The sequence below is a fragment of the Microtus oregoni genome, unplaced genomic scaffold, assembly GCF_018167655.1.
Source record: "Microtus oregoni isolate MIOR12 unplaced genomic scaffold, Mior012 000012F_ref0000307, whole genome shotgun sequence".
NCBI lineage: Eukaryota > Metazoa > Chordata > Mammalia > Rodentia > Cricetidae > Microtus > Microtus oregoni.
Window position 1 is genome coordinate 48,691,064 of NW_024543071.1, and position 144,179 is coordinate 48,835,242.

Here is a 144,179-nt window from a genome sequence, read left to right on the forward strand (position 1 = left end):
CCTCCCACGAATCAGTCCCCAGACTAATCTGTCCCCTACCAATCAGCCCTACATTAATCCCTCCTCCCTGGATTTCCGCAAACTCTACTTAAAGGGAGCCTGTGACCTTCATTGTGGGTTGCCAATGTGCCACTTAGTGTTGGAATTAATAAACTGTTCTTGTTATTGCTTGCTTGGCTGTTGGTCTCAGTCCCTAACAAAAACAGGTTACTTTTCTTATGTCAGAATCCTATTTTTTTTCATTTTATTCATTTTGAAATAAGAAATATTTATTTCCTCTGATTCTTATGTTCATAAAGACATTTTGCCATTAAGGGAAGTATCTCAAACAAAATGCAAAAACAAAAATCAAACAAACAAAAAGACTCTGAAGATTCTCTTTTCCTGCAACCTTTTCCCTCATTTGAGATGATTATGATTTCTTTCTCTGAACCTATTTACATGCAGAGCTCTATTCATCGAGTGGCATATGTGGAGCCATCTTTATTTCCTAATTCTTGTAGACACAAAGCCCTGGTGGCAGCAGGACTGGGAGCACATCCCAGCCTCTGACCCCCAGCAGGATAATGCCAAGGATGCTGAATAGAGGTGGTGGTGAGAAAATAGCTGAGCTCTTCACCTGAGAGGAAACTCAGCATGGCCAGGGAGAGACACCCTCCTTTCTTCTCCAGAGAGAGGGCTGAATATCCAGGGACACACACTCTCCTTTCTTAGGCTCACTTTAAGGTTGTGTGGGAGTCATCTGTGGGTGTATGTCCTAGAGTGGAAGGTTGCAGGCCTCTTAAGCCCCCAGTTTTAAAAGATCACACAAAGAAGTATTGGTATTTGCAAATAAATTTAATAAGTAGAAAGAAATGCCTTTGAGATTCCAACAATAGTCTTGCACCTTATAGACAGAAAGATAAAATCAAGAAAGTAAAGTTACAATTATGGTATCAGCTCTTCATTCCTGTGAGCTAAAGATCTCGTGGAACTTTTAGGAAGTCTGTGGACAGTCTTCACTGTCGTATATAGCATTCTGAAAAATAAATGAGGAAGCAACTTAAATTTTGAACTTTGATTGTAGAGTCCAATATTGAAAAGAAAAAAATCTTATTTTTTTAATTATTTTTTTCAGTATTTTCAATTACTATTAAATATTACAGAACGCTTCCAGAGAAAAATCTGATTAGGTGCATGTGCTCTATCATTTAAGAAAACAAGAGTAAGAAACCCAGATGTTTTTTTTTTTTTTTGAAAGTTTCCCCTTGATTACCTTAGCCTCTAAATTCCAACCTCCCCCTGCGCAAATGTTTCCATAGGAATTTATTCTATACCCACTCGGAAGCTAGAGGTCTCTGTGGCTGAAGGTATCTGATGACCGTCAGTTTGAACTGCTCTGCTATTATTCTCTTACCACTTGCTTAACAGTGGGAGTGGCTTTAAAAATTCCTCAGTGCTCTAAAACTGAGATTTGTTAGAAGTGACTAGAGAGCCCTCACCAGTACTTTCAGGCCCTGTGTATTCCTGTGGTTTTAGTTAAAACTGGGCAGATTTCTAAGACTTGGCACCTGTGGGTTGCTTGAATGGGAACAGGGACACTTTAGATGAATTCTTGGACCTTCATTTTTATGCTTGGAAAGAGACTATTATTATTAATATTATTATTATTTAAAGAGACTGTTAGTCCTGATGTTCCTATACTGGGGTCTTCTGTACTCGCTCTGAATTGGTGCAAATGGAAGGTCCATGGTTACTGAACCAAAACAGGACTTCTTGAGATTCAAGTATATTTTTCACTGACTTAAGAATTTGAGGGCTTTCTCCGTGTCATGACATGCTTATGTGTTTAAGTGTGTGTGTGTGTGTGTGTGTGTGTGTGTGTGTGTGCTTGTTTATGAACATGAATGTTTGCATATGTGTACCTGTGCTTGTGTGATTGGGAAATTATTGATAAGAGAGTTATCTCTTGGTCATCTCCTGTGTTTTTGTGTTTTTCTTTAATTATTTTAGTATCCTCAAAATAATATGGTATATGAGGTGTGTCTTTCAATGGCTTTCCTGAACAAAATGTCACCACTATATCAAATTATGTTGTTCAAAAATAGTACACAAACAATGTTTGCTTGGACCTTATTAGTCACAACGTTGGAAACTGTTCTTCCTCATTAATAGAAATATATTCATGTGAATATATAAGTATGTATATATATACAAATATACGCCAATATAAATATATAAAATACATAAGTATGTACATATATGTATATATATGTGTGTGTTTACATCATTCAAATATATATAGTTATATAAAACAAAAAAGGGAAAATGTATAATTACCATCATCACTCGATAATTGGCCATAGTCTCCTCTGACTGGTCTAGATAACATTGTTTCACTTCGCCCAAAAGCTTTTGGTCATAAGGAAGAGGTGCATATGACTTTACCAATTTCTGAAACTCAGCCACAGACACTGATGAGTTAGTAATCTGTGTAATAAGGTTATCCATTGCATGGCAATTAGAACCTGGAAAGACATGGCATTCATCACTGAAGGTCTGAACTCATTAGGGGTCACCTCTCATCACAAACATCATGTTGAGTCAGGTAGACACAGATTAGCAAAGGTGGTGGGCGCTGCCAAATCTGGGACAGATGATGCAGGTTTCAAGATTCCACTCAGAAACTGCAAACTCTGTCCCTGACATGGCAGCACAAAGAACCAAACCCTCACACACCCTTCACTGGGAAGGACACTAAAGAGATGGCAGGCCATTGTGCTGTGCCTGGTAAATATTGGGGTCATTGTTTGGTCAAAGCCTGCTACATTTTTTTTACTGTTTTTTTATTTGCTGAAGTCTTTATTGTGTTAAACATTTCTTATAGTAAAAATTACCTGCTGTGCATTTAGGTGAACTAAAATGTTGAAGTGAATGTTCATTAAAACATAACTCTGGTGTTATAAAGTACATTAGGTCACTTATGCTGCCTTAGACTTATACAAAAATAAAAAAAAATAAGCCAGACAGAAGATTCAGCAGTTAGGAGAAGGTACTCCTCTTCTGGAAGCTCTGATTTTGATTCCAAGACCCATGTCAGGCAGCTTAAAGCCACCCACCTGTAACTACAGCTCCAGGGATATTTGACACTTCTGCAGGCTCCTGTACACATGTGCACACACTCACTGCCAAAATATAGTGCTAGCGTCACATGTTTAATGGTGAATTCTATGTTCTGAGTCAGAGTGATCTTTCGCGCTTCAGCTTTACTCTTTTTCAACACACATAACTCCTTGGTCCTTGGTATTAAAGCTAATGTTGAATAGGATTTATTTCTACCACTTTCCAGCCATATATTATTCCTTGTTTTATAAAGCTGTGAATGCTGTCTTCAATACTAAGCAATATTTTGAAAAGTTGAGGCACATATAAGCTTTGAATTGTTATTATTTTTTCACTGTTTTGAGAATATTATGGAATATGTTAAGACTTCCTATAACTACCATGGCTAGAATAGTATCTGCTTTGCTCTGTTAACTTGAACATCTGAATCACAGAGCAACTTCAACAGAATCTCTGTTACTCGAAGTGACATCATGCAGAAAATGGAAGCCGACTGCAAGATTTCTTTAGGTTCTGCAAACTTGCCGCTAACAAGCCAACAAGAGACTTCAAACCTCACTGACCTTTGTCAGCAATGACATGCAAGAAATTAGAAGCTTTGTTCTGATGGGACACAGTGAACTGCTGTGTCTTTCTTTCTTCTAGTCATGACACATCTCAGTGCTATTTTGAGAACCCCATTAAGTATTTTACAGTAGTTTATAAATAGTAGCCATTGTCACCCTTAACTCTATCATCTACATCAAAAATATCATAAACTAAAAACGCTTGTACTTGAATTAATGTCATTGTTCAGCCAGTGGAAGAGAAAGAGGTCAAGGTTAACCCTGATTTTTCTGTCAAATTAACTGAGAACTCCACCTCCTTGTCATTTTGCACCAGCGTGTCACATATGTGAAGTTGACAACATAGACAAAGCAAATTACACAAAGTCTATTGCATTTGTGACATGTTTGTACTGACTACATTCTCGGGGATAAAGCTTTACTTCAGTCATTACTTCAAGTGGACTTGGGGAATGTGAACTCTCCTCTCCACCAGCAAGACTAGGATGTAAGTGGCCCACTGTGAAGGGGTCAGAACAAGCTTTGACAGTCTGTGTGGTGGCTCACAAACTGTTTACTCCTAGGTCTCATGCTGCAGCTTGAGAAATAACTTTTTCCACAGTTAAAGAGATTCCAAAGTACAATTTTTAGGAAACCCATTTAGGTTCACGGTCATTTATATTTTTCTCTATTTCTATAAAATAGCTTGTATCCAAATCCAAGACCTGCCATGGATTTCAGGAGCACTCTCATCTCCTTGGGACCTCCTGCATGGTAGTGACACATTACAAACCGCCCCAGCACTGCATCTATGATGCCTCTTTTACTATCTGGACTAGTATTGAGTTTCAGGGCTATTTAGTCAGACGTTTTGTAACACGGTTGACATTCTGTGGCTCAGGGGCTAGGGCTTCTTCTGCTAGAACAGAAACAGTGTGTTGTCTAAAAGTAGCCCACCACTGCACAGAACTCACCTCCCACCCTTCCTCAGAACTCACCACCTACCCCTCCACAGAACCCACTGCCCACCCCGCCACAGACCCACCACCCACCCCTCCACAGAACTCACTGCTGGCATAGCAGCAAATGGGGATGGCGGCCAGCAAGAAGACCAGGACCAGCTTCATGTTGAGGAAGCCCTTGTGGGTTGGTCTTTGGTACAATTTGGAGATCAGGGAACTTTCTGCAGTTGAGAGCTCAGTGCTCCGCTATTTATTTCTTGGGCAGGCCCTTTAGTGTCACCCAGGAAATAAGGACGCAAGTCATGAGAGCAACGTGGCATTGTAGCAGACAACACGAAAGAACATGAAACAGAGCCAAGGAAGCCTAGGATTTGTTTGTACAAAACAAGGAAACAAATTATGAAGAAGGACAGTTGGTGACCTTTCCGTGAGGTCTTCCAAAAAGTGAAGATTGCAACACTGTAGTATGATTTTTGAAATGATACTGTTTTCCCCTTTATACCCTCACTCCTTCATTTACTCCTCTTCATCTTCTGTCTTCTTCATCTTCTCACTCCTTTAATTCTTTCCCTTTCTTCTCCTTCACCTTTCTTTGCCTATGTCCTTTTCTTGTTTTTTTTTCCAATTTTAAGCACCTTCATTTTGTTTAAAAGTGGAAATTATGGGGGAGAGTCTTCTTGCTTGTGTTGATTTCATTGGTTAAATAAAGAGACTGCCTTGGCCCTTTAATAGGACATAAAATTAGGTAGGCGGAGTAAACAGAACAGAATGCTGGGAGAAAGAAGCTGAGTCAAGGAGTTGCCATGATTCTGCCACTCCAGGCAGATGCAGGTTATGATCTTTCCTGGTAAGCCAGCTCGTGGGCTACACAGATTATTAGAAATGGGTTCAGAGGCTGGAACTAATGGGCCAGGCAGTGTTTAAAAGAATACAGTTTCCATGTAATTATTTCGGGGCATAAGCTAGCCATGTGGGTGGCCGGAATGCAGGGACACAGCCCCGCTGCTCCTATTTCAACAGAGTGGCGCCCAGACGTGATGGACTAAATCCACTTAAAAACCTTAAAAGGCTTAAAAATAAGATAAAGAGAGTTTAACACAGATTTTTGCTGTTTGTTGGTGGCGTGCTGTAAAGAGATTTCCTGATTCGGCAACAGCAGCAGAAAAAACGCTGTGTCATTTTAAAGTACAGCTTCTTGGGGCTGTGCTGCCAGTGTGAACTCTGGCTTTAAAGCATTTCAATGGATTTTATGGGACTGGATGTTTGTGTTCCCGCTTGGGCTCGGAGGAGAGTGCTCTGAGACTGTGCCGATGGCTCAGCACTCCCCGCCTGCACCTGGGCAGAAGGCAGAATCAGGCTTAGGCAGGCAGAAGAGCATGGCGGATTCCTGCCACCATACAGAGACGTGTTTTCAGACTGCGCCGTGCTCTGCCTGTCAGATTTGGCTGTAATTTGAATGAAAAGAATTTCTGTGCTGCACACTCAGTCTCAGAATTAAAGTGCTGAGTGCCGCTCCTACCTGGCCGCCCCAGAGCTAGCACAAAATGGTACGTCCTCCATTTTGAAATTTTCGTGACTCAGCAGCAGGAAAAAACTGGCTGTTTTAAAATGCCGGCTTTCTGGGCTGTGCCGCCATTGCGATCTCTGTCTGGCTCCTGCGGGAGACAGAGCTTTTGAATGGAGCATTTGTAGTAAAGCTCTATGGCTTGCTTGATGGCAATGTGGACTGCTGTGTGCTTGGAACTCTGTGTGGCTCAGGGGCACCAAATGGCTCTGAGGCAGGAGCAGCTTGGCTCAACTCTGCCATGCTGAACTGTGCTGGTCTCAGGCAGGAACTACCGTAATTACTGTAAAAACATCACAGTAAAGGTTTCGACTGGGAAGGACATAGGCGGTACCGTATTACTTGTACATGGTGGGGTTGTGCACTGACCCTTGCCACTGGACACAGCCCCGCTGCTCCTATTTCAACATTTACCTGTTTCTGATGGGTCCAGTGCACAACCCCTCCCCCTTTCATAAACAGGATTCCTGTTGAGCCTCTTCTTCTTTGACTTTCAGAGGAAGTTTATTGGCCAGCAGACCTCAATGAGGAGTCTTATGGAGAATATTTTGTTAGATGAACATTCACTGTTCATTCCAAATAGCTAAACATGTTCCTTTTTCTGTTAAAGGTCTAGGGTGTCACTTCTCCTGAATCAGGGACACTGTCAACTAATAGAGATCCTTGTTGCTTTATGGGAGGGAGGGATAATGGCTTATGGTGAGTGACTCATGCCACTGTGACTTCAGATCCTGGGGATAGCATCTGCTCCTGGCTTTTCCTGGGGAAGCTATCATGTCTCTCTGAGCTTCCTTTTACCCTTGGTAAAGTGAGTATAGATAAAACTGCTGACATTTCACCAGGACAGCAGATTCAACTTGTAAATAACTTTCCCACATTGCCTACATAACCATTAATTCGTGTGGCTTTTCCAATTCTGAAACTATGGGCATTAGTATGACGGTTCCTCAAGTTAAAAAAAAAAACAAGCAAATAGCAAACAGAAACAATAAAATCAAAAGCAAAACAATTACTATAAAATCCAGATAGTTCATGTGGGTATATAATGGAATGCCAGAGATGGCATGCAGATCCGTAATTATTATAGCATTAGTCAAAATAGAGAAACTATAGGATCAGCTTAGATGTTTATCAGAAGATAACTAGACAATGAAAATATGGCATTTATTCACAATGAATTTTTATTCTAAGGAAATTGGAATTAATGTCACTTACATGGAAATAAATGGACCAGGATATTATCAATTTAAACAAAACAGTTGAACCCAGAAATAGAAACATCCCATTTTCTATCATATGCACACCATGTATGTATATATCTATCTATATTTATATGGCATGGAAGTGGAGGATTTACTATGTGTTAGTGGGGATGGGAAAGGAGGGTGTGGATGGTACCAAATGACCCAAGTAAATGATGCATCTGTGTGGAAATCCAGAAGGAAATCCATTGTTTTACCATTACCTAAACCTTGAAGGTATATAAAAAGAGCAGGCTTTCCCAAGTAGAAACATTTAAGTAAAAAATCCAGTGGGAATGCCTCTGGAAGTACCTTTATTGTATAGAATTGTTTTGGCTATCCTGGGTTTTTTCTTTTTCCATAAAAAGTTGATTATTATTCTCTCAAGGTTTGTGAAGAATTTTGTTGGAATTTTGATGAGGATTGCATTGAATCTATAGATTGCTTTTGGTAAAATTGTCATTTTTACTATGTTGATCCTCCCAATCAAAGAGCAGGGGAGATCCTTCCATTTTCTGGTATTCTCTTCAATTTCTTTCTTCAAAGATTTAAAGTTCTTTTCAAATAGATCTTTCACTTCCTTTGTTAGAGTTACCCCAAGATATTTTATACTACTTGTGGCTATCATGAAATGTGGTGCTTCTCTGATTTCCCTCTCTGCTTCTTTATCCTTTGTATATAGGAGGGCAACTGATTTTTTGGAATTGAGCTTGTATCCTGCCACGTTACTAAAGGTGTTTATCAGCTGTAGGAGTTCATTGGTAGAGTTTTTGGGGTCACTTAGGTACACTAACATATCATCTGCAAATAACGAAAGTTTGACTTCTTCCTTTCTGATTTGAATCCCCTTGATCTCCTTGTTTTGCCTTATTGCTATTGCTAGAACTTCAAGCACTATATTGAAGAGGTTTGGAAAAAGTGGACAGTCTTGTCTTGTTCCTTATTTTAGTGGGATGGCTTTGAGTTTCTCTCCATTTAAGTTAATGTTAGCTGTCGGGTTGCTGTATATTGCTTTTATTATAATTAGGAATGAACCTTGTATCCCAAGTCTCTAGAAGACCTTTATGATAAAAGGGTGTTGAATTTTGTCAAATGCTTTTTCAGAATCTAAAGAAATGATCATATGGTTTTTTTCCTTCAGTTTATTTGTATGATGGATTATATTGATAGATTTTCATATGTTGAACCAGCCCTGCATCTCTGGAATGAAGCCTACTTGATCATAACGTATAATTTTTTGGATGTGTTCTTGGATTCAGTTTGCCAGTATTTTATTGAGGATTTTTGCATCAATGTTCATGAGTGAGATTGTTCTATAATTCTCCTTCTTGGTTAAGTCTTTGTGTGGTTTTGATATCAGGGTGACTGTAGCTTCGTAAAAGTAGCTTGGCAATGACTCTTCTGTTTCTATATTGTGAAACACATTAAGGAATATAGGTATTAGCTCTTCTTGGAAGTTCTGGAGGCATTACCGTCCGTGACTTCAAACTCTATTACAGAGCTACAGTAATGAAAATGGCTTGGTACTGGCACAAAAATAGAGATGATTACCAATGGAATCGAATAGAAGACACAGATTTTAACCCACAAGCCTATGAACACTTGATTTTCGACAAAGGAGCTAGAAGGATACAATGGAAGAAAGAAAGCATCTTCAGCAAATGGTACTGGCATAACTGCATGTTAACCTGTAAAAGAATGAAAATACATCCATATCTATCACCATGCACAAAACTCAAGTCCAAGTGGATTAAGGACCTCAATATTAATCTGAACACACTGAACCTGATCAAAGAGTAAGTAAGAAGTACTCTACAACACATGGGCACAGGAAACCACTTACTACATATAACCCCAGTAGCATAGACAATAAGAGCAACAATGAATAAATGGGACCTCCTGAAACTGAGAAGCTTCTGTAAAGCAAAGGACACTGTCATTAAGACAAAAAGGCAATCTATTGATTGGGAGAATATCTTAACCAACTATGTAACAGACAAAGGTCTGATTTCCAAAATATATAAAGAACTCAAGACACTAGACCTTAAAATGCTAATTAACTCAATTAAAAAATGGGGCACTGAAATGAACAGAGAATTCTCAACAGAAGAAGTTCAAATGGCCAAAAGACACTTAAGGTCATGTTCAAACCTCCTTAGCAATCAGGGAAAGGCAAATCAAAACAACTTTGAGATACCATATTACACCTGTCAGAATGGCTAAAATCAAAAACATCAATGATAGCCTTTGCTGGAGAGGATGTGGAATAAGGGGAACACTCATCCATTGCTGGTGGGAATGCAAACTTGTGCAACCACTTTGGAAAGCAGTGTGGTGGTTTCTTAGGAAATTCGGGATTAACCTACCCCAGGATCTAGCAATACCACTCTTGGAAATACACCCAAGAGATGCTCTATCATACTATAAAAGTATTTGTTCGACTATGTTCCTAGCAGCACTATTTGTAATAGCCAGAAAATGGAAACAACCTAGATGCCCCTCAATGGAAGAATGGATAAAGAAAATATGGAATATATACGCATTAGAGTAATACTCAGTGGTAAAAAAACAATGACATCTTAAATTTTGCATGCAAATGGATGGAAATAGAAAACCCTATCCTAAGTGAGGTAACCCAGACCCAAAAAGATGAATATGGTATGTACTAACTTATAAGTGGATTCTAGCCATAAATAAAGGATATTTAGCCTATAATTCATGATCCTAGAGATGCTAAATGAGAAGATAAACTCAAAGAAAAGCATATAGGTATCCTCCTGGATTTTGGAGGGAGAAAGGATTGCCAGGCAAAAGTTGGAAACTTGGGGGTGGGGGTAAGCAGAGAAGGGGAGAAAAAAGTGAGAAGGGGAGGATGAGGAGAGCTTGGGGGAATGGGATGTTTGGGATGGAGGAAGGGTGATTATGGGAGCAGGGAAGTATATATTAAGGGAGCCATTTTAGGATTGGCAAGGGACTTGACTCTAGAGGTGTATCCAGGTGTCCATGGAGATGTCCCCAGCTAGATCCTTGGGCAGCTGATGAGAGGGAGCCTGAAATGGCCCTATCCTATAGCTATACTAATGAATATCTTGCATATCACCATCAAACCTTCATTTGGCAATGGATGAAGCTAGAGACAGAGACCCACATTGGAGCACTGGACTGAGCTCCCAAGGTCCAAATGAGGAGCAGAAGGAGGGAGAACATGAGCAAGGAAGTCAGGACCACGGGGGTGTGCCCATCCACTGAGATGGTGTGGTTGATCTAATGGGAGCTCACCAAAGCAAACTGGACTGAAACTGATGGAGCATGTGATCAAACTGAACTCTTTGAACGTGTTGGACAAGGAGGGCTGACTGAGAAGCCATGGACAATGGCACTGGGTTTTGATCCTACTGTATATACTGTCTTTGTGGGAGCCTAGTCTGTTTGGATGCTCACATTCCTAGACCTGGATGGAGGGGGGGAGGACCTTGGACTTCCCACAGAGCAGGGAACCCTGACTGCTCTTTGAACTGGAGAACGAGGGGGAGGGGGTTAAAGGCAGGGGGAGGGAAATGGGAGGAGGGTAGGAGGTGGAAAATTTTTAAGTAAAAACAAAAAGAAAAATCCAGTGGGAATTTTCTTCCAGGCATTAAAACATACCCCAGTCTGTTGTAGAAGACATAATTAAAGGGTATCTCCTATGAACTCTAACCTGCACTGAATTTGTATTTAGTATGAAGAATGCTTTGTCCCAGGTCTTGTGTAGGTCACGTTTTAATTTCAGAATCTATACAACATAACCAATAAATGTAAGATCTAAGAGAAAGCACACACTCATGCAGGAGAGAGAAATATGTGTGGAAAGAACAGTACTTTATCAATAAGAACAATGCTGGCATCGGTTGAAGGCACTATCCTATACCGAGCATGGGGCAGCATTTTGGAGAAGGTACTGTTGTCTGAAATAAGTGTATGATGATACTGTGGAGCAGATTTGGGAGTTGCTTCTAGAAGGAATAGGATAGGATTTGCTTAAAGGAAAAATATCACCTGCTAACATCCAAAATGGTGGGAGAGGTAGGGATTTTGAAACAAATTGTAGACAGAAAGATTGTGGATAGTGTCACATGAATGACACAATGATAAGAAAATAAAATTTATTCCAGTATAAAAAAGGGGGGATGTGTATGTGAGCCAGAATGACAAAACCCATTAATAATGACCTACAAATGCTTAGTTTAATGTCACAATCATTTGTGGCATTTCCTTCTCATCATTAAGCAGGAGCAGAAGCCAAAAATGAAATTGATTTAGTCAAGCACATTAAGTATAAACACGTGTCTTATTTGTGTACTTTCATCTCATTGTCCTTGGCAGGATTCATTCAATCCAAAGTCGAGTGACCATGATGTGTGATATCATCTCTTTGCCCAATCCTTAACTGGGCTGTTCCTGTTTCCCAAGTCCTTCCCAGTGGACCTGTCTCGTTTTTTTAGCTGAAATAAGAAACCTAAAAAGATTCCTTGCTCATATGTAAACTTCTTCACATGAGACACAGCTGTCTACAATGGAGAGACCATCTTTTCTTTAACCTGAATGATTTCTCAAGACATTTGATGCAGATTTATACGTGAGAAACCAAATATCAAGGATTCAAACCAGAAAGACTCATTTGAAAATTCATGAAGTCAAATGCTCAGCATAATGGTGCTGTTGATATTTTTCCCTTTCCAAAGGTGGCTCTGTTCAAATTTCCAACAGTTAAGGGTCTGAAGCTTTCCAGCATATTTTAATATCCCTCACAATGGACCAACTATTTATGGATCACACTGAACTACCAGGCATTCTCATCTTCCTCACACATGCCTTAGCAGATTAACTTCCTCCTTAGAGAAATAAAGAGTTCCCAAACCAGGCTTTAGGTGCTCACACAGACCAGATATTTAAGGAGAGAACTCTGGACAGTGTAATGTTGGATGACATTAAGGTGTCTGTTGTTGAAGCCACAGAGACCTTTCCTTCATGGATCGTTTTGTGTTTCTATCAATACCAGTGTTTGTGTTTCTTAGCTATGCTGTTCTTTAGACCATCTATACCATATTCAGCCCTGGCCTCTTCTTTGCATCTAAAGACACAGGTGTCTACCATTCAGTAAGTTATTTACCCCAAGCCAGTCCATCTATACCCTACAGGAAGAACCTCTCTATCTCTCATGGCCTCTTTAACTCAGAGATCCAGTCTGATAACTACACACAGGTCCCCAAGGCTACTTCTGTTGTATTTTATTACACATGATTGACTCTTCCATTTCTGTGAATTCACATAGGCACCAGGCCTTGGGAAGAATTTGAAAGAATATGAGAATCCTCTCAGAAAGAAGTGTTAGCCTTTCCCTTCTGACATGGAGTTGGAGAGAGAGTGAATTCAGCATCAATGTTAGGTCATGGCACAAGAAATGTCTCCCACCTGAATGCACACATGGTGCTTTATGTTTCAGCTAACTCACTCGTGAGACTTGGCTATTTTTAAGCTTCAGAGAAGTCTGAATAGAGATATAGTATAGTATGAGCCTGCACGGGACAAGGGCACGTCAGGTGTGGATAAATGTTTCTGGGAAGACAGAGGAGTGAGCAGAAGCTTTCTTTGAAAGGATAGACATGTTCTGACTCCAAGGACTATGACAGGCTTGTTTGTCTATTTGCTTGCTTGCTTTGACAGTGCCTCACTGTGTAGCCTAAGGTGGCTTTTAACTCGGGACAACCATACTGTTTCACTCCCTGAAGTGCTAGGTGTCAGACAGTGGTCACCTCACTGAGTTCCAGTAGGACTCTGGGCCGAGAAATATGGTAATTCTTTAGAAAACCCAGGAAGTTTAAAACAGGAAGTGGGAAACCCCTCATAGGTTACTTGGAAGGAACTGGAAAGGGAGGGACTGAGAGACTGGACTTCAGCTGACAGATGCAAAATGTCTACTTGGCTACCTTATTGGAGTGTTGTTATCCCTTTTTCTGCAAAGTGTGTTGACCAATGGGGCATGTGTGAGGACTCTGAGTCAAACCACGTGTACTATCTTCCTGGCTACACTGTTGGCTGATGGTGTATGCTGACCATATACAAACTCTACTCCACCCTTCTAAATCCCCCAAGACCCCTGTATCTCATCCCACAATTTCCTTCCTTTCCCTTCCCCTTCCTTTCCTTACCTTTCCTTTTCCCTTCCCTTCCCTTCCCTTCCCTTTCCTCCCTTGCTTCCTTCATTCCTTTTCTCCTCCCTCCATCCTTCCCTCCCTCCCACCATCCCTCCCTCCCTCCCTCCCTCTGTCCATCCCTTCATTTCTTCTTTCTGAGTCTAGTTAGTGCTGAGCTTCAGCACAGGGGCATGTGGCCATCTCCTGGGCCTAGGCAATCTACTAAGGCCCATTTCCCTAACGAAAAGTAACTTTTATTTCTCCATCAATAATCAACTGCCAATAGTTCTTCAAATCAATTTTTTGTTAATGTTTGGGGAGGTGGACATAGTTGTCCCATGGTCCTTGCATGACACAGAACACATATGTGGAAGTCAGAGAGCAACTTTGTGTAATAAATTCTCCTTTTTTACTTCTATGTGGATTCTGGGCATCAAATTGAGGCCAAGAGGTCAACGTCCTGAGTCACTGTGCCAGCCCTGAACACTTTTGAATGAAAAACAATATTTCATTGAAGAAATCATGACAAAAATTCAAAACGTCCTAGAGACAAATATAGATCACAGCCCTAACAATCAGAGCCTCTTGGATATGCCCAACATAGTGTAAGGAGGAAGATATCACTATAAGTGCTCACTGTAAAATCTCCACAGGCTCTCAAATAAATAATCTATTATACAGCGTAAAGCTCAAGAAAATAAGAAGCCAAACCTAGTACAAAGCAAAAAATAATAAATGTTGAGGTAGATAGTAACATAATAGAGAATAAAAGAATATGTAGAATAATCAAAGAATTGACTGAGTCAAAGTAAAGATAAAAGAGACATTATCCAAGTTAATAAAATTAGACATGAAAAGGGGAACATAACAAAACACATTCTCTGCACCTAGTATTAGTCAAATACCAAAACTGGATAAATGCATAACAGCAGTGTAGTAGGTAAATAAGAACAAATAGGCCTAAACCCACCAAAGCGCAGCCCACTGTGCTCTATGTTAAAATAAAAATTAGTTTAAATTGAAAGTAATGCTTGTCAGAAAAGAGTATTAAGTGCAGTTGGGACAGGATGTGACTGAATAAACGAGCTGCAGGTATAAAGACGGCTGAAGTGGGCGATTGTGTGTTTCAGGTCTTACTGTGCTGCACACAAGCACTGTCTCCAGTCCCAGTGTATTTGGGAAGGAAAAGGTGGGGGTGAATGGAAGGGGTAGGAAAGAGTAGTGGGAGGAAGAATTTGTTTATGTTTTAAATTAAAATTAACAAATAAATTGTTTATTTTGTAATATAAATGAAAGTAAGATTATTTCATATGAAGCTGAGGAGAGAGATATTAAGACGTCTAAAACTTTGGAAGAGTAAAATTTTGCACTTGGACCTGAATGATTAAGGGAATGGAGTTGAATATGGAGGAAGGCAAGGGTTGTGGCATGCATAAAAGACAAGGTAAAAGGACTAGACCTGAAGCTGAGCCCTACACGCTGGAGGACAAATGTGCTCTTGTTGCTTTGGTCACCTAAGTAAACTGAGGGTTCATTTGCCTGAGTGAAAGATCTATATCCGCACTATTCATCAGTTGTCACCTTGTCTGCACCTGAGATCGTTTCTCTAACACAAGTTTGTTCTTTAACTGAAGCTAATGATGCTTGAGGAACATAGGTAGGAAGTGTAGCAGGCTTCTACACACATGATAAGCCAATAGCACAGCAGCCAGCATCTAGTTCTAACAATAATATATCTCCAGATATGTCTCCAGGGCATGGGGGATGTGGGGAGTAAATCTCTCCTGAGATTCACTGCTCTGCTGGAGGGAAACCTTGACAGCAGTGCCCTCATCTCCCCCTCTTTGAATGACTGAAATAAAAGCCTCACATTGATGTTCCCCTTATGGGTCACAGAAAAATGTCGTCATTAAAACAGAAGAGCAGCCCTGACTAACTGGATAATATGCCAGGTAAGGCACCCAAGAAATCAAATGAACTATTACTTTGTGAGAAGATTAAAGGTTTAACCATGCACACTTGGCCCAGGAAAGTTGGGTAAAGTTCAGTTTCAGTGAAGGAGCCATGGGGAAACAGCCAGACGGTGGCTCTTGGCCTTGGCTGTGCTTCAAAATCAGGCTTCTGACTGTAGATGATTTTTTTTTTTTGGATTCAGGTTGGATCATATCATAGCAAATGATATCTCTACTCTGTTGATGACTGCAAAGTCCTCATCTAACACAGTAAAGGATGCTGTGAGTGCCCAGGAAGTCATGCAATGTCTGGCTTTAGTGTCAGATCTGACATTTTCCCTGTCTAAAGTTTAATGTTTTGTGAAAATCCACTCTCTAAGTGAATGTAGTGTTAAACTGATACTAATGATTAGTGTAAAACAGAGAGGCCATGATAGGCAGTTTCATTGTTCTTAATTGGCACTCACTGTAGTTCTTGTACATGAAGAAAACTGAATAGACTCTGCCCTCAAATAACACAAGGACGGAGGATCGGGATTAGAGCCTTGGGAAGTTCAGGATTTGGTGACATTCCCTCATCTCCTAAACCCAGCCCAATCTAAAGCACTTGCACTCTATGCCAACATCTTACAATAGTGGCTTATACGTGCAATCCAGGAACATGGTGGGATGAGTAGGATTAAAGGCTGCATGAATTTGCAGCTCGTGTGGACTATGTTTAATTTTAGGTTTGGGCTAGCCTGCATTAGAAAACAAGACACACTCTAGAAAACAATAAAAACAAAAGCCTCTGCTGATCTTCTGATTCACAAGGATTTTGTCCCTCTAAAGTTTCCTCCCCTGCTCTACCTTCTAGAACAGTATGTCCATATCTATTTACACTGTGATAGCCCCAGCATTTTATCCTACTGTGTATGTCCCTTCAGCCTTCTCAGAAATATAACGGGACACAGGCCTTTCCCATAGATGACTCACTATAGACTCTCCACTGAGGCCATGGCCTCTCTCTTATCCAACCCCATTTCAGAGTGGAACAGATAATCTCTCTCTCTCTCTCTCTCTCTCTCTCTCTCTCTCTCAGTGAGATCACAGCTGCCAATTTCACTCTGTTTTCAACCCCTGTGTGCACACATGTCAAGGATTATGTCAGTTACATGCAGGACCACTGGGCAGGTATAGATGGGGCAAGGTGTGATGTGCTTGGGCCGAGTCACTGTTCTGAGAGAGACATGAGAAACCTGGAGGTTCCTCCTATGCTGTGGGGAAGGACCATGCTGGAGATGGTGTCTTTGGGAGAGCTGAGGACCATGTTCTTCCCATGGGAGAGCTATGAGGAAGTGTTGATACTGGGATTTGTACCAGTGATTGAACAATGAGCAACACAGTAGATCAAGAGAAGCACCTCATAAAGGGGAAACCCCAGTGACATGGGATACAGCCATCTACCAAAGATGTGTCTGTGTGTGGAGGCCTCTACTGGAATTCTTTTGTTGAGCTAACCCAATTTCTCTCCATTTCTTAGCTTTTGGTTACTTTTCAGAGAAAGAGGTCCACCTCCAAAGGCATGTATTTGGGTGATCTCCTCTACATATTTTTTATGTTCATATCCCTAGAATAATTCTACTCCAAGCCTTGATTGAATCTTCCCTTTGCATTGAATGGTGATGAACACAAGCACTCACAACTGCTCAAAAGTGACAGTTCAGAGCATATCCAAAACCAAGACACTTATATCACAGTCTTCTGGGAGGAAACATTGGGAAGAGGGGACAGAAGAATATGACAGCTGGAAGATATGGAGAAAGGAGAAATAATATCTTCTGGGCATGACATGGCCATTGCAATCATGATCTCATAATAGGTTTGGTGTCTTGTATAGGACCTGAACAAGACAGCCTATCAAGTCAATCATGCATCAAGGCAGGGCCCACAAGGCTCTTATAAATGGTTAGATACTGGTAGATTCAGGATGAAGGAAAGTTGTTATGAATTACTGGCAGCCCACCAAACTCCAGTGGATAGCTTCAAACTCAGGGTTACATAGATGATCCTGGTTAAACTCTGGAAAACAAACAAAAGAAAGAGACAAGAATGTGAGAAACGGATCTGAGAGAACAGGGGTGGCGAGTGAGGCAAGAGAGTATAGGAGTGAGCTTAATCTAAAGGCAATGTAGAAATAAATGAAACTGTCAAAGAACAAATTCAATAAAAGTGATCAAGAGAAAGGCATGAGACCTCAACCCTGCACAAAGACCTACAGGTAACTAAGGAATGCTGAGAGCAGGAGAAATAGTCTTCCCCAGGCAAGAGCACACCAATTGGATATTCAATAGCAATGATCAGCCCTGAACACTTGTATACAAGTGACACTATACAGACTGAGCAACTGATATTTAAGAATATGTATAAATACAAAATGACATAATTATATTATAAGATCAATAAAAAGGTTTACAAAATGAAATAAAGTACTGGATTTTGTTATATTTTGGGTTCTAAATTTGTAACAAAATGTGTGAAATTTGGCTCATGCCTAGTTTTATTTCACAATAGACTTCATTTCAATGAAATAAAAATAGTGTCATGATTGTATATTTATAAAACATCCAACACAGTGATTTCAGCAATGAGGTTGATCATTCGGGAAAGTTCAGGGGCCCAAGGACAGTTGTTACTCACCAAGGTAAAGTAAGGCAAGGAACGTGGACACATAAGGTTAAGAGTGACAAGACAAAATCTTGTGTCTGAAAACCTAGATCAGCTAAGGACAAGGGGAAAAGTTGAAGGAACAAGGAACAAGAAAAGAATAGTTGGCTCATATACTAAAGAATTAAAACAGCAGGAATAAGCGGGAGTGTCAGGAAGGAGGGCATGTTCTGATTATCAGCGAGTGTGCTTTGCTGTGTGATGACTAACGATGCTGTTCTTTCCATCAGTCAGGAGAACAAGTTGTCATGAACAAAGGTGACTTCTTCAGAAAGTACACGTGAGCCCTACTTCACGGGGACTGGTTGCCCATGGCCTAATATTCAGCCTCCTGTCAAGTAAATACCTTGAGTAGTAAATGGGACATGGCATCGTTGGCCAGGCTGTAGAGGGGCTCCACCTGGTGTCCCAGACTTATGTTCATGCCTGGGCATTTTCTGGGCTGGAGGTTACTTAAATGGCTTCCATTAACAAAAAATACTCGATTCCACACTGAAGGGACTGTGACTTCATTTTTACCTGGATACTTGGTGGAGGCCATTCTCTGGAGAGTGAACAATGGTCACTGGGTGAAGAAAAATCTTCTTTGTGAAGCTGTTTAATAGACAAACAGAGAAGACACAAGAACCAGGGCACTTGTGCTTCTGCTCTGAGTTTTTCTCTCTCCAGAAGCAAGTTATCTCAGGGTTCCAAATGGAGGTCAGAAACTGCAGGTGTCCAGCTTCCTTCACATGTGTGGGGCAGGTTTATGTCTCAGCTCCTCTAAAATCACATTGCAAGGATGATTCAGTCACAGATTCTGTACAAAGAGAGCCAGAGTCTTTGGAAAGATGTAAGGTGTGGGGTAACAGAGATGGCTGTCCTGCTCCCAGATTCTTGGAAGACCTCAGGTATTGACACAAGTGTAGAATTGACCACATGAAGAAGTGTTATACAACTCATAACAGTAGGAAACATGTCAGGAGAATGCTTTCTCAATGCTTTGCACATTTTCATGATAGAAGCATCCCGAAGCTCTCTAGAAGATAGACTGAGGGCTAGAATATAGTTCAGAGATGAAATGCTTCCCCAGCACCAATAAATACATAAGCCTGGCTGAGATGTCAGGCAATACTCTTGTCTTAACATTCCCAAGCTGTTTGACCCACACAGTGACTAATAAAATTTCATATATGATAAATAAGTGGGACTGGTAAGATGACTTGGTTTATAAAAGTTATTTGTAGCCCCATCTGAGCATATGAACTCAGTACCTGAGGCACAGACCTTAGAAGAAATGAACTGGCACAGTTGTCATCTGACCTACACTTGTACACTGTGACATACAGGCATTCATGGAAGGAAGGGAGAAAGAGGAAGAAGTAAGAAGATCAAAGAAGAAAGGAAGGGAGGAAAATTGGAGGAAGGGAGAGATAGAGGGAAGGAGGAAAGAAGAAAGGCAGAAAACGTAAAATATTTAAAGTCAAAATATCTAGTTACCCCCATATGCTTAGGATCCCACTGAAATCTCTGCTTCTGCTTTATAATTTACAGGAAAAAATAAAACAACCTGGGCAGCAGTGCTGCAAGTCCTTAATCCAAGCACTTTGGAAGCAGGGTCATGTGGCTCCCTGAGGCCATTCTAATCAACAGATTGTATTCAAGGGCAGCCAGGGCTACACACAGAAACAGGGTCTCAAAAAACCAAAACAACAACAAAAAGAAGCAGAATTTAGCCATACTTGGTGTTGGAGGAGGCCCTTGTTCTTCCCAGCCACCAGGGAATCTTAAACTAGAAATAATCACATAAAAACCATATTATTCAAATCACTGCTTGGCCCATTAGCTCTAGCTTCTTATTTGCTAACTCTTACATATTAATTTAACCTATTAATTAATCTGTGCATTACCACATGGAGTGGCTTTCTGCAAAGATTTGGAATGTCTGACCCTGGCCACGCCTCCATGGCATCTCCCCATTTGCCTTCTCTCTGCCTAACTGACATAATCTGACCTCCCAAATCCCACTTCTGTGGTGGAGCAATAAAGTTGCCTTTTCTTTGTTTGTTTATCGGATAGATTCTCCTCTCATACAATCCATCTCAACTACAGTTCCCCCTTCCTCCACTCTTCCAAGCTACCCTCCATCTCTACTCTTCCCTAGATCCACTCCTCTTCTGTTTCTTCTTCAGAAGAGAACAGACCTCCAAAAGAAGACAGTCAGGCAGAACAAAACAAAATAAGATAAGGCAAAACTCCTCATATGAAGGCTGGACAAGACAACTCAATAGGAGGAATAGAGTCTCAAAAGCAAGTAAAAGAACCAGAAATACATCAGCTCCCACACTTAGGAAATGCACACACAAACAGACAGACAGTAGACAGACAGACAGACAGACAGACAGACACACACACACACACACACACACACACACACACAAATCCCACCAAGCTAACAGCCATAACTTATATGCAGAGGACCTCATGCCAACCAACGCAGGCCCCATGCTTGCTTCTTCAGTCTCTGGGAGCCCATTCAAACCCTGCTTAGTTGATTTGCTGGGTCATGTTTTCTAGTGTCCTACATCCCCTCTGACTCCTGCAATCTTTCTGCCTTCTCCAAGAGGTTCCCCGATTTCCAAGGCAAGGGACTTGATGGAGTCCTCCAATTGAGACTCTCTCTCTGCATAATGTCTGGTGGTGGGTCTCTGCACCTGCTCCCATCTGATGTCAGAGGAAGCCTACCTGATGATGACTGGACAAGGTACTAATCTATTAGTATAGCAGAATATCATTAGGAATAATTTGATTTTTCCCCCATTCATGTTTGGTTCTTCTACCTTAGATCTCTGGGTAGAAGATACTTTAGATCTATCCAATCTCCAGTTCCTGGCCATCCAGGCAGTGTGAGGCATGGGCTCCCTCTGGTGGCATGGGCCTTAAGTTAAACTAAACATTAGTTAGCCACTCTCACAAGTTCTATGTCCTAGTACATCTAGCTGGAAGAACAGATTGTAGGCAAAGGGGCTTTGTGGCTGGATTGGTCTCCAGGTTTCTATTTGGAGAGTACCTTCTTGTGCCAAATACACTAGAATGTAAGGTTGAAGTCTCCAAACCCTCACTAGCTTGACTTCTCTATGTACAATGAACTCTGTGGATGTTGTCCTAGGCAATGGGGCCCAGTTGTCAGTTTTCAGAGATTAACCTTCTGTCCTAGGAACAGTATGGGTTATTTAGGGATCTCCATGGGTCATCCTCAGCCAATAACTCAACCAAATGGAGCCATGTTCCACCAATGGAAGCCTTGCCTAGCTACTAAGACTGGCAGAGGAAGGGAGGGGAGCAGAGAAAAATGCATAGCTTAATAAAAACAATAAAATGGACAAAAGAACAAAAAAAGTCACTTAATTAAAAAAATGATTGCCAGTTCAGTCTCCATACCGTCCATTGCTAGGATTCCTCACTAGGGTCATCCTCATAGATTCCAGGAAGTTTCTACTATACTATGTTTTCATGCCTTCCCTTTGTTTTCCCATTTCCTGCTGTCTCTCCCCATACTCTTTCTCTCCATCCCTCTACTTCCTGATAACTCTTGTTCCCATCCACTTTGCCCCCAGTATACCTTCTGAATCTATTCCATTTTTCCTTCCCGGAGAGATCCATGCTTCTCCCCTATTACCCACATCTTTCCCTAACCTCTGTTGGACTATGGATTATAGCTTGATTATCATTTACTTAATGGCTAATACCCACTTATGAGTGAGTACATACCATATTTGTCTTTCTAGGTCTGGGTTACCTCTCTCAGAATGATTTTTTCTAATTCCATACATTTGTCTGCAAATTTCATGATGTTATTAAAAAATGAATAATGATTCATTGTGTAATTGTACCACATTTTCTTTATCTATTCCTCATTTAACAACCATCTAGATTTTTTGAGGTTCTGGCTATTTATAAATAAAGCCACAGTGAACATAGTTGAGGCAAGTGTTCTTATGGTAGAATGGAGAGGTTTTTGGGCATATACTCAAGAGTGGTTTAGCTGGGTCTTTAGGGTGATTCCAAGTTTTCTGAGGAACTACTATATTGATTCCACAGTGCCCGTATAAGTTTGTATTCCTACCAGCAATGGAGTAGCATTCCCCTTGCTCCACATCCTAGCCATCATCAGCTGTCATGTGCCTTATTGATCTTAATCACTCTGACAGGTGTAAGATGGAATCTCAAAGTCGCTTTGATTTTCATTTCCCTGGTGGATAAGGATGTTGAACTTTTCTTCAAATGTTTCTCAGTCATTTGAGATTCCTCTATCAAGAATTCTCTGTTTAGATCTGTACCCCTCTTGTAATTGGATTATTTGGCTTTTTGACACCTAGTTTCTCTAGCTCTTCATCAATTTTGAATATTATTCATCTACTGAATGTGAAATTGGTAAAACTTTTTCCAATCTGTAACGTGTCTCTTTGTCTAATTGACAGTGTTCTCTGCCTTACAGAAGCTTTTCAGTGGTATTAATTATTGATCATAGCACCCATGTTCTTGGTGTTTTTTTCAGGAAGTTGCCTTCTGTGTGAATGTGCCCAAGGTTATTCTCCACTGCCTCTTCTATCAGGTCCAGTGTGTATCGTTTTATGTTGTCTTTGATCTGAGATGAGTTTTTTGCATGGTGACAATATGGATCTATTTATATTCTTCTACATGGAGACATGCAGTTTGACCAGAGCCATTAGTTGAAAATGCTTTCTTTTTTTCCAGTATGTATTTTGGACTTCATAAAAATCAGGTGTCCATAGGTGTGTGGACTTAAGTCTGGGTCTTTGGTTTGATTCTATTGATCCTCCTATCTTTTTATGTCAATACCATGAGGTTTTTATTACTATAGCTCAAGTGCTACTTGAAATCAGGGTTAAAATATTTGAAAAGAAAAAAATTTTAGACACAAAGCCAGCACATTGCGCAGGATCAAAACCCCGTGCCATTGTCCTTGGCTTCTCATCAGCCCTCATTGTTTCATGTTCAGAGAGTCCAGTTTTAATCCATGCTTTTTCAATCACAGTCCAGCTGGCCTTGGTGAGCTCCCAATAGATCAGCTCCAGTGTCTCAGTGGGTGGGTGCACCCCTCGTGGTCCCGACTTCTTTGCTCATGATCTTCCTCCTTCCGCTCCTCATTGGGACCTTGGGAGCTCAGTCCAGTGCTCCAGTGTGGGTCTCTGTCTCTCTCCATCCATCACCGGATGAAGGTTCTATGGTAATATGCAAGATATTCGTCAGTATTGCTATAGGATAGGGTCATTTCAGGTTCCCTATCCTCAGCTGCCCAAGGAACTAACTAGGGACATCGCCTTGGGCTCCTGGGAGCCACTCTAGGTTCAAGTCTCTTGCCAGCCCTAAGGTGGCTCCCTTAACTAAGAACTGTGCTTCCATGCTCCCCTATCCAACCTTCTTGTATCCCAATCATCCTGTTTCCCCAGTTCCCCCCATCCTCCCCTTCTCATTTTTCTTTCCACATCTCCCCTTACCCCCACCCCACCCCACCCCCAAGATCCCAATTTTTTCCCTGGCAATTTTGCGATCAGGAAAATGCAAATCAAGACAACTAAGATACCATCTTATACCTGTCAGAATGGCTAAAATCAAAAACACCAATGATAGCCTTTGCTGGAGAGGTTGTGGAGAAGGGGCACACTCATCCATTGCTGGTGGGAATGCAAACTTGTGCAACCACTTAGGAAAGCAGTGTGGCGGTTTCTCATGAAATTCGGGATCAACCTACCCCTGGACCGAACAATACCACTCTTGGGAATATACCAAAGAGATGCCCTATCATATGACAAAAGCATTTGTTCAACTATGTTCATAGCAGTATTATTTGCAATAGCCAGAACCTGGAAACAACCGAGATGTCCTTCAATGGAAGAATGGATGAAGAAAGTATGGAATATATACACATTAGTGTACTGCGCTGCGGTAAAAAACAATGACTTCTCGAATTTTGCATGCAAATGGATGGAAATAGAAAACACTATCCTGAGTGAGGTAACCCAGACCCAAAAAGATGAACATGAGATGTACTCACTCATAATTGGTTTCTAGCCATAAATAAAGGTCACAGAGTCTATAATTGGTGATCCTAAAGAAGCTAAATAAGAAGGTGAACCCAAAGGAAAACATATAATTATCCTTTTCGCTATGGGAAGTAGCAAGAACATTTTTTAAGGAATGGTTAATTTATTCTACTTTCCCTGAAGACTGAGGGTGGTATGGGATATAAAAATGCTAAGGGATGTTAAGAGCCTTAGACAAGTTTTGGGAAATCTGGGAAGTAAGCTCAGGGCCATTATCTGACTAAAGAGAGGTTGGGATTCCAAACCGGAGGATGATTTATCAGAGAACAACATCAGAAACAGAGCTTTGCTATTAGGATGAAAGAGCTGATGTAGGTAGGACAGAATTTTCTGGGTGTCAAGGGGTGCCTGTGAGAGTGTGGGCTGTACTGTATGAACCTCCTGAGGTGATTGAGGTAGGTTTGGGCTTTGGAATGCTGCTTTAGCTGCTTGGTCAGCCCAATTATTTCGCTTGAAAATAATGGAACTGTTGGTCTGATGAGATTCCTATAGCTTTGGGGAGATGGGAGGCTTTTAATAGGTTCATAATGTAACCTGAGTTAATTATGGATCCTCCTTTCATTGTAAGAAGCCCATGCTCCTTCCAGATAGCCATGTAGGACAGGAAGATATAAAAGGCATAATTGGAGTCTGTGTAAACATTTAAAGATTGTTCCTTTGCTAACTGGAAGGCTGGGGTAAGAGCTATCAACTCAGCCTGTTGGTTAGTGGTATGGGCCAGGAGTGCCCTTGCTTCCACTATCTCAGTATCTGATACTATGACATAGCCTGCTCTATAGGTCCCATCACATAAAAAGAGCTGCCATCTGTGTACCAGGTATAATTGTCCTGGGACAGTTTGCCCTCCTGTATATGTGAGGGGTGGGGCAGTAGATCCTCTAAGATCTCTATGCAGGAGTGAGATGGAGAATTATTAGCATTAGGTTGAGGTAGGAGATTTGAGATATTAAGGGTTGGGCATTGGAAAGTGAGTGTGGCATTTTCTACTAGCGCCACCTGGAGGGAAAGAGATCGGGAAGGGGGCAAGGTTTGTAAGCCTTTGTAAGTTAAGAGGTGGGACACATTATGGTGGGAGAAGAGAGTGATGGGTGACCCAAAAGTTAGTTTTTTTGACTCATGAATAAGAAGCTCGGCAGCTGCTAGAGCATATAAAAGGGTGCCCAGCCCCAAGTGGTAAGGTCCATCTTCTTTGACAGGTATGCTACAGGTACAAAAGAAGGTCCCAGTTGATGTCCTAGGAACTCAAGGGCGTATCCCTCCTTCTCTACTACATAAAGAGACAAGGGGCGAGTTAAATCTGGAAGATGAAGAGCTGGAGCCTGGATAAGGGCTTGCTGGAGTATCTGGAAGGGTTTAGTAACAGGATGGGGAAGGGGCTCTTGCAGAGAGCAATGAGCTGCCTCATATAAGGGGCAGGTGAGGAGAGAAAAAGAGGGGATCCAGGAACACAGGAAGCCCGCTACTCCTAGGAATGATAAAACCTCTTCTTTTGTGAAAGGAACTGCAAGAGACTGAATTAGTTTTTTTTGTCTAGGGTAATAGCCTTTTGGGTTGGGATTATAGTTAATCCCAAATAAATGACCTGAGGGGTAGACAGTTGGGCCATAGAAGGTGAGACTCTATAACCCCTTTTGGTCAGGAAATTTAAAAGACCGGAGGTATCAGTTTTGCTGATCTCCAAAGATGGACTGCAAAGTAAAATGTCATCCACATACTGTATGAGCTTATATTTAGGGAGAGACAGTGAGAGCAGGTCAGAAGCTAAAGCATCACCAAACAGGTGTGGGCTGTCCCAGAATCCCTGGGGAAGGACTGTCCAGGCGAGCTGTGTGGAGAAGTGTCAGGATCAGTCCAGGTGAAGACAAAGATGTTTTGAGATTTAGGGCTGAGAAGAATAGAGAAAAAAAGCATCCTTGAGGTCTAGAACTGAGAAGTGGGAGGTTGCTGGAGGAATATTGGATAGAAGGGTGAGAGAATTAAGGACTACTGGGTTGGGCTGGAGAAATGGCTCAGTGGTTAAGAGCATTGCCTGCTCTTCCAAAGGTCCTGAGTTCAATTCCTGGCAACCACATGGTGGCTCACAACCATCTGTAAAGAGGTCTGCTGCTCTCTTCTGGCCTGCAGGCATACACACAGACATAATAAATAAATAAATAAATAAATAAATAAATAAATAAATATTCAAAAAAAGGACTACTGGGTGGAGAGGGACTACTGCAGAGTTAATGAGCCAGAGGTCTTGAACCGGTGATAGAGTCCATTAGATTTTTTAACAACAAGTATAGGGGTGTTAAAGGGAGAAGGGGTGGGGTGAAGTAGCTTTTTCCTTAAAAGGTCAGAAATAATAGGCTTAAGTCCCTTTTGGCTCTGGAGAGAGAGAGGCTACTCAGCTTGGGTAATGTATTTAGTAGGGCCCTGTAATGCGATAAAAATGGGGGAATGGTATTTAGCAACTGAGGGTTTTGGGTGTCCCAGACTTGGGGGTCTACCTGGGAGGTTGGTAGAGAAAAAGGCACATTAGGGGTGGAAGGTTGGGAGGCTAGGAGTGGGAGGAGTGGAGCTACTGGGGAGTCTGGGGTAAGGGAAATGGGAGGAGCAAAAGAAATGGAGGCTCCTACCTTTGTTAAAATATCCCTTCCCATGGGAAGTACTGGGCAGGCTCCATATCTTCTGCAGCATAGGTTATCATTGTGTTTTTGATTTTAGCAATTCTGACAGGTTTAAGATGATATCTCAAAGCTGTTTTGATTTGCATTTCCCTGATTGCTAAGGAAGTTGAACATGACCTTAAGTGTCTTTTGGCCATTCGAACTTCATCCGCTGAGAATTCTCTTTTCAGTTCAGTACCCCATTTTTTAATTGGGTTAGTTAGAATTTTCATGTCCAGTTTCTTGTGTTCTTTATATATTTTGGAGATCAGACCTTTGTTTGATGTGGGGTTGGTGAAGATCTTCTCCCATTCAGTAGGAAACCTTTTTGTCTTAATGACAGTGTCCTTTGCTTTACAGAAGCTTCTCAGTTTTTGGAGGTCCCATTTATTCATTGTTACCCTTATTGTTTTATTACATGTAGGAAGTAGTCTCCTGTGCCTGTGTGTTGCAGTCTACTTCGCACTTTCTCTTCTATCAGGTTTAGTGTGGTCAGATTTATATTGAGATCTTTAATCCATTTGGACTTGAGTTTTGTGCTTGGTGATAGATAGGGATCTATTTTCATTCTTCTTCAGGTTGACATCCAGTTATGACACCACCATTTGTTAAAGATGCTTTCTTTCTTCCATTGTATAATTTTAGCTCTTTTGTCAAAAATCAGGTGCTCAAATGTTTGTGAATTAATATCTGGGTCTTAGATTCAATTCCATTGGTCAACATCTCTGTTTTTATGCCAATACCAAGCTGTTTTCATTACTGTAGCTCTGTAATAGGGTTTGAAGTAAGGGGTGGCAGTGCCTTCGGAATTACCTTTACTGTATAGGATTGTTTTGGCTATCCTGGGTTTTCTGTTTTTCCCTATAAAGTTGATTATTGTTCTCTCAAGGTCTGTAAAAAAATTTATTGGGATTTTGATGGGGATTACATTGAATCCAGAGATTGCCTTTGGTAGAATTGCCATTTTTACTATGTTGATCCTACTAATCCAAAAGTATGGGACATCTTTCCATTTTCTGGTGTCCTCTTCAATTTCTTTCTTCAAATTCTTAAAGTTCTTGTCAAATAGATCTCTCACATCCTTGGTTAGTGTTACCACAAGATACTTGATACTATATGCTTCACCATGAAAGGTGAAGTTTCTCTGATTTCTGTCTCTGTTTCTTTATCCTTTGTGTATAGGAGGGGTACTGATTTTTTTTCAGTTGATCTTGTGTCCTGCCATATCACTGGAGGTATTTATTAGCTGTTAATTTCCGTGTTATCTCTCTGCCTCTTAATTAATTTGGATAGGGTTTGTTAATCTTGTTGATTTTCTCAAAGAACCAGCTCTTTGTTTCCCTGATTCTTTGGATTGTGTTCTGTTTTCTATTTTGTTGATTTCATTCCTCAGTTTGATTATTTCCAGTCTTCTACTCCTCCTGGGTGAGTCTGCTTCTTTTTTTCTCTAGAGCTTTCAGCTGTACTGTTAAGTCTCTAATGTGAGCTTTGTCTGTTTTCTTTATGTGGGCACTTGGTGCGATGAACTTTCCTCTTAGCACTGCTTTCATAGTGTCCCATAGGTATGGGTATGTTGTGTCTTCATTTTCATTGAATTCAAGGAAGACTTTAATTTCTTTCTTCATCTCTTCTTTGACACAGGGATGGGTTCAGTAGTTGACTGTTCAGTTTCCATGAGTTTGTAGGCTTTCTGGGGGTGGAATTGTTGTTAAATTCTAACTTTATTCCATGGTGATCTGATAAGACACAGGGGGTACTTCAATTTTTTTGTCTGTGGATGTTTGCTTTGTTATTGAGCATGTGATAATTTTTTTATGTTTATGTATATAATTCATACACAGGTATGAGATTGTTTCCATTGTGTACATTTTATAATTAACTGATTAAATACATTTTAAATGTCAGAAAAGGCTGTGGCTTACCAGATAAATTTCTGGCATCTGTCTTCAGTAAGGCTACATGGCTTCTCCCTGACTCTGCCTTCTTTTTCCCAGCATTCGGTTTAGTTTTCTCCACCTAGCTAAGTTCTGCCTTGTTATAGGCCAAAGAAGTTTCTTTTTTTTTTCTTTTCTTTTCTTTTTTTATTGAGAAAAGGAGAGAAAAAAAACAAAAAAACAAGTTTCCACCTCCTACCAGCCTCCCATTTCCCTCCCCCTCCTCCCACCCTACGCCCCCTCCACCCACCCTACGCCCCATCCTCCCACTCCTCCCCCCACTCCTTTCCCCCGCCCTCTCCAATCCAAAGAATAGTCAGGGTTTTCTGCCCTGTGGTAAGACCTAGGATCTCCCACCTCCGTCCATATCTAGGAAGGTGAACATCCAAACTGGCTAGGCTCCCACAAAGCCAGCACATTACGTAGGATCAAACCCCCAGGCCATTGTCCTTTGCGTCTCATCAGCCCTCATTGTTCGCCATGTTCAGAGAGTCCAGTTTTATCCCATGCTTTTTCCGTCACAGTCCAGCTGGTCTTGGTGAGCTCTCAGTAGATCAGCTCCACTGTCTCAGTGGGTGGGTGCATCCCTCGTGGTCCCGACTTCTTTGCTCATGTTCTCCCTCCTTCTGCTCCTCATTGGGACCTTGGGAGCTCAGTCCAGTGCTCCAGTGTGGGTCTCTGTCTCTATCTCCATCCATCACCAGATGAAGGTTCTATGATGATATGCAAGATATTCGTCAGTATTGCTATAGGATAGGGTCATTTCAGGTTCCCTATCCTCAACTGCACAAGGAACTAACTGGGGACCTCAGCTTGGGTACCTGGGAGCCCCTCTAGGGGGCAGGACTCTTGCCAACCCTAAAGTGGCTCCCTTAACTAAGAATTGTGGTTCCGTGCTCCCCTGTCCAACCTTCCTTTATCCCAATCCTCCTGTTTTCCCAAGGCCCGACCTCCTTCCCTTCTAACTTTTCTCTCCCCACCTCCCCTTACCCCCATCCCACCCCACCCCCAAGATCCCAATTTTCTCCCCGGCAATTTTGTCTACTTCCCTTAGCGAAGAGGATAACTATATGTTTTTCCTATGGTTTCCCTTCTTACTTAGCTTCTTTAGATTCACCTATTGTAGACTCCGTGACCCTTATTTATGGCTAGAAACCAATTATGAGTGAGTATATCCCATGTTCATCTTTTTGGGTCTGGGATACCTCACTCAGGATAGTGTTTTCTATTTCCATCCATTTGCATACAAAATTCGAGAAGTCATTGTTTTTTACCGCAGCATAGTACTCTAGTGTGTATATATTCCATACTTTCTTCATCCATTCTTCCAGAAGGATTCATGAGATACCGAGAAGAAAGTATATTCTTTCCTGTTTTGGTGGAATGTTCTATAGATGTCTGTTAAGTCTATTTGATTCATTACATCTGTTATCTTTCTTATTTCTCTGTTAAGTTTCTGGCTGGTTGGCCTGTCCATTGGTGAGAGAGGAGTGTTGAAATCTCCTACTATTAGTGTGTGGTGTTTGATGTGTGATTTGAGTTCTAGTAATGTTTCTTTTACATATGTGGGTGCATAGTTTTTCAGTATTGAGACTTCATCCTGATGAATTGGTCCTGTTATGAGTACAAAGTGTCCTTCTCCATCTCTTCTGACTGATTTTATTTTGAAATAAAGTTTGTTAGATATTAGAATAGCCATACCCACTTGTTTCTTAAGACCATTTGCTTGGACAACATTTTCCCAACCCTTTACTCTGAGGTACTGTCTGTCTTTGAGCTTTAGGTGTGTTTCTTGTAAACAGTATAATGTTGGATCCTGTGTTCATATCCATTCTCTTAACCTGTGCCTTTTTATAGGTGAATTGAGTCCATTGATATTAAGCGATATTAATGACTAGTTGATGTTAACTCCTGTTATTATTTTGGTGGTAGTCTTTGTGTGTTTCCCTTCTTTTAGTTGTGTTGGTAGAGAGTTGTCAGATGTCTGTGCTACTGTGGGTGTTGTTGGCTTCTTTGGGTTGACGTTTTCCTTCTAGTACTTTCTGTAATGCTGGGTTTGTGGATACGTATTTTTTAAATCTGTTTTTGTCATGGAGTATTTTGTTTTCTCCAATGATGGTGAAAGAAAGCTTTGCTTGGTATAGTACTCTGGGCTTGCATCCATGGTCTCTTAGTGTCTGCAGCTCATCTAGCCAAGACCTTCTGACTTTCAGGGCTTCCATTGAGAAGTCAGGTGTAATTCTCATAGGTTTCTCTTTATGTGTTATTTGACCTTTTTCCTTTGCAGCTCTTAATATTCTTTCTTTATTCTGTATGTTTTGTGTTTTGATTATTATGTGGCAAGGGTATATTTTTTTGATCCAGTATTTGGTGTTCTGTAAGCTTCTTGTACCTTCATAGGAATATCCTTCTTTACGTTGGGAAAGTTTTCTTCTATAATTTTGTTGAACTTATTTTCTTGGTCTTTGAGCTGTAATTCTTCTCCTTCTTCTACCTTTTTTTATTCTTAGGTTTGGTCTTTTCATGGTGTCCAGGATTTCCTAGATGTTTTGTGTTAAGAATTTGTTGTATTTGCTGGTTTTTTTTGATCAATGACTCTATTTTCTTTAGTGTATCCTCAGCACCTGAGATTCTTTCTTCTATCTCTTGTTTTCTGTTTTTTATACTTGTCTCTGTAGTTCCTGTTCTTTCACTCAGATTTTCTATATCCAGCCATCCCTCAGTTTGTGTTTTCTTCATTACTTCCATTTCAGTCTTCAAGTATTGAACTGTTTCCTTTACCTGATGATTGCTTTTCCTTGGTTTTCTTGGGTATCTTTGAGAGATTTATTAATTTCTTCTAACTTTTTTTGTCTTATCTTCCATTTTTAAGGGAGTTTTTAACTTCCTGTTTAAGCATCTCCATCATTTTCATAAGGTTATGTTTAAAGTTGATTTCTTTTACTTCTTCTGGGTTAGAATGTTCAAGTCTTCCTGTTGCATGTTCGCTGGATACTGGTGTTACCCTGTTGCTTTTCAGGATGTTGGAGGACTTCTTGCATTGGCACTTGCCCATCTCTTCCTTCAAATTAGGCCAGCAGAGTCTTGGCATCTTGGTCCAATCTTTGCTGTGCCTGACTGTGTACTTGGGAGGGTTTTTTTTTTGGTCTGCCCTCTCTTAGGTCCCCTCAGTACAGGAGCAGGCTCTCAGATCCTTTCTGCCCTGAGGATGTCTGTTCTGGGGGATCCAAGGACCTGGCAGATGAAAAGAAGTGCTTGGGGGCCAGGGTCAAATGTGGTTTAAAAAAAGGCCAGCAGCTGGGAAGATACCCCATTCCATGGCCAGAAAAGCTTAGGGGATAGGAGGGTGCCTGTACTCAGTTCTCCAGGACCATTCAGCAGGTAGGTGTTCAATATCCTTAGCCATCAGAGAAATGCAAATCAAAACAACTCTGAGATTCCATCTTACACCTGCAAGAATGGCCAAGATCAAAAATACTGATGACAACTTATGCTGAAGAGGATGTGGGGTAAAGGGAACACTCCTCCATTGCAGGTGGGAGTGCAAACTGGTACAGCCCCTTTGGATATCAGTATGGCAATTTCTTAGAAAATTAGGAAACAACCTTTCTCAAGATCTAGCAATACCACTTTAGGTGCTCAATCCCAAAGGATGCTAAATCGCACCACACGGACATATCCTCAACTATGTTAATAGCAGAATTGTTTGTCATAGCCAGAACCTTGAAAGAACCTAAATGTCCCTTGACTGAAGAATGGATAAGTAAAATGTGGTACATTTTCACAATTGAGTTCTTAAGCTTCTTTCCTTCATGGAAGTTGGGACATGTCTGTGCTCTGAGTTACATAGGATGATCTGAGAAAGAGAGACACTGCAGGATGAATTTAGACTTCTCATCAGCAGGGTGGCTCAGCCTCTGATAGGCTGATCACCAAGTAGCCTTGCAGAAGCTCTTTTGTTGATTGGTACACAAAAGTCATCTTAGCAAGTCAGTTGCCACACACTGAAATCACTTATCTGAATACAGATTGTCTGAGAACCATTACCTGAGCAAGCAAAGTCTACAATAATTCCATGTTTGCCAGAAATATCTTATGACTTGGGTCTTTCTAAGGTTCTGAAATTCCCAACAAAGAGCAACCCCATAAGCTTAAAAGAAAAATACTGATTATTTACAAGAAATTACTTCAAGACCTAAGTGACCATCACTCAGTGTAAATGTCAGGTGCAATGGTTTTGTCTGAAATTCAGCTACAGGGATGGGTGAGGATGCCAAGTCAGACCATCTTTGCTCACCTCCTGCTAACTCTGAAAGTCTGGGTGGGAAAACTTGTGGTTTGTATTTCCACAAAAAATAGAATATTCATCGAATTTTTGAGAGGTGTAGATGAGTAAAAATGTGTAATATCCTTAGCAGGGTGTAGGACATTCCAAGAGGTCTGTGGAAATTTCAGATAGTATTCACTATTTTACATGATTAATTAATATTTTGGTACAACTTAAAAGATACCAGAACCTAAGACCATTAGAGTAACCAAGTGCTCTGACTCTAAATTATTCAGAAAGCACATCAGGCTCTCCCCTGCATGGACCAGAAAGTCCCAGTTCCTCCTTTCTCCTCCTCTTACCCTGCCTGCACAGAGAGTATCCAAACAAAGTCAAGGCACCAATTCTGCATTCTTGAAAGCCATTGCAACTTCCTCCCCTGATGCCGCCAGCTCCCAGGTCCCTGCCTAAGTGCTCACCTTTTAATCATCCTTGTACAAAAACCTAGTTTTACAGACAGAATCATCACCTATCTCCTACAATCTCCTAAACCTCCCTGCCTCAGCTCAAGCATGTGATTTCACTGGACTCAGTCTCTGAGACCAGTTAACCTGCTCAGGAGTTGCTTTGCCCTCAATAAACCTATTGCTATACTTTTTCCATTTGACTTGATCTGGCTTACTGTGACAGCAGAAAAACTTTGTATTTGGAGATAGAAACCTATTATCTTGGTGCCAAAATCTGGGATGGGTTGAGCTGCCCAAGATACTGGGTGACCTGGCCACCTAGGGACCACTCCTTTTCCCCCTTTTCTCCACCAGATGCAATTGATTTTCTACTTGTGGTAAATGTTGCGGGAGGTCCTCCCACTCCTCCAGCCTATCACCGCTGAGATACCAGCTCATGGGGCGTGGTCTCTCTCCCTTTAAAAAAGCGGCCACTTCCCTCTCCTCTCTCTCTTCACTTGCTGCTCCGCCGGAGACTAGACTCCTTTCCTGGTTGCATAGAGGGCTGTTGCCTGGGACAGTGATCTGTAAGTTTTTTCCTCTTTAAATAAATACCACCCTAATAATCATAACCCCGAAATGATGTGGCATTGTTTGTGACTTACGCCTTCAGGTAAATTGCCCTTTTTTATTTTATTTTATTTTAATTTATTTATTTATTAAGGATTTCTGCCTCCTCCCCGCAACCGCTTGCCATTTCTCTCCCCCTCCCCCGATCAAGTCCCCTCCATCATCTGCTTGAAGAGAAATCAGGGTTCCCTGACCTGTGGGAAGCCCAAGGACTGCCCACCTCTATCCAGGTATCCTAAGGTGAGCATCCAAACTGCCTAGGCTCCCACAAAGCCAGTATGTGCAGTAGGATCAAGAACCCCCACTGCGATTGTTCTTGAGTTCTCAGTATTCAATTGCCCTTTTCAGAGTCATCGACTCAGAGGTATCAAGCACTCTTCCAGGTGCAGGACCCCTGAAATCCCCTGCCAAGAGCAGCAGTCACACCAGGGTAAGCCTGTTCCAGAGCAGAGATGGTGTTTGTTCCAGGCAGCCTTTAGATTTCTAAGGCTACCCTGGCCTAACTGTGCACTGCAGTCTATGGCATGAGATGCTCCACCCTATTCATTGGTGTAATAGTTGTTTTTGTCACTTTAAGAGACAAGCCACCCTCCCACATCCACTAAGGCAGGAAGGTCTTCCTTCCTGCTTGCAACCTTAGTCTCTCTGTCTTTTACCATCTCCCACTCAGAGAGGAAGATTTGACTTACCCCCACCCCCGCTGCTCTGTTCTCTTCTCCCCCTTCCCTTCCATATTTCCATAATCTACTTAATAAATATCCAACCTCATTCAGTATGGTGCTGCCTGAGTTCTCTCTCTCTTTTCCATCTTGCTCTTGGAGAGGTAGATTCTGCCTCTCTCCACTCCTCCCCTTCCCCTTCTGTCTCTCCCATCTCTCTTTTCTCTCTCTCTTTCTCTCTCTGTTCTCCCCTTTTTCCTTCCCCTTCCATAAACCTCTGAATAAATATCCAACCTCACTCTGCATATCATACCTATCAATGTCTTTGTCTCTTGCCCAGCAGACACATGTCTTCCTGCCTTGGGAACAGCAACCGCTCGAGGACCTGCAGCAGTCTCTGCCTGGGACTGGCTGCTCTCAGTGCCTGCTGTCTGCCACCACATGGCCCGCTACCACCACTTGGGGACCTACAACATTTCTGCTGCCTGCTGCTGCCAGGGATCCTGAAGAATTTTTAATTTTTCCACTACAATTGGTCCCTGGCACGAGCTTGGAAATGGGCAGCACTGGGTCTGAACCTGACCCTCAGTTTTCTCTTGGGTGCCTGCTGTGAAAATTATCCAGACTGGGGCTGCCTAGACCATATGTCCAAAACATCTGCGTTTCTTCTGGTCTGTGACCTGGCCTACTTTCATGCTAGATAACCAGTAAATGGCCACCAGAGGGCACTCTTGACTTTAACATTCTCTGTGATCTTTAGAATTTTCTCTAGTGTATGGACAAATTGTCTGAACTTTTACCTCTCGAGTTTTGAGGTTCTGTGTTCCTGTCCCTCCTTCTGTAGCCAGTGCCTGACAGCCCAGATCTTGTTGGTCAGTGTTGTGATACCTCCAGACACCCTTGCTTCCAGGGACTTGGACCTGGAGCCCTCTACCCTGACCTAGACACCTAAGTCACTGGTACCCATGCAGTACCGAAATCCCATCTACACTTCCACCCCCTACACTGCTGCATACTACACCTAGTGGCCATCCTTCTTCCCTTTACCCACCCTTCCCTCCTTCTTCTTCCTCCATGAGAAAGGTTGAGAGCCAATCTCCTCCACAGTACCTGCCCCCCTCTCCCTCCTACTGTCCCTTCTGTATCACTGCAGATCCTGCTGCTCCCTCCATCTTCTGCAACACCACAGCCTCCACCCTGGTCCCCATTCACACACTGGTCTATTGCCCCTGAACCCTCCCTTGTGTTTTCCCATATGCAGCCTTGGAAGACCACTGCCTACCTCTGCCCATACTAAGAGGTAGCTGGAGATGAAAAAATTGTTCAAGTCTATGTCCCTTTCTCCCTTCTTGGATTAAAAAAAAGTGGTTAGGCTCCTTTTCTGTGATTCCTTCTGCTTTTATAAAGACTTCTGCTATCTATCCTAAGCCCATGACCTGAACTGACATGATCTTTATCCACACAGGCTTCCACTCTCACTCATGAGGAGGACAGACAGGTTTAGACATCAGCTAGACAGTACACAGACCAGACCCTCCTAGTGGACAATAAAGTCCCTTTAGATGGCATAGTGGTGCCAGGTACAGAGTCCATTGAATCAAAATGGACTGCAGAGGAGGGACCTCATGTTTCACTGCTTCCTTCATGGTATGGAAATGGTCTGAACAAAGTCGCTAATTTTGATAAACATCATGAGGTTTCACAGTGAGTTGATGCAAACCCAGTCATTTTTTTCTAAATTGATTACATGAGGCCATGATTCAATATACCCACCTTGACCTAGCCTCCCCAGCAGGCACCATGGTCCTGGCTATCCATTTCATTTTTCAGTCATCACCAGACACTAGAAAGTAAGAAAGATTGAAGATGGTCCCCAAGCCCTCATACAGGGATTCGTGAAAATGGCTTTTAAGGTTTTTCATGCCCAAGAGTATGCAGCTGAGTCTTTCCTGCAGGTTCAACTGCAAGAGAAGGCTATCTTTTAAGCTCAAGCCATGGTAGCTGCCCTGCGGCCAGCTCCTTGTACTCCTGCAGAGAGAACAACGGAAGTTTTTCAGGGCCTGGTTCTAGCCCGGACCATAAATTATTTCTCTAGACCAGACCCCAACATAAACTCTCTCTTGATTAGCATGGAGGAGACAGAAGTAAAGACACAACCCACATGGCTTAATCGGGAGGGAGAATCTCATTGGTCCCTCATGAAGTCCTAAGTTCACATCCTGAAGAATTCCTCTCATTTATTCCCCAAACAGCTTTTATACAAACACATAAACTGAGCAGGAAAATACACCAGACCTGTCTCCTAGGGAACTAGGTGAATGGCGTTTTGTCATGTCCGCATCTACCTGTCTGCTGTGTATGCTAGCTGTCATGTAGGCTTGAATCAGCATCTCTATAATAAGGCATCCTCCAAATAACAAAGAATGGAACAACAACATCCTGATCTTTTGTTGGGGCAGTGACAGCTTGTCTGCAGGACTATGTGACCACCTCAGGTGGGGCCTATGGCTTCAGAGCCTGGCTGCCATTCCATATAGATATATGGGCCTACCGAAGTTCACAAGGTGGCAATCTGCTCAGGCCCTGACAAAGTCAACTAATTCCACCAGTGTCCTGCTTCAAATTCAGCCAAGAAGGCCAATGGCCCTGCAGCTGACCCAAACCTTGGCCACCTATCAGGCCATTCCCTGTGTGGTTGCAGCCTGAACACTGGAAATTGGAGTGACCCCACTGGGTTCAACCTCTGTGCCACTCTTCTGTGTCCTTCAGAGGAGTCGCGGTTCACAGAAGCCCAATCCCACCATTGCAATCATCTGAGGCTTCTCCAGCCTTTGAGCTCTGTAGCCAAATGGAAGAGGTGGCACCCGGACTCGGAGATTCCCATAACCCTCACCAAGGCCCAGGGTAATGCTCCAGGCAGCAGGTAAGTCCATTACCTTCCTAGTGGACACAGGAGCTACCTTTTCTGTCTTGACCTCACACTTGGGTCCCATTGTTTCCACACTGATTTCTGTCACATAGCTGGATGGGACCCCATCCAATCTGCCAAAGGCTCTACCACTTCCCTGCATTCCTGCAGGAAGATTCTTGTCACATTCTTTTCTGTCCATGCCTGTTTGCCCACTGCCTTTACTTGGCCACAATATCTTCAACCACCATGGAGTCAACTTCTCCTTGGTACCCAGACTTTTTCTTGACTCCATTTTCTTCTTCTCTTAATTGCCTAACAGGTCCCTAAATCAGACTGCCCTGTCCTTATCCTCCTGGATCCGGTCATTGCCCAAGTATGGGACATCTCCACCCCAGTGATTGCTACCCACCACCAGTTGGTCCTAGTTCACATTGATGACCCTCTCTTATCTTCTAGACCCTAGACCCTCTTTCTCAAACCCATCCCTGCAGCCTCAAGCCCATTATTACTTTCCTGTTCTTTCAGGACTCCTAATCCCTATTAACTTGCCTTACAGCAGCCCCATTCTCCCAGTGTGCAAGCCTTCCAATGCTTATTGCTTAGTTCACGACCTCCACCTCATTAATGAGGCCATTATCCCAATCCACCCCATGGCCAACAACTTCTCACTTTGCTGTCCTGGACTTAAGAGACACTTTTCTTTCTGTCCCTCTGCACCCTACCCTGAGTCATTTTTTCTCTTTTCTTTCTCCTGGGAGGACCCTGACACACAGTCCGTGTGATAATTCACATGAACAATTTTCCCCAGGGCTTTCTCGATAGTCACCATTTCTTTGGCCATGCACTGGCCTGCGATCTTTCCACCTTTTATCCCAGCCCTAGCATAACTCTCTAATAAATAGATGACTTCCTACTTTGCAGTACCCCCTGTCTCTGTCCCCGTGGGCCACTTCTTTGCTCCCAAACTTCTTGACTCCCTGGGATTCCATATTTCCCAGCCTAAGGTTCAGTTATGATCCTGCATTATTTATTTAGATGTTCAATTCATCTCAGGATCTAAGACTCTCACCTCTGACCGAGTTTGATCCCTGCAAGACTTACAGCCACTGACCACAAGGAAACAAATCCTTCATTTTGAGGCCTAATGGGATTCTCCTGCCTCTATATCTCCAACTTTGCCATCATGGCCTGGCCCCTGTACCAGGTAGCCAGAGAGACCCACATGGGGCCTCTATCGCACCTAGCCATAGTCCACTGTCACTTCTCCTTGTTTTGGGATGCCCTTCTAATGTCCTTGCCCTGGATCTCCTGGACTCCATCCTTTCCTACCACATCTTTAGAGATGAAAGATCAGAGTGGCCAAACAATTCTAGTTCAAACTATTAGGCTCTCGCATCTGGATATTTCCCCTCTCCAAACAGCTAGACCCCAGCCTGTGTGGATGGCAGCCATGTTTGAGAACCCTAGCAGTGATAGTTGAACTCATGCAAGAAGCCCTCAAGAACACCCTGTTTCAGCCATTCACTGTGTACTCCATCCATTGCCTCTCAGAGCATTCGGACTCATTCTTCCTTTTCCCTCCTTGAGCCCTCATGGATCCATGTCTTTCATTTACTGTTTCCTGAAAAACTCATAACCGCTTTGGCCTCAAGCCCTACCCTAGACCCATGTCCTTTCAGCCTCTGATACCTCCTCTCACTCCTGCCCAGAGGCTATGGAGTCCTTTCACTTACTGTAGCCTTGTCTCCTAGACCAACTCCTCACAGACACACAACTCACCCTTTTTGTTGATGGAAGCTCTCATGGACAGATATGCCAGGAGACTTCTGCAGTGGTCACCTCCACTAAAACATCTGAAACAACCATCTCCCACTGGGGGTCCCTTCACAACAGGCTTAATTCATCACTTTTACAAGAGCACTCCATATAGCCCGAGGCCAAACAGCTAACATCTACATCGACTCTAAATAAGCCTTTTTAGTATTATGCGTTTTTTTGTTGACTTAGTGGTTGCACATGAATCTACTATAATTTCATTATTGCATGAGGCCCACAGTCCCATGCCAGTCACTCCAGCCATGGACTGGAGGGCCTTCTGATTCTGTGGTCCACGTCTGCCATTCCTGATATTTGTAGTTTTAAACTATGTATCTATTGTTCTATTTACCAACAAAGATGCAGAAGCTGGATTTGGTGTGAAAACCTGCTAAAACAGAGAAACTGGAAAGCAACAGGTGGCTTTAGTTTTTGATTAGAGACTCAGCAATAGACATGTTTCTTCACCCATCCCAAAATCAAAAAGAAAGTCGAACTAAAGTCCCCACCCTTTCCTTCCTATGCATCTTCTCTTTTTTTTAGAGTTCTCTTTTTTTTTATTGAGAAAAGGAAGAAAAAAAAAGTTTCCACCTCCTCCCAGCCTCCCATTTCCCTCCCCCTCCTCCCACCCTTCACCCCTTTCTCCCATCCTTCTCCCCCTCCTCCCTCTCCTCACCCCCTCCCTCTCCAGTCCAAAGAGCAGTCAGGGTTCCCTGACCTATGGAAAGTCCTAGGTCCTCCCCCCTCTGACCATATTTAGGAAGGTGAACATCCAAACTGGCTAGGCTCCCACAAAGCCAGCACATAGCGCAGGATCAAAACCCCGTGCCATTGTCCTTGGCTTCTCATCAGCCCTCATTGTTTGCCATGTTCAGAGAGTCCAGTTTTAACCCATGCTTTTTCAGTCACAGTCCAGCTGGCCTTGGTGAGCTCCCAGTAGATCATCTCCACTGTCTCAGTGGGTGGGTGCATGCCTCGTTTTCCCGACTTCTTTGCTCATGTTCTCCCTCCTTCTGCTCCTCATTGGGACCTTGGGAGCTCAGTCCAGTGCTCCAGTGTGGGTCTCTGTCTCAATTTCCATCCATCACCAGATGAAGGTTCTATGATGATATGCAAGATATTCATCAGTATTGCTATAGGATAGGGTCATTACAATTGCAGTGGGTTTTTGATCCTACTGCACGTACTGGCTTTGTGGGAGCCTAGGCAGTTTGGATGCTCACCTTACGAGACCTGGATAGAGGTGGGCAGTCCTTGGGCTTCCCACAGGTCAGGGAACCCTGATTGCTCTTCGAGCAGATGAGGGAGGGGGAATTGATCGGGGGAGGGGGAGGGAAATGGGAAGCGGTTGTGGGGACGAGGCAGAAATCCTTAATAAATAAATAAATTTAAAAAAAAAAAAAAAAATAAAACACATTCTGTCCTAACTTGTATTACCATCCTAAAAATATCTTTTTAGACCTTAAAACTTCTTCTTAGATAAATAACTTAAGCATTTAAGATTCTCAGCCTTATAAAATTTACATCTCTTACATTTCTATTCTGAATGTGTTGACAAGGAAAACTGTAAATCTGTATCTGTTCTTCAACCCCTCGGAGATCTGAGAATGATATAATATTACCTGAATAAACAGTGCAGAGCAAGGCACTTCCAAAGCTATAGAAATGACAGACACACCGGGCTGCCTGGACAGTCACTCAAGGTACCTCTGCAATGTTGGGGCTTCCATCTTTGTCTTATAGACCTAGAATATCTTTGACTTATAGGTCCGGAATATTCTTTGGCTTCAGGCTTAGAAAATCTGAAGTTTTCCATAAAGCCCAAACATAGGTGTGGAGAAAGATTGGGGATCTATGGCCTTTTCAATTTCATGTAGATTAATTCTGGAAATATTCCCTTCTGTTACTTTTTAGTTCTATTTTGTAACTACCTTCTTAAATTTTGACTTCTGTGTTGTAAACAATTGTTTAAATGTCTACCATTCTTTTTCGCCTAAACATTCTATGATTATAGAATAGTAGTTAAGGCGGTATCCCATTTTCATTCTGTGGAATGTTAGTTTAATGATGGAAAGATTTGTTGCATTCTTTTATGTTGCATTTGTTTAACTCTGTGAGGCTGTGTTTCTTTGTCAGTCTAAAACATCAGATAGATTTAATAAATATTTGAAAAGACAATAGCCAAGCAAGAGAAAACATGGGTGGGGCTGAGAAGCAGAGAGAATAAATAGGAGGAGAAATGCAGGGAGAAAGATCAAGGAGGAGTAAGAGCAAGAAGAGGAGGGCACTAGCGTTCAGCCACCCAAGCACACAGTCAGCCATGGAGTAAAGTGAAAGTAAGAGAAAGGTTATCAGCCCTGAGGCAGAAGGTAGATGGATTAATTTAAGAAATGCTGGCTAGGACCTTATTGATGCCCCAAGGAAGGCCTTGCCCCCTCTGAGGATTGGATGGGGAATGTGGAAGGGGAGGTGGTGGAGGAAAGGGAGGGAAGGAGGAACTGAGTGGCAGGTCCCCACAAGATAGCCTTAGAATAAAAAAAAAAAAACAACTACATTCTATCTCAGAATCTTTACCACTAGATGTAATGCAGCTGGGACATCAGTTTTATTTGAAAATTTATGCTGGTGTATGCTGTTTTTAGTGTTGCTGGTGATTGTACCACTTTCTTGGAAGAATTCTTGCTTTTCTTTGTTTACTTGGCCAGCCACAAATGACAGGGATTTTAGTGACGTGAACTTTCTGAAGCATGTTCATATTGTCCTATAGAGCAAACACCCACCAGACTCGAGGATATGGAGGAAGTTTAGAACTGTAGGGCGTAGGCGTCACTAAATCCCCCTTTTTTTTCTCTCTCAATTTCTCCTGTGCCCTGATGTGGTACAAAGCAATGGCTGCTTTACTGGGGAAAATGTGGGAATATTCAGAGATATAAGGAAGGAAATTATAAGTTAATATGATCAGGACACAAGCTTGCCTACACGGTGCTGCATTTCCTTAAGGAATGGGGAGCACGGTGGATCCACTTCAGTGAAGCTTATGACAGCCAGGGCTTTTCTTTCAGAATATGGAGCTTGTCATAAGTAGTACCATGGCTGAATGGGGAAGATACTGAGGTGGAGTACTCAGGCAGTGACCAACACATTGTACATGGGTAGCAATCAGACCATTTAGTACAGTGGCCACAGGAGAGGCCAATTTTCGTTATCATATTTGATAATTTTCATTTATGGCTACATAAAACTTACATGCAAGGCAGTACAAGATGGTGTTTGACCGAGCATCAGAGTTCCTGATGCCTGATCCCCAGCATTGATAGTCATACTGATAGGTATTATTTCTGTAACATAGTACCATCACTAAATATCCAATTATTTTAATCAAAACCCACTCATTGAAAGACTCAAGACTTAGGATGACAACAGACAGATGGTAAAATGCAAGAAGAGTAATTTATTAGTGCAAGACGTTGGAACCTTCACATTGGGCAAGGAAAGTCAGTTTATCCATGAGGACCAAAGGAGTCGAGAAGAACCATCTTTCATTATGGATGTAAAGCACAATAGAATAAAACTTGTGTCTGGAAATAAACAGAAAGCAAGAGAAGAAAGGTGAGCAGAGTCAGGCAGCTCTTGGAGAATAAATGTTAACAAACTAGTGCTCCATGAGAGAGAAGTCTGGAAAGACCCACAAAGTGTGCTTGGGGGAAGTTCTGAATTCTTCTGGGGAAATTACATCAAATAATGCCTAAGAGTGGAAACTCTTTTCAAATTCAGGCAAATACACTCTGAATGGGCTCAACAGTGTGGCTCAAGTCCCTCTGTCTCTGTGATCAGGAGGGTTAGAGAGCAGATCACAGCTCCCAGGTATAACTCCCACTGGTGATTTCCAATTGTGAACTCTACCTTCCTTCCAGTGAGATAACGAGGGGGAACCCAGAGCAGAAGTGGGTAAGAAGTTCTGGGAACAGCATGTTCACAGGCTCCTGGCAGGGCGAGCAAAGGTGGCAGAGAAATGTGTCCTGCTGATATTTTGCTCTTAAGGAGGTTACCTCTAGCTTCCTTCCCCATCTGTGTGATTTTCCCCACAGCATTGGATAGTGGTAATATCCACTCATTGTGCATATGTCAGCTTCAGCAAAGTTTCCAGTGGATTTACAATAGAGTTAGCCCCAATCCTCCCTTTTTAGGGACCCATTTGTCCTTGTTAGGGTGCCTCAGGAGTGTTGTATCCAGGGTGGAAGTAGAAGGAGGCACCTATGCGAGGCACTGTTTCTAATTGAATTCAAATCAGCCTTGTATGCCTCAACCAACTTGTAGTTGGTGACATAAAATTCCAGTGCCTCACCCCATCCATGTGTTCCCCATAGAATGTTAGGTCAACTTTATTAGTGGCCTTTTGAGTGTGTAAAGCAAAGTGAACATACCAATACACCTGCTACGGCAGTTCTACCTAGGTAGCTCACTCTGCTGTCTACACATCGCTTCACTGTCAATTTTGCTTCAACAGCCTCTGCAGGTGCATTGTATCTCTCAAGTTCTTTCTTCATTGCTGCCTCATTCAACAGTAGGAAGGTGGTGCATGCACGCTGAACTGCTTTACAAACTGGGCCGGCATTAGCTGGAGAGCGTAAGGGGAGAGAATCCAGTTAGTCAAAATTACTGTGCATATTTAACCAATTATTTTTGCATGAGTCTCTTTGACTTAGGGCTGCAGACTGGACAGGACAGTATTATGGCTCACTCTTTGATGACACCGAAACAAGACAGCGTGACTTCCTGAGGATCACACAGCAAGGGTTTGAAGAAGAATATTATTGACTCTCTCTTTTTCTGTACGTTAACCACTCTCACAACATCCAAAGCTTCTATGACTGCAGAAATTCTATTTTCTAGTATTAAAAATTGGAGTTTTGACTGCATCTTCAATAGCATTTTCATGAGTCTTCGATAGTTGATGGAAGGAATTTTTATGTCATCTAATTTTCACATAAATAACAGAGCTAGAATTTTACAAGAGACGGGAAAATTAAAAAACCATGCAGAGTGTTTATGTGTAGAAAGGTCACACTTTGAAACTGATGGAATTAGGTCATGGCATCAAGCACAATTTAAGGGAAAAAGCTATTGTTATAGGAGTTGATCAGGTGGGTATTTTGTTTTTTGTTTTTTTGAGATACGGTTTCAATGTGCAGCTCTGACTGTTCTGGGACTTGATCTGTAGATCAGGCTGGCACAGAATTCAGAGATCTGCTTGCTTTTGTGTCCCAAGTGCTTAGATTAAAGACCTGCACCACCACCCAGCTGAGTTGATCAGTTTTGATACACACCAGAGTATATTAGGAACCTGTGAGAAGCTTTGTCCTTCCACGATGATGGTCAGATTTACTTCTAGAGATGGTGACAAGGGAAGCTGACACCCACCTTATGATTCCTAAAGATCTATAATGAATATTTGGGTAGAATTGAATAAACCAACTTTCCTTCAACACTTTTTAAAAAAAATAACAGCAGTAGTACAAACCTCACAAATCTCCAGAGGTGGCCTCGACTGGCCTCAGACCAAAGTTCCTTATGTCAGTTCACCTAACTTGGATCAATGGGATGAGCCACCAGACCCAGTTTTTCCAAGACCATGACAATACTACCCATAGGAGGTGCCCAAGCAGCATCTGATGTGAGCCTCAAGCATGTCCCATCAGTCTGTAGGGATGTGTTGTAGACTATTGGAAGAGGGGTATTTAGGCAGACAGGAGGAGATGCAGAAAAGAAAAAGAGAAACTGCCCATGAAACTTGGTTAATTTTAAAGGTACATACAGATCATGTAGGGATGTTTTGTTTACTCACAAATGGATTGTTTGCAAAAATTCATTAATTTTAAAAATATAGATATCTTGTGGTAATGACTGTGCTGTTTCTATCCCTGTTGTTGGAGGACCACCAGAAAACTGATTGGACGTCATGAGCCTGCTTGTTCTCAGAGTGTAGTGGAGGGATTTGAGATGTATTACTCACAGACTGGGAATATATTGACTGTGAACAGATCTCTTTCAAGTCATCTTCCCGGATACAAAGACAATTAACAGAAAAATAGCACAACCAACACAATTCCTCCAATAAAAAACTTTCTTGAACTTTGTTTCTAATGGCCTTCTTGTCCCCACCATCCCGACCACTTCAAATGTCCTAAGTAGGAGAAAATTAGTTGAATGTATTTTAGGCTTTTAGGAGGCTAGTAAGAGAGGTTGAGAGATGTTTTAGATTGCCTTTTCCTGACCTCAACCTTATCACACATAAACTTACCAACTGTTCAAAGAGGTCAACTTTCTAGGAGTTTTGACTGGACGGATCATATATGATACTCACTTTCATAGCAACAAGCAGCCAGGACAACCAGGAGAAGACACAGGACCAGCCTCATGGTGCTCAGTTTGTGTTCGGGGTTAGCAAACAGTGAGAAAATGAACTCTATCTGAGCCCCTGGAGACCAGGGGTATTTATATGTGGTGAGTCTTACTGGTTCCGCCCTTCTGGCAGCTTTCAATACCTGCATCAGTGATAGCTGATTCCCTCACCTCCCTCCATCCTGTTGGGCTGGAGTCCAGGAGAACAGCCTCATGGGAACATCCCTGTTCCTTCAGATGACCTTTCACATAATCAGGAAGCAATTTGTGAAGTTGCAGTTTACTTTTGAGCTTTTGATTGTTACACTTGACTTCCCTCCTTCTCAACAGGAACAAGTGGCTTCTGACAACAGGATGACATTCTCTAGAGCACAGAACCTCCAAATACCAGCTTTGCATTTGGACTTGCCAACATTTCATCAAAACACAAGCATATAACTACATCAAAATATCAAGAAGACCTGAAAGAAATAACCTCAATGAACTGGAAACAAAAACCAAAGTAGACTCCAACTTAGTTAAAAATGGGAACACTGAATAAAAGAAACTAAAAGTCATAGAGCGTATAGGAAACCAACGAAACAAAGACACGAGTCTTGAAAACTATGAACAAACCCGAGAAATGCACCTCTGGACTAGTGTAGAAAATGAAAAATATAAAATGAAAAGAGAGAAATTAGCAGTTATACCACAGAAAGGAAACAAAGGATCAACTTCATGCCAACCAATGTGACAGAATACAGGAGCACTTTCTGAACATATTTATTCTATCAAGATGGAATCATGAAGAATTTTCAAAACCCTAAATGGACAATAATTTGTGAATGGAGTCTATATGTAACAAAAATTCACAAACCAAAAATAATAAGACCAGAACAAAATCCTTTACTACTGAATTCTATCAAATATTTAGAGAACTAAAATTATTCATTACTATTTTTTTCCAAAATTGCATTGTTGGGAATTGTTCCTAAACAATCATGTAAACTCAGCAAGAACCTATTTATAGGCTGGCAAGATAATTCAGTGAATACAGATGCTTGCCACCAAGCCTTCTGACCTGAGTTAATCCCGGTGGTGCCCATGGTGAAAGGAGAGAACTGCCTCCCACTGATTGCCCTCTGACCTTCACATGCTTGCCCACTCATACACAAACATAAACATATAAGTAATGTAATAATATTTTTTTCTGTTTTTGCGAGACAGGATTTCTCTGTATAAAAGTTCTGGCTGTCAAGGAGCTCACTTTGTAGACTAGTCTAGACTTGAACTTACAGAGATCCGCCTGCCTCTGCCTCCTGAGTCTTTGGATTAAAGGTGTGTTTCACCTTTAATAACTTTTTATTAAATAATAAAATATAATTTTTTAAAATAATAATTTTTTTAAAATTAAGTATAAAAGCATGGACTGAATTATGCATTCAAAATGTGACTCAATATAAAAAGACTGCTTATAATAATTCAAGGACATCCTGTAATGTGTCTACTTTCTCAGTTGATTCAAAATGTGGGAGTCCTATCCATAACAATTATCCATAGAAATGCCATAGGCAGCCATAATGGAAAGAGGACAGAATGCTGTCAGGGTCTGAGGATACCATAATCTTATATGTAGAAAATACAAATAATCTACCAAAAGCCAGTTACAATTCATAAATCACCAGAGGAGGGCTCTCAGTTACAAACCAGATTATAAAGCCACAGTGTGCAAGTATCAGTCAAAGGACAACTGTGTCAGTTCTTTCCTTCTAAGGTCTGTGCCTCGGGTATTGAGCTCACATGGTCAGACTTGGCCACAAATACCTTTATGCACCAAGTCATTCCGCTGGTCCCACTTATTTATCTTAAATGAAATTAAATTAGTAACTGCAAGGACTAACAGTTTTGGAGATATGATGACACAAGAGTGTTGCCTGCCATCTCTGCCAGGTTTATTTATTTATTGGGTGATGGGGCAACCATTTTGTCTCTGAACTACTCTAAAGTGTTGTATGAAGTTTCGTGTGGTCAACTCTACTCTGTGTCAGTATCTGAAGTCTTCCAGGAGTCTGGGAACAGGATGGCCATCTCTGTTACCCCACACCTTACATCTTTCCAAAGACTCTGGCTCTCTTTGTACAGAATCTGTGACTGAATCATCTTTGCAATGTGGTTTTAGAGCAGCTGAGACATAAACCTGCCCTACACATGTGAAAGAAGCTGGACACCTGCAGTTTCTGACCTCCATTTGGAAGCCTGAGACAAGTTGTTTCTGGAGAGAGAAAAACTCAGAGCAGAAGCACAAGTGCCCTGGTTCTTGTGTCTTCTCTGGTTGTCTATTAAACAGCTTCACAAAGAAGCTTTTTCTTCACCCAGTGACCATTGTTCACCTCCCAGAGTATGGCCTCCACCACGTCTCCAGGTAACAAATGAAGTCACAGTACTTTCAGGCTCGGGTCAGATACTTTTAGAAATGGAAATCATTTAAGTGTCTTCCAGACCAGCAGGTGCCAGGGCAGGGACATAAGTCTGGGACACCAAATAGAGCCACTCTACATCATGGCCAGTGATGCATGGTTCATTTACTTCTCAAAACTTTTACTTGACTGGAGCCTGAAGATTCAGTCTTGGGTAACCAACTATGAGTCCCCATGAAGGAGGGCTCATGTGCACTTTCTGGTGAAGTCAGCTTTGTTGTTGGCAGCTTGTTCTGCTGACTGATGGAAAGAATAACATCATTAGTTATCACACAGCAAAGCACACTCACAGATAATCAGAATAAGCACACCTTCCTGACACTTCTGCTAATTTCTGTTGTTTTAATTTTTTCATATAACAGCCAACTATTCTTTTCTTGTTCCTTGTTCCTTCAACGTGTCCTTTTGTCCTTAGCTGATCTAGGTTTTCAGACACAATTCTTGTCACTCTCTTAATCTCATGTGTACATGTTCATTTCCTTACTTGACCTTGGGAATAGCAAAAGTCTTAGGGCCCCTGAACATCTCCCAGTGATAAATTTCATTGCTGAAATCATCTTGTTGGATATTTTTTAAGTGTTGATCATCTCGCTGTTTTTATTTTCATTGAAAGAAGAGTGCTGTGAGCTAAAATTGGGCATGAACTACATTTCCCACTTTCTTATATACTTGAAGCACAAAATATAACAAAATTCTGTATTTTTTCAAAAAAAAACTTCCATTAAAATTCTTCTTTTGGCATCTAAGATTTCATTGATGTATATAATGCATTCTACCTGGCCTCCTCCTGCTCTCACTCTCTTGTCTCCCTCTCACTTCTTCCTCCTTCCTCCCCAGAAGCCCCTCTCCTGTTTCATGCCTTATTGTTTTGTTTTGGGAACCACTTAGTTGAGCCAGGACTGTCTATGTGAGCAGGGTTTGGAGTAACTGCAGTCGTTTAGGGAAAATCCTTTCCTAGGTCTGTGTCACATAGTATGTTCCTTTGCCTTTTCATACAGCAGTCATAGAGTTTTGTGACTGATGTTGAATTCATTGATTCAATTGAAGGTGATTTTTGTGCAGGAAAGGGAATCCTTATTTGCAGATTATATGATTCTTTATATAAAAGACCCAGGGAATCTACCAGAAAATGCTTAGATCTGATAAAGCTGATAAAACTCTTAGATCCGCAAAGTAGCAGAATATAAAATTAACACATAAAAGCCAGTAACATTCCTATCATTATAATATATGAAGAAAAAAATTAGGAAAATTATCCCACCCACAGTATATGCTTTAAAACATTGAAAGAACTTGCAAATAGAAAATAGCATGCAGGGAAATAAACCAGGCCCAAAGTCTACCCATTTCAACACATTCCCATACAGTGACAGCAACCATGCTGAAGTGGTGCAGCTTCAAACTGGATTTTACACTTTCTCTATCAAACACGTTTTCATGCAATTGTCCACCACCAAGAAATGAACAACCCCAGTGTGTGCTATCCAGGGGCAGATTGTCCCGGAAGAGAGCACAAACCCCCCTCCCCCAGCTCCTTCTGTCTTTCTTAAGCACGACCAAGCCCCCCAAACCTGCCCTGCTGTATGCTAGGACCAGTGCTCAAGAACAGTTTTAAGCTCCTACGCTAAGGCTCCCCACCCAGAGTGGTGAGTGCCTGCCTACAGGGCAGGCCTCAAGGTCCCCCTGTAAGGGAGCCCGGGCACCTTCAGCTTGTGCTCCAGGGTCTCCTGAGCTCTCCTGGACCCCGCCCTGTCTGGCACATTCTTCCTTTTGTCCCCGGATCATTGGGCTACCAGGCGGCCCTGTTTAGGTGCTGAGGAGTTCCATCTGGACAGGAGTTCCATCTGGACAGGACGGTTCCTGCTTCTACATGGAAGAGAGTCAGTCACAGCAAAGACTGGACCAAGACATCAGGCCTCTCCTGGCTCCATTTGAAGGAAGAGATGGGAAGGCGCTAATGCAAGAATTCCTCCAACAACCTAAATGGCAACATGACATCACCAGAATCCAGGGATCTCGAAATAAGAAGAATTGTACACCCTACTCCAGAAGAATTAGAAGAAATCAACTCAAAAGTTAATTATATGAAAATAATAGAAGACCTTAAAAAGGAGGTGAAAAACTGCCATAAACAATTAGAGATTACAAACAAAAAGGTAGAGGAAATGAATAAATCGCTCAAAGATACCCAAGAAAACCAAGAGAAACAAGAAAAAGCAATCAAACAGGTAAGGGAAGCAGTTCAAGACTTGAAGAATGAAATGGAAGTAATGAAGAAAACACAAACTGAGGGAGAATGGAGATGGAAAATCTGGGTAAACGAACAGGAACTACAGAGACAAGTACTACCAACAGATTACAAGAGATAGAAGAAAGAATTTCAGACACTGAAGATACCATAGAGAAAATATACACACTGATCAAAGAAAACAGCAAAACCAACAAATTCTCATCACAAAATATTCAGGAAATCTGCAACACAATAAAAATTTAATTTTTGACAATTTCATTAATATATCCAATATATCATCAGTTTATCTGCCCTATTACCTGCTTTGATCCCTTTCCTACCTGCAAAACTATGGATCTTTCAAATATCTTACTCTTAATTTACTGTTGTGTGTATTTTTAAAATTTTCTTATTTTTTATTTATTTTTTAAAAAAACCATCATTTCTCTTTTTAAGAGACATTCAGTAGAATATACAACTAATATGACAGAAATATAGGAAAGGATAAATAGCTCTGGGAGTTAGAATAGAAAGAAAATGTTTCTGCTGTCTCAGGATCAGAGATTGCCTTAAGTTTCCCATTTGTTTGTTTGTTTGTTAATTTTGAGATCGGGATTCATTCAGTAGCCCAGGCAGGTATCCAACCTATACTACAAGGCTGAAGTTTATGTAAACTTGTATAATCCTTCTGTTTCAGTCTCCCATATGCTGGGATTTCATGTGTGAGCCTTTCCACAAGACTACAGCAGGGACTTTGAGGAGAAAACAGACAGCTTGAATTTGGAGATACTCAAGAAATGAAGGAGATAAACATATATTCAGAGAAAAGATGGAGATAGTTCCAGGAGGCCAGAGACCTCTCACTACAGGAAGTGTATTCTGCCATTCCCAGGACACCTGGAAGGTGGATTAGGACTCTGCTTGGTGGAGCCTGCTCTGGTCTTTGAGAAATTTGCAGCCCTTTCCCCTCACTGTTTCCAAAAAGACGGTACACGTGTGAGGAGAACTCAGGCACAATATCTTTGTGGACTTGAGGCTCTCTGCTCTTTTAAAAGACAAAAAGCACAGAGTTGTGGAACATAAATGAGCTACAGTGTGCAACATCCTTGGGATGATGACTGACAAGGCATGGGTGCAATGTAAATGTCAGCTGCTCCCAATTATTTTTCCAAAATTGAGATGTGCATTTATGATGAATTCCTAGTGATTACCAGGACCCAAGAGAATGGCAGAAACCCACTGTCCTGGCTCCAGATTTACCTCCATAGCCTGATGCCCAGAGATGGTCCTGCGTGATAGAGAGGAACACTGTTATTGACTCTAGTGTGTGCCATGTGGACCTGGTGCTGACCCATGTGCAAGACCCACAGTTTTCTACTTGAGCCTTTTGCTTCCTGTCAGTTCCCTTCTTGTTGCTGCATCTAAGTCATTATGAATAGAATTATTAAAATCATCTCCATTTCCTTAAGTCCATACTTGATGTGCCTTCCTGTTCCTTACCTTGTGGTTCTTTGAATACCCGGGCCACAGTGACTCCCCCTCAGCACTTCTTTTTGATATTTCCAAGACCTTCATCCATTGCCACTTTCTTCTTCTTCATGCTCCTTGAAGCCCCATGAAGCTCCTTGTTACTTCTTACAGAAAGAAGATACATTAAATACTTAATAAATGACAGTGTAATTGACTTTCAGGAAGCAGAATTTGTTGTTTTGTAATAAATTCTCTAATTATATCACTTATATTTAATTTTACATCTGATTAGAAAGCAAATGCCATTAAAGTTTTAAAGTTTACTAGAGGCAGCAATCAGACCCAACTAAATCCAGGTGACATCTAGGCCACTACTAATTTTTACTTTCCTGAGTGAGTCTGTTCTTTTTGTTTCTGTGTATGGTTTCAGGGCTGACAACTTTGTTTTGGAGCTCATCCCTGGGAAAGGTAATTAATTCTCCTTCCTTCCCAGCAGGCACTGGTTGCCTATGGTTTCCTGTTTAGATGGGGGAACTCATAGAATCTTCTCCCTTCCATGTTCATTTGTCCATTGTTATTGCCATTGTTCTTATCTGGTTTATGCAGCTATTCTAGGGGAGTCTGTTTCACATCACATTCCTTTTGGTTCCAACTCTTTCAAACTTTCTGCTCCCTCTTTCAAAATGTTTCTGAACCATTGATTCAGGAGTTATGTAGATGTGTCCGCTGGGGCTGGGCTTCCCATGACAGTTGATCTCTGCGTTGTGTCCAGTTGTGGTTTTCGGGAATGGTCTCCACCTGCTGGAAGAAAGGCTTCTTTGATGAGCGATGGTAGCTACACTTGTATCTGAAGATTTGAAGATATAGAAATCAAAAAATGAGAGTGAGCTGGCAGCATTTGTCTTTCTGGGTCTGGGTTACTTTACTCAATGTCATCTTTTGATGTTCAGTCATTACCTACAAAATTCATGCTTTCACTTTTATTTAGTTGAATAACATTCTATTGTGTAGGTGTGTCACATTTTCATTATCCGTTCATCTGCTGCAGGACATTTCCTGGACACTGTGAACACGGCAATTGTGATCATTGCTGAGCAAACATCTGTGGAGTAGTGTGTGAGTCCTTTGGACATGTGTCCAAGAGTGGTATAGCTGGGTCATAGAGTTTTTTAGGGTTCTCTGTATTGGTTTCCATAGTGGCTGCACAAATGTTCATTCCCACCAATGAATGAGGGTTCTTCTTTCCCACACAGCATTGCCAGCAATTGTTGTCAGTTGTCTTATTGATCTTAGCTGTTCTGACTGCAGTGAGGTGAAAGCAGCTTTGACTCCTTACATCTAACAGAGGATTAATATCCACAATACACAAAGAATGAAAAAAACAAAAAACAGAATCATGGAAAAGTGTGTGAAAAGGTCATATGGTTACTTTGCCCAGAATGCAACAGCACATTCTGGTAGACACTGCTGAGTCCAGTCTGGTGTAAACAGCTATGATTGGCTAGAGTCTAACCCATAACCACATGTAACTGATTCTCCCTGGAGGACTTTTTTTTTTTTTTGGATGCGGTGTTGTCTGCTATTGTTTTTCTAAATGGTCGTGTTGTCAAACTGTCTTCTAAATATGCATATTTATGCCATAGATAGTATCATACTGAGCCTTCATCAGAGAACTATTTGCAACAGTACATAGCGGTTAATACAGAATCTATACCTGGCCAAAGTACTGAGACGGGATGAAGGATCATTCAACCCACAATATGATACCAATTTCATCTTCTCCAAGGCTCAGCGGACATCCTGGCAGAGAGGTGGAAACAATGTATTGTCTATGTCTTTCTGTGCTATGAAATTAATCCCTGGTCAGAAGAGTAAGTGACAGAGGGTATTTCTCATTCTATCAGCCTTCTATTATTCACTTTGACGTTTTTCCTTTCTGCGCTTTTAAATTTTCAAGTCATTCTGCTTGTCAGTTTTAGTCTAACTTCCTGAGCTGTCCTTGCCTATGCCTGGGTCACTATTTCCTCTGTCTTCCTGTTACTAGTTTCTATTTCAGGACTTATATTATAGTCATTGTTAAATTTTGAAATGATTTTTTGGAGGGGCGTGGATTATTAAACTTGCTTGGTGTTCTACACACATAATGCAATTTTCAGAGCCCAAATTTATTAGATTTTTTCTTCTCTAACTTATTTTGACACAATAATTGTGAGTGTTGAAAAAAAAGAGGCTGTTCATTTATCCCAGACACCATGCTAGCTTAGACCTGAAATAATTACACAGAACCTGTACTAAGTTATTTTTATTTTTTTATTGCTTTAGAAATAATAACATTCAAAATTTCCACTGCCTCCCCTTCTCCCATTTCCCTCCCGCTCCCCCACTCAACGTCCCCTTTCCCCCCTCCAGTCCTAAGAGAGGGCAGGGTACCCTGCACTGTGGAAAGTCTAAGGCCCTCCCCCCTCCATCCAGGCTTAGGAAGGTGTGCATCTAAATAGACTAGGGTCACAAAAAGCCAGTACATGCAGTAGAGACAAATCCCAATGCCATTATCACTGGCTTCTCAGTCTGTTCCAGTTGTCAGCCACATTCAGAGGGTCCAGTGTGAACCCATGCTTATTCAGTCCCAGTCCAGCTGGGTTTGGTGAGTTCCTATTAGATCAGGCACACTGTCTCAGTGGGTGGACCAACCTTGTGGTCCTGATTTCCTTGCTCATATTCTCCCTCCTTCTGCTCTTCAACTGGACCTTGGGAGCTCAGTCCAGTGCTCCATTGTGGGTCTTTATCTCTATCGCTGTCCATTGCTGGATGAAGGTTTATGGTGATATTCAAAACAGTCATCAGTCTGACTATGGGACAAGGCTAGTTCAGGCACCCTCTCCTCTACTCCCAGGGTCCTATCTGGGGGCATGCTGAATTGTGCGGCTTCAAACTGGATTTTACACTTTCTCTATCAAACACGTTTTCATGCGATTGTCCACCACCAAGAAATGAACAATCCCTAGCAGAGTTAAAACTGGAAGAAGAGTTAGCTTCCTCTCCATTTTCATGGTTCCAGTGTCCTTTGCCTGTGAGGTCATTCCTCATCGCCTCATATTGATCCTTTCAGGCTCACTTTTTCTCTGATGTTTCACTTTCAAGTTAAAAAACCCCTTGGATTATTTAAGAGAACTATGTTTTAATGAGTCATTTCAGTAATTGGAATCTTCTAACTTGAAGAGCTACAGCCAAGAATTTACCGATTAAAGTATACAATTCAGTGATTTAAAATAATACCTTGGAATAAGCTTAATCAATGATGTGAAAGACCTCTTTAATGGAAAGTTTAAGACTCTAAAAAGCAAAATTGAAGAAAAAGCTAGAATATGGAAAGACCACCAGTGTTCATGGATTAGAAGATTCAATGCTGTAAAATGTCCATGCTACCAAAACAAATACAGACTCAATGCAATTTCACTCAGAATTCTGAAGAAAATTTCCACACAAATAGAAAAATATCCAACAGTCTTACAATTGAATTGGAGTCAGAAAAATAATTGAAGACCTAAAATAAGCAATAGTTAAAAAAAAAGAAGCTGGAATTACTACAATACCTGACTTGAAACACACTACAGAGCCAGAGTAATAAAAACTTCATATTAGCCCAAAACAATGGAGATCAGTGGTGCTCAACCTTATTAATGCTGCAGCCCTTTAATATAGTTTCTCATTCTGTGAAGATCCCCTCCATAAAATTATTTTTTTGCTACTTCATAGCTATAATATTGCTGCTGTTACTGGTTGTAATGTAAAGATCTGATATGCAGAATATCTAATATGTGGCCACTTGAAAGGGACGGTCATGAACCACAGATTGAAAACTCTGCTGTAGATCAATGGAACAGAAATACCCAGAGACAAGGCTATGTAACTTCAGCCACCTAATTTTTTTTTGAAATTTTATCTTTTTGTCTAATTTAATTTTTTTGAGAATTGGATGGATACCAAATTTACACCATTCCCATCCCTCCTTCTCATGCCTCCAACTTTTCCTGTGCTCTCCCATCCCTCTCAAATTTATGACCTCTTCCCAAATTTTTATTTATTTATTTATTTATTTATTTTTTAACTAGGGTAATTTCTTTTTTTTTCCATTTTTTTATTGAGAAAAGGAGAAAAAAAAAACAAGTTTCCACCTTTTCCCCAGCCTCCCATTTCCCTTCCCCTCCTCCCGCCCTTCTCCCCCTCCCCCCATTCATCTCCCTCTCCCTCTCCAGTCCAAAGAGCAGTCAGGGTTCCCTGCCCTGTGGTAAGTCCTAGGTCCTCCCCTCTCTGTCCATTCCTAGGAAGGTGAACATCCAAACTGGCTAGGCTCCCACAAAGCCAGCACATTACGTAGGATCAAAACCCCCTGCCATTGTCCTTGGCTTCTCATCAGCCCTCATTGTTCGCCATGCTCAGAGAGTCCAGTTTTATCCCATGCTTTTTCAGTCACAGTGCAGCTGGCCTTGGTGAGCTCACAATAGATAGCTCCACTGTCTCAGTGGGTGGGTGCACGCCTCGTGGTCCCGACTTCTTTGCTCATGTTCTCCCTCCTTCTGCTCCTCATTGGGACCTTGGGAGCTCAGTCCAGTGCTCCAGTGTGGGTCTCTGTCTCTATCTCCATCCATCACCAGATGAAGGTTCTATGATGATATGCAAGATATTCGTCAGTATTGCTATAGGATAGGGTCATTTCAGGTTCCCTATCCTCAGCTGCCCAAGGAACTAACTGGGGACCTTGGCTTGGGCATCTGGGAGCCACTCTAGGTTCAAGTCTCTTGCCAACTCTAAGGTGGCTCCCTTAACTAAGAATTGTGCTTCCGGGCTCCCCTATCCAACCTTTCCTTTATCCCAATCCTCCTTTTTCCCCAAGTTCCCCCCATTCTCCCCTTCTCCCTTTTCTCTCCCCATCTCCCCTTACCCCCATCCCACCCCACCCCCAAGATCTCAATTTTCTCCCCGGCCATTTTGTCTACTTCCCATAGCCAAGAGGACAACTATATGTTTTACCTTTGGTTCACCTTCTTACTTAGCTTCTTTGGGATCACCAATTGTAGACTCCGTGACCCTTGTTTATGGCTAGAAACCAATTTTGAGTGAGTACATCCCATATTCATCTTTTTGGGTCTGGGTTACCTCACTCAGGATAGTGTTTTCTATTTCCATCCATTTGCATGCAAAATTCGTGAAGTCATTGTTTTTTACAGCAGCGTAGTACTCTAATGTGTAGATATTCAACACTTTCTTCATCCATTCTTCCATTGAAGGGCATCTAGGTTGTTTCCAGGTTCTGGCTATTACAAATAATACTGCTATGAACATAGTTGAACAAATGCTCTTGTCATATGATTGGGCATCTCTTGGGTATATTCCCAGGAGTGGTATTGCTGGGTCCAGGGGTAGGTTGATCCCGAATTTCCTGAGAAACCGAAACACCGATTTCCAAAGTGGTTGCACAAGATTGCATTCCCACCAGCAATGGATGAGGGTACCCCTTCCTCCACAGCATCTCCAGCAAAGGCTATCATTGGAGTTTTTTATTTTAGCCATTCTGACAGGTGGAAGATGATATCTCAAAGTTGTTTTGATTTGCATTTCTCTGATTGCTAAGGAGGTTGAGCATGACCTTAAGTGTCTCTTGGCCAGTTGAACTTCCTCTGCTGAGAATTCTCTGTTCAATTCAGTGCCCCATTTTTTAATTGGGTTAATTAGCATTTTAAAGTCTAGTTTCCTGAGTTCTCTATATATTTTGGAGATCAGACCTTTGTCTGTTGCGGGGTTGGTGAAGATCTTCTCCCAGTCAGTAGGTTGCCTTTTTGTCTTGTTGACAGTGTTCTTTGCTTTACAGAAGCTTCTCAGTTTTAGTAGGTCCCATTTATTCAATGTTGCCCTTAATGTCTGTGCTGTTGGGGTTACACATAGGAAGCGATCTCCTGTGCCCATTTGCTGTAGGGTACTTCCCAGTTTCTCTTCTATCAGGTTCAATGTGTTCTGACTGATAGTGAGGTCTTTAATCCATTTGGACTTGAGTTTTGTGCATGGTGATAGATATGGGTCTATTTTCATTCTTCTACAGGTTGACATCCAGTTATGCCAGCACCATTTGTTGAAGATGCTTTCTTTCTTCCATTGTGTACTTTTGGCTCCTTTATCAAAAATGAGGTGTTCATAGGTTTGTGGGTCAAAATTCGGGTCTTCTATACGATTCCATTGGTCGACTTCTCGGTTTTTATGCCAGTACCACACTGTTTTCATCACTGTAGCTCTGTAATAGAGTTTGAAGTCAGGGATGGTAATGCCTCCAGACAATCCTTTATTGTATAGGATTGTTTTGGCTATCCTGGGTTTTTTGTTTTTCCATATAAAGTTGATTATTGTCCTCTCCAGATCTGTGAAGAATTTTGATGGGACCTTGATGGGGATTGCATTGAATCTATAAATTGCCTTTGGTAGAATTGCCATTTTTACTATGTTGATCCTCCCAATCCAAGAGCAAGGGAGGTCCTTCCATTTTCTGGTATACTCTTCAGTTTCTTTCTTCAATGCCTTAAAGTTCTTGTCAAATAGATCTTTCACTTCCTTGGTTAGAGTTACCCCAAGATATTTTATGCTCTTTGTGGCTATCGTGAAAGGTGAAGCTTCTCTGATTTCCCTCTCTGCTTCCATATCCTTTGTGTATAAGAGGGCGACTGATTTTTTGGAGTTGATCTTGTATCCTGCCACATTACTAAAGCTGTTTATCAGCTGTAAAAGTTCTTTGGTGGAGTTTTGGGGGTCGCTTATGTACACTATCATATCATCTGCAAATAATGAAAGTTTAACTTCTTCCTTTCCAATTCGAATCCCCTTGATCCCCTTATGTTGTCTTATTGCTATTGCTAGAACTTCAAGCACTATATTGAAGAGGTATGGCGAGAGTGGACAGCCTTGTCGTGTTCCTGAGTTTAGTGGGATGGCTTTAAGTTTCTCTCCATTTAATTTGATGTTAGCTGTCGGCTTGCTGTATATAGCTTTTATTATATTTAGGTATGACCCTTGTATCCCTAATCTCTCCAATACTTTTATCATAAAGGGATGTTGAATTTTGTCAAATGCTTTTTCAGCATCTAAGGAAATGATCATATGGTTCTTTTCTTTCAGTTTATTTATATGATGGATTACATTGATAGATTTTCGGATGTTGAACCAGCCCTGCATCCCTGGGATGAAGGCTACTTGATCATAATGGATAATTTTTCTAACGTGTTCTTGGATACGGTTTGCCAGTATTTTGCTGAGGATATTTGCGTCGATGTTCATGAGTGAGATTGGCCTGTAATTCTCTTTCTTGGTTGAGTCTTTGTGTGGTTTTGGTATCAGAGTGACTGTAGCTTCATAAAAAGAATTTGGCAATGACTCTTCTGTTTCTATATTGTGAAATACATTAAGGAGTATAGGTATTAGTTCTTCTTGGAAGTTCTGGTAAAATTCCGCATTGAAACCATCTGGTCCTGGGCTTTTTTTGGTAGGGAGGTTTTTGATAACCTCTTCTAATTCTTTGCGACTAACAGGTCTATTTAGATTGTTCACCTGGTCCTGGTATAACTTTGGTATATGGTATTTATCTAAAAAAGTGTCCATTTCCTTTACATTTTCCAGTCTTGTGGCATATAGGCTTTTGTAGTAAGATCTAATGATTCTCTGAATTTCCTCTGTATCTGTGGTTATGTCCCCCTTTTCATTTCTGATCTTATTAATTTGCAAATTCTCTCTCTGCCGTTTGATTAGTTTGGATAGGGGTTTGTCAGTCTTGTTGATTTTCTCCAGGAACCAACTTTTTGTTTCGTTGATTCTTTGTATTGTTTTCTGTGTTTCTATTTTGTTGATTTCAGCCCTCAGTTTGATTATTTCCAGTCTTCTACTCCTCCTAGATGAGTCTGCTTCTTTTTTTTCTAGAGCTTTCAGGTGGGCTGTTAAGTCTCCAATGTGAGCTTTCTCTGTTTTCTTTAAGTGGGCACTTAGTGCTATGAACTTTCCTCTTAGGACTGCTTTCATAGTGTCCCATAAGTTTAAGTATGTTGTTTCTTTATTTTCATTGAATTCCAGGAAGACTTTAATTTCTTTCTTAATTTCTTCCTTAATCCAGGTATGGTTCAGAAATTGACTGTTCAGTTTCCATGAGTTTGTAGGCTTTCTGGGGGTAGCATTGTTGTTGAATTCTAACTTTAATCCATGGTGATCTGATAAGACACAGGTGGTTACTAATATTTTTTTGTAACTGTGGATGTTTGCTTTGTTACCGAATATGTGGTCGATTTTTGAGAAGGTTCCATGAGCTGCAGAGAAGAAGGTATATTCTTTCCACTTTGGGTGAAAAGTTCTATAGATGTCTGTTAAGTCCATTTGATTCATTACCTCCATTAATTCTCTTATTTCTCTGTTAGGTTTCTGTCTGATTGACCTGTCCATTGGTGAGAGAGGAGTATTGAAGTCTCCTACTATTAGTGTGTGCGGTTTGATGGCTGCCTTGAGTTTTAGCAATGTTTCTTTTATGTACGTGGGTGGTTTTATATTAGGGGCATAGATGTTCAGGATTGAGACTTCATCCTGATGAACTGTTCCTGTTATGAGTATTAAATGCCCCGCTCCGTCTCTTCTGATTGATTTAAGTTTGAAGTCTACTTTGTTAGAGATTAGTATGGCCACACCTGCTTGTTTCTTAGGTCCATTCACTTGATAAGCCTTTTCCCAGCCCTTTACTCTGAGTAGGTGCCTGTCTTTGTGGTTGAGATGTGTTTCTTGTAAACAGCAGAATGTTGGATCCTGTTTTCGTATCCAATCTTTTAGCCTGTGCCTTTTAATAGGTGAGTTAAGTCCATTGACATTAATTGATATTAATGACCAGTGGTTGTTAACGCCGGTCATTTTTTAGTAGTAGAGTTTGTGTGTTTCCCTTCTTTGATTTGATTTGTGTTTGTGAAGGGTCTCTAGATGTCTGAGTTATTGTGGTCGTTGTTGGACTCCTTGGTTAGTGATTTTCCTTCTATTACTATCTGTAAGGCTGGATTTGTGGCTGCGTATTGTTTAAATTTGTTTTTATCCTGGAAAATTTTATTTTCTCCATTTATAGTGAACGATAGGTTGGCTGGGTATAGTAATCTGGGCTTGCATCCATGGTCTCTTATTTTCTGTAGTACATCTATCCAGGACCTTCTGGCTTTCATGGTTTCCATGGAGAAGTCAGGTGTAAGTCTGATAGGTTTACCTTTATAAGTAATTTGGCCTTTTTCCTTTGCAGCTCTTGATATTCTTTCCTTATTCTGTATGCTTTGTGTTTTGATAATTATATGGCGAGGGGATTTTTTTTTTTTTTGATCCAGCCTATTCGGTGTTCTGTATGCTTCTTGCACCTTCATAGGTATATCTTTCTTTAGGTTGGGAAAGTTTTCTATAATTTTATTAAATATATTTTCTGGACCATTGAGCTGCACTTCTTCTCCTTCTTCTACTCCTATTATTCTTAGGTTTGGTCTTTTTATTGTGTCCCATATTTCCTGAATATTTTGTGATGAGAGTTTGTTGGACTTGCTGTTTTCTTTGATCAGTGTGTTTATTTTCTCTATGGTATCTTCAGAATCTGAGATTCTTTCTTCTAACTCTTGTATTCTGTTGGTTATGCTTGTTTCTGTAAACTCTGTTTGTTTACTTAAATTTTCCATGTCCAGCCGGCCCTCTGTTTCTGTTTTCTTCTTTGCCTCCAGTTCAGTTTTCAAGTCTTGCACTGTTTCCATTATTTGTTTGATTGTTTTTCCTTGGTTTTCTAGGGTATCATTCACTGATTTATTCAATTCTTCAAACTTTCTGTTATATTTCTCATCCATTTCTATAAGGGCGTTTTTTACATGCTGTTTAAGGGCATCAATCACTTTCATGAAGTCAATCTTTTCTACTTCTTCTTGATTAAGGTGTTCATGTCCTCCCGTTGTGAGGTCGCTGGTTTCTGGTGGCTTCATGTTGCTTTTCAGCTTGTTGGGGGCGAATTCTTGCCTTGGCGTCTACCCATCTCTTCTTCCAAATGCTCCCTTATGGATCTTCTTTACCGGGTCAGGTCTCCTTGCCTACCCAACGTTGGCTCTCCCCAATGTTGGCTCTCCCCAAAGCTGTTTCTCCTGGCGCCGAGAGATCAGGCCTCCGTGCTGGTGGGCAGGTCGCAAACAAAGCTCCTACCCTGCTTGGTGCAGGCAGGCAATAGAAACAAAGGGAGTCCCGCCCGCTTGAGTGCCCCGAGGATTCGGACCCAGTGCCCAGACAGGCTGGGCTGGGTGATGTTATTTGCAGAAAGAGGACAGTGGGGCCGAAGTGGGGAGGGTTCTGGATGGGAACTGGGTGGGCTAGGAAGAAAGTGGAGGTATGCAGGGAGTGGGGGCCCTGCAGAGAGCCCAAGAAGTATAGGGGACCAAGGAACCTCTGAGCTCCCCTTCGGAGGCTGGCGCCCCGGGGCCAGAAACTCACCCCAATGCTGTCTCTCCTGGCGCCCAGAGATCAGGCCTCCATGCTGGTGGGCAGGTCACAAACAAAGTGCCTACCCTGCTTGGTGCAGGCAGGCGATCTATTTATTTTTTTTTAAATTTTTTTATTGAGAAAAGGACAAAAAAAGTATTCGCCTCCTCCCAACCTCCCATTTCCCTCCCCCTCCTCCCACCCTTCTCCCCCTCCCCCCAAACTCCTCTCCCCCTCCCTCTCCAGTCCAAAGAGCAGTCAGGGTTCCCTGCCCTGTGGAAAGTCCTAGGTCCGCCCCCCTCTGTCCATGTCTAGGAAGGTGAACATCCAAACTGCCTAGGCTCCCTCAAAGCCAGAACATGAAGTAGGATCAAAACCCCATGCCATTGTCGCTGGCTTCTCATCAGTCCTCATTGTTCGCTATGTTCAGAGAGTCAGGTTTTATCCCATGCTTTTTCAGTCACAGTCCAGCTGGCTTTGGTGAGCTCCCACTAGGTCAGCCCCATTGTCTCAGTGGGTGGGTGCACCCCTCGTGGTCCTGACTTCCTTGCTCATGTTCTCCCTCCTTCTGCTCCTCATTGGGACCTTGGGAGCTCAGTCCAGTGCTCCAGTGTGGGTCTCTGTCTCAATCTCCATCCATCACCAGATGAAGGTTCTATGGTGATATGCAAGATATTCGTCAGTATTGCTATAGGATAGGGTCATTTCAGGTTCCCTATCCTCAGCTGCCCAAGGGACTATCTGGGGACATCACCCTGGACTCCTTGGAGCCACTCTAGGATCAAGTCTCTTGCCAACCCTAAGGTGGATCCCTTAACTAAGAATTGTGTTTCCGTGCTCCCCTGTCCAACCTTCCTTTATCCCAATACTCCTGTTTCTCCAAGTTCCCCTCCTCCTTCCGTTCTCACTTTTCTCTCCCCATCTCCCCTTACCCTCATCCCACCCCACACCCAAGATCCCAATTTTCTCCCCAGCTATTTTGTCTACTTCCCATAGCCAAGAGGATAACTATATGTTTTTCCTTGGGTTCACCTTCTTATTTAGCTTCTTTAGGCTCACCAATTGTAGTCTCCGTGACCCTTATTTATGGCTAGAAACCAATTATGAGTGAGTACATCCCATGTTCATCTTTTTGGGTCTGGGATACCTCACTCAGGATAGTGTTTTCTATTTCCATCCATTATATAAATGTATATTGACCAAGATGCCCAACTACCAATTTGGGAAAAATATAGAATCTTCAACAAATGATGCTGGAAAAACTGGATGTCTGTCTACATGTAGAAGAATGATACTAGATTTCTAGTGTGGCGAATGTACTCAATGTATAATATATGATTATAAGAACACTTGAGAAAAAGTAAAAATTAAATGTGATTCCTATAAATGTAAGATATTAATATATTCACTCTAAAATGTAAACATTCTGAAAAAGCTATCACTGGTGAGTGAACTCCCTTTATGTAGAGTGAGTATGCTAGGTGATTCTTTTGAGCTGTCTGTACCAAACAGGGTTGACCAGATCATTCAGCTGTCTGAACTTGATAGTTGAAGAGAAAATGAGAAGAAGAAACAAAGAAGAGGAGGAAGAAATGGGGAAGTGGAGAAAAGGAAAGTAGGAGAAATCCTTAATAACCATAAAACAATGATGGCAATAAATCTTAAACTGCAATGATTAGTTTTATAAATTGCAACACATTCTCAGTTTCCTCTTTTCTGAAGACACAAGTCATGTGTCTTCACATGTTGAATCACTGAAATGCTTGCATTCAAACTCAGTGCCTTTTTTGAAATATGGAGGACACAAAACTGTCCCCGAATGAGATTCCCTGTTTGAGGAAAGGAAACATTCATACAGCTTCTCCATACAACTCCCCAAATAGCTCTCAGAATGCAGAGTCACAAATGTGGGTAACAACAGCAGTAGGAGTATTCTGGCTTTGGGGAATCAGAAGTTACTAAGAAAATGGTGATGCTGACGTAGAGACATGACGAAGTATATCAACTTTGTCATGGGAAAAAGAGTTAAATATTAGACCACACTTATGAAGCAATGTGAAATTGTGTGCAGTTCAGAATTTGGAGGAGGGGATCAAAGAGGGTGAGTCACTTGGTGGCTCTCAGTGACTGTATCCTCTGATTGCAAGTCCAGCTTATCTCCCAGAACATAGTGTGTCTGGTTGGATAACAAGTTGAGTACCCTTCTGGGGAAGATAGACATTGAGTTACCTGAGACTTGAATGGTGGGGGCTCAAAGAAATTTCCTTTTCTATATATACTTAACCAGTAGACCCTAAACTTTCATTCTGGTAAGAAAGCCTCACAGTGTCACAATACAGGGATGCATGCAGGATTTATTTTTAGAGCTATGACTGATATCTCCCTCTCCTAAATATTTCTTTTTCTCCTAACTTCATCCCAAATGAAGATGGCGATGAACCTTGTCTTATGTTGAGTGGAACCTTTGTTAAAGTTAGATTATGGACTGACAATCAATCATACACTTACTTACTAAGCATCTTTTTATGACTATAGTGTAAATATAAGAACCATATTGGCCACATTCTAAAGTTATCAGGTCCTGAAGATGTTGAGAAGAGGTCTTCAGAGAGTGTTGTGGATTCACATGAAGGATATGTCACTGGAAATGCAGAGACAAGAGAAAATGCAGACATGGCCTTTTTTTGATGTGACTGAGAGAAGGAATAAGATGTTTCTGCTCAGAGTGACTACAGCAGGGAAGGAAGAGGGGATTCTGCATGGAAAAAACCTCATGTAGAAAACCGGGGCATCTAAAAGGAGGTCACATTGAGTGGTAGTGCAGCCAAGGCCATAAGTTCCATCTGTGCTATAAAGTCAACATCTCAGAGGGTGAAGACAAGGAGGTAGAAAGAATTGAATGTGAATTCTTGATCCGGAGACTTGGCTTTGTACCCTGGTCCTGACAATTACCATTTGTGTCATGAAGATGTTTATCTTAAACTGTTCTTGGCCCATTCCATGAAGCTTGGGTACAGTGACACACCCACCACAGAGGCTAGTTCTGTTGTTTCCAGTTTTACTCAGGGAATTTCATGATCATGTTTTTCCTTGGGAATGCCATTCATTTTGCATCTCCTTTTATTATTTCATGTGCCCTGGATAGTGGGATAAATTTTATTCTTTTCTGTATGAAAGGCTGCATGCTTATAAATATTAAAGAGACTTACATGAGTGCTTGCCATTAACAGGTGTTATATAAAATTTCCATCATTCTTTGTTGAACATTTATTATTAGGTTTTATTTGACATATATTCATTGTACCTAGTTCCGGGCATTCTTTCAATTGATCATATGCTTTGACTATCCTCATGTCCATCCTGTCCTGATTGTCTGTTTCTCCTCCCTGCTAATGCTGGCCTGTGGTTTTATATATCTATATAAAATCTAGGGTCTAAATAGAGAAAAAAATATGGCACTTTTGTCTTTTTTAGTATTTTTTTTATCTAACCTAATTGCAAGGAAACAGCATACTTCGTTTTACTTCATGTCTGAACAAAATATCATATGTATGGACAACATATTTTTATTATCCAGCCATGTGCTGATGGAGGTTCAAGATCATTTCATCCCTCACAATGGACTGTTTCTAATGATCTGGTGTCTACAGGCACTCACAGCTAATCGCACATATGGAAGGATTTAAAGGAAAGGTCTGCAAATGTAAGAGCACATGAGATTCTTTCTGGGTCTGTGTTTCCTCACTAAGGATGAATTTTTTTAGTTCCAATATTTTCCTGCAAATTTCAAAATTTTATTTTTCTTTGGGCCAAATAAAATTTTATTCTGCATATGTAGACTGTCATGATCCAGTCATTAGTTTGTATACATCTGGGTTATTTCCATTTTCTAATTATTGTGAACAGAGCAGCAATGAGTGGGCAATGGAGTAGGTTGTAGACCCTTCCAGTCTACATGGCCAAGAGAGGGATAGCTGGGTCATATGGTAGTTTTATTTACAGTTTAGGGAGGAAGCCTTCACACTGACGGCCATAGTGTCTGTGAGGGAGCCATCACAGTGACAGTCATAGTGTCTGTGAGGAAGCCTTCACACTGACATTCATAGTGTCTGCGAGGAAGCCTTCACACTGACGGTCATAGTGTTTTTGAGGAAGCTTTCACACTGACATTCATAGTGTTTGTGAGGAAGCCTTCACACTGATGGTCATAGTGTTTTTGAGAAAGCCTTCACACTGACATTCATAGTGTCTGTGAGGAAGCCTTCACACTGACATTCATAGTGTCTGTGAGGGAGCGTTCTCACTGACTTTCATAGTGTTTGTGAGGAAGCCTTCACATGGACTTTCATAATGGTTCGAATGCTTTGTCCTCCCACTAACAATGAATAAAGGTCAATCTTTCCCCGCATCCTGGCTAGAATTCTTTTCATTTCATGTCTTTATGACAGTCATCTGACCAAGGTGAGATGGAATCAAAGTAGTTTTCATTTGCACAGTACATGCTGAGCTGATTCTCTGGCTCAAATGAATTCTTAATTACACATAATGAGTGCACTATTTAATGTCAGAATTATTTGTGACATCTTTCTTTCTGTCACTCAGAGGGAGTAGAAGATGCCAAGAACAAAGTTCATTTAGGAGGGGACAGAAAGGAGCCAAGTGTTTACCTAGGTGTGTGCTTTCATCTCCTGGTTCACAGCCAGAGTCCATCAGTCTAAAGTCAGGTAAGGACTCTCAGAGCAAAACATAGCATTGTGTTCTGGCCCAAGACTTCATGATGATCTATGTGATGCCTCAGACCTTAATGAACCCAGCTTGTCATCTACTGGAGTCTCTTTAGAGGTTTTTCCTTCATTTTAGAAGCATCCCACATGAGGTGTAGGTGTCCCGGGTAAGGAGACTTTCTAATTTTCATGAATCATTTGGTACTTTTCTCTATGAGGAATCAAATGACAATAACTGGTCCAGAAAGGGCATATTAGAAATTCAGGGTGCCAAATGGGGCAGAACAGCAGTCCTGCAGATCCTCAGCCTATACAGATGGTCTCCAGTCTTCAAAATAAGATCTGAAATGAGAGAATTCTAGCACTCCTCAGTGTCCCCATATCCTGCCACAACTGGGTGCATTCAGAGTGTTATGGTCACAGAATATTCCATATCCTGGGCCAAGTGTTACGGGGCACTCTCTCGAGCAAATCCTGGTGCAACTAGGAATCTCAGGGTAGTGTTCTGGAGAAACTCGTGTTCTCACGGAGAATAAAGGTTGTGATATGAGAGAATAAATGTTTATGCATCCATCAGCTAATAGATGATTTAAGAAATAGTCACATTAACAGTTTTGGGCAACTGAAAATACTTGTCACACTTAAAGGAATGTGAAAAAAACAGAAAGCAACTTTGTATTAATAGAAAAAACCTACAAAAAAGTGAGATTTTCTTGTTTAAAGGTTCTTTTATAGATTTAATTTTCTTTTAGAACATTAAACTTTGGTGCTAAAAATCCTACAAGCAAAATAAATAATCTTTAAGTGTTTGCAATTAAAGGTCATAGGGATGTCTCTGCCATGTGGCATGTAGGAACAAAAGAAAATACATTCCTATCTCTCTTGTCATTCTGCAGATATGTATTATCCCTCCCCTAGATCAACTCAGGCACACGTTTAGAGTTCTTTCTCTTTAGGGTCTTTTGAAATTCAGAAATGGGGTGGAGTATACTTTCACAGGACAGAGAGTTTAGGGGGGCCCTTGGACTTGTACACATCCTTTTGCCAAGTTAGATGTCTGTTATTCAAGCCATTGATACATTTTCTTTGCTAGCTGATTTCTTGCTTTGGCTTTGCTGCTTGTGTTTGGACTCCCTAGATGCTCCACTTCTCTGCATTATCAATCATTCCTAAAAACTTTCCACAGGAAAGCATTTAGCCCTTGGCTCTTCTGGGAGCCACCATCCCCAGTCTGGCCCTTCTGCACAGCACAGGAGGAGCTCCAGGTTCCTCATGTCCCTCTCTAACAGAGAAACCCATACTCATCACACACATACTTTACCCCAATCACCACTGATGAGGTGCGCCCGCAAGTGACTGGCTTTTCCCTTGATATGTCTCCATGTGGGTCTGAGGGGCTGAGAAGCCTGAAAGGGGTTGCTGTGATTTCTCTAAGTGTGGTCCATTACCATCTCCTATAAGAACTGACTGGGGCAGAAGTGAGGGACTCCATCCTCAAAAGTAAACTCACAACAACTGAGAAAGAACCTTCCTCACACAGTGTTTTATTTTTTTTAATTTAAAAAAAAACATAAACAAAAAACAAGTTTCCACCTCCTCCCAGCCTCCCATTTCCCTCCCCCTCCTCCCACCCTTCTCCCCCTCCCCCCATTCCTCTGCCCCTCCCTCTCCAGTCCACAGAGCAGTCCGGGTTCCCTGCCCTGTGGTAAGTCCTAGGTCCTCCCCACTCCGTCCATATCTAGGAAGGTGAACATCCAAACTGGCTAAACTTCCACAAAGCCAGCACATTAAGAAGGATCAAAACCCCGTGCCATTGTCCTTGGCGTCTCATCAGCCCTCATTGTTCGCCATGTTCAGAGAGACCGGTTTTATCCCATGCTTTTTCGGTCACAGTCCAGCTAGCCTTGGTGAGCTCCCAGTAGATCAGCTCCACTGTCTCAGTGGGTGGGTGCACGCCTCGTGGTCCCGACTTCTTTGCTCATGTTCTCCCTCCTTCTGCTCCTCCTTGGGACCTTGGGAGCTCAGTCCAGTGCTCCTGTGTGGGTCTCTGTCTCTATCTCTATCCATCACCAGATGAAGGTTCTATGATGATATTCTTAGTTAAGGGAGCCACTTTAGGGTGGGCAAGAGACTTGATCCTAGAGGGGCTCCCAAGTGCCCAAGATGAGGTTCCCAGTTAGTTCCTTGGGCAGCTGTGGATTGGGAACCTGAAATGACTCTATCCTAGAGCAATACTGACGAATATCTTGCATATCATCATAGAACCTCACACAGTGTTTTAGTGTTGTGTGCTGACTTGATTTTAGAAATACAACTTAATACTTTCATACATTCTTTTTAATTTAAAAAATTATTTTTTGACAATTTCATAAATATATCCAATATATCATCAGTTTATCTGCGCTATTACCTGCTTTGATCTCTTTCCTACTCGCACAACTATGGATCTTTCAAAAATCTTACATTAATTTACTGTTGTTTGTATTTTTTTAATTTTCTTATTATTCATTTATTTTTAAAAAAAAACATCATTTCTCATTTTAAGAGACATTCAGTAGAATATACAACTAAGATGACAGAATGATAGGAAAGGATAGATAGCTCTGAGAGTTAGAATAGAAAGAAAATGTTTCTGCTGTCTCAGGATCAGAGATTGCCTTAAGTTTCCCATTTGTTTGTTTGTTTTGAGATCGGGATTCATTCAGTAGCCAAGGCAGGTATCCAACCTATACTACAAGGCTGAAGTTTATGTAAACTTGTATAATCCTTCTGTTTCAGTCTCCCATATGCTGGGATTTCATGTGTGAGCCGTTCCACCAAACTACAGCAGGGACTTTGAGGAGAAAACAGACAGTTTGAATTTGGAGATACTCAAGAAATGAGGGAGATAAACATATGTTCAGAGAAAACGTGGAGATAGCTCCAGGAGGCCAGAGACCTCTCACTACAGGAAGTGTATTCTGCCATTCCCAGGACACCTGGAAGGTGGATAAGGACTCTGCTGGGTGGAGCCTGCTCTGGTCTTTGAGGAATTTGCAGCCCTTTCCCCTCACTGTTTCCAAAAAGAAGGTACACGTGTGAGGAGAACTCAGGCACAATATCTTTGTGGACTTGAGGCTCTCTGCTCTTTTAAAAGACAAAAAGCACAGAGTTGTGGATCATAAATGAGCTACAGTGTACAACATCCTTGGGATGATGACTGACAAGGCATGGGTGCAATGTAAATGTCAGCTGCTCCCAATTATTTTTCCAAAATTGAGATGTGCATTTATGATGAATTCCTAGTGATTACCAGGAACCAAGAGAATGGCAGAAACCCACTGTCCTAGCTCCAGATTTAGCTCCATAGCCTGATGCCCAGAGATGGTCCTGCGTGATAGAGAGGAACACTATGTCCTTGACTCTAGTGTGTGCCATGTGGACCTGGTGCTGACCCATGTGCAAGACCCACAGTTTTCTGCTTGAGCCTTTTGCTTCCTGTCAGTTCCCTTCTTGTTGCTGCATCTAAGTCATTATGAATAGAATCATTAAAATCGTCTCCATTTCCTTAAGTCCATACTTGATGTGCCTTCCTGTTCCTTACCTTGTGGTTCTTTGAATACCCGGGCCACAGTGACTCTCCCTCAGCACATTTCTTTGATATTTCCAAGACCTTCATCCATTGCCACTTTCTTCTTCTTCATGGTCCTTGAAGTTCCATGAAGCTCCTTATTACTTCTTACAGAAAGAAGATACATTAAATACTTAATAAATGACAGTGCTTCCTGGGCCATTTTATCAGTGCAAATTTGGCTTTGGAGTATTTAAATGGCATTTGTGGGCCCAGGTGTTTGTAGGTCAGAAGTAATGAAGCTGAGACCAGCTCAGCAACCCTGACAGGGGCAGGCAGCAGGATCAGGTCTACAAGGCATATACACAAGGAGGAGAGCATGTCAGATTCTTGCTGCCAACACAGAGAGATTTTCATTTTGCTTTTACTCAATTAAGAAATGGTTTTTATGCAGCATGGTACTACCCAGAGTTTAGGCGGTAGCATGGCTCCTACCTGGAAGTCCTAAAGCTGGAGGTGAATTACCTCCGCCATATTTAAAGCCCAAGAGAGGCAGAGCCAGCACCCAGGGCAACTGAGATCAAGCTGTTTAGTATTTTAAGAAATGCTTTAGGTCAGAAAATATTTACAGATATGAAATGAAGACAAATCAAAATTTAAAAAAGACCTCTAAATTGGTGATATCTTTGGATAAATGTATATAGGCTTTGGAGAGGGAAGAAAAAGACTATGAAGAATTATAAGAGGAAATAATCATTTTTTAAAAAATAAAGTCTTTAAGAAGACAGAGTACAGGCAGTGATAAATTTAAAGGAGTAAATAAAGCCACTTAGAGATGGAAAGTTCACAGAGAGTCTGGATTATGGATATTATTGTGTCTTTTTGATTTTTTTAAATTTATTTATTTATTTACTAAAAATTTACACCTCCTCCCCTCATTCCATTTCCCTTTCCTCCTCCCCCTCCTCTTCGCTCTCCAGTCCTAAGAGGAGTAGGGTGCCCTGCCCTGTGAGAAATCCAAGGCCCTCCACCCTACATCTGGGTCTAGGAATGCATGCATCTGATAAGATTAGGCTCCCAAAAAAGCCTGTACATGCAGTAGAATCAAAACCCACTGCCATTATCATTGGCTTCCCAGTCAGCCCTCATTGTCAGCCACATTCAGAGAGTCTGGTCTGATCATGTGCTTGTTCAGTCACAGTCCAGCTGGCCTTGGTGAGCTTCCATTAGATCAGTCACATTGTCTCAGTGGGTGGACACACTCTTCGCGGTCCTGACTTCCTTGCTCATGTTCTCCCTCCTTCTGTTCTTCATCTGGACCTTGGGAGCTCAGTCCAGTGCTCCAATGTGGGTCTCTGTCTCTATCTCCATCCATCGCCAGATGAAGGTTCGATGGTGATATGCAACATATTCATCAGTGTGGCTATGGGTGAAGGCCAGTTTAGACACCCTCTCTTCTGATGCCCAGGGACCTAGCTGGGGACATCCCTTTGGACACCTGGGAATCCCTCTAAAGCCAAGTCTCTTGCCAAACCTAAAATGGTTCCCTTAATGAAGATATCTTCTTCCCTGCTCCCATATCCACCCTTCCTCCATCTCAACCATCCCATAACCCCAAGCTCTCCCCAATTCCCCCTTCTCCTTTCTCTCTCCCCATCTCCCCTTTCCCCAGTTCCACCGCCACCCTTGTGCTCCCAATTTTTGCCCGGCAATTTTGTCTACTTCCAATATCCAGGGGGATAAATATACATTTTTCTTTGGGTTCACCTCATTTAGCTTCTCTAGGATCATGAACTATAGGTGCAATGTCCTTTGTTCATGGCTAGAATCCACTAATGAGTGAGTACATACCATATTCATCTTTATGGGTCTGCGTTATCACACTCAGTAAAGTATTTTCTATTTCCATCCATTTGCATGCAAAATTCAACATGTCATTGTATTTTACCAATGAGTAAAACTCTAATGTATATAAGTGCCACACCTTCATTATCCATTCTTCTATCGAGGGGCACCTAAGTTCTTTCAATGTTCTGGATATTACAAATAGTGCTGCTATGAACATAGTTGAACAAATGCTTTTGTAGAATGATTGGGCATCTCTTGAGTATATTCCCAAGAGTGGAATTGCTAGATCCTGAGGTAGGTTGTTTCCCAGTTTCCTGAGAAGCTACCACACTGATTTCCAAAGTGGTTGCACAAGTTTGCATTCCCACCCCTTACTCCACATCCTCTCCAGCAAAGGCTATCATTCGTGTTTTTGATTTTATCCATTCTGACAGGTGTTAGATAGTATCTCAAAGTTGTTTTGATTTGCTTTTCCCTGATCACTAAGGAAGTTGAACATGACCTTAAGTGTCTTTTGGCCATTTGAATTTCTTCTGTTGAGAATTCTCTGTTCATTTCAGTACCCCATTTTTTAAATGGGTTCTTCAGAATTTTAATGTCTAGTTTCTTGAGTTCTTTATATATTTTGGAGATCAGGCCTTTGTCTGATGCAGGGTTTGTGAAGAACTTCTCCCATTCCGAAGGATGTCTTTTTGTCTTGATGACGTGTCTTTTGCTTTACAGAACCTCCTCAGTTTCAGGAGGTCCCATTTATTCAATGTTGCTCTTATTGTCTGTGCTACTAGGGTTATACATAGGAAATGGCCTCCTGTGCCTTTGAGTTGCAGACTACTTCCCACTTTCTCTTCTATCAGGTTCAGTGTAGTCAGATTTATATTGAGTCCTTTAATCCATTTAGACTTGAGTTTTGTGCTTGGTGATAGATAGGGATCTATTTTCATTCTTCTACAGGGTGACATCCAGTTATGCCAGCACCATTTGTTAAAGATGCTTTCTTTCTTCCATTACATACTTTTAGCTTCTTTGTCAAAAATCAGGTGTTCATAGGTTTGTGCGGTATTATCCGGGTCTTCTATTCAATTCCATTGATCAACATCTCTGTTTTATGCCAATATCAAGCTGTTTTCATTAGTGTAGCTGTGTAATAGAGTTTGAAGTCAGGGATGGTAATGCCTCTGGAAGTACTTTTATTGTATAGGATTGTTTTGGCTATCCTGGGATTTTTGTTTTTCCATATAAAGTTGAATATTGTTCTCTCAAGGTCGTTGAAAATTTTTGTTGGGATTTTGATGAGAATTGCATTGAATCTATAGATTGCTTTTGGTAGGATTGTCATTTTTGCTATGTTGATCCTAGCAATCCAAGAACATGGGATATCCTTCCATTTTCTGTTATCCTCTTCCATTTTTTTCTTAAAGACTTAAAGTTCTTGTCAAATAGATCTTTCACTTCCTTGGTTAGAGTTACCCCCAGATACTTTATGCTATTTGTGGCTATATTGAAAGGTGATGTTTCTCTCATTTCCATCTCTGCTACTTTGTTTCTTGTGCATAAGAGGGCTACTAATTTTTTGGAGTTGATCTTGTATCTTGCCACATTATTAAAGGTGTTTATCAGCTGTAGGAGTTCTTTGGTAGAGTTTTTGGGGTCCCTTAAGTACATTATCATATCATCTGCAATTAAAAAAGTTTGGCTTCTTTTATTCCAATTGGAATACCCTTGATCTCCTTATGTTGTCTTATTGCTATCTAGAACTTCAAGCACTATATTGAAGAGGTATAGAGAGAGTGGATAGCCTTGTATTGTTCCTGATTTCAGTGGCATGGCTTTGAGTTTCTCTCCATTTAATTTGATGTTAGCTGTTGGCTTGCTGTATTGATTTTATTATATTAGGTATGAACCTTGTATTCCTAATCACTCCAAGAAGTTTATCATAAAGGGATGTTGAATTTTGTCAAATGATTTTTCAGCATCTAATGAAATGATCATATGTTTTTTCTTTCAGTTTATTTATATGATGGATTCCATTGATAGATTTTCATATGTTGAAATAGCCCTGCATCTCTGGGATGAATCCTACTTGATCATAATGTATAATTTTTTGGATGTGTTCTTGGATTTGGTTTGCCAGTATTTTATTGAGAATTTTTGCATCGATGTTCATGAATGAGATTTGTCTGTAATTCTCTCTCCTTTTTGAGTCTTTGTGTGGTTTTGGTATCAGGGTAACTGTAGATTCATAAAAGGAATTTGGCAATGACTCTTCTCTTTCTATTTTGTACATAGGTGGTTGCTACATTTTTTTCCTTCTGTGGATGTTTGCTATGTTATCAATTATGTGACCAATTTTTGAGTAGGTTCCATGAGATGCTGAGAAGAAGGTATATTCTTTTCTGTTTGGGTGGAATGTTCTATAGATGTCTGTTAAGTCCATTTGGTTCATTACATCTGTTAGTTCTCATATTTCTCTGTGAAGTTTCTGTCTGCTTGAACTGTCCATTGGTTAGAGAGGAGTATTGAAATCTCCTTCTATTAGAGTGTGGGGTCTGATGTATAGTTTGAGTTCTAGTAATGCGTGGTGCTTTTATATTAAGGGCATAAATATTCAGGATTGAGACTTCCTCCTGGCGAATTGTACCCATTATAATATAAAGTATCCTTCTCCATATCTTCTGATTGGTTTTAGTTTGAAATCAATTTTGTTAGTTATTAGTATAGACTCACCCGCATGTTTTTTAGGTTCCTTTGATTGGGGAAACTTTTCCCAACCCCTTACTCTAAGGTAGTGTCTTTGTGGTTGAGATGTTTTTCTTGTAAACAGCAGAATGTTGGATTCTGTTTTCGTATCTATTCTCTTAACCTGTGCCTTTTTATAGGTGAATTGAGTCCTTTGATATTAAGTGATATTAATGACCAGTGGTTGTTAACCCTGGTTATTTATTTATTTTTTGGTGGTACTGTTTGTGTGTTTCCCTTCTTAAAGTTGTGCTCTTGGAGGATTGTCAGATGCCTTTGTTTTATGGATGTTGTTAGCTTCCTTGGTTTGTGGTTTTCCTTCTAGTACTTTCTGTAAGGCTGGGTTTGTAACTACATATTGTTTAAATCTGTTTTTGTCCTGGAATATCTTGTTTTCTCCATTGATGGTAAATGCAAGCTTTGCTGGGTATAGTAGTCTGGGCTTGCATCTATGGTCTCTTAGTGTCTGCAGCACATCTATCCAAGACCTTCTGGTTTTCATGGTTTCCATTGAGAAGTCAGGTGTAATTCTGATAGATTTACTTTTATATGTTACTTGAACTTTTTCCTTTGCAGCTCTTAATATTCTTTTTTTTCCATTATTTTTATTGAGAAAAGGAGAAAAAAGAAGAAAAAAAACAAGTTTCCACCTCCTCCCAGCCTCCCATTTCCCTCCCCCTCCTCCCACCCTTCTCCCCCTCCTTCCACCCTTCTCCCCCTCCCCCCACTCCTCTCCCCCTCCCTCTCCAGTCCAAAGAGCAGTCAGGGTTCCCTGACCTGTGGTAAGTCCTAGGTCCTCCCCTCTCCGTCCATTCCTAGGGAGGTGAACAACCAAACTGGCTAGGCTCCCACAAAGCCAGCACATTACGTAGGTTCAAAACCCCGTGCCATTGTCCTTGGCTTCTCATCAGCCCTCATTGTTCGCCATGTTCAGAGAGTCCCAGAAACCCTGCTAATTTAGACCTGAAATCATCACACTGAAACTGTGTTAATTAAAACACAGTTTGGCCCATTGGCACTAGCCTCTTGTTGGATAACTCTTACATCTTAATTTAACCAATTTCTATTAATCTCATGTGTTTCCATGTGGCAGTGGCTTACTGGAATAGTTTTGGCAAGTCTGACTCTAGCGTGGCTCCATAGTGTCTCCCTATCTGCCTTTCTTCTCCTAGCACTCAGTAAAGTTTTTCCTGGCTACATAAGTTCTGCCCTATCAAAAGGCCAAGACAGTGTCTTTATTCATTAATGGTAATCACAGAATACAGAGGGGAATCCCAAATCATTAAGGCTGTCGATAAATGTTTTATTTTTGACTCTTCTAATATATTTCATTAACCATTGCCATCCCTTTTCATACCATTACCATGTAGGTTGTAGTACCATAGCCCAGGAGTTCAGTTGGAAATAAGATAATGTTACAGCTTTAGCATTGTTCTCTTTGCTATGGATTGTTTAGCATAATTGGGGGCTTTTGTGTTTCCATTTAAATTTGGGACATTTTCCCCACTTCCTTGAAGATTACTTTTTGGAATCTTGATAGGAATTTCAATGAATCTGTAGCCTTTTTCAGTAATATGGATATTTCAACAACATTTATCTTGCTGATTTATGAGGGTAGGTGTTTTTCATAACTTTTAATGTCTTACTCATTTTCTTTCCTCATAGTTTTAAAGGTGTCTTGGTGGAATCCTACACCTCTTTGATTAGGGGATTGTCACACTGACACAGTCTACTCTCACCTGGAGGAGAGTTCCATTGAGGTATTGTCTATGTTGAGTGTCCTGTGTGGATGTCTGAGGGAAGTTGTCTTAATTAGGGTAACAGATGTGGGAAGTCCCAGACGCTATAGGCAGCACCCTTTCCTAGGCAGAGAACCTTGAACTGTATATGTGAGAAATCAGCCCGAGCACAACCAGAGAAGCAGCGAGCATGCGTGCATTTGTGACTTCCTGCTCTTGAGCATGGTGATGCATCTAACTGCTGCACGTTCTGTAACTCTAACTACACCACAATGAAGAGTTGTAACTTGCAACTGTGTTAAAATAAACCTTTTCTCCCTTGGGCTGTCTTTTGTCAGGATATTTTATCACATTAATAGCAATGAATGTAGGGCAGGAACATCTACAGGCATTTATTTTGAATGGCATTGTATTCTAAATTCCCTCTCCATGTATTCCTTATGGGTGTATAGAAATGCTGCTGGGTCTTGTACATTCTGTTTCACATTCTAATGATTCTCTAGTAGAGTGTCCCTGATCCAAGAGTTTTCAGGTAGAGACTGTTTTAATTATTGAATCATATCATCTTCAAACAGGGACAGTTTGATTTCTTCCCGTGTTATTTGTAGTGTATTTCTTTTGATGAAGTTTTTCCTGGCTGAACATTCAGGCAACTCGAGTAGTTAGTTTTCCGTTTCTGTCGTAAGGTTCTTTGACAAGAAGCAAGTTAGGAAAGAAAGGGTTCATTCTGGTTTAAAGTTCAGAGTGACAGAGTCCATCACAGCAAGAAGGGAAATGTGGTTTGGGGCCAGGATTTAAAACTATCCTCTGAGTGATTTCTTCTGCCAGCAGTGCTCCACCTTTACCACAGAGGTTCTCAACCTGTGGGTCATTACCTTGTTCACTGGGGTCTCACATCAGCTGCCCCCATACCAGATATTTCCATGATAACTCATAATAGTAGCAGAATTACAGCTATGAAGTAGCAATGAAAATAATTTTAAGGTTTAGAGGTGAGGACACTACAACTTGGGGAACTATATAGAGGGCTGCAGCATTAGGAAGGTGGAGACCTACTGTTCTAAAACTTCCATAGCCTTCACAGACATCTCCACAAACTGGTGACGAAGTGTTCAACATTTGGGAAACATTTCTTATGCTCAGTCACTACGGGCACCCCAATGAAAAGCACCTAAAGAACAGACGCACTTCTCTCCTTCCTTATTATTAGAGGAAACTGAGAGAGTTGCAGGGGGAGGTCACAGGCCAGGCTTTCCTAGTAGCCTGGTAGAAATCTTAGTTTTGGTTCACTAAAATGGAGCAGAGCTAAACAGGTAGTCAAAAAAAAAAAAAAAAACTATAGGCAACCAACTAGCAGACACCCCAGTCTTCTGATGGCTCAGCAAACATCCCAAAGACCTTCTCCTGGCTTAGCAGATCCCCAAAGCCCTTGTGCTGGATGAGCAGATGCCCCCCAGCCTTTTACAAGCTAAAGATAGCTTTCCATACTCTGCTGCAGAAAGGACCCTAACCAATAAGTCCTCCCACGAATCAGTCCCCAGACTAATCTGTCCCCTACCAATCAGCCCTACATTAATCCCTCCTCCCTGGATTTCCGCAAACTCTACTTAAAGGGAGCCTGTGACCTTCATTGTGGGTTGCCAATGTGCCACTTAGTGTTGGAATTAATAAACTGTTCTTGTTATTGCTTGCTTGGCTGTTGGTCTCAGTCCCTAACAAAAACAGGTTACTTTTCTTATGTCAGAATCCTATTTTTTTTTCATTTTATTCATTTTGAAATAAGAAATATTTATTTCCTCTGATTCTTATGTTCATAAAGACATTTTGCCATTAAGGGAAGTATCTCAAACAAAATGCAAAAACAAAAATCAAACAAACAAAAAGACTCTGAAGATTCTCTTTTCCTGCAACCTTTTCCCTCATTTGAGATGATTATGATTTCTTTCTCTGAACCTATTTACATGCAGAGCTCTATTCATCGAGTGGCATATGTGGAGCCATCTTTATTTCCTAATTCTTGTAGACACAAAGCCCTGGTGGCAGCAGGACTGGGAGCACATCCCAGCCTCTGACCCCCAGCAGGATAATGCCAAGGATGCTGAATAGAGGTGGTGGTGAGAAAATAGCTGAGCTCTTCACCTGAGAGGAAACTCAGCATGGCCAGGGAGAGACACCCTCCTTTCTTCTCCAGAGAGAGGGCTGAATATCCAGGGACACACACTCTCCTTTCTTAGGCTCACTTTAAGGTTGTGTGGGAGTCATCTGTGGGTGTATGTCCTAGAGTGGAAGGTTGCAGGCCTCTTAAGCCCCCAGTTTTAAAAGATCACACAAAGAAGTATTGGTATTTGCAAATAAATTTAATAAGTAGAAAGAAATGCCTTTGAGATTCCAACAATGGTCTTGCACCTTATAGACAGAAAGATAAAATCAAGAAAGTAAAGTTACAATTATGGTATCAGCTCTTCATTCCTGTGAGCTAAAGATCTCGTGGAACTTTTAGGAAGTCTGTGGACAGTCTTCACTGTCGTATATAGCATTCTGAAAAATAAATGAGGAAGCAACTTAAATTTTGAACTTTGATTGTAGAGTCCAATATTGAAAAGAAAAAAATCTTATTTTTTTAATTATTTTTTTCAGTATTTTCAATTACTATTAAATATTACAGAACGCTTCCAGAGAAAAATCTGATTAGGTGCATGTGCTCTATCATTTAAGAAAACAAGAGTAAGAAACCCAGATGTTTTTTTTTTTTTTGAAAGTTTCCCCTTGATTACCTTAGCCTCTAAATTCCAACCTCCCCCTGCGCAAATGTTTCCATAGGAATTTATTCTATACCCACTCGGAAGCTAGAGGTCTCTGTGGCTGAAGGTATCTGATGACCGTCAGTTTGAACTGCTCTGCTATTATTCTCTTACCACTTGCTTAACAGTGGGAGTGGCTTTAAAAATTCCTCAGTGCTCTAAAACTGAGATTTGTTAGAAGTGACTAGAGAGCCCTCACCAGTACTTTCAGGCCCTGTGTATTCCTGTGGTTTTAGTTAAAACTGGGCAGATTTCTAAGACTTGGCACCTGTGGGTTGCTTGAATGGGAACAGGGACACTTTAGATGAATTCTTGGACCTTCATTTTTATGCTTGGAAAGAGACTATTATTATTAATATTATTATTATTTAAAGAGACTGTTAGTCCTGATGTTCCTATACTGGGGTCTTCTGTACTTGCTCTGAATTGGTGCAAATGGAAGGTCCATGGTTACTGAACCAAAACAGGACTTCTTGAGATTCAAGTATATTTTTCACTGACTTAAGAATTTGAGGGCTTTCTCCGTGTCATGACATGCTTATGTGTTTAAGTGTGTGTGTGTGTGTGTGTGTGTGTGTGTGTGCTTGTTTATGAACATGAATGTTTGCATATGTGTACCTGTGCTTGTGTGATTGGGAAATTATTGATAAGAGAGTTATCTCTTGGTCATCTCCTGTGTTTTTGTGTTTTTCTTTAATTATTTTAGTATCCTCAAAATAATATGGTATATGAGGTGTGTCTTTCAATGGCTTTCCTGAACAAAATGTCACCACTATATCAAATTATGTTGTTCAAAAATAGTACACAAACAATGTTTGCTTGGACCTTATTAGTCACAACGTTGGAAACTGTTCTTCCTCATTAATAGAAATATATTCATGTGAATATATAAGTATGTATATATATACAAATATACGCCAATATAAATATATAAAATACATAAGTATGTACATATATGTATATATATGTGTGTGTGTTTACATCATTCAAATATATATAGTTATATAAAACAAAAAAGGGAAAATGTATAATTACCATCATCACTCGATAATTGGCCATAGTCTCCTCTGACTGGTCTAGATAACATTGTTTCACTTCGCCCAAAAGCTTTTGGTCATAAGGAAGAGGTGCATATGACTTTACCAATTTCTGAAACTCAGCCACAGACACTGATGAGTTAGTAATCTGTGTAATAAGGTTATCCATTGCATGGCAATTAGAACCTGGAAAGACATGGCATTCATCACTGAAGGTCTGAACTCATTAGGGGTCACCTCTCATCACAAACATCATGTTGAGTCAGGTAGACACAGATTAGCAAAGGTGGTGGGCGCTGCCAAATCTGGGACAGATGATGCAGGTTTCAAGATTCCACTCAGAAACTGCAAACTCTGTCCCTGACATGGCAGCACAAAGAACCAAACCCTCACACACCCTTCACTGGGAAGGACACTAAAGAGATGGCAGGCCATTGTGCTGTGCCTGGTAAATATTGGGGTCATTGTTTGGTCAAAGCCTGCTACATTTTTTTTACTGTTTTTTTATTTGCTGAAGTCTTTATTGTGTTAAACATTTCTTATAGTAAAAATTACCTGCTGTGCATTTAGGTGAACTAAAATGTTGAAGTGAATGTTCATTAAAACATAACTCTGGTGTTATAAAGTACATTAGGTCACTTATGCTGCCTTAGACTTATACAAAAATAAAAAAAAATAAGCCAGACAGAAGATTCAGCAGTTAGGAGAAGGTACTCCTCTTCTGGAAGCTCTGATTTTGATTCCAAGACCCATGTCAGGCAGCTTAAAGCCACCCACCTGTAACTACAGCTCCAGGGATATTTGACACTTCTGCAGGCTCCTGTACACATGTGCACACACTCACTGCCAAAATATAGTGCTAGCGTCACATGTTTAATGGTGAATTCTATGTTCTGAGTCAGAGTGATCTTTGGCGCTTCAGCTTTACTCTTTTTCAACACACATAACTCCTTGGTCCTTGGTATTAAAGCTAATGTTGAATAGGATTTATTTCTACCACTTTCCAGCCATATATTATTCCTTGTTTTATAAAGCTGTGAATGCTGTCTTCAATACTAAGCAATATTTTGAAAAGTTGAGGCACATATAAGCTTTGAATTGTTATTATTTTTTCACTGTTTTGAGAATATTATGGAATATGTTAAGACTTCCTATAACTACCATGGCTAGAATAGTATCTGCTTTTCTCTGTTAACTTGAACATCTGAATCACAGAGCAACTTCAACAGAATCTCTGTTACTCGAAGTGACATCATGCAGAAAATGGAAGCCGACTGCAAGATTTCTTTAGGTTCTGCAAACTTGCCGCTAACAAGCCAACAAGAGACTTCAAACCTCACTGACCTTTGTCAGCAATGACATGCAAGAAATTAGAAGCTTTGTTCTGATGGGACACAGTGAACTGCTGTGTCTTTCTTTCTTCTAGTCATGACACATCTCAGTGCTATTTTGAGAACCCCATTAAGTATTTTACAGTAGTTTATAAATAGTAGCCATTGTCACCCTTAACTCTATCATCTACATCAAAAATATCATAAACTAAAAACGCTTGTACTTGAATTAATGTCATTGTTCAGCCAGTGGAAGAGAAAGAGGTCAAGGTTAACCCTGATTTTTCTGTCAAATTAACTGAGAACTCCACCTCCTTGTCATTTTGCACCAGCGTGTCACATATGTGAAGTTGACAACATAGACAAAGCAAATTACACAAAGTCTATTGCATTTGTGACATGTTTGTACTGACTACATTCTCGGGGATAAAGCTTTACTTCAGTCATTACTTCAAGTGGACTTGGGGAATGTGAACTCTCCTCTCCACCAGCAAGACTAGGATGTAAGTGGCCCACTGTGAAGGGGTCAGAACAAGCTTTGACAGTCTGTGTGGTGGCTCACAAACTGTTTACTCCTAGGTCTCATGCTGCAGCTTGAGAAATAACTTTTTCCACAGTTAAAGAGATTCCAAAGTACAATTTTTAGGAAACCCATTTAGGTTCACGGTCATTTATATTTTTCTCTATTTCTATAAAATAGCTTGTATCCAAATCCAAGACCTGCCATGGATTTCAGGAGCACTCTCATCTCCTTGGGACCTCCTGCATGGTAGTGACACATTACAAACCGCCCCAGCACTGCATCTATGATGCCTCTTTTACTATCTGGACTAGTATTGAGTTTCAGGGCTATTTAGTCAGACGTTTTGTAACACGGTTGACATTCTGTGGCTCAGGGGCTAGGGCTTCTTCTGCTAGAACAGAAACAGTGTGTTGTCTAAAAGTAGCCCACCACTGCACAGAACTCACCTCCCACCCTTCCTCAGAACTCACCACCTACCCCTCCACAGAACCCACTGCCCACCCCGCCACAGACCCACCACCCACCCCTCCACAGAACTCACTGCTGGCATAGCAGCAAATGGGGATGGCGGCCAGCAAGAAGACCAGGACCAGCTTCATGTTGAGGAAGCCCTTGTGGGTTGGTCTTTGGTACAATTTGGAGATCAGGGAACTTTCTGCAGTTGAGAGCTCAGTGCTCCGCTATTTATTTCTTGGGCAGGCCCTTTAGTGTCACCCAGGAAATAAGGACGCAAGTCATGAGAGCAACGTGGCATTGTAGCAGACAACACGAAAGAACATGAAACAGAGCCAAGGAAGCCTAGGATTTGTTTGTACAAAACAAGGAAACAAATTATGAAGAAGGACAGTTGGTGACCTTTCCGTGAGGTCTTCCAAAAAGTGAAGATTGCAACACTGTAGTATGATTTTTGAAATGATACTGTTTTCCCCTTTATACCCTCACTCCTTCATTTACTCCTCTTCATCTTCTGTCTTCTTCATCTTCTCACTCCTTTAATTCTTTCCCTTTCTTCTCCTTCACCTTTCTTTGCCTATGTCCTTTTCTTGTTTTTTTTTTTCCAATTTTAAGCACCTTCATTTTGTTTAAAAGTGGAAATTATGGGGGAGAGTCTTCTTGCTTGTGTTGATTTCATTGGTTAAATAAAGAGACTGCCTTGGCCCTTTAATAGGACATAAAATTAGGTAGGCGGAGTAAACAGAACAGAATGCTGGGAGAAAGAAGCTGAGTCAAGGAGTTGCCATGATTCTGCCACTCCAGGCAGATGCAGGTTATGATCTTTCCTGGTAAGCCAGCTCGTGGGCTACACAGATTATTAGAAATGGGTTCAGAGGCTGGAACTAATGGGCCAGGCAGTGTTTAAAAGAATACAGTTTCCATGTAATTATTTCGGGGCATAAGCTAGCCATGTGGGTGGCCGGAATGCAGGGACACAGCCCCGCTGCTCCTATTTCAACAGAGTGGCGCCCAGACGTGATGGACTAAATCCACTTAAAAACCTTAAAAGGCTTAAAAATAAGATAAAGAGAGTTTAACACAGATTTTTGCTGTTTGTTGGTGGCGTGCTGTAAAGAGATTTCCTGATTCGGCAACAGCAGCAGAAAAAACGCTGTGTCATTTTAAAGTACAGCTTCTTGGGGCTGTGCTGCCAGTGTGAACTCTGGCTTTAAAGCATTTCAATGGATTTTATGGGACTGGATGTTTGTGTTCCCGCTTGGGCTCGGAGGAGAGTGCTCTGAGACTGTGCCGATGGCTCAGCACTCCCCGCCTGCACCTGGGCAGAAGGCAGAATCAGGCTTAGGCAGGCAGAAGAGCATGGCGGATTCCTGCCACCATACAGAGACGTGTTTTCAGACTGCGCCGTGCTCTGCCTGTCAGATTTGGCTGTAATTTGAATGAAAAGAATTTCTGTGCTGCACACTCAGTCTCAGAATTAAAGTGCTGAGTGCCGCTCCTACCTGGCCGCCCCAGAGCTAGCACAAAATGGTACGTCCTCCATTTTGAAATTTTCGTGACTCAGCAGCAGGAAAAAACTGGCTGTTTTAAAATGCCGGCTTTCTGGGCTGTGCCGCCATTGCGATCTCTGTCTGGCTCCTGCGGGAGACAGAGCTTTTGAATGGAGCATTTGTAGTAAAGCTCTATGGCTTGCTTGATGGCAATGTGGACTGCTGTGTGCTTGGAACTCTGTGTGGCTCAGGGGCACCAAATGGCTCTGAGGCAGGAGCAGCTTGGCTCAACTCTGCCATGCTGAACTGTGCTGGTCTCAGGCAGGAACTACCGTAATTACTGTAAAAACATCACAGTAAAGGTTTCGACTGGGAAGGACATAGGCGGTACCATATTACTTGTACATGGTGGGGTTGTGCACTGACCCTTGCCACTGGACACAGCCCCGCTGCTCCTATTTCAACATTTACCTGTTTCTGATGGGTCCAGTGCACAACCCCTCCCCCTTTCATAAACAGGATTCCTGTTGAGCCTCTTCTTCTTTGACTTTCAGAGGAAGTTTATTGGCCAGCAGACCTCAATGAGGAGTCTTATGGAGAGTATTTTGTTAGATGAACATTCACTGTTCATTCCAAATAGCTAAACATGTTCCTTTTTCTGTTAAAGGTCTAGGGTGTCACTTCTCCTGAATCAGGGACACTGTCAACTAATAGAGATCCTTGTTGCTTTATGGGAGGGAGGGATAATGGCTTATGGTGAGTGACTCATGCCACTGTGACTTCAGATCCTGGGTATAGCATCTGCTCCTGGCTTTTCCTGGGGAAGCTATCATGTCTCTCTGAGCTTCCTTTTACCCTTGGTAAAGTGAGTATAGATAAAACTGCTGACATTTCACCAGGACAGCAGATTCAACTTGTAAATAACTTTCCCACATTGCCTACATAACCATTAATTCGTGTGGCTTTTCCAATTCTGAAACTATGGGCATTAGTATGACGGTTCCTCAAGTTAAAAAAAAAAACAAGCAAATAGCAAACAGAAACAATAAAATCAAAAGCAAAACAATTACTATAAAATCCAGATAGTTCATGTGGGTATATAATGGAATGCCAGAGATGGCATGCAGATCCGTAATTATTATAGCATTAGTCAAAATAGAGAAACTATAGGATCAGCTTAGATGTTTATCAGAAGATAACTAGACAATGAAAATATGGCATTTATTCACAATGAATTTTTATTCTAAGGAAATTGGAATTAATGTCACTTACATGGAAATAAATGGACCAGGATATTATCAATTTAAACAAAACAGTTGAACCCAGAAATAGAAACATCCCATTTTCTATCATATGCACACCATGTATGTATATATCTATCTATATTTATATGGCATGGAAGTGGAGGATTTACTATGTGTTAGTGGGGATGGGAAAGGAGGGTGTGGATGGTACCAAATGACCCAAGTAAATGATGCATCTGTGTGGAAATCCAGAAGGAAATCCATTGTTTTACCATTACCTAAACCTTGAAGGTATATAAAAAGAGCAGGCTTTCCCAAGTAGAAACATTTAAGTAAAAAATCCAGTGGGAATGCCTCTGGAAGTACCTTTATTGTATAGAATTGTTTTGGCTATCCTGGGTTTTTTCTTTTTCCATAAAAAGTTGATTATTATTCTCTCAAGGTTTGTGAAGAATTTTGTTGGAATTTTGATGAGGATTGCATTGAATCTATAGATTGCTTTTGGTAAAATTGTCATTTTTACTATGTTGATCCTCCCAATCAAAGAGCAGGGGAGATCCTTCCATTTTCTGGTATTCTCTTCAATTTCTTTCTTCAAAGATTTAAAGTTCTTTTCAAATAGATCTTTCACTTCCTTTGTTAGAGTTACCCCAAGATATTTTATACTACTTGTGGCTATCATGAAATGTGGTGCTTCTCTGATTTCCCTCTCTGCTTCTTTATCCTTTGTATATAGGAGGGCAACTGATTTTTTGGAATTGAGCTTGTATCCTGCCACGTTACTAAAGGTGTTTATCAGCTGTAGGAGTTCATTGGTAGAGTTTTTGGGGTCACTTAGGTACACTAACATATCATCTGCAAATAACGAAAGTTTGACTTCTTCCTTTCTGATTTGAATCCCCTTGATCTCCTTGTTTTGCCTTATTGCTATTGCTAGAACTTCAAGCACTATATTGAAGAGGTTTGGAAAAAGTGGACAGTCTTGTCTTGTTCCTTATTTTAGTGGGATGGCTTTGAGTTTCTCTCCATTTAAGTTAATGTTAGCTGTCGGGTTGCTGTATATTGCTTTTATTATAATTAGGAATGAACCTTGTATCCCAAGTCTCTAGAAGACCTTTATGATAAAAGGGTGTTGAATTTTGTCAAATGCTTTTTCAGAATCTAAAGAAATGATCATATGGTTTTTTTCCTTCAGTTTATTTGTATGATGGATTATATTGATAGATTTTCATATGTTGAACCAGCCCTGCATCTCTGGAATGAAGCCTACTTGATCATAACGTATAATTTTTTGGATGTGTTCTTGGATTCAGTTTGCCAGTATTTTATTGAGGATTTTTGCATCAATGTTCATGAGTGAGATTGTTCTATAATTCTCCTTCTTGGTTAAGTCTTTGTGTGGTTTTGATATCAGGGTGACTGTAGCTTCGTAAAAGTAGCTTGGCAATGACTCTTCTGTTTCTATATTGTGAAACACATTAAGGAATATAGGTATTAGCTCTTCTTGGAAGTTCTGGAGGCATTACCGTCCGTGACTTCAAACTCTATTACAGAGCTACAGTAATGAAAATGGCTTGGTACTGGCACAAAAATAGAGATGATTACCAATGGAATCGAATAGAAGACACAGATTTTAACCCACAAGCCTATGAACACTTGATTTTCGACAAAGGAGCTAGAAGGATACAATGGAAGAAAGAAAGCATCTTCAGCAAATGGTACTGGCATAACTGCATGTTAACCTGTAAAAGAATGAAAATACATCCATATCTATCACCATGCACAAAACTCAAGTCCAAGTGGATTAAGGACCTCAATATTAATCTGAACACACTGAACCTGATCAAAGAGTAAGTAAGAAGTACTCTACAACACATGGGCACAGGAAACCACTTACTACATATAACCCCAGTAGCATAGACAATAAGAGCAACAATGAATAAATGGGACCTCCTGAAACTGAGAAGCTTCTGTAAAGCAAAGGACACTGTCATTAAGACAAAAAGGCAATCTATTGATTGGGAGAATATCTTAACCAACTATGTAACAGACAAAGGTCTGATTTCCAAAATATATAAAGAACTCAAGACACTAGACCTTAAAATGCTAATTAACTCAATTAAAAAATGGGGCACTGAAATGAACAGAGAATTCTCAACAGAAGAAGTTCAAATGGCCAAAAGACACTTAAGGTCATGTTCAAACCTCCTTAGCAATCAGGGAAAGGCAAATCAAAACAACTTTGAGATACCATATTACACCTGTCAGAATGGCTAAAATCAAAAACATCAATGATAGCCTTTGCTGGAGAGGATGTGGAATAAGGGGAACACTCATCCATTGCTGGTGGGAATGCAAACTTGTGCAACCACTTTGGAAAGCAGTGTGGTGGTTTCTTAGGAAATTCGGGATTAACCTACCCCAGGATCTAGCAATACCACTCTTGGAAATACACCCAAGAGATGCTCTATCATACTATAAAAGTATTTGTTCGACTATGTTCCTAGCAGCACTATTTGTAATAGCCAGAAAATGGAAACAACCTAGATGCCCCTCAATGGAAGAATGGATAAAGAAAATATGGAATATATACGCATTAGAGTAATACTCAGTGGTAAAAAAACAATGACATCTTAAATTTTGCATGCAAATGGATGGAAATAGAAAACCCTATCCTAAGTGAGGTAACCCAGACCCAAAAAGATGAATATGGTATGTACTAACTTATAAGTGGATTCTAGCCATAAATAAAGGATATTTAGCCTATAATTCATGATCCTAGAGATGCTAAATGAGAAGATAAACTCAAAGAAAAGCATATAGGTATCCTCCTGGATTTTGGAGGGAGAAAGGATTGCCAGGCAAAAGTTGGAAACTTGGGGGTGGGGGTAAGCAGAGAAGGGGAGAAAAAAGTGAGAAGGGGAGGATGAGGAGAGCTTGGGGGAATGGGATGTTTGGGATGGAGGAAGGGTGATTATGGGAGCAGGGAAGTATATATTAAGGGAGCCATTTTAGGATTGGCAAGGGACTTGACTCTAGAGGTGTATCCAGGTGTCCATGGAGATGTCCCCAGCTAGATCCTTGGGCAGCTGATGAGAGGGAGCCTGAAATGGCCCTATCCTATAGCTATACTAATGAATATCTTGCATATCACCATCAAACCTTCATTTGGCAATGGATGAAGCTAGAGACAGAGACCCACATTGGAGCACTGGACTGAGCTCCCAAGGTCCAAATGAGGAGCAGAAGGAGGGAGAACATGAGCAAGGAAGTCAGGACCACGGGGGTGTGCCCATCCACTGAGATGGTGTGGTTGATCTAATGGGAGCTCACCAAAGCAAACTGGACTGAAACTGATGGAGCATGTGATCAAACTGAACTCTTTGAACATGTTGGACAAGGAGGGCTGACTGAGAAGCCATGGACAATGGCACTGGGTTTTGATCCTACTGTATATACTGTCTTTGTGGGAGCCTAGTCTGTTTGGATGCTCACATTCCTAGACCTGGATGGAGGGGGGGAGGACCTTGGACTTCCCACAGAGCAGGGAACCCTGACTGCTCTTTGAACTGGAGAACGAGGGGGAGGGGGTTAAAGGCAGGGGGAGGGAAATGGGAGGAGGGTAGGAGGTGGAAAATTTTTAAGTAAAAACAAAAAGAAAAATCCAGTGGGAATTTTCTTCCAGGCATTAAAACATACCCCAGTCTGTTGTAGAAGACATAATTAAAGGGTATCTCCTATGAACTCTAACCTGCACTGAATTTGTATTTAGTATGAAGAATGCTTTGTCCCAGGTCTTGTGTAGGTCACGTTTTAATTTCAGAATCTATACAACATAACCAATAAATGTAAGATCTAAGAGAAAGCACACACTCATGCAGGAGAGAGAAATATGTGTGGAAAGAACAGTACTTTATCAATAAGAACAATGCTGGCATCGGTTGAAGGCACTATCCTATACCGAGCATGGGGCAGCATTTTGGAGAAGGTACTGTTGTCTGAAATAAGTGTATGATGATACTGTGGAGCAGATTTGGGAGTTGCTTCTAGAAGGAATAGGATAGGATTTGCTTAAAGGAAAAATATCACCTGCTAACATCCAAAATGGTGGGAGAGGTAGGGATTTTGAAACAAATTGTAGACAGAAAGATTGTGGATAGTGTCACATGAATGACACAATGATAAGAAAATAAAATTTATTCCAGTATAAAAAAGGGGGGATGTGTATGTGAGCCAGAATGACAAAACCCATTAATAATGACCTACAAATGCTTAGTTTAATGTCACAATCATTTGTGGCATTTCCTTCTCATCATTAAGCAGGAGCAGAAGCCAAAAATGAAATTGATTTAGTCAAGCACATTAAGTATAAACACGTGTCTTATTTGTGTACTTTCATCTCATTGTCCTTGGCAGGATTCATTCAATCCAAAGTCGAGTGACCATGATGTGTGATATCATCTCTTTGCCCAATCCTTAACTGGGCTGTTCCTGTTTCCCAAGTCCTTCCCAGTGGACCTGTCTCGTTTTTTTAGCTGAAATAAGAAACCTAAAAAGATTCCTTGCTCATATGTAAACTTCTTCACATGAGACACAGCTGTCTACAATGGAGAGACCATCTTTTCTTTAACCTGAATGATTTCTCAAGACATTTGATGCAGATTTATACGTGAGAAACCAAATATCAAGGATTCAAACCAGAAAGACTCATTTGAAAATTCATGAAGTCAAATGCTCAGCATAATGGTGCTGTTGATATTTTTCCCTTTCCAAAGGTGGCTCTGTTCAAATTTCCAACAGTTAAGGGTCTGAAGCTTTCCAGCATATTTTAATATCCCTCACAATGGACCAACTATTTATGGATCACACTGAACTACCAGGCATTCTCATCTTCCTCACACATGCCTTAGCAGATTAACTTCCTCCTTAGAGAAATAAAGAGTTCCCAAACCAGGCTTTAGGTGCTCACACAGACCAGATATTTAAGGAGAGAACTCTGGACAGTGTAATGTTGGATGACATTAAGGTGTCTGTTGTTGAAGCCACAGAGACCTTTCCTTCATGGATCGTTTTGTGTTTCTATCAATACCAGTGTTTGTGTTTCTTAGCTATGCTGTTCTTTAGACCATCTATACCATATTCAGCCCTGGCCTCTTCTTTGCATCTAAAGACACAGGTGTCTACCATTCAGTAAGTTATTTACCCCAAGCCAGTCCATCTATACCCTACAGGAAGAACCTCTCTATCTCTCATGGCCTCTTTAACTCAGAGATCCAGTCTGATAACTACACACAGGTCCCCAAGGCTACTTCTGTTGTATTTTATTACACATGATTGACTCTTCCATTTCTGTGAATTCACATAGGCACCAGGCCTTGGGAAGAATTTGAAAGAATATGAGAATCCTCTCAGAAAGAAGTGTTAGCCTTTCCCTTCTGACATGGAGTTGGAGAGAGAGTGAATTCAGCATCAATGTTAGGTCATGGCACAAGAAATGTCTCCCACCTGAATGCACACATGGTGCTTTATGTTTCAGCTAACTCACTCGTGAGACTTGGCTATTTTTAAGCTTCAGAGAAGTCTGAATAGAGATATAGTATAGTATGAGCCTGCACGGGACAAGGGCACGTCAGGTGTGGATAAATGTTTCTGGGAAGACAGAGGAGTGAGCAGAAGCTTTCTTTGAAAGGATAGACATGTTCTGACTCCAAGGACTATGACAGGCTTGTTTGTCTATTTGCTTGCTTGCTTTGACAGTGCCTCACTGTGTAGCCTAAGGTGGCTTTTAACTCGGGACAACCATACTGTTTCACTCCCTGAAGTGCTAGGTGTCAGACAGTGGTCACCTCACTGAGTTCCAGTAGGACTCTGGGCCGAGAAATATGGTAATTCTTTAGAAAACCCAGGAAGTTTAAAACAGGAAGTGAGAAACCCCTCATAGGTTACTTGGAAGGAACTGGAAAGGGAGGGACTGAGAGACTGGACTTCAGCTGACAGATGCAAAATGTCTACTTGGCTACCTTATTGGAGTGTTGTTATCCCTTTTTCTGCAAAGTGTGTTGACCAATGGGGCATGTGTGAGGACTCTGAGTCAAACCACGTGTACTATCTTCCTGGCTACACTGTTGGCTGATGGTGTATGCTGACCATATACAAACTCTACTCCACCCTTCTAAATCCCCCAAGACCCCTGTATCTCATCCCACAATTTCCTTCCTTTCCCTTCCCCTTCCTTTCCTTACCTTTCCTTTTCCCTTCCCTTCCCTTCCCTTCCCTTTCCTCCCTTGCTTCCTTCATTCCTTTTCTCCTCCCTCCATCCTTCCCTCCCTCCCACCATCCCTCCCTCCCTCCCTCCCTCCCTCCCTCCCTCCCTCCCTCCCTCTGTCCATCCCTTCATTTCTTCTTTCTGAGTCTAGTTAGTGCTGAGCTTAAGCACAGGGGCATGTGGCCATCTCCTGGGCCTAGGCAATCTACTAAGGCCCATTTCCCTAACGAAAAGTAACTTTTATTTCTCCATCAATAATCAACTGCCAATAGTTCTTCAAATCAATTTTTTGTTAATGTTTGGGGAGGTGGACATAGTTGTCCCATGGTCCTTGCATGACACAGAACACATATGTGGAAGTCAGAGAGCAACTTTGTGTAATAAATTCTCCTTTTTTACTTCTATGTGGATTCTGGGCATCAAATTGAGGCCAAGAGGTCAACCTCCTGAGTCACTGTGCCAGCCCTGAACACTTTTGAATGAAAAACAATATTTCATTGAAGAAATCATGACAAAAATTCAAAACGTCCTAGAGACAAATATAGATCACAGCCCTAACAATCAGAGCCTCTTGGATATGCCCAACATAGTGTAAGGAGGAAGATATCACTATAAGTGCTCACTGTAAAATCTCCACAGGCTCTCAAATAAATAATCTATTATACAGCGTAAAGCTCAAGAAAATAAGAAGCCAAACCTAGTACAAAGCAAAAAATAATAAATGTTGAGGTAGATAGTAACATAATAGAGAATAAAAGAATATGTAGAATAATCAAAGAATTGACTGAGTCAAAGTAAAGATAAAAGAGACATTATCCAAGTTAATAAAATTAGACATGAAAAGGGGAACATAACAAAACACATTCTCTGCACCTAGTATTAGTCAAATACCAAAACTGGATAAATGCATAACAGCAGTGTAGTAGGTAAATAAGAACAAATAGGCCTAAACCCACCAAAGCGCAGCCCACTGTGCTCTATGTTAAAATAAAAATTAGTTTAAATTGAAAGTAATGCTTGTCAGAAAAGAGTATTAAGTGCAGTTGGGACAGGATGTGACTGAATAAACGAGCTGCAGGTATAAAGACGGCTGAAGTGGGCGATTGTGTGTTTCAGGTCTTACTGTGCTGCACACAAGCACTGTCTCCAGTCCCAGTGTATTTGGGAAGGAAAAGGTGGGGGTGAATGGAAGGGGTAGGAAAGAGTAGTGGGAGGAAGAATTTGTTTATGTTTTAAATTAAAATTAACAAATAAATTGTTTATTTTGTAATATAAATGAAAGTAAGATTATTTCATATGAAGCTGAGGAGAGAGATATTAAGACGTCTAAAACTTTGGAAGAGTAAAATTTTGCACTTGGACCTGAATGATTAAGGGAATGGAGTTGAATATGGAGGAAGGCAAGGGTTGTGGCATGCATAAAAGACAAGGTAAAAGGACTAGACCTGAAGCTGAGCCCTACACGCTGGAGGACAAATGTGCTCTTGTTGCTTTGGTCACCTAAGTAAACTGAGGGTTCATTTGCCTGAGTGAAAGATCTATATCCGCACTATTCATCAGTTGTCACCTTGTCTGCACCTGAGATCGTTTCTCTAACACAAGTTTGTTCTTTAACTGAAGCTAATGATGCTTGAGGAACATAGGTAGGAAGTGTAGCAGGCTTCTACACACATGATAAGCCAATAGCACAGCAGCCAGCATCTAGTTCTAACAATAATATATCTCCAGATATGTCTCCAGGGCATGGGGGATGTGGGGAGTAAATCTCTCCTGAGATTCACTGCTCTGCTGGAGGGAAACCTTGACAGCAGTGCCCTCATCTCCCCCTCTTTGAATGACTGAAATAAAAGCCTCACATTGATGTTCCCCTTATGGGTCACAGAAAAATGTCGTCATTAAAACAGAAGAGCAGCCCTGACTAACTGGATAATATGCCAGGTAAGGCACCCAAGAAATCAAATGAACTATTACTTTGTGAGAAGATTAAAGGTTTAACCATGCACACTTGGCCCAGGAAAGTTGGGTAAAGTTCAGTTTCAGTGAAGGAGCCATGGGGAAACAGCCAGACGGTGGCTCTTGGCCTTGGCTGTGCTTCAAAATCAGGCTTCTGACTGTAGATGATTTTTTTTTTTTTGGATTCAGGTTGGATCATATCATAGCAAATGATATCTCTACTCTGTTGATGACTGCAAAGTCCTCATCTAACACAGTAAAGGATGCTGTGAGTGCCCAGGAAGTCATGCAATGTCTGGCTTTAGTGTCAGATCTGACATTTTCCCTGTCTAAAGTTTAATGTTTTGTGAAAATCCACTCTCTAAGTGAATGTAGTGTTAAACTGATACTAATGATTAGTGTAAAACAGAGAGGCCATGATAGGCAGTTTCATTGTTCTTAATTGGCACTCACTGTAGTTCTTGTACATGAAGAAAACTGAATAGACTCTGCCCTCAAATAACACAAGGACGGAGGATCGGGATTAGAGCCTTGGGAAGTTCAGGATTTGGTGACATTCCCTCATCTCCTAAACCCAGCCCAATCTAAAGCACTTGCACTCTATGCCAACATCTTACAATAGTGGCTTATACGTGCAATCCAGGAACATGGTGGGATGAGTAGGATTAAAGGCTGCATGAATTTGCAGCTCGTGTGGACTATGTTTAATTTTAGGTTTGGGCTAGCCTGCATTAGAAAACAAGACACACTCTAGAAAACAATAAAAACAAAAGCCTCTGCTGATCTTCTGATTCACAAGGATTTTGTCCCTCTAAAGTTTCCTCCCCTGCTCTACCTTCTAGAACAGTATGTCCATATCTATTTACACTGTGATAGCCCCAGCATTTTATCCTACTGTGTATGTCCCTTCAGCCTTCTCAGAAATATAACGGGACACAGGCCTTTCCCATAGATGACTCACTATAGACTCTCCACTGAGGCCATGGCCTCTCTCTTATCCAACCCCATTTCAGAGTGGAACAGATAATCTCTCTCTCTCTCTCTCTCTCTCTCTCTCTCTCTCTCTCTCTCTCTCTCAGTGAGATCACAGCTGCCAATTTCACTCTGTTTTCAACCCCTGTGTGCACACATGTCAAGGATTATGTCAGTTACATGCAGGACCACTGGGCAGGTATAGATGGGGCAAGGTGTGATGTGCTTGGGCCGAGTCACTGTTCTGAGAGAGACATGAGAAACCTGGAGGTTCCTCCTATGCTGTGGGGAAGGACCATGCTGGAGATGGTGTCTTTGGGAGAGCTGAGGACCATGTTCTTCCCATGGGAGAGCTATGAGGAAGTGTTGATACTGGGATTTGTACCAGTGATTGAACAATGAGCAACACAGTAGATCAAGAGAAGCACCTCATAAAGGGGAAACCCCAGTGACATGGGATACAGCCATCTACCAAAGATGTGTCTGTGTGTGGAGGCCTCTACTGGAATTCTTTTGTTGAGCTAACCCAATTTCTCTCCATTTCTTAGCTTTTGGTTACTTTTCAGAGAAAGAGGTCCACCTCCAAAGGCATGTATTTGGGTGATCTCCTCTACATATTTTTTATGTTCATATCCCTAGAATAATTCTACTCCAAGCCTTGATTGAATCTTCCCTTTGCATTGAATGGTGATGAACACAAGCACTCACAACTGCTCAAAAGTGACAGTTCAGAGCATATCCAAAACCAAGACACTTATATCACAGTCTTCTGGGAGGAAACATTGGGAAGAGGGGACAGAAGAATATGACAGCTGGAAGATATGGAGAAAGGAGAAATAATATCTTCTGGGCATGACATGGCCATTGCAATCATGATCTCATAATAGGTTTGGTGTCTTGTATAGGACCTGAACAAGACAGCCTATCAAGTCAATCATGCATCAAGGCAGGGCCCACAAGGCTCTTATAAATGGTTAGATACTGGTAGATTCAGGATGAAGGAAAGTTGTTATGAATTACTGGCAGCCCACCAAACTCCAGTGGATAGCTTCAAACTCAGGGTTACATAGATGATCCTGGTTAAACTCTGGAAAACAAACAAAAGAAAGAGACAAGAATGTGAGAAACGGATCTGAGAGAACAGGGGTGGCGAGTGAGGCAAGAGAGTATAGGAGTGAGCTTAATCTAAAGGCAATGTAGAAATAAATGAAACTGTCAAAGAACAAATTCAATAAAAGTGATCAAGAGAAAGGCATGAGACCTCAACCCTGCACAAAGACCTACAGGTAACTAAGGAATGCTGAGAGCAGGAGAAATAGTCTTCCCCAGGCAAGAGCACACCAATTGGATATTCAATAGCAATGATCAGCCCTGAACACTTGTATACAAGTGACACTATACAGACTGAGCAACTGATATTTAAGAATATGTATAAATACAAAATGACATAATTATATTATAAGATCAATAAAAAGGTTTACAAAATGAAATAAAGTACTGGATTTTGTTATATTTTGGGTTCTAAATTTGTAACAAAATGTGTGAAATTTGGCTCATGCCTAGTTTTATTTCACAATAGACTTCATTTCAATGAAATAAAAATAGTGTCATGATTGTATATTTATAAAACATCCAACACAGTGATTTCAGCAATGAGGTTGATCATTCGGGAAAGTTCAGGGGCCCAAGGACAGTTGTTACTCACCAAGGTAAAGTAAGGCAAGGAACGTGGACACATAAGGTTAAGAGTGACAAGACAAAATCTTGTGTCTGAAAACCTAGATCAGCTAAGGACAAGGGGAAAAGTTGAAGGAACAAGGAACAAGAAAAGAATAGTTGGCTCATATACTAAAGAATTAAAACAGCAGGAATAAGCGGGAGTGTCAGGAAGGAGGGCATGTTCTGATTATCAGCGAGTGTGCTTTGCTGTGTGATGACTAACGATGCTGTTCTTTCCATCAGTCAGGAGAACAAGTTGTCATGAACAAAGGTGACTTCTTCAGAAAGTACACGTGAGCCCTACTTCACGGGGACTGGTTGCCCATGGCCTAATATTCAGCCTCCTGTCAAGTAAATACCTTGAGTAGTAAATGGGACATGGCATCGTTGGCCAGGCTGTAGAGGGGCTCCACCTGGTGTCCCAGACTTATGTTCATGCCTGGGCATTTTCTGGGCTGGAGGTTACTTAAATGGCTTCCATTAACAAAAAATACTCGATTCCACACTGAAGGGACTGTGACTTCATTTTTACCTGGATACTTGGTGGAGGCCATTCTCTGGAGAGTGAACAATGGTCACTGGGTGAAGAAAAATCTTCTTTGTGAAGCTGTTTAATAGACAACCAGAGACGACACAAGAACCAGGGCACTTGTGCTTCTGCTCTGAGTTTTTCTCTCTCCAGAAGCAAGTTGTCTCAGGCTTCCAAATGGAGGTCAGAAACTGCAGGTGTCCAGCTTCCTTCACATGTGTGGGGCAGGTTTATGTCTCAGCTCCTCTAAAATCACATTGCAAGGATGATTCAGTCACAGATTCTGTACAAAGAGAGCCAGAGTCTTTGGAAAGATGTAAGGTGTGGGGTAACAGAGATGGCTGTCCTGCTCCCAGATTCTTGGAAGACCTCAGGTATTGACACAAGTGTAGAATTGACCACATGAAGAAGTGTTATACAACTCATAACAGTAGGAAACATGTCAGGAGAATGCTTTCTCAATGCTTTGCACATTTTCATGATAGAAGCATCCCGAAGCTCTCTAGAAGATAGACTGAGGGCTAGAATATAGTTCAGAGATGAAATGCTTCCCCAGCACCAATAAATACATAAGCCTGGCTGAGATGTCAGGCAATACTCTTGTCTTAACATTCCCAAGCTGTTTGACCCACACAGTGACTAATAAAATTTCATATATGATATATAAGTGGGACTGGTAAGATGACTTGGTTTATAAAAGTTATTTGTAGCCCCATCTGAGCATATGAACTCAGTACCTGAGGCACAGACCTTAGAAGAAATGAACTGGCACAGTTGTCATCTGACCTACACTTGTACACTGTGACATACAGGCATTCATGGAAGGAAGGGAGAAAGAGGAAGAAGTAAGAAGATAAAAGAAGAAAGGAAGGGAGGAAAATTGGAGGAAGGGAGAGATAGAGGGAAGGAGGAAAGAAGAAAGGCAGAAAAGGTAAAATATTTAAAGTCAAAATATCTAGTTACCCCCATATGCTTAGGATCCCACTGAAATCTCTGCTTCTGCTTTATAATTTACAGGAAAAAATAAAACAACCTGGGCAGCAGTGCTGCAAGTCCTTAATCCAAGCACTTTGGAAGCAGGGTCATGTGGCTCCCTGAGGCCATTCTAATCAACAGATTGTATTCAAGGGCAGCCAGGGCTACACACAGAAACAGGGTCTCAAAAAACCAAAACAACAACAAAAAGAAGCAGAATTTAGCCATACTTGGTGTTGGAGGAGGCCCTTGTTCTTCCCAGCCACCAGGGAATCTTAAACTAGAAATAATCACATAAAAACCATATTATTCAAATCACTGCTTGGCCCATTAGCTCTAGCTTCTTATTTGCTAACTCTTACATATTAATTTAAGCTAATAATTAATCTGTGCATTACCACATGGAGTGGCTTTCTGCAAAGATTTGGAATGTCTGACCCTGGCCACGCCTCCATGGCATCTCCCCCTTTGCCTTCTCTCTGCCTAACTGATATAATCTGACCTCCCAAATCCCACTTCTGTGGTGGAGCAATAAAGTTGCCTTTTCTTTGTTTGTTTATCGGATAGATTCTCCTCTCATACAATCCATCTCAACTACAGTTCCCCCTTCCTCCACTCTTCCAAGCTACCCTCCATCTCTACTCTTCCCTAGATCCACTCCTCTTCTGTTTCTTCTTCAGAAGAGAACAGACCTCCAAAAGAAGACAGTCAGGCAGAACAAAACAAAATAAGATAAGGCAAAACTCCTCATATGAAGGCTGGACAAGACAACTCAATAGGAGGAATAGAGTCTCAAAAGCAAGTAAAAGAACCAGAAATACATCAGCTCACACACTTAGGAAATGCACACACAAACAGACAGACAGTAGACAGACAGACAGACAGACAGACACACACACACACACACACACACACACACACACACACACACACAAATCCCACCAAGCTAACAGCCATAACTTATATGCAGAGGACCTCATGCCAACCAACGCAGGCCCCATGCTTGCTTCTTCAGTCTCTGGGAGCCCATTCAAACCCTGCTTAGTTGATTTGCTGGGTCATGTTTTCTAGTGTCCTACATCCCCTCTGACTCCTGCAATCTTTCTGCCTTCTCCAAGAGGTTCCCCGATTTCCAAGGCAAGGGACTTGATGGAGTCCTCCAATTGAGACTCTCTCTCTGCATAATGTCTGGTGGTGGGTCTCTGCACCTGCTCCCATCTGATGTCAGAGGAAGCCTACCTGATGATGACTGGACAAGGTACTAATCTATTAGTATAGCAGAATATCATTAGGAATAATTTGATTTTTTCCCCCATTCATGTTTGGTTCTTCTACCTTAGATCTCTGGGTAGAAGATACTTTAGATCTATCCAATCTCCAGTTCCTGGCCATCCAGGCAGTGTGAGGCATGGGCTCCCTCTGGTGGCATGGGCCTTAAGTTAAACTAAACATTAGTTAGCCACTCTCACAAGTTCTATGTCCTAGTACATCTAGCTGAAAGAACAGATTGTAGGCAAAGGGGCTTTGTGGCTGGATTGGTCTCCAGGTTTCTATTTTGATAGCCTGGAGAGTACCTTCTTGTGCCAAATACACTAGAATGTAAGGTTGAAGTCTCCAAACCCTCACTAGCTTGACTTCTCTATGTACAATGAACTCTGTGGATGTTGTCCTAGGCAATGGGGCCCAGTTGTCAGTTTTCAGAGATTAACCTTCTGTCCTAGGAACAGTATGGGTTATTTAGGGATCTCCATGGGTCATCCTCAGCCAATAACTCAACCAAATGGAGGCATGTTCCACCAATGGAAGCCTTGCCTAGCTACTAAGTCTGGCAGAGGAAGGGAGGGGAGCAGAGAAAAATGCATAGCTTAATAAAAACAATAAAATGGACAAAAGAACAAAAAAAGTCACTTAATTAAAAAAATGATTGCCAGTTCAGTCTCCATACCGTCCATTGCTAGGATTCCTCACTAGGGTCATCCTCATAGATTCCAGGAAGTTTCTACTATACTATGTTTTCATGCCTTCCCTTTGTTTTCCCATTTCCTGCTGTCTCTCCCCATACTCTTTCTCTCCATCCCTCTACTTTCTGATAACTCTTGTTCCCATCCACTTTGCCCCCAGTATACCTTCTGAATCTATTCCATTTTTCCTTCCCGGAGAGATCCATGCTTCTCCCCTATTACCCACATCTTTCCCTAACCTCTGTAGGACTATGGATTATAGCTTGATTATCATTTACTTAATGGCTAATACCCACTTATGAGTGAGTACATACCATATTTGTCTTTCTAGGTCTGGGTTACCTCTCTCAGAATGATTTTTTCTAATTCCATACATTTGTCTGCAAATTTCATGATGTTATTAAAAAATGAATAATAATTCATTGTGTAATTGTACCACATTTTCTTTATCTATTCCTCATTTAACAACCATCTAGATTTTTTGAGGTTCTGGCTATTTATAAATAAAGCCACAGTGAACATAGTTGAGGCAAGTGTTCTTATGGTAGAATGGAGAGGTTTTTGGGCATATACTCAAGAGTGGTTTAGCTGGGTCTTTAGGGTGATTCCAAGTTTTCTGAGGAACTACTATATTGATTCCACAGTGCCCGTATAAGTTTGTATTCCTACCAGCAACGGAGTAGCATTCCCCTTGCTCCACATCCTAGCCATCATCAGCTGTCATGTGCCTTATTGAACTTAATCACTCTGACAGGTGTAAGATGGAATCTCAAAGTCGCTTTGATTTTCATTTCCCTAGTGGATAAGGATGTTGAACTTTTCTTCAAATGTTTCTCAGTCATTTGAGATTCCTCTATCAAGAATTCTCTGTTTAGATCTGTACCCCTCTTGTAATTGGATTATTTGGCTTTTTGACACCTAGTTTCTCTAGCTCTTCATCAATTTTGAATATTATTCATCTACTGAATGTGAAATTGGTAAAACTTTTTCCAATCTGTAACGTGTCTCTTTGTCTAATTGACAGTGTTCTCTGCCTTACAGAAGCTTTTCAGTGGTATTAATTATTGATCATAGCACCCATGTTCTTGGTGTTTTTTTCAGGAAGTTGCCTTCTGTGTGAATGTGCCCAAGGTTATTCTCCACTGCCTCTTCTATCAGGTCCAGTGTGTATCGTTTTATGTTGTCTTTGATCTGAGATGAGTTTTTTGCATGGTGACAATATGGATCTATTTATATTCTTCTACATGGAGACATGCAGTTTGACCAGAGCCATTAGTTGAAAATGCTTTCTTTTTTTCCAGTATGTATTTTGGACTTCATAAAAATCAGGTGTCCATAAGTGTGTGGACTTAAGTCTGGGTCTTTGGTTTGATTCTATTGATCCTCCTATCTTTTTATGTCAATACCATGAGGTTTTTATTACTATAGCTCAAGTGCTACTTGAAATCAGGGTTAAAATATTTGAAAAGAAAAAAATTTTAGACACAAAGCCAGCACATTGCGCAGGATCAAAACCCCGTGGCATTGTCCTTGGCTTCTCATCAGCCCTCATTGTTCGCCATGTTCAGAGAGTCCAGTTTTAATCCATGCTTTTTCAATCACAGTCCAGCTGGCCTTGGTGAGCTCCCAATAGATCAGCTCCAGTGTCTCAGTGGGTGGGTGCACCCCTCGTGGTCCCGACTTCTTTGCTCATGATCTTCCTCCTTCTGCTCCTCATTGGGACCTTGGGAGCTCAGTCCAGTGCTCCAGTGTGGGTCTCTGTCTCTCTCCATCCATCACCGGATGAAGGTTCTATGGTAATATGCAAGATATTCGTCAGTATTGCTATAGGATAGGGTCATTTCAGGTTCCCTATCCTCAGCTGCCCAAGGAACTAACTAGGGACATCGCCTTGGGCTCCTGGGAGCCACTCTAGGTTCAAGTCTCTTGCCAGCCCTAAGGTGGCTCCCTTAACTAAGAACTGTGCTTCCATGCTCCCCTATCCAACCTTCTTGTATCCCAATCATCCTGTTTCCCCAGTTCCCCCCATCCTCCCCTTCTCATTTTTCTTTCCACATCTCCCCTTATCCCCACCCCACCCCACCCCCAAGATCCCAATTTTTTCCCTGGCAATTTTGCGATCAGGGAAATGCAAATCAAGACAACTTTAAGATACCATCTTATACCTGTCAGAATGGCTAAAATCAAAAACACCAATGATAGCCTTTGCTGGAGAGGTTGTGGAGAAGGGGCACACTCATCCATTGCTGGTGGGAATTCAAACTTGTGCAACCACTTAGGAAAGCAGTGTGGCGGTTTCTCATGAAATTCGGGATCAACCTACCCCTGGACCGAACAATACCACTCTTGGGAATATACCAAAGAGATGCCCTATCATATGACAAAAGCATTTGTTCAACTATGTTCATAGCAGTATTATTTGCAATAGCCAGAACCTGGAAACAACCGAGATGTCCTTCAATGGAAGAATGGATGAAGAAAGTATGGAATATATACACATTAGTGTACTGCGCTGCGGTAAAAAACAATGACTTCTCGAATTTTGCATGCAAATGGATGGAAATAGAAAACACTATCCTGAGTGAGGTAACCCAGACCCAAAAAGATGAACATGAGATGTACTCACTCATAATTGGTTTCTAGCCATAAATAAAGGTCACAGAGTCTATAATTGGTGATCCTAAAGAAGCTAAATAAGAAGGTGAACCCAAAGGAAAACATATAATTATCCTTTTCGCTATGGGAAGTAGCAAGAACATTTTTTAAGGAATGGTTAATTTATTCTACTTTCCCTGAAGACTGAGGGTGGTATGGGATATAAAAATGCTAAGGGATGTTAAGAGCCTTAGACAAGTTTTGGGAAATCTGGGAAGTAAGCTCAGGGCCATTATCTGACTAAAGAGAGGTTGGGATTCCAAACCGGAGGATGATTTATCAGAGAACAACATCAGAAACAGAGCTTTGCTATTAGGATGAAAGAGCTGATGTAGGTAGGACAGAATTTTCTGGGTGTCAAGGGGTGCCTGTGAGAGTGTGGGCTGTACTGTATGAACCCCCTGAGGTGATTGAGGTAGGTTTGGGCTTTGGAATGCTGCTTTAGCTGCTTGGTCAGCCCAATTATTTCGCTTGAAAATAATGGAACTGTTGGTCTGATGAGATTCCTATAGCTTTGGGGAGATGGGAGGCTTTTAATAGGTTCATAATGTAACCTGAGTTAATTATGGATCCTCCTTTCATTGTAAGAAGCCCATGCTCCTTCCAGATAGCCATGTAGGACAGGAAGATATAAAAGGCATAATTGGAGTCTGTGTAAACATTTAAAGATTGTTCCTTTGCTAACTGGAAGGCTGGGGTAAGAGCTATCAACTCAGCCTGTTGGTTAGTGGTATGGGCCAGGAGTGCCCTTGCTTCCACTATCTCAGTATCTGATACTATGACATAGCCTGCTCTATAGGTCCCATCACATAAAAAGAGCTGCCATCTGTGTACCAGGTATAATTGTCCTGGGACAGTTTGCCCTCCTGTATATGTGAGGGGTGGGGCAGTAGATCCTCTAAGATCTCTATGCAGGAGTGAGATGGAGAATCATTAGCATTAGGTTGAGGTAGGAGATTTGAGATATTAAGGGTTGGGCATTGGAAAGTGAGTGTGGCATTTTCTACTAGCGCCACCTGGAGGGAAAGAGATCGGGAAGGGGGCAAGGTTTGTAAGCCTTTGTAAGTTAAGAGGTGGGACACATTATGGTGGGAGAAGAGAGTGATGGGTGACCCAAAAGTTAGTTTTTTTGACTCAAGAATAAGAAGCTCAGCAGCTGCTAGAGCATATAAAAGGGTGCCCAGCCCCAAGTGGTAAGGTCCATCTTCTTTGACAGGTATGCTACAGGTACAAAAGAAGGTCCCAGTTGATGTCCTAGGAACTCAAGGGTGTATCCCTCCTTCTCTACTACATAAAGAGACAAGGGGCGAGTTAAATCTGGAAGATGAAGAGCTGGAGCCTGGATAAGGGCTTGCTGGAGTTTCTGGAAGGGTTTAGTAACAGGATGGGGAAGGGGCTCTTGCAGAGAGCAATGAGCTGCCTCATATAAGGGGCAGGTGAGGAGAGAAAAAGAGGGGATCCAGGAACACAGGAAGCCCGCTACTCCTAGGAATGATAAAACCTCTTCTTTTGTGAAAGGAACTGCAAGAGACTGAATTAGTTTTTTTTGTCTAGGGTAATAGCCTTTTGGGTTGGGATTATAGTTAATCCCAAATAAATGATCTGAGGGGTAGACAGTTGGGCCATAGAAGGAGAGACTCTATAACCCCTTTTGGTCAGGAAATTTAAAAGACCGGAGGTATCAGTTTTGCTGATCTCCAAAGATGGACTGCAAAGTAAAATGTCATCCACATATTGTATGAGCTTATATTTAGGGAGAGACAGTGAGAGCAGGTCAGAAGCTAAAGCATCACCAAACAGGTGTGGGCTGTCCCAGAATCCCTGGGGAAGGACTGTCCAGGCGAGCTGTGTGAAGTGTCAGGATCAGTCCAGGTGAAGACAAAGATGTTTTGAGATTTAGGGCTGAGAAGAATAGAGAAAAAAAGCATCCTTGAGGTCTAGAACTGAGAAGTGGGAGGTTGCTGGAGGAATATTGGATAGAAGGGTGAGAGAATTAAGGACTACTGGGTTGGGCTGGAGAAATGGCTCAGTGGTTAAGAGCATTGCCTGCTCTTCCAAAGGTCCTGAGTTCAATTCCTGGCAACCACATGGTGGCTCACAACCATCTGTAAAGAGGTCTGCTGCCCTCTTCTGGCCTGCAGGCATACACACAGACATAATAAATAAATAAATAAATAAATAAATAAATAAATAATAAAAAAAAGGACTACTGGGTGGAGAGGGACTACTGCAGAGTTAATGAGCCAGAGGTCTTGAACCAGTGATAGAGTCCATTAGATTTTTTAACAACAAGTATAGGGGTGTTAAAGGGAGAAGGGGTGGGGTGAAGTAGCTTTTTCCTTAAAAGGTCAGAAATAATAGGCTTAAGTCCCTTTTGGCTCTGGAGAGAGAGAGGGTACTCAGCTTGGGTAATGTATTTAGTAGGGCCCTGTAATGCGATAAAAATGGGGGAATGGTATTTAGCAACTGAGGGTTTTGGGTGTCCCAGACTTGGGGGTCTACCTGGGAGGTTGGTAGAGAAAAAGGCACATTAGGGGTGGAAGGTTGGGAGGCTAGGAGTGGGAGGAGTGGAGCTACTGGGGAGTCTGGGGTAAGGGAAATGGGAGGAGCAAAAGAAATGGAGGCTCCTACCTTTGTTAAAATATCCCTTCCCATGAGAAGTACTGGGCAGGCTCCATATCTTCTGCAGCATAGGTTATCATTGTGTTTTTGATTTTAGCAATTCTGACAGGTTTAAGATGATATCTCAAAGCTGTTTTGATTTGCATTTCCCTGATTGCTAAGGAAGTTGAACATGACCTTAAGTGTCTTTTGGCCATTCGAACTTCATCCGCTGAGAATTCTCTTTTCAGTTCAGTACCCCATTTTTTAATTGGGTTAGTTAGAATTTTCATGTCCAGTTTCTTGTGTTCTTTATATATATTGGAGATCAGACCTTTGTTTGATGTGGGGTTGGTGAAGATCTTCTCCCATTCAGTAGGAAACCTTTTTGTCTTAATGACAGTGTCCTTTGCTTTACAGAAGCTTCTCAGTTTTTGGAGGTCCCATTTATTCATTGTTACCCTTATTGTTTTATTACATGTAGGAAGTAGTCTCCTGTGCCTGTGTGTTGCAGTCTACTTCGCACTTTCTCTTCTATCAGGTTTAGTGTGGTCAGATTTATATTGAGATCTTTAATCCATTTGGACTTGAGTTTTGTGCTTGGTGATAGATAGGGATCTATTTTCATTCTTCTTCAGGTTGACATCCAGTTATGCCACCACCATTTGTTAAAGATGCTTTCTTTCTTCCATTGTATAATTTTAGCTCTTTTGTCAAAAATCAGGTGCTCAAATGTTTGTGAATTAATATCTGGGTCTTAGATTCAATTCCATTGGTCAACATCTCTGTTTTTATGCCAATACCAAGCTGTTTTCATTACTGTAGCTCTGTAATAGGGTTTGAAGTAAGGGGTGGCAGTGCCTTCGGAATTACCTTTACTGTATAGGATTGTTTTGTCTATCCTGGGTTTTCTGTTTTTCCCTATAAAGTTGATTATTGTTCTCTCAAGGTCTGTGAAAAAATTTATTGGGATTTTGATGGGGATTACATTGAATCCAGAGATTGCCTTTGGTAGAATTGCCATTTTTACTATGTTGATCCTACTAATCCAAAAGTATGGGACATCTTTCCATTTTCTGGTGTCCTCTTCAATTTCTTTCTTCAAATTCTTAAAGTTCTTGTCAAATAGATCTCTCACATCCTTGGTTAGTGTTACCACAAGATACTTGATACTATATGCTTCACCATGAAAGGTGAAGTTTCTCTGATTTCTGTCTCTGTTTCTTTATCCTTTGTGTATAGGAGGGGTACTGATTTTTTTTCAGTTGATCTTGTGTCCTGCCATATCACTGGAGGTATTTATTAGCTGTTAATTTCCGTGTTATCTCTCTGCCTCTTAATTAATTTGGATAGGGTTTGTTAATCTTGTTGATTTTCTCAAAGAACCAGCTCTTTGTTTCCCTGATTCTTTGGATTGTGTTCTGTTTTCTATTTTGTTGATTTCATTCCTCAGTTTGATTATTTCCAGTCTTCTACTCCTCCTGGGTGAGTCTGCTTCTTTTTTTCTCTAGAGCTTTCAGCTGTACTGTTAAGTCTCTAATGTGAGCTTTGTCTGTTTTCTTTATGTGGGCACTTGGTGCGATGAACTTTCCTCTTAGCACTGCTTTCATAGTGTCCCATAGGTATGGGTATGTTGTGTCTTCATTTTCATTGAATTCAAGGAAGACTTTAATTTCTTTCTTCATCTCTTCTTTGACACAGGGATGGGTTCAGTAGTTGACTGTTCAGTTTCCATGAGTTTGTAGGCTTTCTGGGGGTGGAATTGTTGTTAAATTCTAACTTTATTCCATGGTGATCTGATAAGACACAGGGGGTACTTCAATTTTTTTGTCTGTGGATGTTTGCTTTGTTATTGAGCATGTGATAATTTTTTTTATGTTTATGTATATAATTCATACACAGGTATGAGATTGTTTCCATTGTGTACATTTTATAATTAACTGATTAAATACATTTTAAATGTCAGAAAAGGCTGTGGCTTACCAGATAAATTTCTGGCATCTGTCTTCAGTAAGGCTACATGGCTTCTCCCTGACTCTGCCTTCTTTTTCCCAGCATTCGGTTTAGTTTTCTCCACCTAGCTAAGTTCTGCCTTGTTATAGGCCAAAGAAGTTTCTTTTTTTTTCTTTTCTTTTCTTTTTTTATTGAGAAAAGGAGAGAAAAAAATCAAAAAAACAAGTTTCCACCTCCTACCAGCCTCCCATTTCCCTCCCCCTCCTCCCACCCTACGCCCCATCCTCCCACTCCTCCCCCCACTCCTTTCCCCCGCCCTCTCCAATCCAAAGAATAGTCAGGGTTTTCTGCCCTGTGGTAAGACCTAGGATCTCCCACCTCCGTCCATATCTAGGAAGGTGAACATCCAAACTGGCTAGGCTCCCACAAAGCCAGCACATTACGTAGGATCAAACCCCCATGCCATTGTCCTTTGCGTCTCATCAGCCCTCATTGTTCGCCATGTTCAGAGAGTCCAGTTTTATCCCATGCTTTTTCCGTCACAGTCCAGCTGGTCTTGGTGAGCTCTCAGTAGATCAGCTCCACTGTCTCAGTGGGTGGGTGCATCCCTCGTGGTCCCGACTTCTTTGCTCATGTTCTCCCTCCTTCTGCTCCTCATTGGGACCTTGGGAGCTCAGTCCAGTGCTCCAGTGTGGGTCTCTGTCTCTATCTCCATCCATCACCAGATGAAGGTTCTATGATGATATGCAAGATATTCGTCAGTATTGCTATAGGATAGGGTCATTTCAGGTTCCCTATCCTCAACTGCACAAGGAACTAACTGGGGACCTCAGCTTGGGTACCTGGGAGCCCCTCTAGGGGGCAGGACTCTTGCCAACCCTAAAGTGGCTCCCTTAACTAAGAATTGTGGTTCCGTGCTCCCCTGTCCAACCTTCCTTTATCCCAATCCTCCTGTTTTCCCAAGGCCCGACCTCCTTCCCTTCTAACTTTTCTCTCCCCACCTCCCCTTACCCCCATCCCACCCCACCCCCAAGATCCCAATTTTCTCCCCGGCAATTTTGTCTACTTCCCTTAGCGAAGAGGATAACTATATGTTTTTCCTATGGTTTCCCTTCTTACTTAGCTTCTTTAGATTCACCTATTGTAGACTCCGTGACCCTTATTTATGGCTAGAAACCAATTATGAGTGAGTATATCCCATGTTCATCTTTTTGGGTCTGGGATACTTCACTCAGGATAGTGTTTTCTATTTCCATCCATTTGCATACAAAATTCGAGAAGTCATTGTTTTTTACCGTAGCATAGTACTCTAGTGTGTATATATTCCATACTTTCTTCATCCATTCTTCCAGAAGGATTCATGAGATACCGAGAAGAAAGTATATTCTTTCCTGTTTTGGTGGAATGTTCTATAGATGTCTGTTAAGTCTATTTGATTCATTACATCTGTTATCTTTCTTATTTCTCTGTTAAGTTTCTGGCTGGTTGGCCTGTCCATTGGTGAGAGAGGAGTGTTGAAATCTCCTACTATTAGTGTGTGGTGTTTGATGTGTGATTTGAGTTCTAGTAATGTTTCTTTTACATATGTGGGTGCATAGTTTTTCAGTATTGAGACTTCATCCTGATGAATTGGTCCTGTTATGAGTACAAAGTGTCCTTCTCCATCTCTTCTGACTGATTTTATTTTGAAATAAAGTTTGTTAGATATTAGAATAGCCATACCCACTTGTTTCTTAAGACCATTTGCTTGGACAACATTTTCCCAACCCTTTACTCTGAGGTACTGTCTGTCTTTGAGCTTTAGGTGTGTTTCTTGTAAACAGTATAATGTTGGATCCTGTGTTCATATCCATTCTCTTAACCTGTGCCTTTTTATAGGTGAATTGAGTCCATTGATATTAAGCGATATTAATGACTAGTTGATGTTAACTCCTGTTATTATTTTGGTGGTAGTCTTTGTGTGTTTCCCTTCTTTTAGTTGTGTTGGTAGAGAGTTGTCAGATGTCTGTGCTACTGTGGGTGTTGTTGGCTTCTTTGGGTTGACGTTTTCCTTCTAGTACTTTCTGTAATGCTGGGTTTTGGATCCGTATTTTTTAAATCTGTTTTTGTCATGGAGTATTTTGTTTTCTCCAATGATGGTGAAAGAAAGCTTTGCTTGGTATAGTACTCTGGGCTTGCATCCATGGTCTCTTAGTGTCTGCAGCTCATCTAGCCAAGACCTTCTGACTTTCAGGGCTTCCATTGAGAAGTCAGGTGTAATTCTCATAGGTTTCCCTTTATGTGTTATTTGACCTTTTTCCTTTGCAGCTCTTAATATTCTTTCTTTATTCTGTATGTTTTGTGTTTTGATTATTATGTGGCAAGGGTATATTTTTTTGATCCAGTATTTGGTGTTCTGTAAGCTTCTTGTACCTTCATAGGAATATCCTTCTTTACGTTGGGAAAGTTTTCTTCTATAATTTTGTTGAACTTATTTTCTTGGTCTTTGAGCTGTAATTCTTCTCCTTCTTCTACCTTTTTTTATTCTTAGGTTTGGTCTTTTCATGGTGTCCAGGATTTCCTAGATGTTTTGTGTTAAGAATTTGTTGTATTTGCTGGTTTTTTTTTTGATCAATGACTCTATTTTCTTTAGTGTATCCTCAGCACCTGAGATTCTTTCTTCTATCTCTTGTTTTCTGTTTTTTATACTTGTCTCTGTAGTTCCTGTTCTTTCACTCAGATTTTCTATATCCAGCCATCCCTCAGTTTGTGTTTTCTTCATTACTTCCATTTCAGTCTTCAAGTATTGAACTGTTTCCTTTACCTGATGATTGCTTTTCCTTGGTTTTCTTGGGTATCTTTGAGAGATTTATTAATTTCTTCTAACTTTTTTTGTCTTATCTTCCATTTTTAAGGGAGTTTTTAACTTCCTGTTTAAGCATCTCCATCATTTTCATAAGGTTATGTTTAAAGTTGATTTCTTTTACTTCTTCTGGGTTAGAATGTTCAAGTCTTCCTGTTGCATGTTCGCTGGATACTGGTGTTACCCTGTTGCTTTTCAGGATGTTGGAGGACTTCTTGCATTGGCACTTGCCCATCTCTTCCTTCAAATTAGGCCAGCAGAGTCTTGGCATCTTGGTCCAATCTTTGCTGTGCCTGACTGTGTACTTGGGAGGGTTTTTTTTTTTTTTGGTCTGCCCTCTCTTAGGTCCCCTCAGTACAGGAGCAGGCTCTCAGATCCTTTCTGCCCTGAAGATGTCTGTTCTGGGGGATCCAAGGACCTGGCAGATGAAAAGAAGTGCTTGGGGGCCAGGGTCAAATGTGGTTTAAAAAAAGGCCAGCAGCTGGGAAGATACCCCATTCCATGGCCAGAAAAGCTTAGGGGATAGGAGGGTGCCTGTACTCAGTTCTCCAGGACCATTCAGCAGGTAGGTGTTCAATATCCTTAGCCATCAGAGAAATGCAAATCAAAACAACTCTGAGATTCCATCTTACACCTGCAAGAATGGCCAAGATCAAAAACACTGATGACAACTTATGCTGAAGAGGATGTGGGGTAAAGGGAACACTCCTCCATTGCAGGTGGGAGTGCAAACTGGTACAGCCCCTTTGGATATCAGTATGGCAATTTCTTAGAAAATTAGGAAACAACCTTTCTCAAGATCTAGCAATACCACTTTAGGTGCTCAATCCCAAAGGATGCTAAATCGCACCACACGGACATATCCTCAACTATGTTAATAGCAGAATTGTTTGTCATAGCCAGAACCTTGAAAGAACCTAAATGTCCCTTGACTGAAGAATGGATAAGTAAAATGTGGTACATTTTCACAATTGAGTTCTTAAGCTTCTTTCCTTCATGGAAGTTGGGACATGTCTGTGCTCTGAGTTACATAGGATGATCTGAGAAAGAGAGACACTGCAGGATGAATTTAGACTTCTCATCAGCAGGGTGGCTCAGCCTCTGATAGGCTGATCACCAAGTAGCCTTGCAGAAGCTCTTTTGTTGATTGGTACACAAAAGTCATCTTAGCAAGTCAGTTGCCACACACTGAAATCACTTATCTGAATACAGATTGTCTGAGAACCATTACCTGAGCAAGCAAAGTCTACAATAATTCCATGTTTGCCAGAAATATCTTATGACTTGGGTCTTTCTAAGGTTCTGAAATTCCCAACAAAGAGCAACCCCATAAGCTTAAAAGAAAAATACTGATTATTTACAAGAAATTACTTCAAGACCTAAGTGACCATCACTCAGTGTAAATGTCAGGTGCAATGGTTTTGTCTGAAATTCAGCTACAGGGATGGGTGAGGATGCCAAGTCAGACCATCTTTGCTCACCTCCTGCTAACTCTGAAAGTCTGGGTGGGAAAACTTGTGGTTTGTATTTCCACAAAAAATAGAATATTCATCGAATTTTTGAGAGGTGTAGATGAGTAAAAATGTGTAATATCCTTAGCAGGGTGTAGGACATTCCAAGAGGTCTGTGGAAATTTCAGATAGTATTCACTATTTTACATGATTAATTAATATTTTGGTACAACTTAAAAGATACCAGAACCTAAGACCATTAGAGTAACCAAGTGCTCTGACTCTAAATTATTCAGAAAGCACATCAGGCTCTCCCCTGCATGGACCAGAAAGTCCCAGTTCCTCCTTTCTCCTCCTCTTACCCTGCCTGCACAGAGAGTATCCAAACAAAGTCAAGGCACCAATTCTGCATTCTTGAAAGCCATTGCAACTTCCTCCCCTGATGAGGCCAGCTCCAAGGTCCCTGCCTAAGTGCTCACCTTTTAATCATCCTTGTACAAAAACCTAGTTTTACAGACAGAATCATCACCTATCTCCTACAATCTCCTAAACCTCCCTGCCTCAGCTCAGGCATGTGATTTCACTGGACTCAGTCTCTGAGACCAGTTAACCTGCCCAGGAGTTGCTTTGCCCTCAATAAACCTATTGCTATACTTTTTCCATTTGACTTGATCTGGCTTACTGTGACAGCAGAAAAACTTTGTATTTGGAGATAGAAACCTATTATCTTGGTGCCAAAATCTGGGATGGGTTGAGCTGCCCAAGATACTGGGTGACCTGGCCACCTAGGGACCACTCCTTTTCCCCCTTTTCTCCACCAGATGCAATTGATTTTCTACTTGTGGTAAATGTTGCGGGAGGTCCTCCCACTCCTCCAGCCTATCACCGCTGAGATACCAGCTCATGGGGCGTGGTCTCTCTCCCTTTAAAAAAGCGGCCACTTCCCTCTCCTCTCTCTCTTCACTTGCTGCTCCGCCGGAGACTAGACTCCTTTCCTGGTTGCATAGAGGGCTGTTGCCTGGGACAGTGATCTGTAAGTTTTTTCCTCTTTAAATAAATACCACCCTAATAATCATAACCCCGAAATGATGTGGCATTGTTTGTGACTTACGCCTTCAGGTAAATTGCCCTTTTTTATTTTATTTTATTTTAATTTATTTATTTATTAAGGATTTCTGCCTCCTCCCCGCAACCGCTTGCCATTTCTCTCCCCCTCCCCCGATCAAATTCCCCTCCATCATCTGCTTGAAGAGAAATCAGGGTTCCCTGACCTGTGGGAAGCCCAAGGACTGCCCACCTCTATCCAGGTCTCCTAAGGTGAGCATCCAAACGGCCTAGGCTCCCACAAAGCCAGTATGTGCAGTAGGATCAAGAACCCCACTGCGATTGTTCTTGAGTTCTCAGTATTCAATTGCCCTTTTCAGAGTCATCGACTCAGAGGTATCAAGCACTCTTCCAGGTGCAGGACCCCTGAAATCCCCTGCCAAGAGCAGCAGTCACACCAGGGTAAGCCTGTTCCAGAGCAGAGATGGTGTTTGTTCCAGGCAGCCTTTAGATTTCTAAGGCTACCCTGGCCTAACTGTGCACTGCAGTCTATGGCATGAGATGCTCCACCCTATTCATTGGTGTAATAGTTGTTTTTGTCACTTTAAGAGACAAGCCACCCTCCCACATCCACTAAGGCAGGAAGGTCTTCCTTCCTGCTTGCAACCTTAGTCTCTCTGTCTTTTACCATCTCCCACTCAGAGAGGAAGATTTGACTTACCCCCACCCCCGCTGCTCTGTTCTCTTCTCCCCCTTCCCTTCCATATTTCCATAATCTACTTAATAAATATCCAACCTCATTCAGTATGGTGCTGCCTGAGTTCTCTCTCTCTTTTCCATCTTGCTCTTGGAGAGGTAGATTCTGCCTCTCTCCACTCCTCCCCTTCCCCTTCTGTCTCTCCCATCTCTCTTTTCTCTCTCTCTTTCTCTCTCTGTTCTTCTCCCCTTTTTCCTTCCCCTTCCATAAACCTCTGAATAAATATCCAACCTCACTCTGCATATCATACCTATCAATATCTTTGTCTCTTGCCCAGCAGACACATGTCTTCCTGCCTTGGGAACAGCAACCGCTCGAGGACCTGCAGCAGTCTCTGCCTGGGACTGGCTGCTCTCAGTGCCTGCTGTCTGCCACCACATGGCCTGCTACCACCACTTGGGGACCTACAACATTTCTGCTGCCTGCTGCTGCCAGGGATCCTGAAGAATTTTTAATTTTTCCACTACAATTGGTCCCTGGCACGAGCTTGGAAATGGGCAGCACTGGGTCTGAACCTGACCCTCAGTTTTCTCTTGGGTGCCTGCTGTGAAAATTATCCAGACTGGGGCTGCCTAGACCATATGTCCAAAACATCTCCGTTTCTTCTGGTCTGTGACCTGGCCTACTTTCATGCTAGATAACCAGTAAATGGCCACCAGAGGGCACTCTTGACTTTAACATTCTCTGTGATCTTTAGAATTTTCTCTATTGTATGGACAAATTGTCTGAACTTTTACCTCTCGAGTTTTGAGGTTCTGTGCTCCTGTCCCTCCTTCTGTAGCCAGTGCCTGACAGCCCAGATCTTGTTGGTCAGTGTTGTGATACCTCCAGACACCCTTGCTTCCAGGGACTTGGACCTGGAGCCCTCTACCCTGACCTAGACACCTAAGTCACTGGTACCCATGCAGTACCGAAATCCCATCTACACTTCCACCCCCTACACTGCTGCATACTACACCTAGTGGCCATCCTTCTTCCCTTTACCCACCCTTCCCTCCTTCTTCTTCCTCCATGAGAAAGGTTGAGAGCCAATCTCCTCCACAGTACCTGCCTCCCTCTCCCTCCTACTGTCCCTTCTGTATCACTGCAGATCCTGCTGCTCCCTCCATCTTCTGCAACACCACAGCTTCCACCCTGGTCCCCATTCACACACTGGTCTATTGCCCCTGAACCCTCCCTTGTGTTTTCCCATATGCAGCCTTGGAAGACCACTGCCTACCTCTGCCCATACTAAGAGGTAGCTGGAGATGAAAAAATTGTTCAAGTCTATGTCCCTTTCTCCCTTCTTGGATTAAAAAAAAAGTGGTTAGGCTCCTTTTCTGTGATTCCTTCTGCTTTTATAAAGACTTCTGCTATCTATCCTAAGCCCATGACCTGAACTGACATGATCTTTATCCACACAGGCTTCCACTCTCACTCATGAGGAGGACAGACAGGTTTAGACATCAGCTAGACAGTACACAGACCAGACCCTCCTAGTGGACAATAAAGTCCCTTTAGATGGCATAGTGGTGCCAGGTACAGAGTCCATTGAATCAAAATGGACTGCAGAGGAGGGACCTCATGTTTCACTGCTTCCTTCATGGTATGGAAATGGTCTGAAACAAAGTCGCTAATTTTGATAAACATCATGAGGTTTCACAGTGAGTTGATGCAAACCCAGTCATTTTTTTCTAAATTTATTACATGAGGCCATGATTCAATATACCCACCTTGACCTAGCCTCCCCAGCAGGCACCATGGTCCTGGCTATCCATTTCATTTTTCAGTCATCACCAGACACTAGAAAGTAAGAAAGATTGAAGATGGTCCCCAAGCCCTCATACAGGGATTCGTGAAAATGGCTTTTAAGGTTTTTCATGCCCAAGAGTATGCAGCTGAGTCTTTCCTGCAGGTTCAACTGCAAGAGAAGGCTATGTTTTAAGCTCAAGCCATGGTAGCTGCCCTGCGGCCAGCTCCTTGTACTCCTGCAGAGAGAACAACGGAAGTTTTTCAGGGCCTGGTTCTAGCCCGGACCATAAATTATTTCTCTAGACCAGACCCCAACATAAACTCTCTCTTGATTGGCGTGGAGGAGACAGAAGTAAAGACACAACCCACATGGCTTAATCGGGAGGGAGAATCTCATTGGTCCCTCATGAAGTCCTAAGTTCACATCCTGAAGAATTCCTCTCATTTATTTCCCAAACAGCTTTTATACCAACACATAAACTGAGCAGGAAAATACAGCAGACCTGTCTCCTAGGGAACTAGGTGAATGGCGTTTTGTCATGTCCGCATCTACCTGTCTGCTGTGTATGCTAGCTGTCATGTAGGCTTGAATCAGCATCTCTATAATAAGGCATCCTCCAAATTACAAAGAAAGGAACAACAATATCCTGATCTTTTGTTGGGACAGTGACAGCTTGTCTGCAGGACTCTGTTACCACCTCAGGTGGGGCCTATGGCTTCAGAGCTTGGCTGCCACACCATATAGATATATGGGCCTACAGAACTTCACAAGGTGGCAATCTGCTCTGGCCCTGACAAAGTCAACTAATTCCACCAGTGTCCTGCTTCAAATTCAGCCAAGAAGGCCAATGGCTCTGCAGCTGACCCAAACCTTGGCCACCTATCAGGCCATTCCCTGTGTGGTTGCAGCCTGAACACTGGAAATTGGAGTGACCCCACTGGGTTCAACCTCTGTGCCACTCTTCTGTGTCCTTCAGAGGAGTCAGGGTTCACAGAAGCCCAATCCCACCATTGCAGGCATCTGAGGCTTCTCCAGCCTTTGAGCTCTGTAGCCAAATGGAAGAGGTGGCACCCGGACTCGGAGATTCCCATCACCCTCACCAAGGCCCAGGGTAATGCTCCAGGCAGCAGGTAAGTTCATTACCTTCCTAGTGGACACAGGAGCTACCTTTTCTGTCTTGACCTCACACTTGGGTCCCATGGTTTCCACACTGATTTCTGTCACATAGCTGGATGGGACCCCGTCCAATCTGCCAAAGACTCTACCACTTCCCTGCATTCCTGCAGGAAGATTCTTGTCACATTCTTTTCTGGCCATGCCTGTTTGCCCACTGCCTTTACTTGGCCACAATATCTTCAACCACCATGGGGTCTGCCTATCCTTGGTACCCACACTTTTTCTTGACTCCATTTTCTTCTTCTCTTAATTGCCTCACAGGTCCCTAAATCAGACTGCCCTGTCCTTATCCTCCTGGATCCGGTCAATCCCCAAGTATGGGACATCTCCACCCCAGTAATTGCTATCCACCTGCAGCTGGTCCTAGTTCACATTGATGACCCTCTCTTATCTTCTAGACCCCAGACCCTCTTTCTCAAACCCATCACTGCAGCCTCAAGCCCATTATTACATTCCTGTTCTTTCAGGACTTCTAATCCCTATTAACTTGCCTTGCCGCAACCCCATTCTCCCAGTGTGTAATCCTTCCAGTGCTTATTGCTTAGTTCTTGAATTCCACCTCATTAATGAGGCCATTATCCCAATCCACCCCATGGCCAACAACTTCTCACTTTGCTGTCCTGGACTTAAGAGACACTTTTCTTTCTGTCCTTCTGCATCCTGAGTCATTTGTTCTTTTCTTTCTCCTGGGAGGACCCTGACACACAGTCCGTGTGATAATTCACATGAACAATTATCCCCAGGGCTTTCTGGATAGTCACTGTTTCTTTGGCCATGCACTGGCCTGTGATCTTTCCACCTTTTATCCCAACCCTAGCATAACTCTCTAATAAATAGATGACTTCCTACTTTGCAGTACCCCCTGTCTCTGTCCCAGTGGGCCACCTCTTTGCTCCTAAACTACCTTGGCTCCCTGGGATACCATATTTCCCTGTCTAAGGCTCAGTTATGATCCTGTATTATGTATTTAGTTGCTCAATTCATCTCAGGATCTATGACCCTCACCTCTGACTGAGTTTGATCCCTGCAAGACTTACAGCCACTGACCACAAGGAAACAAATCCTCTCATTTTGGGGCCTAATGGGATTCTCCTGCCACTACATATCCAACTTTGCCATCATGGCCTGGCCCCTGTACCAGGTGACCAGAGAGACCCACATGGGGCCTCTAGCCCGCCTAGCCATAGTCCACTGTCACCTCTCCTTGTTTTGGGATGCCCTTCTAATGTCCCTGCCCCGGATATCCTGGACTCCATCCTTTCCTACCACATCTTTAGAGATGAAAGATCAGAGTGGCCAAGCAATTCTAGTTCAAACTATTAGGCTCTTGCATCTGGACATTTCTTCCTGTCCAAACAGCTAGACCCCAGCCTGTGTGGATGGCAGCCATGTTTGAGAACCCTAGCAGCGATAGTTGAACTCATGCAAGAAGCCCTCAAGATCACCCTGTTTCAGCCATTCACTGTGTACTCCATCCATTGCCTCTCAGAACTTCGGACTCATTCTTCCTTTTCCCTCCTTGAGCCCTCATGGGTCCATGTCTTTCATTTACTGTTTCCTGAAAAACTCATAACCGCTTTGGCCTCAAGCCCTACCCTAGACCCATGTCCTTTCAGCCTCTGATACCTCCTCTCACTCCTGCCCAGAGGCTATGGAGTCCTTTCACTTACTGTAGCCTTGTCTCCTAGACCAACTCCTCACAGACACACAACTCACCCTCTTTGTTGATGGAAGCTCTCATGAACAGATATGCCAGGAGACTTGTGCAGTGGTCGCCTCCACTAAAACATCTGAAACAACCATCTCCCACTGGGGGTCCCTTCACAACAGGCTTAATTCATCACTTTTACAAGAGCACTCCATATAGCCCAAGGCCAACCAGCTAACATCTACATCGACTCTAAATAAGCCTTTTTAGTATTATGGGTTTTTTTTTGATGGCTTAGTGGTTGCACATGAGTCTACTATAATTTCATTATTGCATGAGGCCCACAGTCCCATGCCAGTCACTCCAGCCACGGATTGGAGGGCCTTCTGATTCTGTGGTCCACGTCTGCCATTCCTGATATTTGTAGTTTTAAACTATGTATCTATTGTTCTATTTACCAACAAAGACCCAGAAGCGGATTTGGGGTAAAAACCTGCTAAACAGAGAAACTGAGAAGCAACAGGTGACTTTACTTTTTGATTAGAGACTCAGCAATAGACATGTCTCTTCACTCATCCCAAAATCAAAATAAAGTCGAACTAAAGTCCCCACCCTTTCCTTCCTATACATCTTCTCTATCCAAATTTCTGGCTTCTCTCTGAACAATCCCAGCTAGCCAGTTATTATCTTTGTACCCAATCCAAGGCAAACTTTATCAAACAGTCTCAAAGTATCACAGTACAATAAAAATTCCTGTAACATTTCTCCCTTTTGTCTAAATAAAAAGAAAAGGTTTGGGGGCTGGAGAGATGGCTCAGCGGTTAAGAGCACTGCCTGCTCTTCCAAAGGTCCTGAGTTCAATTCCCGTGGCTCACAACCATCTGTAATGGGGTCTGGTGCCCTCTTCTGGCCTGCAGGCATACACACAAACTGAATATTGTATACATAATAAGTAAATAAATTTAAAAAAAAAGAAAAGGTTTTAACTCTAACAACAAAACAATATACAATCAAAAACAATTATCAGGTAATCATTACATTCACAATATCCACTCTAGATGTATTTGGCAAATTAGGAGAAAATATTGTGTCATTGATGTCATAGTAACGAGTCCAAAGATCTGTACCTGAAACACATTCTGTCCTAACTTGTATTACCATCCTAAAAATATCTAATTAAACCTTAAAACTTCTTCTTAGATAAATAACTTAAGCATTTATGATTCTCAGCCTTATAAAATTTACATCTCTTACATTTCTATTCTGAATGTGTTAACAAGGAAAACTGTAAAACTGTATCTGTTCTTCAAGCCCTCAGAGATCTGAGAATGATATAATATGACCTGAATAAACAGTGCAGAGCAAGGCACTTCCAAAGCTATAGAAATGACAGACACACCTGGCTGCCTGGACAGTCACCCAAGGTACCTCTGCAATGTTGGGGCTTCCATCTTTGTCTTACAGACCTAAATATCTTTGACTTATAGGTCCAGAATATTCTTTGGTTTCAGGCCTAGAAAATCTGAAATTCTCCATATTGCCCAAACATAGGTGTGGAGAAGGATTGGGTTTCAATGGCCTTTTCAATTTCATGTAGATTAATTCTGGAAATATTCCCTTCTGTTACTTTTTAGTTCTATTTTGTAACTACCTTCTTAAATTTTGGCTTCTGTGTTGTAAACACAGAAGAATGTCTACCATTCTTTTTTGCCTAAACCTTCTATGATTATAGAATATTAGTTTAAAGTGGTATCACATTTTCATTCTGTGTAATGTTTGTTTAATGATGGAAAGTTTTGTTGCATTCTTTTATGTTGCATTTGTTTAACTCTGTGAGGCTGTGTTTCTTTGTCAGCCTAAAACATCAGATAGATTTAATAAATATTTGAAAAGACAATAGCCAAGCAAGAGAAAGATGGGTGGGGCTGAGAAGCTAAGAGAATAAATAGGAGGAGAAATGCAGGGAGAAAGATCAAGGAGGAGTAAGAGCAAGAAGAGGAGGGCACTAGCATTCAGCCACCCAAGCACACAGTCAGCCATGGAGTAAAGTGAAAGTAAGAGAAAGGTTATCAGCCCTGAGGCAGAAGGTAGATGGATTAATTTAAGAAATGGTGGCTAGGACTTTATTGACTCCCCAAGGAAGGCCTTGCCCCCTCTGAGGATTGGATGGGGAATGTGGAAGGGGAGGTGGTGGAGGAAAGGGAGGGAAGGAGGAACTGAGTGGCAGGTCCCCTCAAGATAGCCTTGGAAGAGGAACAGAAGGAGGGAGAACATGAGCAAAGAATTCGGGACCACGAGGCGTGCATCCACCCACTGAGACAGTGGAGCTGATCTACGGGGAGCTCACCAAGGCTAGCTGGACTGTGACCGAAAAAGCATGGGATAAAACCGGACTCTGAACATGGCGAACAATGAGGGCTGATGAGACACCAAGGACAATGGCAGGGGGTTTTGATCCTACTTAATGTGCTGGCTTTGTGGGACCCTAGCCAGTTTGGATGTTCACCTTCCTAGATATGGACGGAGGGGGGCGTACCTAGGACTTAACACAGGGCAGGGAACCAGGACTGCTCTGTGGACTGGAGAGGGAGGTGGAGAGGAGTGGGGGGAGGGGGAGAAGGGTGGGAGGAGGGGGAGAAGGGTGGGAGGAGGGGGAGAATTGTGGGAGGAGGGGAAGGGAAATGGGAGGCTGGGAGGAGGTGGAAACTTGTTTTTTGTTTATGTTTTTTTTCTTCTTTTCGCAATAAAAAAAATTAAAAAAAAAGATAGCCTTGGAATAAAAAAAAAAAAAACAACTACATTCTATCTCAGAATCTTTACCACTAGATGTAATGCAGCTGGGACATCAGTTTTATTTGAACATTTATGCTGGTGTATGCTTTTTTTAGTGTTCCTGGTGATTGTACCACTTTCTTGGAAGAGTTCTTGCTTTTCTTTGTTTACTTGGCCAGCCACAAATGACAGGGATTTTAGTGACCTGAACTTTCTGAAGCATGTTCATATTGTCCTACAGAGCAAACACCCACCAGACTCGAGGATATGGAGGAAGTTTAGAACTGTAGGGCGTAGGCGTCACTAAATCCCCCTTTTCTTTCTCTCTCAATTTCTCCTGTGCCCTGATGTGGTACAAAGCAATGGCTGCTTTACTGGGGAAAATGTGGGAATATTCAGAGACATAAGGAAGGAAATTATAAGTTAATATGATCAGGACACAAGCTTGCCTACATTGTGCTGCATTTCCTTAAGGAATGGGGAGCACGGTGGATCCACTTTAGTGAAGCTTATGACTGCCAGGGCATTTCTTTCAGAATATGGAGCTTGTCATAAGTAGTACCATGGCTGAATGGGGAAGATACTGAGGTGGAGTACTCAGACAGTGACCGGCACATTGTACATGGGGAGCAATCAGACCATTTAGTACAGTGGCCACAGGAGAGGCCAATTTTCGTTATCATATTTGATATTTTTCATTGATGGCTACATAAAACTTACATGCAAGGCAGTACAAGATGGTGTTTGACCGAGCATCAGAATTCCTGATGCCTGATCACCAGCATTGATAGTCACACTGATAGGTATTATTTCTGTAACATATTACCATCACTAAAAATCCAATTATTTTAATCAAAACCCACTCATTGAAAGACTCAAGTCTTAGGATGACAACAGACAGATGGTAAAATGCAGGAAGAGTAATTTATTAGTGCAAGACGTTGGAACCTTCACATTGGGCAAGGAAAGTCAGTTTATCCGTGAGGACCAAAGGAGTCGAGAAGAACCATCTTTCATTATGGATGTAAAGCACAATAGAATAAAACTTGTGTCTGGAAATAAACAGAAAGCAAGAGAAAAAAGGTGAGCAGAGTCAGGAAGCTCCTGGAGAAGAAATGTTAACAAACTAGTACTCCATGAGAGAGAGGTCTGGAAAGACCCACAAAGTGTGCTTTGGGGAAGTTTTGAATTCTTCTGGGGAAATTACATCAAATAATGCCTAAGAGTGGAAACTCTTTTCAAATTCAGGCAAATACACTCTGAATGGGCTCAACAGTGTGGCTCAAGTCCCTCTGTCTCTGTGATCAGGAGGGTTAGAGAGCAGATCACAGCTCCCAGGTATAACTCCCACTGGTGATTTCCAATTGTGAACTCTACCTTCCTTCCAGTGAGATAACGAGGGGGAACCCAGAGCAGAAGTGGGTAAGAAGTTCTGGGAACAGCATGTTCACAGGCTCCTGGCAGGGCGAGCAAAGGTGGCAGAGAAATGTGTCCTGCTGATATTTTGCTCTTAAGGAGGTTACCTCCAGCTTCCTTCCTCATCTGTGTGATTTTCCCCACAGCATTGGATAGTGATAATATCCACACATTGTACATATGTCAGCTTCAGCAAAGTTTCCAGTGGATTGACAATAGAGTTAGCCCCAATCCTCCCTTTTTAGGCACCCATTTGTCCTTGTTAGGGTGCCTCAGGAGTGTTGTATCCAGGGTGGATGTAGAAGGAGGCACCTATGTGAGGCACTGTTTCTAATTGAATTCAAATCAGCCTTGTTTGCCTGAACCAACCTGTAGTTGGTGACCTATAATTCCAGTGCCTCACCCCATACATGTGTTCCCCATAGAATGTTAGGTCAGCTTTATTAGTTGCCTTCTGAGTGTGTAAAGCAAAGTGAACGTACCAATACACCTGCTACGGCAGTTCTACCTAGGTAGCTCACTCTGCTGTCTACACATCGCTTCACTGTCAATTTTGCTTCAACAGCCTCTGCAGGTGCATTGTATCTCTCAAGTTCTTTCTTCATTGCTGCCTCATTCAACAGTAGGAAGGTGGTGCATGCACGCTTAACTGCTTTACAAACTGGGCCGGCATTAGCTGGAGAGTGTAAGGGGAGAGAATCCAGTTAGTCAAAATTACTGTGCATATTTAACCAATTATTTTTGCATGAGTCTCTTTGACTTAGGGCTGCAGAATGGATAGGACAGTATTATGGCTCACTCTTTGATGACACCGAAACAAGACAGCGTGACTTCCTGAGGATCACACAGCAAGGGTTTGAAGAAGAATATTATTGACTCTTTTTCTGTACGTTAACCACTCTCACAACTTCCAAAGCTTCTATGACTGCAGAAATTCTATTTTCTAGTATTAAAAATTGGAGTTTTGACTGCATTTTCAATAGCATTTTCATGAGTCTCCGAGAGTTGATGAAAGGAATTTTTATCTCATCTAATTTTCACATAAATAACAGAGCTAGAATTTTACAAGAGACGGGAAAATTAAAAACCAAGCAGAGTGTTTATGTGTGGAAAGGTCACATTTTGAAATTGATGGAATTAGGTCATGGCATCAAGCACAATTTAAGGGAAAAAGCTATTGTTATAGGAGTTGATCAGGTGGGTATTTTATTTTTTTGTTTTTTTGAGATACGGTTTCAATGTGTAGCTCTGACTGTTCTGGGACTTGATCTGTAGATCAGGCTGGCACAGAATTCAGAGATCTGCTTGTTTTTCTGTCCCAAGTGCTTAGATTAAAGACCTGCACCACCACCCAGTTGAGTTGATCAGTTTTGATACACACCAGAGCATATTAGGAACCTGTGAGAAGCTTTGTCCTTCCATAATGATGGTCACATTTACTTCTAGAGATGGTGACAAGGGAAGCTGACACCCACCTTATGATTCCTAAACATCTATGATGAATATTTGGGTAGAATTGAATAAACCAACTTTCCTAATCTAGGTTCCACATTCCCTTCAACACTTTTTAAAAAACAAAATAACAGCAGTAGAACAAACCTCACAAATCTCCAGAGGTGGCCTCGACTGGCCTCAGACCAAAGTTCCTTATGTCAGTTCACCTAACTTGGATCAATGGGATGAGCCACCAGACCCAGTTTTTCCAAGACCATGACAATACTACCCATAGGAGGTGCCCAAACAGCATCTGATGTGAGCCTCAAGCATGTCTCATCAGTCTGTAGGGATGTGTTGTAGACTGTTGGAAGAGGGGTATTTAGGCAGACAGGAGGAGATGCAGAAAAGAAGAAGAGAAACTGCCCATGAAACTTGGTTAATTTTAAAGGTACAGATCATGTAGGGATGTTTTGTTTACTCACAAATGGATTGTTTGCAAAAATTCATTAATTTTAAAAATATAGACATCTTGTGGTAATGACTGTGCTGTTTCTATCCCTGTTATTGGAGGACCACCAGAAAACTGATCGGACTTCATGAGCCTGCTTGTTCTCAGAGTCCAGTGTAGCGATTTGAGATGTATTACTCACAGACTGGTAATATACTGACTGTGAACAGATCTCTTTCAAGTCATATTCCCAGATACGAAGACAATGAACTGAAAAATAGCACAACCAACACAATTCCTCCAATAAAAAACTTTCTTGAACTTTGTTTCTAATGGCCTTCTTGTCCCCACCATCCCTACCACTTCAAATGTCCTAAGTAGGAGAAAATTAGTTGAATGTACTTTAGGCTTTTAGGAGGCTAGTAAGAGAGGTTGAGCGATGTTTTAGATTTCCTTTTCCTGACCTCAACCTTATCACACATAAACTTACCAACTGTTCAAAGAGGTCAACTTTCTAGGAGTTTTGACTGGACGGATCATATATGATACTCACTTTCATAGCAACAAGCAGCCAGGACAACCAGGAGAAGACACAGGACCAGCCTCATGGTGCTCAGTTTGTGTTCAGGGTTAGCAAACAGTGAGCAAATGAACTGTAACTGAGCCCCTGGAAACCAGGGGTATTTATATGTGGTGAGTCTTACTGGTTCCGCCGTTCAGGCAGCTTTCAATACCTGCAGCAGTGAGAGCTGATTCCCTCACCTCCCTCCATCCTCTTGGGCTGGAGTCCAGGAGAACAGCCTCATGGGAACATCACTGTTCCTTCAGATGACCTTTCACATAACAAGGAAGCAATTTTTGAAGTTGCAGTTTACTTTTGAGCTTTTGCTTATTACACTTGAGTTCCCTCTTTCTCAACAGGAACAAGTGGCTTCTGACAACAGGATGACATTCTCTAGAGCACAGAACCTCCAAATACCAGCTTTGCATTTGGACTTGCCAACATTTCATCAAAACACTAGCATATAACTACATCAAAATATCAAGAAGACCTGAAAGAAATAACCTCAATGAACTGGAAACAAAAAACAAAGTAGACTCCAACTTAGTTAAGGATGGAAACACTGAATAAAAGAAACTAAAAGTCATAGAGCAGAGAGTATAGGAAACCAATGTTACAAAGACACGAGTCTTGAAAACTATGAACAAACGCGAGAAATGCACCTCTGGACTAGTGTAGAAAATGAAAAATATAAAATGGAAAGAAAGAAATTAGCAGTTATACCACAGAAATGAAACAAAGGATTGGCAGGGGTCCTTATGATCAACTTCATGCCAACCAATGTGACAGAATACAGGAGCACTTTCTGAACATATTTATTGTATCAAGATGGAATCATGAAGAATTTTCAAAAATGTAAATGGACAATAATTTGTGAATGGAGTCTATAAGTAGCAAAAATTCACAAACCAAAAATAATAAGACCAGAACAAAATCCTTTACTACTGAATTCTATCAAATATTTAGAGAACTAAAATTATTCATTACTATTTTTTTCCAAAATTGCATTGTAGGAAATTGTTCCTAAACAATCATGTAAACTCAGCAAGAACCTATTTATAGGCTGGCAAGATAATTCAGTGAATACAGATGCTTGCCACCAAGCCTTCTGACCTGAGTTAATCCCGGTGGTCCCCATGGTGAAAGGAGAGAACTGCCTCCCACTGATTGCCCTCTGACCTTCACATGCATGCCCACTCATACACAAACACAAACATATAAGTAATGTAAGAATATTTTTTTTCTGGTTTTTCAAGACAGGATTTCTCTGTATAAAAGTTCTGGCTGTCCAGGAGCTCACTTTGTAGACTAGTCTAGACTTGAACTTACAGAGATCCGCCTGCCTCTGCCTCCTGAGTCTTTGGATTAAAGGTGTGTTTCACCACTGCCTGACAATAATAATTTTTTAAAATTAAGTATAAAAGCATGGACTGAATTATACATTCAAAATGTGACTCAATATAAAAAGACTGCTTATAATAATTCAAAGACATCCTGTAGTGTGTCTACTTTCTCAGTTGATTCAAAATGTGGGAGTCCTATCCACAACAATTATCCATAGAAATGCCATAGGCAGCCATAATGGAAAGAGGACAGAATGCTGTCAGGGTCTGAGAATACCATGATTTTATATGTAGAAAATACAAATAATCTACCAAAAGCCATTTACAATTCATAAATCACCAGAGGAGGGCTCTCAGTTACAAACCAGATTATAAAGCCACAGTGTGCAAGTATCAGTCAAAGGACAACTATGTCAGTTCTTTCCTTCTAAGGTCTGTGCCTCGGGTATTGAGCTCACATGGTCAGACTTGGCCACAGATACCTTTATGCACCGAGTCATTCCGCTGGTCCCACTTATTTATCTTAAATGAAATTAAATTAGTAACTGCAAGGACTAACAGTTTTGGAGATATGATGACAAGATTGTTGCCTGCCATCTCTGCCAGGTTTATTTATTTATTGGGTGATGGGGCAACCATTTTGTCTCTGAACTACTCTAAAGTGTTGTATGAAGTTTCATGTGGTCAACTCTACTCTGTGTCAGTATCTGAAGTCTTCTAGGAGTCTGGGAACAGGATGGCCATCTCTGTTACCCAACACCTTACATCTTTCCAAAGACTCTGGCTCTCTTTGTACAGAATCTGTGACTGAATCATCTTTGCAATGTGGTTTTAGAGCAGCTGAGAAATAAACCTGGCCCACACATGTGAAGGAAGCTGGACACCTGCAGTTTCTGACCTTCATTTGGAAGCCTGAGACAAGTTCTTTCTAGAGAGAGAAAAACTCAGAGCAGAAGCACAAGTGCCCTGGTCCTTGTGTCTTCTCTGGTTGTCTATTAAACAGCTTCACAAAGAAGCTTTTTCTTCACCCAGTGACCATTGTTCACCTCCCAGAGTATGGCCTCCACCACGTCTCCAGGTAACAAATGAAGTCACAGTACTTTCAGGCACGGGTCAGATACTTTTAGAAATGGAAATCATTTAAGTGTCTTCCAGACCAGCAGGTGCCAGGGCAGGGACTTAAATCTGGGACACCAAGTACAGCCACTCTACATCATGGCCAGTGATGCATGGTTCATTTACTTCTCAGAACTTTTACTTGACTGGAACCTGAAGATTCAGTCTTGGGTAACCAACTATGAGTCCCCATGAAGGAGGGCTCATGTGCACTTTCTGGAGAAGTCAGCTTTGTTCTTGGCAGCTTGTTCTGCTGACTGATGGAAAGAACAACATCATTATTCATCACACAGCAAAGCACACTCACAGATAATCAGAATAAGCACACCTTCCTGACACTTCTGCTAATTTCTGTTGTTTTAATTTTTTTCATATAACAGCCAACTCTTCTTTTCTTGTTCCTTGTTCCTTCAACGTGTCCTTTTGTCCTTAGCTGATCTAGGATTTCAGACACAATTCTTGTCACTCTCTTAATCTCATGTGTACATGTTCATTTCCTTACTTGACCTTGGGAACAGCAAAAGTCTTAGGGCCCCTGAACATCTCCCAGTGATCAACTTCATTGCTGAAATCATCGTGTTGGATTTTTTTTACGTGTTGATCATCTCGCTGTTTTTATTTTCATTGAAAGAAGAGTGCTGTGAGCTAAAATTGGGCATGAACTACATTTCCCACTTTCTTATATACTTGAAGCACAAAATATAACAAAATTCTGTATTTTTTCAAAAAAAACTTCCATTAAAATTCTTCTTTGGCATCTAAAATTTCATTGATGTATATAATGCATTCTTCCTGGCCTCCTCCTACTCCCACTTTCTTGTCACCCTCTCACTTCTACCTCCTTCCTCCCCAGAAGCCCCTCTCCTGTTTCATGCCTTATTGTTTTGTTTTAGGAACCACTTATTTGAGCCAGGACTGTCTATGTGAGCAGGGTTTGGAGTGACAGCAGTCTTTTATGGAAAAATCCTTTCCTAGGTCTGTGTCCCATAGTATGTTCCTTTGCCTTTTCATACAGCAGTCATAGAGTTTTCTGACTTTGTTGAAGTCATTGATTCAATTGAAGGTGATTTTTGTGCAGGAAAGGGAATCCTTATTTGCAGATTATATGATTCTTTATATAAAAGACCCAGGGACTCTACCAGAAAATGCTTAGATCTGATAAAGCTGATAAAACTCTTAGATCTGCAAAGTAGCAGAATATAAAATTAACACATAAAAGCCAGTAACATTCCTATCATTATGATATATAAAGAAAAAAATTAGGAAAATTATCCCACCCACAGTATATGCTTTAAAACATTGAAAGAACTTGCAAATAGAAAATAGGATGCAGGGAAATAAACCAGGCCCAAAGTCTACCCATTTCAACACATTCCCATACAGTGACAGCAACCATGCTGAAGTAGTGCAGCTTCAAACTGGATTTTACACTTTCTCTATCAAACACGTTTTCATGCGATTGTCCACCACCAAGAAATGAACAATCCCGAGTGTGTGCTATCCAGGGGCAGATTGTCCCGGAAGAGAGCACAAACCCCCTCCCCCAGCTCCTTCTGTCTTTCTTAAGCACGACCAAGCCCCCCAACCCTGCACTGCTGTATGCTAAGACCAGTGCTCAAGAACAGTTTTAAGCTCCTACACTAAGGCTACCCACCCAGAGTGGTGAGTGCCTGCCTACAGGGCAGGCCTCTAGGTCCCCCTGTAAGGGAGCCCGGGCACCTTCAGCTTGTGCTCCAGGGTCTCCTGAGATCTCCTGGACCCTGCCCTGTCTGCCACATTCTTCCTTTTGTCCCCGGATCATTGGGCTACCAGGCGGACCTGTTTAGGTGCTGAAGAGTTCCATCTGGTCGGGAGTTCCGTCTGGACGGGACGGTTCCTGCTTCTACATGGAAGAGAGTCAGTCACAGCAAAGACTGGACCAAGACACCAGGCCTCTCCTGGCCCCATTTGAAGGAAGAGGTGGGAAGGCGCTAATGCAAGAATTCCTCCAACAACCTAAATGGCAACATGGCATCACCAGAATCCAGGGATCTCGAAATAAGAAGAATTGTACACCCTACTCCAGAAGAATTAGAAGAAATCAACTCAAAAGTTAATTATATGAAAATAATAGAAGACCTTAAAAAGGAGGTGAAAAACTGCCATCAACAATTAGAGATTACAAACAAAAAGGTAGAGGAAATGAATAAATCGCTCAAAGATACCCAAAAAACCAAGAGAAACAAGAAAAAGCAATCAAACAGGTAAGGGAAGCAGTTCAAGACTTGAAGAATGAAATGGAAGTAATGAAGAAAACACAAACCGAGGGAATATGGAGATGGAAAATCTGGGTAAACGAATAGTAACTACAGAGACAAGTACTACCAACAGATTACAAGAGATAGAAGAAAGAATTTCAGACACTGAAGATACCATAGAGAAAATATACACACTGATCAAAGAAAACAGCAAAACCAACAAATTCTCATCACAAAATATTCAGGAAATCTGCAACACAATAAAAATTTAATTTTTGACAATTTCATAAATATATCCAATATATCATCAGTTTATCTGCCCTATTACCTGCTTTGATGCCTTTCCTACCTGCACAACTATGGATCTTTCGAAAATCTTACTCTTAATTTACTGTTGTGTGTATTTTTTAAATTTTCTTATTTTTTATTTATTTTTTAAAAAACCATCATTTCTCATTTTAAGAGACATTCAGTAGAATATACAACTAATATGACAGAAATATAGGAAAGGATAAATAGCTCTGGGAGTTAGAATAGAAAGAAAATATTTCTGCGGTCTCAGGATCAGAGATTGCCTTAAGTTTCCCATTTGTTTGTTTGTTTGTTAATTTTGAGATCGGGATTCATTCAGTAGCCCAGGCAGGTGTCCAACCTATACTACAAGGCTGAAGTTTATGTAAACTTGTATAATCCTTCTGTTTCAGTCTCCCATATGCTGGGATTTCATGTGTGAACCTTTCCACCAAACTACAGCAGGGACTTTGAGGAGAAAACAGACAGTTTGAATTTGGAGATACTCAAGAAATGAGGGAGATAAACATATGTTCAGAGAAAACATGGAGATAGCTCCAGGAGGCCAGAGACCTCTCACTACAGGAAGTGTATTCTGCCATTCCCAGGACACCTGGAAGGTGGATTAGGACTCTGCTTGGTGGAGCCTGCTCTGGTCTTTGAGAAATTTGCAGCCCTTTCCCCTCACTGTTTCCAAAAAGAAGGTACACGTGTGAGGAGAACTCAGGCACAATATCTTTGTGGACTTGAGGCTCTCTGCTCTTTTAAAAGACAAAAAGCACAGAGTTGTGGATCATAAATGAGCTACAGTGTGCAACATCCTTGGGATGATGACTGACAAGGCATGGGTGCAATGTAAATGTCAGCTGCTCCCAATTATTTTTCCAAAATTGAGATGTGCATTTATGATGAATCCCTAGTGATTACCAGGAACCAAGAGAATGGCAGAAACCCACTGTCCTGGCTCCAGATTTATCTCCATAGCCTGATGCCCAGAGATGGTCCTGCGTGATAGAGGGGAACACTATGTCCTTGACTCTGGTGTGTGCCATGTGGACCTGGTGCTGACCCATGTGCAAGACCCACAGTTTTCTACTTGAGCCTTTTGCTTCCTGTCAGTTCCCTACTTGTTGCTGCATCTAAGTCATTATGAATAGAAATATTAAAATCATCTCCATTTCCTTAAGTCCATACTTGATGTGCCTTCCTGTAACTTACCTTGTGGTTTTTGAATACCCAGGCCACAGTGACTCTCCATCAGCACTTTTTTTTGATATTTCCAAGACCTTCATCCATTGCCACTTTCTTCTTCTTCATGCTCCTTGAAGCTCCATGAAGCTCCTTATTACTTCTTACAGAAAGAAGATACATTAAATACTTAATAAATGACAGTGTAATTGACTTTCAGGAAGCAGAATTTGTTGTTTTGTAATAAATTCTCTAATTATATCACTTATATTTAATTTTACATCTGATTAGAAAGCAAATGCCATTAAAGTTTTAAAGTTTACTAGAGGCAGCAATCAGACCCAACTAAATCCAGGTGACATCTAGGCCACTACTAATTTTTACTTTCCTGAGTGAGTCTGTTCTTTTTGTTTCTGTGTATGGTTTCAGGGCTGACAACTTTGTTTTGGAGCTCATCCCTGGGAAAGGTAATTAATTCTCCTTCCTTCCCAGCAGGCACTGGTTGCCTATGGTTTCCTGTTTAGATGGGGGAACTCATAGAATCTTCTCCCTTCTATGTTAATTTGTCCATTGTTATTGCCATTGTTCTTATCTGGTTTATGCAGCTATTCTAGGGGAGTCTGTTTCACATCACATTCCTTTTGGTTCCAACTCTTTCAAACTTTCTGCTCCCTCTTTCAAAATGTTTCTGAACCATAGATTCAGGAGTTATGTAGATGTGTCCGTTGGGGCTGGGCTTCCCATGACAGTTGATCTCTGCGTTGTGTCCAGTTGTGGTTTTCGGGAATGGTCTCCACCTGCTGGAAGAAAGGCTTCTTTGATGAGCGATGGTAGCTACACTTGTATCTGAAGATTTGAAGATATAGAAATCAAAAAATGAGAGTGAGCTGGCAGCATTTGTCTTTCTGGGTCTGGGTTACTTTACTCAATGTCATCTTTTGATGTTCAGTCATTACCTACAAAATTCATGCTTTCACTTTTATTTAGTTGAATAACATTCTATTGTGTAGGTGTGTCACATTTTCATTATCCGTTCATCTGCTGCAGGACATTTCCTGGACACTGTGAACACGGCAATTGTGATCATTGCTGAGCAAACATCTGTGGAGTAGTGTGTGAGCCCTTTGGACATGTGTCCAAGAGTGGTATAGCTGGGTCATAGAGTTTTTTAGGGTTCTCTGTATTGGTTTCCATAGTGGCTGCACAAATGTTCATTCCCACCAATGAATGAGGGTTCTTCTTTCCCACACAGCATTGCCAGCAATTGTTGTCAGTTGTCTTATTGATCTTAGCTGTTCTGACTGCAGTGAGGTGAAAGCAGCTTTGACTCCTTACATCTAACAGAGGATTAATATCCACAATACACAAAGAATGAAAAAAAAACAGAATCATGGAAAAGTGTGTGAAAAGGTCATATGGTTACTTTGCCCAGAATGCAACAGCACATTCTGGTAGACACTGCTGAGTCCAGTCTGGTGTAAACAGCTATGATTGGCTAGAGTCTAACCCATAACCACATGTAACTGATTCTCCCTGGAGGACTTTTTTTTTTTTTTTGGATGCGGTGGTGTCTGCTATTGTTTTTCTAAATGGTCGTGTTGTCAAACTGTCTTCTAAATATGCATATTTATGCCATAGATAGTATCATACTGAGCCTTCATCAGAGAACTATTTGCAACAGTACATAGCGGTTAATACAGAATCTATACCTGGCCAAAGTACTGAGACGGGATGAAGGATCATTCAACCCACAATATGATACCAATTTCATCTTCTCCAAGGCTCAGCGGACATCCTGGCAGAGAGGTGGAAACAATGTATTGTCTATGTCTTTCTGTGCTATGAAATTAATCCCTGGTCAGAAGAGTAAGTGACGGAGGGTGTTTCTCATTCTATCAGCCTTCTATTATTCACTTTGACGTTTTTCCTTTATGCGCTTTTATATTTTCAAGTCATTCTGTTTGTCAATTTTAGTCTAACTTCCTGAGCTGTCCTTGCCTGTCCTGGGTCACTATTTCCTCTGTTTTCCTGTTACTGTTTCTATTTCAGGACTTATATTATAGTCATTGTTAAATTTTGAAATGATTTTTTGGAGGGGCGTGGATTATTAAACTTGCTTGGTGTTCTACACACATAATGCAATTTTCAGAGTCCAAATTTATTAGATATTTTCTTCTCTAACTTATTTTGACACAATAATTGTGAGTGTTGGGAAAAAAAAGAAGCTGTTCATTTATCCCAGCCACCATGCTAGCTTAGATCTGAAATAATCACACAGAACCTGTACTAAGTTATTTTTATTTTTTTATTGCTTTAGAAATAATAACATTCAAAATTTCCACTGCCTCCCCTTCTCCCATTTCCCTCCCGCTCCCCCACTCAACGTTCCCTTTTCCCCCTCCAGTCCTAAGAGAGTGCAGGTTACCCTGAATTGTGGAAAGTCCAAGGCCCTCCCCCCTCCATCCAGGCTTAGGAGGGTGTGCATCTAAATAGACTAGGGTCACAAAAAGCCAGTACGTGCAGTAGAGACAAATCCCAATGCCATTATCACTGGCTTCTCAGTCTGTTCCAGTTGTCAGCCACATTCAGAGGGTCCAGTGTGAACCCATGCTTATTCAGTCCCAGTCCAGCTGGGTTTGGTGAGTTCCTATTAGATCAGGCACACTGTCTCAGTGGGTGGACCAACCTTGTGGTCCTGATTTCCTTGCTCATATTCTCCCTCCTTCTGCTCTTCAACTGGACCTTGGGAGCTCAGTCCAGTGCTCCATTGTGGGTCTTTGTCTCTATCTCTGTCCATTGCTGGATGAAGGTTTATGGTGATATTCAAAACAGTCATCAGTCTGACTATGGGACAAGGCTAGTTAAGGCACCCTCTCCTCTACTCCCAGGGTCCTATCTGGAGGCATCCCTGTAGAAACTTTGGAAGGCCTCTAGAGCCAAGCCTCTCAACAACCCCAAAATGGCTACCTTAATTAAGATATCTTCTTTCCTGCTTCTATATCTGTCCTTTCTCCATTTCAACCATCCCTCTCCCGCAAGCTCTCCACAACCCTCCCCTTCTCCCTTCTCTCTCCCCCTCTTTCCTTTCCCCCACCCTACCCCATCCCCATGTTCCCAACTTTTGCCTGGCAATCTTGTCTGCTTCCGATTTCCAGGAGGATCTATATATGTAAAACCCTGCTTGGCGCATTAGCTCTAACTTCTTAATGGCTAACTCTTACATTTTAATTTAAACCATTTCTATTAATCTGTTTATTGCCACATGCTAGTGGCTTACTGGCAAAGTTTGGGCATGACCAACTCTACCGTGGCTCCATAGCATCTCCCTCTCCGCATTCCTTCTCCCACCATTCAGTCCAGTTTTCCCCACCTACCTAAGTTTTACCCTTTTAACAGGCAAAGGCTGTTTCTTTATTCATTAATGGTTATCACAGCACATATAGGGGACTCCGACATCACCTCCACTTTTCTGTTTAAATAAAAAGGAAGGTTTTAACTTTAAGATATTAAAATTACATATAACAAAACAATTATCAAACAAGAATTACAGGTACAATATTTATATCTGCTTTATCCTTTATCATAACTAAGGAAATCTGTAACAATAACTATAGATTTCCTTTAGTTTCATCAAAGACTCCAGAAGGATATAATATAAACTAATAAAACAATAAGTTCACTGTAAACAGCATTCAAAACTCTATAATTCACAGTGACATCTCACTACCTAGACAGTCACCCAAAGATCCTCTGTACCGTTAGAACATCCATCCTCAGCCTTCAGGCCCATAGTACCCAGCAGACTTTTCCATGAAGCAGAAAATTTCAAAGGCAGTTCGACCCATATTGGCATTTTGTCAGTCTCTTTCTTCTATGTCCTGCAATGTTGGGTCCCTTGAGGACAGGTCCTAGCACCCCTACTTGATCTGTTTTGCACAATCTCTTGTGGTTGATTGTTCTGAAGACAGGAACAAAAACAGGAACAATTTGTTGTTTTTAGCAATGTTTTTGAGAATGTTTATCCCAAAGCCCTGTGAGCTTCCTGCTTTTGCTGGCTCCTCCTCCCCTGCAGAGGGCTCTATATACTGTGTGAGAAATTGGAATAAAGGCTTGTCTGCAGAACCTGAAGTTGTGTTGTGCGTTAATGCCGACGTCCCTTGCTCAGAGAACTACAGTTGCCATGTTGGCGTGGCAAAGTGGAGGTCCCACCGAGATCTGAGAAAGAAGGGGTAGCGGACCAGGTCGTCCTATGCTGGTAAGGATGGATTGGTGTAAAATGGGATACACAAGCAGTTAGAGAGACCTGATATATCAAATATCTAAATTGTTAGAGCAACAAGGAACCGCGGTCAAACAGAGAACTACAGAGGATTTTCTTAAGATAATAGCCACAGCAAGCCCATGGTTTTTTTTTTTTCTTTTTCTTTTTTGAGACAGGGATTGTCTGTGGTTTTGGAGCCTGTCCTGGAACTAGCTCTTGTAGACCATGCTGGTCTCAAACTCACAGAGATCTGCCTGCCTCTGCCACCCAAGTGCTTGGATTAAAGGCGTGCGCCACCACCGCCCGGCAAGCCCATGGTTTTTAACAGGTGGAGGTTTGAACATATCTGGTTGGAAACAGGTAAAAAGAGACTTGTAGAAATGATGCAAAAAGGAGAGTGCCGATAGCTTCCCTATTTCTACCTTTTCACTATGGCACCAGGTCCAGGACACCCTGCTTACTGATAAAGTGAAAATAAGACAGGAGGTCACTGCAGCTAAAGAAATACTTGAAGAAATACAGGAGGAGGAGACTATTCGGTCCATAGGATTGGTAGAGGAGGCACACAGGGATTGAAAGGAAATGTCAGGGGTCTCAGGGGGAACTGTGGAATCTGAATCAGGACCAAGGCTAACGCCAAAGTCTGCACATTTTCAAGCACAGAGCCAGATAGCAATAACCTCTGAGTCAGAAAATGGGGAAGACAGCCTCAGCTCTAAAGCAGAGAATAGTTTATCTGATGAGGAAGAACAGCTAATGCAGGAGATTAAAGTACTTCAGAAGAGCCTGAAGCACTGTAAGGTGAAGGATTTCTTATGTGTGCCATCAGCCCCACCTGCTTATAATGAGGATTGGGGAAGGAGAGAGTCCCATTGGGGACTAAGAGATGAGTGGAAGACCAAAGAGGGCTCAGGAAAAAGAGGAGGTGTCTGTTTGCAGCCCTGGCACACAGTTGCTCCAGTCATAGAGGTATCTGATCCAAACAATCCAGGACAGGTGCTGAGACAACATGTGGCCTTGAGCTTTAAGGAGATGAAGCAATTGAAAGAGGCCATAGTGGCATATGGCTCTTAGGCCCCCTTTACTCTTGCCATAGTAGAATCTTTTGTGGAATTGAATCTTACACCTAGCAATCGGCAGCAGCTATGCCATGTGGTATGATCAGGAGAATATTACTTATTGTGGAGGGGAAAATATCAAGAAAATTGTTTACAAATGGCTAGGTTAAATGCTCAAGCAGGATAGACAGTGCAATCTAAACATGCTAACTGGAGCAGGAGCTTATGCTGACTTGGTCAATCAATTTGTGCTCAATCCTGCCATATATCTCCAAATGGCCACTGTGGCTACCAAAGCTTGGAAAGCCCAGCCAAAAAAAGGCTGTGGGTGATCGGCAGTCAAAAGTTTTACAAGGGCCTTCAAAACCATTTCAGGACTATGTGGATAGGCTATTGCAGTTGGCAGGGAAATTGTTTGGCGATGTGACCACAGCTATGCCCATAGTTAAGCAGCTGGCATTTGAGAATGCAAATAAATAATGTAAGGAAGCCTTGCAGCCACATAAGGCAAAAACCTTAAATGAATACATCCAGATCTGCTGGGATATCGATGGGCACTTCATTCAGGGCCAGGTGATTGCCGCTATCATCAGGCCTGGGTGAGGACCCCGGACAACTGGGGATAAAACCTGCCTTAACTGTGGTACCCCTGGACATTAAAAATAAAGGGTTGTCCACAGCTCCCTCAAGGAGCTACTGCCAGACCAGGAAAGTGTCCATGATGTAAGAGGGGGGCTCATTGGGAAGATGGATGTTACACACCTGCCTGCTGCAGGGAAACTTAAGTTTGTCCTTCTCTCAGTAGACACCTTTTCAGGAATAATTTTTGCAATCTTGCATTTGAGAGAATGAGCAAAAGATGACATTATGCACTGCCTATCTGCTTTTGCCTATATTGTCAAACCTGAGGTTATTAAGACAGATAATGACCCAGCATATAACAGCAAAAAAAATTATCTTTTTGTTCATTCTATGAAATTTCCCATAAAACAGGCATGCCATATAACCCAATAGGTCAAGCAATTGTGGAAAGAGCCAATAAGACCCTCAAGCAATATTTCAAAAAATAAAAAGGGCATCTCTTGGGTATATTCCCAAGAGTGGTATTGCTGGGTCCAGGGGTAAGTTGATCCCGAATTTCCTGAGAAACCGAAACACTGACTTCCACAGTGGTTGCACAAGATTGCATGGATGGAAATAGAAAACACTATCCTGAGTGAGGTGTCCCAGACCCAAAAAGATGAATATGGGATGTACTCACTCATAATTGGTTTCTAGCCATAAATAAGGACCACGGAGTCTACAATAGGTGAACCTAAAGAAGCTAAGGAAGAAGGTGAACCGAAGGAAAAACATATAGTTGTCCTCTTCGCTAAGGGAAGTAGACCAAATTTCCGGGGAGAAAATGGGATCTTGGGGGGGGGGTGGGATGGGGGTAAGGGGAGATGGGGAGAGAAAAGGTAGAAGGGAAGGAGGGGGGACCTGGGAAACGGGAGAATTGGGATAAAGGAAAGGTGGATAGGGGAGCACGGAACCACAATTCTTAGTTAAGGGAGCCACTTTAGGGTGGGCAAGCGACTTGACCCTAGAGGGGCTCCCTAGTGCCCAAGATGAGGTTCCCAGTTAGTTCCTTGGGCAGCTGAGGATTGGGAACCTGAAATGACCCTATCCTAGAGCAATACTGACGAATATCTTGCATATCATCATAGAATCTTCATCTGGTGATGGATAGAGATCGAGACAGTGACCCACACAGGAGCACTGGACTGAGCTCCCAAGGTCCCAAGGAGGAGCAGAAGGAGGGAGAACATGAGCAAAGAATTCGGGACCACGAGGCGTGCATCCACCCACTGAGACAGAGGAGCTGATCTACGGGGAGCTCACCAAGACCAGCTGGACTGTGACCGAAAAAGCATGGGATAAAACCGGACTCTCTGAACATGGCGAACAATGAGGGCTGATGAGACACCAAGGACAATGGCAGGGGGTTTTGATCCTACTTAATGTGCTGGCTTTGTGGGAGCCTAGCCAGTTTGGATGTTCACCTTCCTAGATATGGACGGAGAGGACCTAGGACTTAACACAGGGCAGGGAACCCGGACTGCTCTGTGGACTGGAGAGGGAGGGGGAGAGGAGTGGGGGGAGGGGGAGAAGGGTGGGAAAAGGGGGAGAAGGGTGGGAGGAGGGGGAGAAGGGTGGGAGGAGGGGAAGGGAAATGGGAGGCTGGGAGGAGGTGGAAACTTGTTTTTTGTTTATGTTTTTTTTCTTCTTTTCGCAATAAAAAAAATAAATAAATAAAATAAAAAGGGGCAAGTTCATTTTCTCTCCAGCAACTCATTTATCCACCATTCTTTTTTTTATTTTTTTGACTATAGATGCTGAAGGGTGCTTGAGTATGAAGCGCCATACACAAGTTAGGGCTCAGAGCCTAGGATGGGTTCATTGGAAAGATCTGCAAACAAAAGATGGAAAGAAAAAATCCCCTTGTTCGTAAAGGTGAAGGGGGGCTGTATATGTTTTTCCTCCAGGAGTTGAATTTGGGTACCAGAGCAGTGTGTACAGCCAGTGACCCAGGATGAATAACATTATGCTCCTTCTGCTTCAGGTGACAACAACAGAATCACAGATGATGGGGAGACTGGTGAGAAACCCCCCACTTTTAATGCCAATTAGTAAAAATAGCCCTCTTTCCCTCACTTTTTGATAACCTGTCATTGGTGAAGGAGTCCTCCTTTCCTCATGGATGTTTATTATTGCATAATGCTTCTATTGTAGACTTTACTAATAATCATATTCATAGTAGGGTGATAGGATTAGAAATGTACTGCATCCCATCCTGAAAAAGATTTGATAGAGATTTTAATGTCCACCCCACAGTTATGTGCGGAGAATGTATCACTCAAGAGCCTGATTTTGTAAAAGGTAGGAAAGATATGTTGTGGTATGGCCATAGGCCAACGATGAATAATTCCACCTTCCTGGGTATGAGTAAACTTCTCTAAAGATAAATTATACGGCCGAACAGAATGCCAATATGACTATTCTATCATCTGCTTGCATTCTTGCCCCATTTTTCTTTGTATTGTGGAATGGCACTTTGGAGGGCAATATTCTTAACTGTACTTCCAGGATCTGCAAGTTGAGTAACTGCTGGGATGGTTCTAATGAAGCTTTGATCATTTGAGTGCCTGCTGTGATTCCTCTGCCCATGCTGGTGTCTCAAGAATGTCAGGAGAGCATCCTTTATCAACAGCAGGTGAGACTTTGGGATAACAGCTGCAATTGTTGCTGCTCTTGCTGACCATGCGGCTACAGTTGCTGGAGTTGCCATTTCACAGACAGCTGTGGACTGCAGAGACTGTGCTGTCTGGGGAGGTTGGTGAGTTGCTTTGGAAACAGAGTGCTCTGGACTCTCATATTGGATATGGACTTTTGAATTTAGATCGATGGACTGCACTTTTGCAGGGGTGGATGGATTCCCTTTGTCTCCTACAGCAGGCGTCTTGTCCTCATTCTTGTAGTGTAGTAATTGGTGGGGCTGTGTTCGCAGCACCCTGGCCGCCTGGCTAGCTTATGCCCCGAAATAACAACACACAAACTGTATTCATTTAAACACTGCTTGGCCCTTTAGCTCTAGCCCTTACTGGCTAATTCTGATATCCTGATCAACCCATCTCTAATAATCTGTAAGCACCAGTCTTACCGGGAAGATTCTAGCCTATGTCCATCCTGGGTCGGAGCTTCATCGCGTGTGTCTGCCCAGGAGCGGGGCATGGCGTCTCTCTCAGGCGTCTGCCCCTGAGAGGAGAGTTGTCGAGTCTGAGCTCACTTCCTCTTCATTTTAATAATGAACTACACAATCACAATACCTTAATCAATATCAGAAATACATATACATATAACAAAATTGACCTTAAATCTCTATCAATAAAGCAAAATCTATACTAATGCAAATTAGTCATATCTATATCATATCCCCCTTTAAATGTAAAAGAACATTTATAAACCATATTTGGGAACATGGGCGCAGTTTTTTCTCTCCAAACTGCTTCCTGCTGAATGGGGGTGTCGTTAATTAGGTCTTTCATGGTATAACTTGTGTGCTAGTTTCATCTCCGTTGGCAGTTGAGTGAAGCAATTTTCTGAAGATGCTCACAGCAACCCTTCAGGAGGGCGTGGTCCATCATACCATATTGGAATAGAAGAAATGAACAGGGTCTCATCCTTTGTGAAAACAAAATAAGAAACTCCTTTCCAAGGCATCATGTCCTTAGATCCAAATTTCAAAGTCAAGGAATTTTCAAAATCTCTACATTGGATTAGTTCAGCAGCATTTATAAACAAATATCTTTTAGCAGCTGTTGCTCCTTCCTCAGCATTCAAACGATTCAAACAGAGCATAATAGCATACAGTATCAAAATTCTCTGTGTATTTTCCATCTTTGTACAGCTTCGTTCTAACCTCTATTTCATTTATTTTTACTTTTAACTTTTTGCTTTTTGAGACAGGTTCTCTGTATCTTTGACCTGAAGTAACTCTGTAGATCAGGCTGTCCTTGAACTCTCAGAGATCCGCCTGTCTCTGCCTTCCAGGCATTGGGATTAAAGGTGTACACTACTACACCTTGAACTCACAGAGAACTGTTTGTCTCTGCCTTCTAGGCACTGGGATTAAAGGCGTGTGCTACCACACCTTGAAGTCACAGAGGTCAATCTCCCTCTGCCTCCCGAGTGTCGGGATTAAAGGTGTGTACACACAACAACTCTCTTCCTTTTTTTATTGTTTTTTACTTTAAGAACCTCAACTTTTAGCCTGCATATATTTTTAACACACAGTAAACCATTTAGAAAATTTCATTGTCGCTGGGCGGTGGTGGCGCACGCCTTTAATCCCAGCACTCAGGAGGCAGAGGCAGGCGGATCTCTGTGAGTTCGAGACCAGCCTAGTCTACAAGAGCTAGTTCCAGGACAGGCTCCAAAACCACTGAGAAACCCTGTCTCGAAAAACCAAAAAAAAAAAAAAAAAAAAAAAAAAAAAAAAAAAAAAAGAAATTTCATTGTCTTTGAATCTCTCTTTACTGTATATCTCTCTTTTTCTGACCACATGAGCCTTTAAATTACTGAGCAATATGGGTGGGATTAAAGCCATGGCTTTGGCAGCTAGATCCAGCCCATTCCTTAGCTTTCCAGCCTCATGGCTGAGGTACTGGCTGTAGCCATGTTTACTGCCACAACTCTATGGCATTTCAAGGTCCCTGCCAGCAAGTAATTTGCAGCATTATGTCCATAGACAACACACAAGTCCTCTCTCTGTAGTCGGCCCTCCTGCCTCAAACAGTCAGAGTTTGCCCTGGCAGGACGGCCCAGAAAGCCGGCATTTTTAAACTGTGCAGCTTTTTTCCTGCTACAGCTGAAAACCGAAAAGCATGCGTTCAGCTTTTAAGATGACCTGATTGAAGATTTTAGTATCTCTCAATCAATTTTTGTAGTTCTTTATTTTTTTAACCAATGACCTTCCTCCATCATTGTAGTGCAACTTGTATTGCACCTGCTGATGTTGTGGGTGCTACTGATGTGGTTGAACAGTTGAATGCATGTTTGGATGGCCCTTGGAATTCCTTCTTTTTCATTTTTACCCTGCAGACAGCTCATCATATTGTTAGTATTAATAGCACATGGGTTTCTGCTGTGTCTGGATCCAGTCAGTGGAATGCCATTGCCCAGCAATTGTCTGTAACACTCTCACTTGCTATTGGGGTTATCTGTTTTTGGATTATCTGCCAATTTATGTGGCAATCCCACATAAAGCACACTGTCACTCAATGAGTGTTGCTCAGACTGTCTTCTGATCATCAGGAAGCACCCCAAGTCTCACTGCAGATACTGCAGAAGTCATAACGGATCCCTATGATGGGCAACTGTCCTGATATAGAGAGCTCGGCTAAGACACGGGTTAAGGCCTTCCATAGAGAGGTAAGAGCCTCTATCTGGGGAAGTCCTAAGGCAGGGGCTCTCATGCTTTTAAAATGAAAAGGGGGAATTGTTGTGTTCCTTGAGGACAGGTCTTCACACCTCCTATTTTGCATTCTTTTGGTTGGTTGTTCTGAAGACAGGAACAAACATGGGAACAATCTGTTGTTTTCAGCAATAATTTTAAGGATGTTTACCCCAAAGCCATGTGAGTTACAATGTTGAGCTTCCTGCTTTTGCTGGCTCATCCTCCCCTGCTAAGGGCTATATGTACTTTGTAAGAAAGTGGAATAAAGGCTTGCCTGCAGAGCCTGAAATTGTGTTGTGTGTTAATCCCAATGTTCCTTGCTCAGAGAACTACAGTTGCCTTGCTGGCACAGCACTGCAAAATGTCTCACAGACTATTTCATGAGGTAGGAACCCTGAAAGCCCTTTCTCACCTTAAGACAAGTTCTGCAGTCAGTTCTCTATGGGTCCTGCATGTCCAGTTAAGCAGTCCAGGCAAGAGCAGTTTCTTGACCAAATGGCTGACAAAATTCATAAGGAGCCTCTTTGATGCCCATCATCCTCTTTAAGTAGACTGGTGCTGCCAGGAGCAGATGTGTCTCACTGTCATGGAATGTCCAAATTTCTTTAAAACATTTAAATGCCATATTCTGAAGGTCTCTGAAAGATTTGAAGAATAGTCTAGAAAACCTAATTAACATGACTACAAGCTTGACTATTATAGATGACTATCTATTAACCTATATTTCTTAATTATTCATTACATTTTTAAATGAGTTGAACAAACACAATAACTTAAGCTAGAGCAGAAATATACATATAACAAAATTGACCTTAATTTTTTATCAATAATCCAAGATCCATACCAATGCAAATCTCTATAGCATATACCACTTTAAATGTAAAGAAGCATTTGTAAACAATATTAGGGAATATGGGTATAGTTTTTCTCCAAGCTACTTTCTGCTGTTTATTGGGCAAAGTACTTTTCTTGTTGTGGTGTTTACAGCAACCTTTCAGGGGGTCCTGTTCCATCAAACCATATTGGTCTAGAAGCAATTCACAGGTTCTTACCTTCTGTGAAAACAAAAGAAGAACCTCTTTTTTAAAGTAACATATCCTTAGACTCAAATTTTAGGATCGAGATAACTTTATGTTGGTATAACTTAGCAGTCCATGGAATGAAATGTGTCTCTGTGCTTAGCTCTTTCACACTCAAAATTCAAAAACAGCCTTTTGTCTGTGTGGTCCTTGGACTACCAGGAGTCCCTGTTCCTGCCCTGAGGAGATCCATCCAGACGGGTGAGTGTGTGCCAGCCCAGAGCAGACGGTCCAGGAATGGAGCACAGGGCCCCTCCAGCTCCGACTGCAGGGGCTTCTTTGTTCCACATGAACCTGCCTCCCCCAAGCCTGCCCTATTGTCTGTGAGGTCATTGGCCCAGGAAAAATTCCTGCTCCTGCACTGAGGCAATCCACCTAGAGGGGTTAGTGTGGGCCTGCCTGTCCAGAAGGTCCCCAGAAGGGAGTGCAGTGCACTTCCAGCTCCTGCTGCAGGGGCTTCTTTGTTCCACATGACCCTGACCCCCCCACCAGAATGTCCTTTTGTCTGTGGGGTCCTTGTACTACCAGGAGTCCCTGTTCCTGT